General features: G+C 36.3%; 12 protein-coding genes across 14 annotated transcripts; 8 read left to right on the top strand and 4 right to left on the bottom strand.

The window, feature by feature from the left end:
* Positions 1-8,735: 8,735 nt before the first annotated feature.
* Positions 8,736-12,878, top strand: LOC126704212 (uncharacterized). Its single transcript, XM_050403232.1, has one exon. The coding sequence runs from the start codon at positions 8,736-8,738 to the stop codon at positions 12,876-12,878; it is 4,143 nt and encodes a 1,380-aa protein (XP_050259189.1).
* A 1,549-nt stretch (positions 12,879-14,427) lies between these two features.
* LOC126701816 (cyanidin 3-O-galactoside 2''-O-xylosyltransferase FGGT1-like) lies at positions 14,428-17,098 on the bottom strand. Its single transcript, XM_050400195.1, has 2 exons — positions 16,880-17,098; positions 14,428-16,056 (listed from the first exon to the last, which is right to left on the bottom strand). Exon 2 carries the CDS (start codon positions 16,049-16,051, stop codon positions 14,678-14,680), a length of 1,374 nt encoding a protein of 457 aa, XP_050256152.1. The 5' UTR covers positions 16,052-16,056; positions 16,880-17,098; the 3' UTR covers positions 14,428-14,677.
* Positions 17,099-25,834: 8,736 nt separating this feature from the next.
* On the bottom strand, positions 25,835-28,974 carry LOC126701817 (cyanidin 3-O-galactoside 2''-O-xylosyltransferase FGGT1-like). Of its 3 annotated transcripts, XM_050400197.1 has the most exons (4): positions 28,783-28,951; positions 28,473-28,697; positions 27,832-27,897; positions 25,835-27,567 (listed from the first exon to the last, which is right to left on the bottom strand). In XM_050400197.1, the coding sequence occupies exon 4, from the start codon at positions 27,560-27,562 to the stop codon at positions 26,189-26,191; it is 1,374 nt and encodes a 457-aa protein (XP_050256154.1). In that variant the 5' UTR covers positions 27,563-27,567; positions 27,832-27,897; positions 28,473-28,697; positions 28,783-28,951; the 3' UTR covers positions 25,835-26,188. The 3 variants fall into 3 exon arrangements, with proteins under 3 accessions (XP_050256154.1, XP_050256155.1, XP_050256153.1); XM_050400198.1 differs by lacking the exon at positions 27,832-27,897 and having other exon boundaries at positions 25,838-27,567; positions 28,813-28,974; XM_050400196.1 differs by lacking the exon at positions 27,832-27,897 and having other exon boundaries at positions 25,838-27,567; positions 28,783-28,950.
* Positions 28,975-32,580: 3,606 nt separating this feature from the next.
* On the top strand, positions 32,581-39,349 carry LOC126702440 (polynucleotide 5'-hydroxyl-kinase NOL9). Its single transcript, XM_050401142.1, has 9 exons — positions 32,581-32,885; positions 34,179-34,276; positions 34,416-34,449; positions 35,530-35,699; positions 35,880-36,060; positions 36,536-36,716; positions 36,986-37,085; positions 37,991-38,118; positions 38,921-39,349. The coding sequence occupies exons 1-9, from the start codon at positions 32,698-32,700 to the stop codon at positions 38,972-38,974; spliced, it is 1,134 nt and encodes a 377-aa protein (XP_050257099.1). The 5' UTR covers positions 32,581-32,697; the 3' UTR covers positions 38,975-39,349.
* A 1,247-nt stretch (positions 39,350-40,596) lies between these two features.
* LOC126702439 (probable myosin-binding protein 5) lies at positions 40,597-46,406 on the top strand. The gene is made up of 4 exons (XM_050401141.1): positions 40,597-41,888; positions 42,290-43,198; positions 43,372-43,603; positions 45,957-46,406. The coding sequence occupies exons 1-3, from the start codon at positions 41,144-41,146 to the stop codon at positions 43,578-43,580; spliced, it is 1,863 nt and encodes a 620-aa protein (XP_050257098.1). The 5' UTR covers positions 40,597-41,143; the 3' UTR covers positions 43,581-43,603; positions 45,957-46,406.
* A 504-nt stretch (positions 46,407-46,910) lies between these two features.
* Positions 46,911-55,664, bottom strand: LOC126704211 (uncharacterized). Its single transcript, XM_050403231.1, has 2 exons — positions 54,387-55,664; positions 46,911-48,294 (listed from the first exon to the last, which is right to left on the bottom strand). Exons 1-2 carry the CDS (start codon positions 55,503-55,505, stop codon positions 47,122-47,124), a joined length of 2,292 nt encoding a protein of 763 aa, XP_050259188.1. The 5' UTR covers positions 55,506-55,664; the 3' UTR covers positions 46,911-47,121.
* Positions 55,665-59,213: 3,549 nt separating this feature from the next.
* Positions 59,214-63,860, bottom strand: LOC126702143 (serine/threonine-protein phosphatase PP2A-2 catalytic subunit-like). Its single transcript, XM_050400796.1, has 6 exons — positions 63,425-63,860; positions 61,453-61,567; positions 60,678-60,786; positions 60,492-60,569; positions 59,746-59,937; positions 59,214-59,661 (listed from the first exon to the last, which is right to left on the bottom strand). Exons 1-6 carry the CDS (start codon positions 63,678-63,680, stop codon positions 59,488-59,490), a joined length of 924 nt encoding a protein of 307 aa, XP_050256753.1. The 5' UTR covers positions 63,681-63,860; the 3' UTR covers positions 59,214-59,487.
* Positions 63,861-73,942: 10,082 nt separating this feature from the next.
* On the top strand, positions 73,943-77,909 carry LOC126702669 (5-formyltetrahydrofolate cyclo-ligase, mitochondrial-like). Its single transcript, XM_050401479.1, has 8 exons — positions 73,943-74,251; positions 74,389-74,529; positions 75,471-75,635; positions 76,179-76,220; positions 76,329-76,374; positions 77,178-77,248; positions 77,347-77,473; positions 77,549-77,909. Exons 1-8 carry the CDS (start codon positions 73,972-73,974, stop codon positions 77,559-77,561), a joined length of 885 nt encoding a protein of 294 aa, XP_050257436.1. The 5' UTR covers positions 73,943-73,971; the 3' UTR covers positions 77,562-77,909.
* Positions 77,910-82,634: 4,725 nt separating this feature from the next.
* LOC126701871 (germin-like protein subfamily T member 2) lies at positions 82,635-83,509 on the top strand. Its single transcript, XM_050400295.1, has one exon. It carries the CDS (start codon positions 82,701-82,703, stop codon positions 83,367-83,369), a length of 669 nt encoding a protein of 222 aa, XP_050256252.1. The 5' UTR covers positions 82,635-82,700; the 3' UTR covers positions 83,370-83,509.
* Positions 83,510-97,678: 14,169 nt separating this feature from the next.
* Positions 97,679-117,857, top strand: LOC126701869 (germin-like protein subfamily T member 2). Its single transcript, XM_050400293.1, has 2 exons — positions 97,679-98,617; positions 117,719-117,857. The coding sequence occupies exon 1, from the start codon at positions 97,763-97,765 to the stop codon at positions 98,519-98,521; it is 759 nt and encodes a 252-aa protein (XP_050256250.1). The 5' UTR covers positions 97,679-97,762; the 3' UTR covers positions 98,522-98,617; positions 117,719-117,857.
* On the top strand, positions 116,870-134,022 carry LOC126701868 (germin-like protein subfamily T member 2). The gene is made up of 2 exons (XM_050400292.1): positions 116,870-117,642; positions 133,812-134,022. Exon 1 carries the CDS (start codon positions 116,954-116,956, stop codon positions 117,620-117,622), a length of 669 nt encoding a protein of 222 aa, XP_050256249.1. The 5' UTR covers positions 116,870-116,953; the 3' UTR covers positions 117,623-117,642; positions 133,812-134,022.
* On the top strand, positions 133,036-134,022 carry LOC126701870 (germin-like protein subfamily T member 2). Its single transcript, XM_050400294.1, has one exon. The coding sequence runs from the start codon at positions 133,123-133,125 to the stop codon at positions 133,789-133,791; it is 669 nt and encodes a 222-aa protein (XP_050256251.1). The 5' UTR covers positions 133,036-133,122; the 3' UTR covers positions 133,792-134,022.
* Positions 134,023-141,616: the final 7,594 nt, after the last annotated feature.

The raw sequence follows: 141,616 nt of genomic DNA, 5'->3' as shown, positions 1-141,616 counted from the left end.
CTTTCTCTAAATATACACCTGCCGCAAAGCAGAGGCGCTGATGGAGGAAAACCCTTCTTCTGCCATACCAAAGTGCTGGCATGAACAGAGCCTGCTTCGGATTTTGGCTAAAAGAGGGAGAGACGCCATTCTCCCTCGGTGGAGATGGAATACTCTCCTGAACTTATGCTTCCTGTGCCCATACCTTACTGTTATAAGCCTCATGAAGACACGGCGCTTCTGCGGCGGAGACACTTCTTTCTTCCCAACCCTCACTTTCAACATGTTATGCCAAGAAGGGAGAACTCCGGATATGGAAGCTGTGATGTGGGAGAAAATCTGAAGGATTTGTGCGTATATAAAGCAACTTTCTCTGCTTCCCATTTATTGGAAAAGACAAGGTGATGGCAGTCAACTCATGTGGCGTCCCGAGAAACGCTATAGACAAAACAGTCTTGGCTCAACTTCCAACATCAACTGCAACCACAAGATTAAAGAACCTCGTAAAGGCGCACTTCGGTCATCGTGACATCAAAGGGTACCACGTGGCCAGAAGTTGAAGAAATATCTCTTAATTCATGGGCTAGGTGGATTCGTGGCCCCGGGGCCGCTTTGTTTAAGGGCCCAGGTACTTTGGCCGACGCCGAGCAGCGGCCATGGCCGAGGACAATCACTGTTGGGCACCTCGGGAAATGCTCAAAGATAGGGGAAACCAAGTACTAGTGCAGACATTAGTCTTGGACAGAACCTAAGGCTTGCATGGTCCCCGGACTCAAGCTAAAAGGGAAAACCACGTACTAATGCAAACATTGGTCTCGGACAGAACCTAAGGCTTGCATGGTCCTCGGACTCAAGCTAAAAGGGAAAACCACGTACTAATGCAAACATTGGTCTCGGACAGAACCTAAGGCTTGCATGGTCCTCGGACTCAAACTAAAAGGAAAAATCAAGTTCATAGGATAAAACGCATAAGTCCTGGACAGAACCCAGGTTTTGCAAAGTCCTCGGACTCAGGTTGCTTGGGAAATCAACTGCCCAAATGAAGAAACTCCTCGGCTTAAATACTGGAAAATGTTAAGGCTCGCGTGTCATGGAGATGGCAGAACAACCTAATGATCGTCAACCTAAAGAGGCCATTCATCCGGTGGGTAACACGTTCTCGGATAGCTACTTCTTACATCTAATCAGAGCATTTAATACCCATCACGGCTAATTTTAAGATAAGTCTCATTCCACACTGGACGGATTGCTACGTTGAATAATAATTTTGTTAAAGTCATCGTGGCATCTTTTTATCAACGATTACTTTGGCCTTATTTATTATTAATTGAAATGCTATACTATTATGCCGAGCAGCGCATTCACATTTGTTAAAGTATATAAACAAGACATACGAAATAGAATAACAATCACTTTTATTAATATGAAAAATTGTTACAACATACAAGGAAGGGCTTAAACAAGCCTATACAAAAAAAATAAACTGCTAAAACAGTAACAACAACCGTAACATAAATAAGTAAACCACCAAGTGTCTTCTGAATTCGCCTTCAAAGTCTCTCTGAAATCTCTGCCTCAGTACTGCTCATATCAGGAGAAGAACCTTATACAAAAATAATGAAGGACAAGGAAGAAGAATTGGAACACATGGAAGCACTTCAGCAAGCTCTTGTTGCTGAAAAAAGCAAGGGAAAAAGAAGATGGAGGACATGAGCGGGAAGGAGGAGAAGAAGAGGGAAGCAATGAAAAGAAAGTAAAAGGAGCAAAAGAGGGAGAATGGGAGCCATATTAGGTATGCTCATGAGAGAGCGGATGGAGATGACAAGGGAGGTTTTCGACTCAGTCACACCAAAAATGGGGTATGACGAGTCCCTGCTTCGGATTTTGGCTAAAAGAATGGGGAGACAAACCTTGAGTCTCCACCACCCTTGCCCCAACCGAGCCATCTCAAGTTTCGTTAAGGTATGGTGTTTCTGGGAAAGGAGGGATTCATTCATGGTTGATCACTATGGGGGACGTGTTATCGAATGAGGAATAACCAGAGGGAAGAGGTGGATTCTGAGAAAAGTCTAAGGGATTCGCATATGAGAGAATCACCTTCTTGTCTTCTCTCTTTATACAGGGGAAAAAGACGAGGGTACGTGACACGCTCCGATCCTCTAAGAAATCTGCTAGTAAATGCAAAACCGTTTCGTTTCTCCAAGCTATCCGTAACCGCTAGAGTTAAGAGGCCTCGTAAAAGGAAGACATTAAAAGCGCACTACGGCTAACCAAACGGAATAAACGCATCACGCGTAAGTCAAGGGAAATATCTCGTAGACCGGCGCATTCCTTGGGGAGGTGAAAAGTCGCCGACGTTGATCAAGGGCCGAACTTAATGAGCCGCAATAAAGTCTCGGTATTATCAAAACCCACCTTTCCAACCGAGGAGTTGGATAGCAGGGTTTTGAGGGGCTATTGTGGGGCCCGACAACAGATGGGCCAGATCCACCTATTCACAGGAATACTTAAGGCCCAGGCCGAAGAGGATAGTAGTCCCAGCCCAATAAACACAAAGCACCAATGGGCCATAGAAACCGCCGAGGAAGGTACAGCCCTCGGCTAGCCCAGAGCTACACTAAGGAAAGGGGTAAAAGCGGCATAGGGATAATCTTGTAAGAAATATAAAATATCTAGGACAGGCTGCCCAAACTACCTGCCCTAGACGGAGCTTTGCCTCTCACAGAGTCGTGTCTCTTTAGCCTACTCAACCACTCCCAACAACTCAGGTCTTAAACTGATGGGACAAGTGTCAGGCTAGGAAAGTTCGACCCTACACGTGGACGAAGGAAATTGAATGCATGCTAATATAAAAGGAAAATTTGCAACCTAAAGAGGGGGATCCTCCCGGAAAGAAAAGGACCAAAAAGGGGTGAACACCTCTAGATCATGCATGAACAACTTAACAAAACCACAGCCGAGTAAACATGACTTAGCCTTTCGATCCCACTCTCTACAAATGATATTGTACGGGTCCATTTACGTGCGAACCCAACCCTACTGTGGTCCAACGCAAATCGTGTCCTTACAGAGCTTATAAACCCTAGCCAAACAGACACTTTGTGTTTACAACGTGTCATTGGACACTTTTTAAAATTTGTAACATTTTAATTAGAATCATAAAATAAATCCATTTTAAATGGATGTGATTAGTGGCAAAGTTAAGATTTGACTTGACGGGAGGCAAAATTTATATTTGACATATGCACATTTACGCATATGTTTGCAAACATGCATATTCGTATAGTATTTGAGGTCATTTTGAAAAATAACAATTAATTCAGATAAATGCTAACTGGTACTCGATTGCCCAAAAAAAAAAAAAAAAAAAAATTCACATTAAAATAACGTATTCATTATATTATATTTATCTGTGAGGGGTTTCTGCACATGATAATCTTTTTTCAAAGTCATAATTCTACTTACAAATGAAAATTAAGGTTTTTAAATGTTAGATAGATATCACGTACAACTTACATAAATTTCTATTCTTTTAGCAAAGTTATATTGTAGATCTGTTTATTTTAGCTTAATTATCATGCCATCTTATTTTTATCTTTAACTATTGTATACTCTAGTTTTTAAAAATCTCATTCTTTTTCTATATATATACCCTTGTGCAATTACATAATTAAATTTTTTTTTTTTAAACAAAGTATATCAAGGAAAATATTCTCTTCCAAAAAGTAAAGTGAAAAACCCACCTTATAATTATATGAGGAGGGTTTTGGTTTTCGCTTAAAACCCACCCAATATATTGACCATTTATTCATATTTATCTGGCAACGTAATTAGTAATTTAGTATACGTAGTAGTAATTAGAAAATATGATATTTATCCAAGCCTCTTCCATGGTCAAAGGTATAAAAAAGATACTCACTCATCTTAAGGAATCACGCAATGGACTAAAAGCTTGAGAAGGTAGTTCTTCTAAATCTCGTTGTACCTAAAATCATATACAAAGCGCACAAAAACTCAAATAAAGCCAACATCACATGCTAATTAAACAAGGTTTTCATAGTTTAGCATTTCACGTATCTATAACATCAAATTTTAGGATTATAATAAAATGATTAAATTCATAATTTTCTAACAACTTAATCTTTTAAGACTATTGATAATTTGGCATTAGAAAATATTCACGAGTGTTTAAGTTTAGGTAAGGGAGTCTAGCCGTCTAGTACTTCCACATGTGAGACGGTGAGGGAATGTTAACATCATAATTATATGAGTAAACAATTCACTATTTATTAACTTGTCCAAAAAAAAAAAAATCACTATTTTCTTATTTCTTTAAGCTTTTAAGACAATCAAGAAATATTCAATTGTGTGTATATTTTGCTATTAAACGTAGGGTCTAGGGGTATTTATGAACCACATAAAAATCCAGTTCAAAGAAGGAAATCAGGGATGGAGCCAGAACTTAGAGTTGGGGGGCGGCTTTGTTGCTAGTTGTGTATAGTGACTTCGGCTTCTGTCTCTGCTCCTACTTAGTTGCTGGTTGTTTAAAGGGTCAAATTGTTTGTTTTGGGTAAAATTAGTTGACTAGGCTTAATTTTGTTTAGTTTTACTATTGATAATTTTGTTGTTGGACTAATTTTTTTTTGGCTTGTCTATTTTATTTTAGATTTGGTCTTTGAAATGAGGAAAATGCTAGAGTTACAAACTTTTTTTCAAATTGTAGATGTGATGAGTGATTATTGGTAAGTAAAAAATAATGTAAGTGGTAGGCCTAAACGCAGACCAATAAGAATTTGCTATCTTAACAGTTTGTAAAAATATTGTAAAAAAAATTGTGACTATAACAATACTCTCAAAAGAATCAACGATATTATTAAGAAGTCAAAAGTGTAATTTTATAAAACAAAATTGCTAAAATTGGTACCCACATATATAAGAATATATATCTTTTTTAAATTTGGGGGGAGCCATTGCCCCCAAGTCAAACCATGGCTCCGTTCATGAGGAAAATCATCTTATAGATAGAATAGATTAGTTATAACTTTAGTGGAGAGCTTAATTTGATAAAATTATTTAAACATAACCATTTAATCAATAATAAATTTTAAAATGAATAAATTTTAGCTACAAAATTGGTTGTAACTTTAGGCTACAATCTTATTCAATATCTTTTTATTGAAGATGAATTTTGATAAATCTACCATTGGATTATATCTTCTTTTTATATCCTCTATGATTGCAAAATTTCTAGAAAATTAAAGATCAATAACTATATCATTAATAAGTTGTTTAAATTGCAAGTTTTTGTAGCTTAAAATTATGCATAAAATATAAACTTATATATAATATGGTAAATAATATCTGATTAACACAAAATTTGACATGTGTATTAAGAGCGTAAAAAACATGCAATTCAATGATTAGATTTTTAAAATATATAATAATGTTTATTTTCAAAATATAGTAAATAATATCTAATTTTGTAGCTAAACTTTGTCAAAAAAAAAAAAAAAAAAAACCAAACGGGTAGTTCAACTTTTTTTTTTTAAGAGAGTTTCAACCTATGGCGTATGCTCCTGATAATAGCTCTTTATCATTAGATCAAGACACCAATTGATTTTTTATGTAAGCGAGAATTGAACCCAAAATTTCTTATTCAACAAAAATTTTACCAGTTAAATTAACTGGAACCCACTATAGTTTAACTTGTTTGGACAATGTCTAGAGACGCACTTAATGCTTGAGAGAAATCAAGCCACAATAAATGGTCTTGTGATGATTCCTGCGAACATGGTGCCCGTGTCACTTGTGTGGCTACTGTAATGCCCTTCTTTTTTTTCTTTTTTTTTGACTGACTGTAATGCCCTTTTTCCTTGCATAGTCTTTCATTCAACCATGTTTATATACCAACCACTTCCCAAAAGAGCTACTCAAGTTATAATTGGAGTTCCTCATAATTGTTTATATAACCCAATTTGCCCAATATTTGATGTGAGACTCAAGACATGCATATAGAACACCTAGTTATACAATCCAATCCAATTCAATCCACACAATTTTGACCATAACATGAAATTTCTTGTACCAGTTCTCAAATTGGTATAAGTAAACCTTAGTTTTTGCACCAGCTTAATTAATGCATTCTCACAGATTTCTAGCTAGGCGCAAAATGCATTTTGGAGAAACTTTAGGTGCTTGTATGACCCTTTAATGTTTTTGGTTTGATGGAAAATGTTTTTCAACCATAAAAAAAATATTTTCAGGTGTTTAGTTGCATTTCGAAAAATACTATATAAAATTGGCGGTGACGGAGACCGAAAACTATCGACAATGGCAACTAGAGATCGGGGACATTAGTGGTGGGGGGGGGGGGGGGATGGTTGAGGTGGAAAATGATTTACGGAATACAAAAGTGTAAACAAATTTCTACCATAAGTTCCATTATTTTATAGTCAACCAAAAATTGATTTCCAGTTTAATTACCAACATTTTCAGTCGCCCCAAACACCCACAAATGCTAAAAGTATTTTCCAAAAATTACGTCAAACCAAACACATCCTACAATGCATTTTGCGGATCTCACATTCTAGAGCATAAATAAGTCCAAAGTATAAAAAAGCCGACTGAGTGAGACATGGAGCCTGAGTTTCAGCAAGCTAACCAACGTTCTAGTGAGGAAGATGCAGAGCTTGAGAAGAGTGTAAGGAAAGACAAAGAGAAAGTTGTAGAGCCAAATCGGTCTCAGGTCAGTTACAAAGATAGGCTGGTGGGAGACATTCCTGGTGCCTATGCACAAGCATTTTGCTTTGACAAAGAGGAAGAGGCTGGGGATGAGGCGGATTCAGACACTGAACTGGATGAACTAGTGGAAGGTATGGTGGATGTGAAACTTACTAAAGAAACTAAGGCCAGGATTAGAGCTCCTTGGAATAAGGCATTGATAGTGAAAGTGTATGGAAAAACTGTGGGATATAGTTACCTCACTTTCAAAATCAATACCTTATGGAAGCCTGTTGCACAGATGGTTTGTGTTGATCTTGGAAAGGATTTTTTTCTGATCAAGTTTAGTGAAAAGTCTGACTATGACAAGGTGCTTCAAGGTGGCCCCTGGTTTGTTGGGGAGCACTTTCTAGCAATTAAGCCATGGGAACCTTATTTCAAAGCTTCTGAAGCTTCCTTCTCTTCAGTGGCTGTTTGGATTAGATTTCCTGAGCTCCCTATTGAGTTTTATGACCCCTTGGTGCTTAGAGAGATTGGCTCAGCCATTGGACCGGTCTTGCGGATTGACTCCTACACTGCGTCGGGTTCAAGAGCAAGTTTTGCTCGTCTGTGTGTCCAAATTGACTTGTCCAAGCCTTTAGTTAATTTGGTCAGAATGGGAAGGCTAAGGCAAAAGGTGATGTATGAGGGTATATCTGCTCTGTGTTTTTGTTGTGGGAGGCTTGGGCACAAGCAAGAATGCTGTGGATATCGTGTAAGACCAATGGAGAGGAATAGGGAGGAAGGTCCTTCAGAGAAGCAGCAAGTGCAGCAAAATGAAGGTTCTTCAGAAAAGCAACAAGTGCAGCAAAAGGAACGTGATGGTCATTCGGAACCAAGTATCCAATCTGTATCCAATTTTGGGGATTGGATGATAGTTACTAGAAGGAAGAATTCAGTTAGAATGGGACGAAATCGTGGGGCCAAGTCACCTCACCAGCAAAATAGTGCTGCTCCCAAGGAAAGTAAGGGCAAGGAGGTAAATTCAAGCCCTATGCCAACTCCCAATACTGAAGTGACTTTTCAATTTCAGTCTGGCCACGTGAAGAGAGCCGTTGGTGCGTCTGAGAGCTCTGAGGCAGCGCTCACATCACGCAAGACTGGCGAGATTCACACGCAAGCTGTGCAGGGAGATTGCCATTTTGGTAATCAGATGGCTTTTCAAAAGCCTTTCACTCATGACCTGGGTAACCCTTCTTCCCAAGCAACTAATCTCAGAAGTAAGAAAGCCAAACTCTCTAAAGCAAACCGTGAGAAGAAGAGTCCAAACTCCAGTAGCGCCAAAACCTTGAAGAGAGCCAACCCCGAACCGGATTCGTGCATTAAACCTCCTGCTCTCACTTCCGAACCGTGTAGCCATGGATTTTCCTTTCCCAACCCTCCTATCTCTTCCCACGGTGGGGTGGGCAATCTGGTACAGGAGCAAGTTAATAGCCATTCCAGAGGAGCTGATCGCTCAAATCCGTGCAGCCCCAACGGAATCATTGGGTCAGTTCGAAGAGGAGCTAGCGATAGCCTGGAAGCACATCTTCCCAATCACTCCGAGCAGCGTCAGAACAGGGAGTCTTCCCCTGGATCATCCTGCTTGGGACAGAACCCCAAATCAATGGTGGAAGTTCATAACCGACACGCCGTTGATCTCAGAAAGGGAAGTGCAGGAGTTGAACATGCTCAGGCGGCCATTAGTAGTGCCACACTTGGACGAATCGGGATGGCTTGTCCAAGAGAGGAAGGCGATAGATTTCAGGGGATCGGTATCAACGCATCTGGGGAATATGCCTACGATGAAGTTGTTCCAGATTCTCAACCCGGTCAAGACTTGCGATCTTCTGGTTTGTTGCAAAGAAGAGATTCAGGGGATATTGAACTATCTGGTGGTATGGAAGCCGGATTGGGCAGCGTCCAAGGATCTTCTAAGGAGTCTGGGATGGAGCATGATTGCATCAGCAATGATGGGGACTAATTCTATGGAAGTGCCGAATATCAAGAGTTCCAAAATGAATATTCTTTTGTGGAATTGTAGGGGTGCCCTGAATGGGGACTTCACGAGAAGGGTTTTTGAAATGGCAGTCAATCACTTTCCGGCCATTATGATTATCACTGAAACAAGAGTGGGTGGTGATAGAGCTACCAAGATTATTGAGGGTCTCCCTTTCGATGGATTCTTTGTCACTGATACCATTGGATATGCGGGAGGACTTTGGCTGCTCTGGAAGAAAGAGGAGGTGGAGGTGTTTGTCCTGGCTGCCACAGAACAAGAGATACATGCTACTATTAAGGTATGCAATTCTGAATTTTCTTGGCTTATTTCTGCTGTTTATGCGAGTCCCCGCCTTGCTGAAAGAAAAATTTTATGGGCTAATTTATCCCAAGTTGCTCTATTACATAATCTTCCATGGTTGCTTCTTGGTGATTTTAATGAAATTCTGTGTGGGAATGATAAACTGGGGGGTAGGCAAATCAATCTTAATAGAGCATTAGAATTTAAATCCTGTCTGGATGATTGTAACTTCCTGGACCTTGGTTTTTCTGGACCAAAATACACCTGGTCTAATTGTCGGCAAATTTCGGATCTTATTTTAGAACGCATTGATAGATGCTTTGCGAATCCTGCTTGGAGAATTCTGTATCCCGAAGCTACGGTGACCCATTTGCCCAGGGTTTTTTCCGATCACTGCCCTGTTCTTCTTGAGTTATCTAGGCCTCCTCCTATGGCTACTGATAAACCTTTTAGGTTTCATACCATGTGGATGCACCATCCTGATTTTCCTAATGTGGTTAGGAATACTTGGGAGCCTGGGCTTGACCTCCATTCAGCTATTAAAAGCTTTGTGGTTAATGCCAAGCAGTGGAATAGATTGGTTTTTGGGAATATTTTTGCCCGGAAGAAAAGGGTTTTAGCCAGGATAAATGGGGTCCAAAAAGCCCTTTCCAATGGCCCTAGTCATTTCCTGATTCAACTAGAAAAAAGTCTCATCGATGATTATAAATCAATAATGCAACAAGAGGAAGAATTCTGGGCCTTAAAATCTCGTCTTAATTGGGCTGCGTATGGTGATTCCAACACCTCATTTTTTCATGTTTCCACACTGGTCAGGAGGCATAGGAACAAGATTAGAATGTTAAAAAATTCTGTTGGGGATTGGATTACTGATGAAGAAGAAGTTAAAGAATACATTCTTTCGGGTTTTAAGGAGATTTTCTGTACGGAGTTTCTTTTCTCTTCCGCTGATCCAGTGGCCCTATTTTCTAGTTGCAGCTTTCTATCCGAGGATGAGAGATCCATACTGGCCGGCCCTGTTTTGGAGGATGAGATTAGACATGGCCTTTGGGCTTTAAAACCTTTTAAGGCTCCTGGACCTGACGGACTTCATGCAGGGTTTTTCCAATATTTTTGGAATGACGTTAAAAACTCTGTATGTTTAGAAGTTTCTAACATTTTTGAGTCTAGGGTGATGCCTGATTTTCTTAATGAAACCTTGATCTCACTCATACCTAAGTGCACCAGCCCGGAAAGTCTGGGTAATTTTAGACCGATTAGTCTATGCAACACCATCTATAAGGTGGTTACAAAAATCATTGTTGGCCGCATTAGACCCTTTTTGGATAAACTTATTTCACCAAATCAGACTGCCTTTGTTCCGGGGAGAAGGGGGTTGGACAATGTTGTTGTTGCACAAGAGCTTATTCACTCCTTAGATAAAAAGAAGGGTAGAGTGGGCTTCATGGCCATTAAAGTGGATCTTGTGAAGGCTTATGACCGTCTTGAGTGGTCATTCATCCGTAAAGTCCTCCAAGCTTTTTGTTTTCCTCATGAGTTGATTAAGTTGATTATGAGTTGTGTGTCAACCACGACCATTTCTATTCTCATTAATGGAGGAAAATCTAGCACCTTCAAGCCCACTAGAGGGATTCGTCAAGGCGATCCCCTCTCTCCATGCCTTTTCATCCTTTGCATGGAGTATCTTGGATATCTCATCAATGAAAGTTGTAGGTTGGAAAATTGGACACCATTGAAAGCCTCTAGGCATAATGTGGGTGTTTCACACCTTTTCTTTGCCGATGACCTTATGCTTTTTGCCAAAGCGGATAAGGAAGGTGCTGAATCCATTAAGAAGGTACTGAATACCTTTTGCAAGGAATCCGGGCAGCTGGTTAGTGCTGATAAGTCCCGCATTTATTTCTCGCCCAATGTCTCCCCAAACATTAGAGAGGATATCTGTGATATTCTTGATATTGCTGAAACTACAAATATTGGAAAATACTTAGGCTTTCCCCTAAACCACAAAGGTGCAGCCCGGAATAGATACAATTTTGTTGTGGAAAGGGTTATCTCTAAGCTTTCCGGGTGGAAAACTAAATTCCTATCTTTCGCTGGTAGAACGGTTCTTGTCAAATCTGTCATGGCTGCTATCCCTAATTATGTAATGCAGGGGGCTGCTTTGCCGAGTCATATTTGTGAAAAACTTGATAAAGTCAACAGAGACTTCTTGTGGGGTTCTTCTGCAGAGAAGAGAAGGCTCCACCTGGTTGGCTGGAGCAAAATAATTAGGCCCAAGGAGGAAGGGGGGCTCGGCATCCAGGCAGCAAGGGCTAAAAACATTGCCTTACTTGCTAAGCTCAATTGGAGACTCTATTACGACCAAGATGCCTTGTGGGCAAAAGTCTTATTGAACAAATATTGCTCCCAGCAGCGTCAGGTTTCTTTGAATCCGGAGAAGCTGCCTTGCTCTTCTAATTGGGCTGCAATTAAAATGGGGTTTCCTATATTTAAACAAGGTATTTGTTGGAATGTGGGGAACAAGTCGAAACTAAGTTTTTGGGACAGTAACTGGGTGAAGGGTAACACTATGAGAAATTTAATTGAGGGGCCTCTTTCCCAACATGAGGAGTCATTTACTATTTCGGATATTCATCTTAATGGGCAGTGGAACCTTGGGAAAACTTCTTTTGTTTTTCCTAAGGTGGTAATTGATAAAATTCAAGCCATTCCTATTCAATCTTTCGGTGAAAGGGAGGATACTTTAATGTGGAAATTTTCAGCGGATGGTGAATTCAGTATGGACTCTGCCTACCGGTTAGCTTCTGCTGATCATCCAAATCCTCTTCCTTTTTCTGGCGGCTGGGTTTGGGGTGTGGATACTCTGCCTAAAATTAGGCACTTTCTGTGGCTGTGCAACCATGCTAGCTTACCCACTAGGCAGGTGATTAAACACAGGGGTGTTGACTGCTCTGTTTTCTGCCCCTTATGTAATGTGCAAGAGGAGTCGATATTACATGTACTCAGAGATTGCACTTTTGCTAGGAAATTTTGGCTTTCCATTGGGGTGCCTCAGGTGTTTACTGATTTCCTTACTGTTGATTTGCTGAGTTGGCTTAGATTGAACTGCTTGTGCAGCAAAAACATCCAAGCTAAAGGCCTTCCCTGGTGTTTCATTTTTCCTTTTGCTGTCTGGTGGCTATGGAAACATAGAAATAGAGCTGTTTTTAATAACTGTCCAGCCAATCCAAAGCTGTATTTGTCTTGTATCCAAGCTGTGACAGAATATTTCTACTGTGTTAGCAAATCCCAAAAGTCCAAACACTATACTGCTGTTCAGGTGCGTTGGCTCAGTCCACCGATTGGCTGGTTTAAGCTGAATTCGGATGGTGCTGCACTTGGAAATCCGGGCAAGGCTGGTGGGGGAGGTCTAATACGTGATTATCAAGGGAATTGGGTTAAAGGGTACATGAGGCAGATCGGTTTTGCTTCCAGTATTGTTGCTGAATTCTGGGCGCTGAAGGATGGGCTGCTACTTGCTTCCCAACTTGGCATCTCTAAGCTTTTTGTGGAGTTGGATGCTCAAATTGTGGTTAACTTGCTTCTTTCTTCCAAAACTTGCAATAACTCCTTCTCTTCGCTGCTTAATGATTGCAGATTCCTCCTTCGCCAGTTCCAGCAAGTGAGGGTCAACCATGTCTTTCGGGAAGCGAATAGATGTGCGGACTTGCTTGCTAAAGGTGGCTGCAACCTTGATGGGAATTTTGTTGTTTTGGACATTCCTAATTCGGAAGATCTTTGTAATATTTTAAATTCTGATGCTCTTGGAATGTACTCCTTAAGGCTTGTAGCCAACACTTCGCCTTTTATGGCTAGTTAATGCAATATTCCCCATTAACCAAAAAAAAAAAAAAAAAAAAAAGTCCAAAGTAAGGTAAAAATGTGATTTTTTGTTCTAATTAGAACCCACCACCCTTTTCTCCCTATTTTTCTTTCTCTTTTAGTTCTGCGACTTTATCCTCTCAACCCAAAATCATAACAGCAACAAAATTCCAAAATCACAACAACAACAAACAGTAACAAAAATCTCAACAACCAAAAGAAATCCCAAAGTCATAAGAAAGAAAAAAAAACCCCAAAGTCATAAGAAATGATTGTTGGTTCAAGTATATAGATTTGAAAGCCAGTTAACATTTGTTGAAACATGATCCACCTTATGAACATTGAAGGCGCATTTTCTCATGTTACTATCTCAATCACGTATTTTATATATCATTTCTTTGATTTTGTTTTACAAAATACAGCAACTCCAAGTAGGAACAAAGCTAGGAATTGGAATTAGGTAGGTGGCTTTACTGTTGATTGTGTACGGTGACTAGCATCTTACTATGCTATTTAGTCACTGAGGGTTTTTATTTTTATTTTTTTTAAGTGTATTTGATGGGTATTGCTGGGCAATGACAAAATTATTTTGTTTAAATTTTTTTAAAGGGCCGGATTGTTTGTTTGTTTTTAGTGAAATTGGTTGATTGGGCTTTATTTATTTTTTCTATTGGTAATTTTTGTTGCTGGGCTAATTTTTTGGGGTTGTTTATTTAGTTTTAGATTTTAGATCTATATATTTTTTATGGCCATTAAAATGAGGAAAACATTAGAGTTACAAACATTTTTATAAATTATTGATGTGGTTAGTGACTATTTTTATGTAAAAAAGTTATGTAAGTGATGGACTTAAATGCAAACCAATAAGAGTTTGCTACCTCAAAAGTTTGTAAAAATATTTTAGAAAAGTTTGTAGCTATAGCTTTACTCTTAAAAGAATTAATGATATTGTTAAGAGGTAAAATGTAATTTTATAGAACAAAATTACTAAAATTAATACCTATATATAGTATTTAATAATAATTTTAGTCCACCACTTAAAAGAATTAATGCTATTGATAAGGGGGACTAAGTGTAATTTTATAGAACAAAATTACTAAAATTAATACCTAATATATAATAATAATTTATAATAAAAAAAAAATTTGGGTTGGGGGGGGGGGGAGGGGGGAGAGGATTGCCCGCTATTTTCCAAGGCAGGCTCCAAGTGCATATTTTGCAAATTCATTGCCTTTGTCAATTGCTTTCCAAAGTAGATCTTCACTTTTCTTTTTTCTTTCATCTTGTAACCCCCGCCCGGGGGGGTGTTTCGGTGGTGGTGTGAATATTGTTTTATAGATCATCTTGTAATGAAAAGGATTTCAATCTTGTAAATGAAATGCCATGATGTAAAATATATTGAAAACTTTGAAATTTGACCTTTCTTTGTAAGAAGATTCTCATGTAGATGTTATCTCATTCTTGTGAACTTAAAAGGTGCATAAAATGCAAAGAACATTTCCATATGGAACATAATCTATAGATTTAATTATTATCTAAATTGTACAAATCAAAATCAATCCTTCAAAGATAATCATTATTAAAAGCTTTAATACAATATATTTCATCTTTACCTTCCCATCTTCATCACTCAAAATAAAAATCATGCATTCATGCCTAACATATATGCTTCTTTAAACCAAACTAAATAACTTCAATCAAGACCATTAGTTAGCAAATATTGGTGTGATTCATGAGAACAGTAGTCATGATGAAAATATATATATAGCTAACTTCCAAAACATGATCATCATAAAATCATTTGAGCAGAGAGTGCAGCTGTTGAACAAAGTTATCAATGTAGGAGTTTTCAAGCCCTTTGCTGGATAAGAACTCTCTCCATTTAGCATGGTTGGCTCTCACCTCGTTCCCCACTTCACTATCATAATCCATTACAGCCTTCACTGCATTGCATACACCTTCACTAGTAAACAGCCCATCTTCCTCACCTTTCTCAACTTCAACTCCCACTTTTAGATCTCCACCCATCAGCCTTGCATTGATAATTTGATCCCCAATGTGTGGTACCAGCACCAATTGGCACTCAGTCACCATGGCCTCAGATAAAGAACCAGACCCACAATGTGTCACAAAGCACCCCACAGAAGGATGCCTCAGTATCAACTGCTGCTGAACCCAATCCCCATGAACAACCCCTCTTCCTTTTACCCTCTCTTCAAACCCTTCTGGAAATGCAGATTCAATTGTTTTGGCCTCCATTGGTGGTTTTAGTGCAGCCAAAAAAGGCAAGCCTGTTAGCTCAAAACCCAAAACCAGTTCTTGAAACTGATCTTTCTTTAAAATGCATTCACTTCCAAATGCACAGAATATCACAGTTTTGGCCTTGAAGCTATCCAACCACTTTGCCCATTTCTCTTCTAATGCTGTTGTTGGTGGCTTAGGCACCACTGGCCCTGCAAGAATAACAGGTTTTTTGAATTGTTTTTCAACATAGTCACAGTAAGGCCCTTCCATCTCCATGCAAGTTTTGAAACTAATCGCATCAGAATCATTGAAAGAGATCAGTTGGCGTTCCAGGAATGATATGTCTTGGCCATTTTGTTTCACCCCTGCAAAGGTTAGATGTCGAGCTTCAAATGGGCGTAACTTGATCGATGAAGGTGGGAAACTTGGGGGAGGTTCCATATAATCAGCTGCTGTTAATGGTTTTTCATCGAGTTTTCTTTCAGGGCTTATCAAAAACCCTACAGATGCCGGGCTAATGCTGCAATATTGTACCGACTTAATGCCTAGCCGACATGCCAACGCGGGTAACCAGTGAGCAAAATCATAGAACACAAAATGGGGTTTGAGGTTACAAAGCGAAGCTTCAATGGAGGGTGCAGTAAGGTCTATTGCATTCCAGAGGAGAAACTGCAATGGGAAAGGAACATCTGCTGTTGTTTCAGCACCAGGTTGGAGTCCATCAACATGTGGAACAATTATTGGGATGAAAGAAATGAGGTCTTTGTGAAGATTGAGAGGCTCTAGCTTAGCTTGAGGTTTTTTTGGCAAGAAGAAAGAGATTCTGTGGCCTCTCTCAGCAAGTTTGTTGGAGATGTGAAGGAATGAGGTTAAATGGCCCATGGCAAACCATGGGTACATGACTATGTGAAAGGTTTTGTCACTCATATTTGCTGCAAAACAAAAATACACTTCTATCACTTGATTTCTTTATTAAAAAATGCGGCATCCAGATAACAATTGAACCGTTTTTTAAAGTGGTATGATTACCAAAAAGATACTTTTAGCATGGGGGACCAATAAGAAGGAATAAAAGTCATGTTATCTCATTAGTGTTCTAATCTAAGAGTCTTCACAGTGTCATGTTATTTAAAATTTTAAATATATAATGTTGCTAGATGCATATTTATATTTGTAATATTTAATCTAAATCAAGAAATGAATCAATTTTAAATGAAGATGATCCTTACACCATATGTTCTACCAACTACCATATAACATGTGTGAATTTTTTTTTTTCTATTTTCAATTTTGGTAATTACTTTATAAAGGGAAAAAAAGAATTCATAAGTTGTGATTAGTAATCCATAAAGTATCAAATTAGGACTGGATTTTTATTCAATAAAGAGTAATATATCCTGTTTTTTAGGCTATCATTGCTAGAAACATAAAATTCCAGCATATGTTTCTCCTGCATATATACGGCTTGATGAGCAGAAAAGCCACAAAACAAGAAATTAACTACATAAAAAAAAAAATTCTAATTAGAGTAAAAAACATGTAATAGCATCCAATGCAAATGAATTATGGAACTAGCACACAGGAACCAATAAAGAACTGTACAACCTGAACTTTGAAAGGGCCTTGAATATCATTAACAAGAAGGAGGTAGTTCTAGTAGAAAAACAGGAAGCTTTATAGAGAGAGAGAGAAGAGAGAGAGATGAATAAAAAGTTTACTACTAGAAATAAATCAAGTCCAAAGCATTTTTCATACCAAATAACTAGCGATTTCAGCATATATAGTGTAGAAGAATGAGCTTCAAGTTTCCATTGATTTCGAGAATATTTGCTTGGAAGAATTCATATTTGATATACTGTCATCATAGATTGAAAACCTTTTATGTTCAGTTAACAACTGAACTGATGTGCATAGCCACAGATGAAGAGGGAGATCCCTTATATGACCTGTGATTTTGCAATGTAAAATCAGAGTCTTCTGGAAATTTGAAAACAAGTACTTTGTGGTTGTTGGGTGCAAGCACCGTGTGGGTCCAGCCCACTTGCTTGCCACTCTTGTCAAGGCTCATTTATGAGCTTGTCTTTTCAACCTCACAAAGTCAATTTTTTGGTTGAATGCAAAGCTGAGCATGATGGAAAGGTATGACTTTTCTTAGGCTGCGTTTGAATCGACTTCAAAGTGATTTCGGAAATGATTTTCTGGAAAATAGGTGTGTTTGGTCGGTCTGGAAAATTCTATTTTCCGGAAATTGAAATCCGTTGACCGAAAAAAAAGGCCTTTGACCACGGAAATCAATTACCACTTCTATTTTCACTTCAAAGGATTTCCAGAAAGAGAGAGAGAGAGAGAGAGAGAGCGCGCGCGCGCGAGAGGAGAAGACCAGTCCGAGCTCCAGTCCGCGCGCGCGAGAGGATAAGACCAGTCCGACGACGGCGATCGACGCTTCGCGAGATCGCGATCTCGCGAAGCGTCGATTGCAATCTCGCCTTCGTGAGATCGCGTCGGATCGAGATCGCGATCGACGGCGCGATCTTGTGAAGCGTCGATCGCGATCTCACGAACGCGAGATCGCGCCGTCGCGAGATCGCGACGTTGATCGCGATCTCGCCTTCACGAGATCGCGATCGTGTTTGCTGGATTTGTGTTTTTTGGGTTGTGGCTTCTGTCTGGATTTGTGTTTTCCTTTCTTCTTTTCCAAACACTAGAAAATATTTTCCGGAAAATTTTTTGAAATGCAACCAAACACACAGAAATATTTTCCTTTTCCAGAAATTAGCATTTCCGGAAAATATGTATTTTCCGGAAAACGTTTTACGGCAACCAAACACAGCCTTAATGAAAAGTGATGCAAAGCTGAGCAGGACACGCTGAAGCAAGAAAAAGAAAAGAAACAAGCAAAGGCCATTCGGCCTTGAGCAAAGAGCTGAATTAGAGGGCCATATTCGGCCATTTGTGGTGAGTTTCAGAGTGAGCAAGAAACACAAAAGGAGAGACACAGTGAGAGTGTGAAAGAGTGAAACATTTTTCTTTTCTCAAGTTATACATAAGGAAGATAAATTGATGGAGTTCTCGTGGAGTATTTGATTACTATATCTATGGAGAGTTGGAGTATTCATAGGAAGATTTTGTTACTGGTTTTGTGGTAATATTGTATTTACTCCCTAAGATTATATCCAATTTATTGTAGACTCAAGTTTAGTATAAACTTGATAGTTGTAATCTTTATTTTATAGTGGATTTTTTCGGAACTGCCTTGTGGTTTTTCTCTCTATACCGAAGGATTTTTCACGTAAGATTTGGTGTTCTTATGTGGTTGTGTTTATGTGGTGCTTGTTGGAATTTTTTTGTTTCCATAATATTGCTATTGCTTGGTAGTTATATATTTTAATTCATACATAGACATAGAGGGGATTGGGAGTTTTCCCCAACAAGTGGTATTAGAGCTTTTGGTTGCTTAGGTTTGACTCTCTTGTGTTGGATTAAATGGAGAATATGACTATGAATACTATGGTTAAACTCTCGGCATCAAGTTATTCGATTTGGAGGTCGATGATGGAGGATGTCCTTTATTGCAAGGATTTACATGACCCTATTGAGGGTGATAGTGTCAAGCCTAGTGATATGTCAGATAGAGATTGAGAGAAATTAAATAGAAAAAACTATCGGGTGTATTAGACAATGCATCGATGTTAGTGTTTTTCACCATGTGTCTTAGGAAAAAAATGTAGAGGCTCTTTGGGAAAAATTAAGGAGTCTTTATGAAAGAAAGACAGCTCAAAATAAAGCTTTTATTGCTAGAAAGCTTGTGAATTTGAAGCTTAAAGAAGGTAAGTCCATTGCCGAGCACCTTAGGGTCCGTTTGGATACAGCTGAAAACTAAAAGCTGAAAACTGAAACTGAAAAATGAAAAATACTGTAGCAAAATAATTTTTAAATGTGTGAATAGTATCGTGGGACCCATTTTTAATGAAAAAGTTGCTGAAAAGTGAAATTTGTGGGTCCGTGAATAGTACACGATGTGCTGTGATTGGCTGAAACAAATTGGAAAAGTCAAAATTTGCGGTTACTGTTCGTTGAACAGTACATGAACAGTAACCGTAGCACTCAAAAAGCTCAAAAAGGCATGAAAAAAAAAGGGAAAACTCAGACGCTGAGACGCAAACGCCCTATCCAAACGCCCTCTTAGTGAGTTTCAAGACTTGGTTAATCAAATGGTTACAATAAAGCTAGTAATAGATGATGAGTTGCAAGTTTTATTACTTTTGAGTTTCTTACCTGATAGTTGGAAGACTTTGGTAGTGTCATTTAGTAATTCTACTTTGAATGGTGTGTTACAATTTGTCATGGTTAAAGATAGTTTGCTAAATGAAGAAACTAGAAGAAAGGATATGGGTAAGGATATTGCACATGCTCTTGTCACAGAGAACAGGGGGAGAAGTAAGAGTAGAAGTTCTAAAGGGCGAGGTAAATCCAGAAGTCGATTAGAGTCAAAAGGAAAATTCAAGTGTTTTTACTGTGATAAAGAAGGTCACATAAAAAGAAATTGCAAGGCTTGGAAGAACAAACAGAATGAGGATAAAAATAAGAAAAAGGCGGATGATGAGAACACTGTTGCTGTTAGTGTTGGAAGATGAGGTCCTAACCATATGACAAGAGCATTAGTGTTTGCTAGAGGGAAAATTTGTTGTACACTTTACAAGACACAAGTAAAGTTGTGCAAGAATGTTGTTAGTGCAGCTTAGGAGGATTCTTCGCCTAACTTGTGGCATAGGCGGTTGGCTCACATGAGTGAAAAAGGGTTGCAGATTTTGGCAAAGAAGTCTCTCATTCCCTTTGCCAAAAGTATGTCACTAAATCCTTGTGACTTTTGTTTATTTGGTAAACAACATAGAGTTTCATTTAATATACCCTCTACTAGAAAACCCAATGTATTAGATCTTATTTATTCTGATGTATGTGGTCCCATTGATGTTGAGACTTTAGGTGGCAATAAATATTTTGTTACATTTATTGATGATGCTTCACGAAAGGTGTGGGTTTATGTTTTGAAAACTAAAGACCAAATTTTTTAGCACTTCAAGAAATTTCATACCATGGTGGAAAGAGAGAAAGTGAAGCCTTTGAAGTATCTCCATAGTGATAATGGAGGTGAATACACATCTAATGAATTCAAGAGTTATTGCTTCGAGAAAGGCATTAGACATGAGAAGATAGTTCTTAGTACCTCACAACAAAATGGTATGGCAGAAAGGATGAACTGCATTATTATTAAGAAGATTAGATGTATGTTGAGAATGGCTAATCTTCCTAAGTCATTCTGGGGTGAAGCTGTTGTGACTGCATGCTACCTAATTAATAGATCTCCATCAGTTCCTTTGGGTTTTGATATTCCAGAAAGAGTATGGACATGAAAAGATGTTTATTACTCTCACTTGAAGGAATTTGGGTGCAAAGCATTTGTACATGTGCCTAAGGAACAAAGATCAAAACTTGATAGCAAATCCACTTCTTGTATATTTGTTAGATATGGAGATGCAGAATTTGGCTACAAGCTATGGGATCCAAAAGAAAAGAAGATGATTAAAAGTCGAGATGTAGTTTTTCATGAGAATGAAAACTTGGCAGACTTTGAGAAAATTGAAAAGCCTAAAGCTACAGTTGGAGGTGTTCCTGATCTTACACCTACTTCCCTCCTCAAATAATGTCACAAATAGGGAAGAGGTACAAGATGAGAATTATGGTGATGAACCAACTGAATTTGATGCTGATGAGCCAGCAGGTGTTGATGGTGATGATGTGACAAATACAAATAGTGTTGAGCAGGGGGAGTAGCCTCCTCCACTAGAGATAGTAGAACCTCAGGTGAGAAGGTCTACTAGAGAGCATCGTCCATCTACTAGATACCCCACTTTTGAGTATACTATGATTACTGAAGAGAGAGAGCCAGAAAGTTTTCAGGAAGTACAGTCACATAAGGATAAGCAAAGTTGGTTGAAGGCTATGCATGAAGAGATGAATTCTTTGAATAAGAATAAGACTTATGACTTGGTGGAACTTCCTAAAGGCAAGAAGGTACTGAGAAACAAATGGGTGTTCAAGCTAAAGAAATATGATGACAAGTTAGTGAAGTATAAAGCTTGATTGGTGGTTAAGGGTTTCGGTTAGAAACAAGGGATTGACTATAATGAGATATTCTCTCCAGTAGTCAAGATGAGTTCCATTCGGGTAGTTTTGGGATTAGTAGCTAGCTTGGATCTTGAGCTTGAGCAACTTGATGTGAAGACTGCTTTTCTTCATGGTGATTTGAAAGAAGAAATCTACATGGATCAACCAGAGGGATTCAAAGTGAATAGGAAAGAACACATGGTTTGCAAGTTAAAGAAGAGTTTATATGGTTTGAAGCAAGCTCTAAGACAGTGGTACAAGAATTTTGACTCATTCATGGTGGGTCACGGGTACACAAGGACAAATGCAGATCATTGTGTGTATGTTAGAAAATTTCCTAATGGTAAATTTGTTATTCTTCTGCTATATGTAGATGATATGTTGATAGTAAGACAAGATGCAGGTGTGATTGGAAATTTAAAGGACTTGTTCAAGTCATTTGATATAAAAGACTTGGGTCCTACAAGGCAAATTTTGGGTATGCAAATTCTTCGTGACAGGAAAGCTAAGAAGCTATGGTTAACACAAGAGAAGTATATTAAGCGAGTTCTTGAAAGGTTCAATATGAAGCATGCCAAGCCAGTTAGTACGCCTCTTGGTGCTCATTTCAAGCTAAGAAAGAAATCTTGTTCTTCATCCAAGAAAGAGAAAAAAGACATAGTATCAACTATTTATTCCTCAACAGTTGGGAGTTTGATGTATGCTATGGTTTACACACAACTAGATATTGCTCATGCAGTTGGTGTTGTCAGCAAGTTCATGGTTAATCCTGGTAAAGATCACTAGGAAGCAATGAAGTGGATTTTCAGGTACTTGAGAGGTAGCTCTAAATTGTGCTTGACTTTTGGTGATTTAAACCAATTTTAGAGGGTTATGTAGATGCAAATTGGACAGGTGACCTTGATGGTAGGAAATCTACATTGGGGTATTTATTTACTTTTGCAGGGGGAGCTGTATCATGGCAGTCAAGATTGCAGAAGTGTGCTGCCTTATCTACAACTGAAACCGAGTATATTGCAGCTAATGAAGCAGGTAAAGAGATGCTTTGGTTGAAATGGTTTTTCCAAGAATTGGGTTTGAAGCAAGATGGGTATGTAGTTAATTGTGATAGTCAGAGTGCTATAGACTTGAGCAAGAATTCTATGTACCATTCACGCTCGAAGCACATTGAAGTGAGATACAAGTGATTGAGACTAGTTGTTGAACAACAGTCATTTGAATTACAGAAGATTCACACAGATGAAAATCCAGCTGAAATGTTAATTAAGGTTGTGTCTAGAGAGAAGCTAAAGCTTTGTGTCGGGTTAGCTGGCGTGAATTCTAACTGAAGTGTTGGGTTGAAGATCTCCTCTATAGTGGGCTGGAGGGGGAGATTGTTGGGTGCAAGCACCATGTGGGTCCAACCCACTTGCTTGCCACTCTTGTTAAAGCTCATTTATGAGCTTGTCTTCTCAAGCTCCACAAAGTCAATTTTTTGGTTTAATGCAAAGCCGAGCATGCATGGGAAGGTCTGACTTCTCTTAATGAGAAGTGATGCAAAGCTGAGCAGGCGTGTCTAACACGCTGAAGGAAGAAAAAGAAAAGAAACAAGCAAGCAGAGAGCTGAAAGAGAGAGCCATATTCGGCTATTTGTGGTGAGTTCCAAAGTGAGCAAGAAACACAAAAGGAGAGAGTTTAACCATTTGAGGTGCAGTCCGTGTGAAGAGATAGAGAGAAACACAGTGAGAGTGTGAGAGAGTGAAAAAGAAAAAGGAGACATTTTTCTTTGCTCAAGTTACACACAAGGAAGATAAATTGGTGGAGTTCTAATGGAGCTTTTGATTGCTACAACCATGGAGAGTTGGAGTATTCATAGGAAGATTTTGCTATTGACTTTGTGGTGAGATTGTATTTAATCCTTGAGATTTATTTGTTGTATATCCAATTTATTGTGAACTTAAGTTTAGCATAAACTTGATAGTTGTAATCTTTATTTCATAGTGGATTTTTTCGGAGCTGCCTCGTGGTTTTTCCCTCTACACCGGAGGGTTTTCCACGTAAGATTTGGTGTTCTTGTGTGGTTGTGTTTATGTGGTGTTTGTTGGAATTTTTTTGTTTCCATAATATTGCTATTCCTTGGTAGTTATATATATTTTAATTCACACATAGACATAGAGGGGATTGGGATTTTCCCCCAACAGTAGGTAAGTCTTGCAACACGTTATTTAGTGTAAAATGTATTAATTAATTTGAATTCACCCATTCTAAGTACTGACTTAAATTTTCATATAAAAAATTAGTCCATGGCCATGGGGTCACGGCAATGACAGTATGTATCTAAAAGATACCAATAAGTGCATTATTAGAGCAGTTACATTTAGCAGTAGCGCAGGCTCTCCCCACATACACCATGACTTGTTTCAAATTGCCTATTTCACTTTGTAATGAGATCGAAGGCTTGATCTGCAAGTTCTTTTGGGAACAACGTGGGGAAAATCGCAAAATTCATTGGATGAAGTGGCTAGATTTGTGCAAGCCAAAAACTCAAGGAGGCTTAAGGTTTAAAGATCTCTCCCTTGTAGCAACAATAAATATTATACTTAAGATTTTAGATATTGTGAGTTTGAGATCTATATATATTTTTAATAAATTTGGATTTAGAATAGGTACTCTTAACCTAAACATGTCTTTTCCTTCCATGTAAGTGCACAAAAATGGACTGAAATGGACCAAAATGGACCAAAGAGGTCCGAATGGACCGAAGTGGCCACAAATGGAATGAAGTGGACTGAATGGACAGAATAGGACCCTATGGGAACAAGGTGGACCAAATAGGACTGGCATGGACCGAATAAGAACGAATGGACATATTAGGACTAAAGTGGACATAATGGACCAAATAGGAACAAATAAGACCGAATAGGACCATAGTAGATCAAATAGGACCAACGTCGACTAAATAGGACCGAAGCATACAAAATTGACTGAATAGGACTAATGTGGACCGAACAGAACCAAAGTGGACAAAATGGACAGAATAGGACTAAAGTGGTTAGAATAGGACCAATGTGGACCTAATGAACCCAATAAGACCAAATAGAACCAAAGTGGACAAATTATATTAAAAAAAAAAAACCAAAGTGGAGTGAAGAGGTCAGAATGGACCGAAGTAGAAAGAATAGAACTTTTAAATATGTATCATTTTTATTGCATTTTTAGGGCTCATGTTTCTGATTTACGATATCTAATTTTTTTTAACTCAAAACTAAAGAGTTTAACCCAAATATAATAAAATTTCATATTTTTCAACCCAAAAATTAAGGAAAAAAATGAATTTTTGAGCTAAACTTGAAAAGTCAATCTACAAAAAGAATCAATTTAAGACCCAATTAGCCCAAAATGGAGGGGAGGGGACTGAAATTGATTGAGTGGACCAAACTAGACCGAAGTGGACTAAAGTAGACGTAATTGGACCGAAGTAGACCTAATTACACCCAATAGAAATTGTTTTATTTTTAAGGAGAAAAAAATTATAAATTATAGGATAAATTGCAAATTACACCCCTAAAGTTTGGGAGTGATTGGATTTTACACCTTGAAGTTTAAGAATTTGGATTTTACCCCCTGAGATTTGGTTATGTTTGGATTTTACTCCCTAAATTTTAGGAGTGTTTGGATTTTTCAGATTTGGAGATGTAAAATCCAAACATCCTAAACTTTAGGAGGTAAAATCTAAAATTTGAAATTTCAGGGTATAAAATTTAATCACCCCAAAACTTTAGAAGTGTAATTTGTGATTTACCCTAAATTATATTACAATTACAAAATAATTATTAATTTTCACGCAGCGCATGGGTTTATGACTAGTTCTTAAGTAGAGAACATTTCTGTCTTTCTACTTCGTAAAAAATGCTGAATATATCACAAATATAAATTATCAACACGCATGATTTTAATATATACCTCAGGCAAAACTGTAAGTAGCTCCAAGAATCCTGGTATGTATTCTGGATGAGATTTCATCTCATCTTTAAACCAATTCACAATACCACTTGCAAGCCAATTAAGCATAATAATATCCTCTTGGCTTTATAATATCACAAGATTTCTATCACTTGCTTGTTTCATAAAAATATGCAGTACCCAGATAATGATTAACGATTTTTTAAAGTGGTATGGGAACCCAAAAAGTTATTTTTGATGCAAGAGATCAATTATCTGATTCTTAGGCTACCACTACTAAAAACATAAAATTCCAGTATAGGTTTCTCAGACATGTAAATGGACTCAATTTGCCTCAAATTACCACATTCTAAAAAAATTAATGAACAAGAAGGAATGGCCCAATTCAAGTGCTTGGTTAGACACAAATTGTATTCCGCTGTAAGCACATAACTTATGTTACGATCCAAGTGTCTCACATGTCTTAAGTGCATGCTTAACCATGTGTATATAAGTTCTTATACACCCTCCCTTTGCAAGCTATTTTTCAAGCGTAAGTTCCTATCCATGAGTTTGGATCAACCTACAAAAAAATATTATTAAGAACTGCAATACTCACAAAGAGCTCTCAACTTTCAGCACAAACATAAATCCAACCTGCTAGTCGAAACCCTTTGTTCATGCTGTTGTAAGATGTTTTTGAAATTAATCCTTCAAAGATAACCATTATTGGAAGTCCCAATACAATATATTTAATCTTTACCTTCACACCCTCATCACTCAAATTCAAAATTATGCATTCATGCCTTACATGTTTGTTTAAACCAAACTAAATGAGTTTTAACAAGACGACTTAGCAAATATTGGCTTAAGAACAGTCATGATGAAATATCCGGGCTTCTTATATATATATATATATATATATATATGTATATATATATATATATAGCTAACTTCCAAAATATAAATACCATGAAATCATTTGAGCAGAGTGTACAGCTTTTGAACAAAGTTATCAATGTAGGAGTTTTCAAGCCCTTTGCTGGACAAGAACTCTCTCCATTTAGCATGGTTAGCTCTCACCTCTTTCCCCACTTCACTGTCATCATCCATTACAGCTTTCACTGCCTTGCACACACCTTCCCTAGTAAATAGCCCATCTTCCTCACCTTTCTCAACTTCAACTCCCACTTTTAGATCTCCACCCATCAGCCTTGCATTGATAATTTGATCCCCAGCGTGCGGTAACAGCACCAATTGGCACTCAGTCACCAGTGCCTCTGATAAAGAACCAGATCCACAATGTGTCACAAAGCAACCTACAGAAGGATGGCTCAGTATCAACTGCTGCTGAACCCAATCCCCATGAACAACCCCTCTTCCTTTTACTCTCTTTACAAACCCTTCTGGCAATGCAGATTCAATTACTTCAGCCTCAATTGGTGGTTTTAGTGCAGCCAAAAAAGGCAAGCCTGTTAGCTCAAAACCCAAAATCAGTTCTTGAAACTGATCTTTCTTTAAAATGCATTCACTTCCAAATGCACAGAATATCACAGTTCTGGCCTTGAAGCTATCCAACCACTTTGTCCATTTCTCCTCTAATTCTATAGTTGGTGGCTTAGGCACTACTGGCCCTGTAAGAATAACGGGTTTTTTAAATTGTTCTTCAACATAGTCACAGTAAGGCCCTTCCATCTCCATGCAAGCTCTGAAACTAATCGCATCAGAATTGTTGAAAGACATAATTTGGCGTTCTGTGAATGATATGTCTGAGCCAAATTGCTTCACTGCTGAAAATGATAGGTGCCGAGTTTCAAATGGAAGTAACTTGATCGATGAAGGTGGGAAACATGGTGGAGGTTCCTTATAATCAGCTGCTGTTAATGATTTTTCATTGAGTTTTCTTTCTGGGCTTAGCAAAAACCCTATAGACGCCGGGCTAATGCTGCAATAATGTATCGACTTAATGCCTAGCCGGTGTGCCAATGCTGGTAGCCAGTGAGTGAAATCATAGAATACAAAATGGGGTTTGAGTTCACAAAGAGAAGCTTCAATGGAGGGTGCTGTAAGGTCCATAGCAGTCATTAGGAGAGAAAGCAAAGGGAAAGGAACATCTGCGGTTGTTTCAGCACCAGGAGGGAGGCCATCTACATGTGGAACAATGATTGGGATGAAAGAAATGAGGTCTTTGTGAAGATTAAAAGACTCTAGCTTAGCTTGAGTTTTGTTTGGCAAGAAGAAAGAGATTCTGTGGCCTCTCTCTGCAAGTTTGTTGGACATGTGGAGGAACGAGGTTAGATGGCCCATGGCAAACCATGGGTACATAACTATGTGAAAGGTTTTGTCACTCATAATTGCTGCAAAACAAAAATACACATCAGCTGGTTAACTAGATTTCAATCATATTATGGTTAAGTGATTAAATTTACAGTTTCTTATCAGTTTTGAAAATGCTACTTGTAGATAACAATTGTTTCCCACATGCTACCACTACTAAAAACATAAAACCTCAGTATATGTTTCTCCCGCATGTAAATGACCTAGTTACTACAAGCTCAAATTAATGAACAAAGACTGATCCAAAGTGCTTGAATCTAGAAAAAAAGATTAAGATTTCTTACCGCCTGAGAACAATAGATTAAGGATTCTAGAATGCTAGTGGCATCAAGAAGGAAATTATCAGCAACCTAAATAGGAAAACAAAATGTTAATTTATTTAAAACAGAACAGTATGACACATATGGTTTGATGAGCAGAAAAGACAACAGAAGATAAGAAAATAACTACAGAAAAAATTCTGATTAGAGTGGACTACAGAACAAATTATAATTAGAGTGGAAAAACATGAATAGCAAACGATAAAAATAAACCATCACACAACACCAATAAAAAACTGCATAACCTAAACTTTGATTACTACAAGTTATTGAAATAGAGGGAAACCAATAGTTTTTGAAAGTTTTTTTTTTTTGGGGGGGGTGGGGTTTGAAATTATGAGTTTACATTGAACTATCAATATAAGATAGTTATTGTAGAAAACAGGAAGCTTGCTAGAGAGAGAGATAAAAAGTTGACTGCTAGAAATAAATCAAGTCCAAAGCATTTTTCATACTAAATAACGATTTCAGCATAGTATGATGGATTGAATAGAAGAATGAGTTTCAACTTTTAATTGACTTGGAGAATATTGTGCTTGGAAAAAATCATAATCTATATGCTGCATGCATAGCCACAAATAAAGAGGGTGATCTCGTATATGTACCTGTGGTTTAATTTTGCAATTTTAAACCACAAAGTCTTCTGGAAAACTTGAAAACATGAAATAGCTGGAAGTTTTGGTAAGTCCAGCAGTCAATTTGTTGGTGCCAAATGCATTAATTTGGGTTCACCGATTCTAGTAGGTTCCTCCTAAAATTTGGCTTGATGGAACTGATTTTCAGTTTTCATATTAAGGAGGAGCCCATAGGTTCCCTGGCAGTGAGTATATCTGAAAGAGACCAACATTGCATTAGTAATATCAATATGACTATTTTGGGACAACAAAAAATGGCTGTTCTGTATGCAGTTTTCACCTGTGATCATAATGAATAAGGGAGACGCACCTAGATGCACGATAATCACAAGCCGTATCAACTGCTTCGTATACACAACACAAGGGAAGAGTAGAAAATTTATTGCATGTAGTTGGAAACTTCAAAAGGGGACAGATTCATTTCCCTTATCTCCAAATTTATTTCTTATTTTTTTAAAAATATTTTTTTCTCCATGACAACACAAGAAATGATCTTTTGATGACCCTATTTTTACGGCTGTGGTGGTTGTCAAACTATCACTTGAGTGCCTATTGAGTGCACTCACCACCTTTTATCCATTATTCACAATCAGCCACGTAGGGTTATGGCAAAAGTCATGGCACAAGAATTGTGTCCACAAATTTTCTCAATATGGTCCTCTACCTCCAAATACTCTTCTTCAATCTTCAGTCTCCAATGAAGCTTTAGTGTAATATATCAAATATGGTGTAAATTTACTTGTTTATTTTGAAAGAATTTATAAAAATATATGGATTGTTTGGATTTTGTCTCATTTATGATATTTGTAAGGACCTCAACCCACCAAGAACAATGGATGATGGCCCAACATACCCAAAACAATATATTTGTAAGAGAATGGGTTAATTCAGGGTACAGTCTTATAAAAAGAGTAGATCATAGTTGACTGGATTCAAGACAGTAAGACAAATTAATGAAAATAGAGCTCCTCGGTCAAGTCCGAGGATGAGATGTTCTTATATTAAATCAAGCTTATTCCCATACAATGTGTTCTTCTTTTTTTCTTCCTTCACAGATTACATGACCATTTTTTATGGGGCCTTTCCCTTATATGGTCCTTCCATCCTTCATCCCAACCTTCCACTTGTTGACCTTATAGATGATCTCTTGGATGCTTGTCCCATCTAAAGCCTCCTGAAAGTTTTATGAATAGCTGTAAACTGAGATATTACTGTTTAGGTGTCATTTCCTCATAAATGTGGCCAGTTGGTTAAGTACAAAGTATTTAATGTAGTGGTAGTAGCTTTCTTCCCAGATATTTCTTCCTTTGTTGTTGGCTACCTTCCTTGAAACCTATTCTCAAAAGACTGATTACCTTTTGTACAGCATTCCCGAGGTGGCTGGGTTCCAACCTTCCATAAGCTTTCTCGAGGAAGCTCAACTCCTCGAGAACTTACCACCAGTTCGTTATTATCTTTCCTTGTCCTCAATTCGTTGATCCCAAAACTTAATAAACCTTGAGACCATCCTCAAGTTTCTATGTGTTATTGGGCACGGCCCACGGCCCAACTCAGTTACTCGCCCTATTTATCCTCACAATATTTATTAAGCTTATTTTTTTACCCTCAAATAAAATTGAGAGTCAAAACCCATAGCTTGATTGTTAGGAGTTCCACTTAATGTGCAATTGAGAGAGAGATTAAAAAAGAGGCTAGGCTAAAAAGGCACATGTCCAAATAGGATATGTAGTGCAAGTTGACAAGTTCTATAATTTTTTTTTTTTTTTTGGTTGATAAATTTGATAATTACAATGGGCAGGAGATATTTGAATCATGTATGTCTCCATTAGAAACGTCAAAATATGAAATATGTGCTACAAGGCTCTTGACATATAGAGCTAATAATTTATTTATTTTCCCTTTATCTACATTTTAAATTTACATAACATTTTCATTCACATAAAAATGTTATCCCATTATATCCAAATTGTGCTCTCTAATAAGGCGTCAAATGGGTGGGTATAACAAGTCATCTTCAATCAATTTCCATTTTGTAGGTTTTGAAATGTTACGTTAAAAAAATTTTAAAATAACAATAGCAACCAAGTCTAAGATTTAAACATTTTTGGTAAGTTATGGATTTTTGACAGATTAGCCTGAGTTAGCTAAGACTTTGATATTATTGTTGTTCAATTTATCTTATTTCCATGTCTACAATGAGTAATATTATTTTATTGAACATCTTTATTTTTAGTTCAAACTTGGTTTTGCCATTTGCATTGGGAAATTTCAATGCTATTCTATTTTACCATTCTAAAACACCACTTTATCAATATACCATACCATTTTACAATTCCTCCACATCCCAAAACTCTATTTTTATTAAAATATTATTTTTTAACCCATTTTTTATTATTTCTTCCCCATCGTTCAGCTCATTTTCCTGGGCTTTTCAACAGCCATTTTTGTTCCTCTCTCCCAGCACCGGTTCAACACACAACACACACCCATTATACAACGATCAACATATCCAAACCCATCACCACACCCACACACACACAAACACAAACATCAAACCAGCAACAAAGCCACACACAAACAGAACCCAGCAACAAAGCCACGCACAAACACAACCCAGCAACAAAGCCAAGCCACACACACAAACACAAACCCATTCAAAAACCGGACCACCGATCAAAAACCCAGGCCAGGCCACCGATCCACGCCGCCGATCAACCAATCCACACCGCCGATTTGAAACCCAGGCCACCGATCAAAAACCGGAGCAAACCCATTCAAAAAAATCATCACCGGAGCAAACCCATTGAAACCCATTCAAATAAAATCATTACCGGAGCAAACCCATTCAAACCTATTCAAAAAAACATCATCACCGGAGCCATCGGAGCAAACCCATCCAATAAAATCATCACCGAAGCCATCGGAGCAAATCCATTCAAAAAAATGAGAGAGATGAGAGAGCAGAGACGAGAGACAAGATGGAGAGCAGAGATGAGAGAGCAAACCCATTCAAAAAACATCATCACCGGAGCCACCGGAGCAAATCCATTAAAAAAAAAAACATCACTGGAGCCATCGGACCAAATCCATTCAAAAAAATGAGAGAGATGAGAGAGCTGAAACGAGAGAGAAGACGAAGAGCAGAGACGAGAGAGAGAGAAGGGCACAGACAAAATGAGAGAGATGAGAGACAGAGGAAAGAGAGTAGAGATAAAATATTGTTTTTTTTTTATACAATACCGCTACAGTGCAATTCTATCTTTAGAATTGCACTGTAGCAAGTATTGCAAAAATTTTACAATACTTGCCTTTGCCATTTCCTGATGTAGATGATTTTAAGGTTACAAATGCTAAATTTCCCTTAGATATAGCATTAGCATTTTCCAATGCTAATGCTAAGGTTTTAAGAAATTTGATACTAGTATTCGAATATGTAATGAGATGAGACTTCATAAACATTAAATATTCGTTTTCTATTTTTTTTTTTTTTTGTTAGTGATGATATTAATATTTTTTATAAATATAATAGAATTTAAACCTATAGAGTTTGCTCCAAAATGATTAATTTAACCATTAAATTAAAGATCCTAAGAGCCAATAGCTCAACTGGTTCTTTTTGGCATTTTCAATAAAGACGTTAAGGTCAATAAAAGATTGGAGATTAATCTTCGCTTAAACTAAAAACTAATTAGTATTTTAATTTAATGATAACGAATATAATTATTAAAAGCGAACATCATAAGTCGAAACTTTACAAAGACATTAAGGTTCAAATCCAATTATGGAATTATTAGAACGAAGAAAAAAAAACATTAGGTTAAGACATCTATGAGTTTCATTTTGATATTGTTTAGATTCAATTTCAAACAATTTATATAACTATATAAAACTTTTATTTATTTATTTTTTTTAAGAATCATAATAAAACTTTAAAAACTGAACTAAAAGCAATCAATCTCCAATTGATTGTTTCTCAAAAAAATAAATTCTCCAATTGATTTGTTCACATACTCAACGTGCCCCTCTTCACTCATTCACGCATGTTCCACCACCATAAAAACAACAGCAACAACAATTCACACATATTATATTGTCGCCAAGCTTATAGAAACAAAAACAAACAAAAAAAAAAAACAGAAACAGAAAGAGAACACAGTGAAAGAGTTTGAACTTTGAACTTTTGAAGTTGAAGTTGATGGCTTCGCTTATAGAACCCGAAACCCCATCAGAGAACATCTACATACCAGAGGAATGGTCCGATGCCGCAGACTCCATTGCTTACGATTCTATCACTTCGCCGCCTCCCATTGCTCTTGTCTGCGGCGCCAAAAACTCTGGCAAAACCACCTTCTCTCGCTACCTCCTCAACATCCTTCTCCAAAGGTCCATTCTCATTCTCTCTCTCTCTCTTAATATATATATATATATATATATATATAACTATCTTTGAATTTGTATGGATACTATGTTAGTGAACCTTTAAGTATGTATTTGCTACTAAAATTTGTTTCTTTTTGCCTTTTTCTTTCATGGGTATGCTCTCAATTTCACAACTTTTATGCCTGGTAATATTTGTATGACTATTTAAGTGTGTATTTGCTAGTGAAAATTGTTTCTTTTTTCCCTTTTCTTTCATTGGTATGCTTTGAATTTCACAACTTTTATGCCTGGGAATATTTGTATGTCTATTTAGCATGTATTTGCTAGTGAAAATTGTTTATTTTTTTCTTTTTCTTTAATGGGTGTGCTTTCAATTTCACAACTTTTATGCCTGGGAATATTTGTATGTCTATTTAGTATGTACTTGTTAGTGAAAATTTGTTTCTTTGTTTCCTTTTTCTTTCATGGGTATGCTTTCAATTTCACAACTTTTATGCCTGGGAATATTTGTATGTCATCAATGAAAAGCTGCACTGAAATTTTACTATTCTTATTTAATATGTTTTTGTTAATTTCTTACCCCCAAAAAGGGTTTTTGTCAATTAGATTTAATATCTGGTAGAAACAGTTACCTTGATCTTCATTTGTTATTTTATTATATTGGATTTGTATGTGATATTGTGAAAAGCCATCCATGTACTACATGATAAGTCTGATGTTTCATTGTTGCATTGCTTTATTGAATTCAGTGATTTTTTTTATTGCAAGATTTCCTCGCATATATTTGACTATGAGTGATGTCGCGGTATTAAATTTTTTCTACATAAGCATTACAGACTAAAGTGTCAACTTCTAAACACAAAATAAAAAGGTAATTAAGAAATTTATTTATTTTGTTAATGTGGCACCAATCACATTCATTGTTATGTCATGTTGTAAGCTGTTTGTAGTAAAATTGGTAGTACCTTTAATATTTTCCATTTGATTATATTGTTTTAATTCGGAATATGATCCTCATTAGTAGACCTGTGTGGATAAATTGAAGATGTATCGTCTACATAGCCTGTGTTGAAATTTGAAATATATCCCAGTTGTTATTTCTCCCAGTTGAAGTACCGAACCAGGTTTATAATCTTTGATATTGATGTTTTGTTTTCCTTTTTCATTTGTTTGTGAAGGGATGAGGGTTTGGGAAATAGTTTTGTGAGCTTCATGCTGCCTTTCTTTGACTGATATTTTCATTTTCTTACTTTTAGTTTTTACCACCTAAAATATTCAATTTACGTCTGTTTATAGGTATAAGAAAGTAGCTTATTTGGATACAGATGTTGGTCAACCTGAGTTTACACCTCCTGGTTTTCTATCCCTCACAATAGTTGACCAATTAACTCCAGGTAAATATTTATGGTTATAAGTTAGTTAACAATCTTGTCAATTCATTGTGTTACTATAATTTCACTGGAGTATTATTGTTTGTTCTTTGTAATTTTTATAATTATTTATCCAGATTTCTCTTTTGTTTCATTGAATTAGATTTGACAATCCCATGTCTGAAGACTCCAGAGAGGTATGAACTGTTGAACCTTGTCCTCCTCATTATTAACCTCATTCTTAAATATTAAAAACTGGCACTGTTGCTAGTGGATCAATTATGTAACCATGTGTTATGGTATAGAGTTGAAAATCTGCAATGAATAGGAGTTATTGGGCTAAATGATACTGACTGGAAAGTATTGTCTTTAATGAGAAGTAGGTTAAACGGTTGCTTGTTGTCTAGTTTCTGAAGGGCATTGTAATGATGGCTTTTTCATGGTCCTGTCAATAGGCCTTTCTGGCCATAACCCTTGATTAATCCATTGCCATTGTTATGATAACATTCACATAAGTTATAACATTATACCTGTTATATGCATTGTAATTACTTTTTTTTCTTATAAAAATATTTTTCTTTGTAACTTATCAATATATATATATATATCTTTTTTTTCTCTTTGCTATTGATATAATATGTGAAAGCCAGCTGAGTGATGAACCATGACAAAAGTGTGATAATGTGAAGATTGATATGGTTTATCCCTGATTCCCTGATTTGGTAAATGCTGTATGAGGGAATTTTGAGGATCAAGTGTTTCAAAGTGGGCACTATAAGCTTCTTATAAAAAAAAAAAAGAAAAAAAAAAGAAGAAGAAGAAAAGTGGGCACTATAAGCTTAGAGTTTGGTTTTGGTAAATAACTTTAATTGCAGGGGAATTGGAAACTCTAAATGGAGGTTCCTAATATTATGGAGAAGTGTATAAATTGTTGTTTGGATTCCCACAATCAGTACAAAGTTTGAAACTTTTTTGGTCTGTAGAATTTAAGATGGGATTTTGCTACTTTATGAATGTAGATCAAACATTACTTGTGACCTATTACATGAGCACCGTTTGTTAGATGCGAGCTCATACAGTTTTTTTTTTTCTTCCCAAAATGTAATTAGTCTCCAAGGGTTTACTATCACATGCTATCGATTAACTGTTCAACTATTTCTCTCTTCCGCCCCTCTCTTTCAATTCCGCCTTATGTTGCAAGTAGGCATTTCCATGTATATGCTAGATTCCATTGAAGAAAATACATGTGTTGACGTACTATTTTCATTTCCTCTCAGATGCTTCTTCTTCGGTGATGTGTCTTCAAAAAGGGATCCAACAGTGTATTTGAATGCTATATTTTCCCTATGTGATTACTATCAAACGGAGTATTGCTTGTCGAACAAGAGTAAAAACCCTACTAAGACTGAATTGCCTCTTGTCATAAATACTCCTGGCTGGGTGAAAGGTAGCCTTATTTAAATGGTTAATTGCCTCTCTTTTTTTCTTCTGATTTGCAATGTGATAAAATTTTCTCCAAATTCCAATATTGTATTACTTCTTTACTGGGTACCGATGTATTTACATGAATATTATTTGATTTGTTTCTGTAACAACACCATTTTCTCCAAATTTGCTCATGTGACAGGTGTTGGTTATGACATATTGGTGGATATGTTGAAATACATTGCTCCCACCCATGTAGTTAAAATAAACATATCCGCTGAGAGTAAGAATCTACCAGCTGGGGCATTCTGGTTAGATGAGGATAAGGAGATGGTTAATCTAATTGAGATCAATTCAGCTCGTCAGGATTCTTACAATAGATCGTAAGTTCTTAGCTGTCTCCTGGTTTATTACATTGTGAATGCAATTTATTTTCTACATAGTTGTAAATCTTGATTCCTTTGCGTTATCAAATATATATCACTTTGTCTTATGTTGGTTTTCATTCTTCATACATGAGGATCATTGAAATTATGATCTTGTTCTTCTCTTCTGGAGTCTTTCAATGTAACCTATCCATAATAGAAAAGTGTGTTCTACTGATCACATTAGTTTGTTCTTTTACTTTTCTCTTTTTTGTAATCTTTGCTTTGCTTTGTGCCTTTTTTGCATAATGAAGCTTTTTGAATATACATCTTTCTTACTTATCCAAAAAAAAAAAAAACCTAAAAGTAATTGCGGTAGGATACTATACAATCTGTTGCCTTGATGAGTGGCATATTTATTGCTACAAGACATGGATTTTTGTTAGAGTTGTGGCTTTTCTTCTTTACATTTTATCTTCACTTTGTTTTCCAGGGTGCTTGTGCAAAAGGATGCACGTTCTTTGCGGGAATTTCGTATAATGGCATATTTCAGGCAGTGCTTTCCTAGTAACCTGAATATTACCACAATCAAAGAACTTGCGCATGCATTAGCTTCGCACCCTGCTTATGAAGTTCCAGTATCAAGCGTCAAGATCAGGCATCTTCATTGTGAGGTCAGTTCAAGATGTTGATTGAATTGCTGCAGCGTTGTTTTTAAAATTTATTTTTCAGTGCATACCACTTTTATTGTAATATTTCCTTCCTATTCAGTGTAGCCTTGGATATATTAAGGCAGAATTCAGAGAAAAATAGATCATGTCATTAGAATTTGGTAAAATATTGCTATTAACTTTTTTTTTTTTGATCCATGTCACAGGAATGTATACATTTATTTGTTAAATTGTTTCAAGTTCTTTAAAATGTTTCAATTTTTTAATGCTAGGTCCCAAGTTCCGAGGTATTCTACAGTTTGAATGCAACTCTCGTTGGCTTGGCAGTTAGCTCTGAAGGCTCTGAAAATTTACCTTTGAGTGTTGGCCTTGGTGGGTCACTTTTACTTTATTGTGTCACCTTGCTAAATCGATCATTATTTACTTTCTCTCAGCTGCATAGCTCTGGCCAGTATTTGTAATCAGTCATGATTTTTTCCATTGTAATGCTAGTTTGTTTGGGGAGATGGAGGGTAAAGTTTTATAACATAAAATAAGCTAGAATCATTTTTCGTAATAGATGGCTGCAGATTTGTGGTCAAGTTGTAGTACTAAAGTATATTCTATAAATTGTTTCTTGTCTGATGATTGCATGTTCTTATTATAAATTAATTACATAAAATCATAAGAGATATTTCTAATTTCCACTTACAAAAATGTTAATGGAAATTTTAATGTTTTAGCATACTAGATGGTGTATTTACTATCCTAGCATGCCAAAAGCTCCTCCTATGAGATTACTTCTCTCTCTCAATTTCATATATGATATTGCAAATGCTATACCTACCCCTCTTTGGAAGATAAATTCAAGGAGATTTTTATCCTTCATGGTCATCATCTTATTGTTCTTGGTTGCATATCATCTAACAATAACACTTTTTTAGAACTATATCCAATCATCAATTTCCTGCAAAGCATTCCATGCCTTTTCATCCTTAGAGTCACATTGGAAATATTAATTGCAATATAAACGATATTCTGATTGAAAAAGGTTTTTACTTGTGAGCTTTAACAAGTTTTGAGGGAGTGATAAATGTTTCATTGCTTTCAAAAGATGGCAATGTTTCAGTATTTATTTAAGATAGCAGTTTGTACTTCCAATTTTTTTTCCTCTTGGAATTGTTTCCATGAACCATTTTATATCCATTATCATATTATGTTTCCATTTCCATATTCATTGTAATCCTTAAATTTGATGACTCTGACAATCCCACGAACTTAATTCCATTTTGTACCAGGGATAGTGAGAGGCATTGACACTTTTAAAGGTTTGCTATATGTAATCACACCTGTCCCTCAGAGCACTCTGGAAAAAGTCGATCTCTTTCTGCAGGGATTTATCCAAATTCCTACTGGCTTATTGCAGGTAACATACCACCCTCCTCTGTCATATCTTGTCCTGGAAAAGAAAACATGTTTTTTCTGCTAATCATTTACGTGCTCAACTTTCTGTACCATATCCTGCTTGATTTCTGTCTGCATGCATTTTTTGGGTAATTTTTAATTTTCTTTTGCATTTTTCCTGCTGCAAAGTGGTCTTTTAGGATCAAAAGATGCTTGTTCATTTTTAAGTGTACTAGTTACCCTAATATGCTTGTTGCATGTGTTGATGAATCTGTTGCTGGGATGTTATGAGGTATGCATATGAGGATGAGTAGTTTAGGACAGACTGCCACATGCTGGTTACTGCACGGGAAATTCATTGGGGCAAAAATGAAAAGGGAGGTGTATTTTGCTGAATTTCTCAGCATCATTGCTAAAGGAAATGTGGGTGCATAGGATGTTTGTATGCAAGCTCAACTTGATAAAGCTTTAAATCTCAACTATTCAATTGTATACATGATCCCTTTTGCCATATCATTTGTCAAATCATAAGCTATCTGACCTTTCTTATTGCAATAGTCTGCGCTCTGTTCTTTAAAACCATAACACAGAACGTGCCTTACTATTCTCTAAACCATAAATGGGCCATCTGTGCCTCAATTAGCTCATAAGCATTACATGATATAGGAATGACCAACTTGCTGTGCTTACTACCTTATTCATTCACATTTTATTTAAAAGCATTCAAGGACTCCTTTTACTCATTTTATTCTTGTCATGACAATTAGATCCTTAAATTTTGATTACTGCTGTAGTTCTTATTTGAACAATTGACTTCTTTTCAGGTCCAGGGATGCGTTTCGCCTTACATGTCTGCAAATGTTTTCTCTACAAGCTAGGTCTTATTCTACTGATGATATCCAAGTATATTCTTTTCGGATTTCCTTTGTGGTTATCTTCTTTTAGGATCTCCTTTACAGTTATTCAGCTAAGTTATGTCCCAACCACGCAAGAGATGGGTTGCATAGTGGCTGCAGAAGCCAGTCTTAAATTATTTTAATAGACATCAAAGACTCTGTTACTCTCTTGTTTGATTAAAATTTTGATCTTAAGTATTATTTTAATCTCTTATATGTAATGGTCATTAAATTTATTTATCAGAATTACTTTGGCTCAAAAAATACTCCTACACTTGTTTGACGCTCGATGAGCTTTAGCCATTGCTAGCCTTGCTATCTTTTATTAATTACAAGATTATCTTTAATTGTTAGGAATACCTGTATTCACCGGTGTTTCTGTATCCCATTATTAATTTTAGCCGATATGATTTGTGAAAGCTGTGTTTTAAATTTCTAACTTTCATGTGATGAGTAGAATGTATGAATCATGTAAGAATAGTTCAGTCTTTTGGCTGGATGATTTGCCAAAAAAAAAAATTAGCTGTCAAGAAACCAGAAATGAGAGTGACTGTTATGTATAGGTTGCCCTTCCATGGTTTTTTAAACCAGGTTTCAGTGGTGTGGATGCTGAACTGGCTAGTTAACTACTCGTCTGTTATTTGTTCGGTTGAGCTACTTAATAAGCCTCATGGGCGTTATCTCTCTCTCTTGGGAGGGTTGTTCTGGACTCTGGATGTAAGGCAAATTAAATTAAAATTGTGAATTGATTGTGATGGAGACTGTGGAGTCAAGTTTGGACCAGAAGAAGATTTCTTGCATTTTACTTCTTGGAGTTAGGCAGTTGACATGGTGGAGCAATGTTAAGATTGGAAGCTAAGCTGGGAATAGAAAAGTCTAGTGAACAACTCTGTTTCTGTCAGTAAAGGTTTTAAAATTCCATTTGTATCAGAATCATGCCCTTGGGATAAAAGTTGTCAGTATAGTCTTAAGGTATACTTAACAAAAGTCACCTTTATAATATTTAATAGAGAAAAGTTTATGAATGTAAAAAATATTTTTAGAAACTTCTTTTTTTATGGGAAAAGAAAAAAATAATTGTTATTTTTTTTACTGCTTTTTATATTTTCAATGAAAGTGATGTTAAAATTTTCCTAAAATGTTTTATTAACAATGGTTCTAAAGTAATGAATTTCTGCCTAACGTTATCAACACTTTATTTAATATACTTATCTCCTCTTTGAGAAATGAGAAGTTTGTCTCTGCTCCTTTTAGTTAAAATATAATGTCAATTATCTCTAGAGCATACTTACCATCATTTATGCTTCTCTTCTTCCTCTTTGTTTGTTTTTTTTTTTTTTTTTTTTAAGTTATGAGACTCCATGCAAGGACTTGGCGTACAGTCTATTACAGTCCTGGACTTTTAATTTCTAATAAAAATTTTATATAAAAAGATAATTATACCTAAAAATAACTCAGGTCAAAGATATCAATTGGTTTTTACTTTTTAGTATAGGTAGGATTTAATATAAATCAGATAAAAAGATAATTGTACCTAAAAATAACTCAGGTCAAAATATCAAATTAGTTTTTGATTTAGATAAGATTTTTTGATGACAAGAAAATTTATTAGTTGAGATATAACTAAAACACATAAGCTTGTCAACTTATGGAAACACATTAATCTATATAACTCTCACATCTAACCCACCTTTCCCACCAAATATCTACTGGCCCCAGATTCAAGTGCCAGATATGTGGGCAACGGGACATGCAAAAAGTTTCCATGAAATAATGTGGATTGACTGTTATTTGGTTGGTTGGAAAGTGCATGATAGACCGTTATTTCAGCTACATGATCTGCCTAACAACCTTGATAACTTTGTCTATTTATAGACCAATGAAATGCACCACCCAAATTTAGAAATCTTTGCTTTGAAACATCAAAATCTCCTTCCTCAGACATAAAATCTCACAAACAAAAAAGGTCATGATCTCGGTTCGGTTCATCCCTCCAAGGTCATGATCTTTCATCTCACCAACCTGTAGGCACTTGATTTCATTTCATTTTAGACCCATTTCAATTTCAACAATATAGATTAAAAAAGAAAGAAAGAAAGAAAAGATAAACATTATTGTCAGTATAATTTCATTTCTGTGTGTTTGGATCCAATGGCGAAGCGGTCATTTACACGTTTTGTCGAACAAGAGCTGGGAAAATTCCCACACTTCGTGGTCTGTGCTGTGCTCGAATGGGTGTTAATAGTTCTGCTATTCATTTATGGATTTCTTGTATTTGTTGCAAATGAATTCGCCAAGCACTTTGAATTGCCAATGCCTTGCTTGCTTTGCACGAGAATCGATCATCTGCTTGTGAATAGAAAACCTGATTCATACTACAACGATTCAATATGTGAAGGTCACAAGAAGGAGCTTTCATATTTGGCATATTGCCACGACCACAACAGACTGTCTGATATAAGAAAGATGTGTGAAGGGTGCCTTTTTTCATTTGCAACTGGGCAGCAATCTGATCGCGATACGTATAAGTCTCTAGTTGGGATTTTGCATAAGGATCTTGAGGGCTTTGTTGAGGATATTAACCCAATTCATCTCAATTTGCCTGCAGTAAAGGAGGATGATACTTTGGAGGTTGAGAAGAATAGCATTAATCGTTGCTCTTGTTGTGGTGAGCCATTGAAGGAGAAATCATCGTATTCAAAAGGAAAAGGTGCTGGTGCATATTCACAAGCTCCTGCTCCTTCACCTCGAGCATCGTTTGTGACATTGAGAAATGAGGAATCTCGCAATTTGGATTTGCCTCACATCCGATACAAAGAACTCAAATTTATGTCTGGCAATGACTCAGCTTCGGAGGATGAGGATGGCCTTAGTGCAACTAATTCTGATATTCTATGTGAGTTTGGATCTAAATGTTTGTTATTTTTCTTAATGAACTCATAAACTGATTTCTAAAAACAGAACTCTTCATGCTTTGGAGTAATTTTTAGTCTGCGAGAAATTTTAGGTAATTAGATATAACCCAGAACAATATGCCAGTTATAGTTCAATCATTTAGGAATTGTTTACTGATATTGTAATTATTCTCAGTTGCTTTTGATTTGCTTTGGCTCGATTATACTCCTTTTTTCTTTACTGTCTGCAATGCTTCTTGCATTGCTTGAAAGTCTTGTATCTCTAGTCTGTCATCTGTACTTTCTTGCTTTGCCTTTGAAGTTTTCATTATTTTCCCCCTAAAATAAAAAATCCAAAATTTTTTTGTATCCATCTCATTGATTTAGTGTCTGGATTTTGTAGTTCCAGTTAGGGAAGATGTCAAAGCTGCTACGGTGCCATTATTGACAGAAACTGTGGATTTGAATGATGATGCCTCAAAGACTCCTAACTTTGATAGAGGGAACAAGTTTTTTGGGATCTCGCTAACAGATTCACCTATTAATAGTCCTAGGTGGGCTCCTAAGATTACAAGGAAATCGTCACTTTCAAAATTAGCATTTGCTTCGGAGTCTGTTGAGGGGAAACTGCCAAATGAAGCTGAAAGTGATTCCATTTTGCATTATTTGACGAAACAGGTTCACTTGGATCGCAAATCACTGGTGGCTTTGTACATGGAACTGGATGAAGAAAGAAATGCTTCAGCTGTTGCAGCTAACAATGCAATGGCCATGATTACCCGGTTACAAGCAGAAAAGGCAGCTGTTCAGATGGAAGCCTTGCAGTATCAGAGAATGATGGAGGAGCAGGCAGAGTATGAAGAAGAAGCCCTAGGATTAACAAATGAGTTGCTTACCAAGAGAGAGGAAGAGATCAGGATTTTAGAGGCCGAACTTGAGGCATATAGACAAAAATATGGATGTTTAAGTGAAGATGATTTCAGGCGAAGTGAAATTGAGGCTGCTGAGGATTACCGAGAGGATACATCTTACTCACCTGATGGTGCAAAATCTGAAAGTGACAGCTTTAATGTTGGTGTCAATGAAGGGGATATTAATGGAGAAAATAGGCACAATAATTATCTAGCCTTGTCAACTCAGGAGGCAAATGGAGGGGGTACCCTAAATGCAGTATTGAAAGATTTTAAAGCGGAGAGAACCAATTCTCTGGGACGGTTAAAAAAACCAGACAGGATAAAGCACTTGTCATCAGAAAGAATTCATTTGTCACAGTCTGGCAGTGATGGAATTGAGCATACAAATGATAAGACAGGTAACATACAGAAAAATCGATATACATACAATATGAGCATGTTATAAGCGTATTGATGATTGGATAGGTAGCATTCAAAAATCCATATACATGCAACAAGGGTATGTCTGTAATAATATTTTGCATTTACAATTTCACCATCAGATGATCAGTTAGTCTTTCTGATTTTGCAGGAAAGCAAAGGAAATCTACCCTAACAAGAGAATTATCTCTTCTTAGTAACAGGGTGAAGGCCCTTAAAGCGGATGGTGGATTCATAGAGAATGCTGCTCAGAAACTTGGAAAAGAGAGTGAAGGAACAAAACTTTTGACAGAGATTTATCAAAATCTGCGGAAGCTTCGTCAGATTGTGATAATGCCCCCTGAGGAGAATGATGCATGATTGTCATCGTAATCTTTTTTATGGTAAATGCAATTTAATCCTAATTAATTGTGCTTAGTTGACATGATATGTGTGATGGGTCAAGATTCTATAGCTATCCTACTAAGAAGTAAAACAAAATAATGAATGCAGATAGGATGGCCAGTCTCTTTATTCAGAGTTGATTAATAGGACTAATAGTAGGGTTTGGGAATCGAAAATCGATCCTAACATTTTTTAAACTTGTGTAGTTTTGCTAATGGCTAAAAAGTAGTAGGAAGCCTGGTGCTGGCCCCTATTACTACTACCGATTGTACATGTAGTTTTGCTAATGGCTAAAAAGTATTTTTCTTTTTCCTCATATTTATGCGACAAATCTGAATCAATTTGGGTATTTATTGAAGGCCTTGTTTCCATTACATGTGAATACAATATATATTTCTCATTACTAGGTGAGCATATTGAACTAGCCAACTCTGTCATCATGGATGGTTAGAAGCACTTGTCAGTGTAAAGTATTGTTTGAAGTACATCAAATTATTGACTACACAACTGTATCCACAATAATTTGATTAGTTGATTGGCCTCCTCCTGATACCATCCAATACACAGTCGCCATAACACAATGGACATGTCACCATGTTAAAAAGTGCCCGCCACATTGCATGGTGGTGAATATGGCTTCAAGGTACTGAGTGGTACCTGGAGAAATCCAGATCCTAGGATGAATTTCTTTTATAACAGAGATTGGAAATTTTTTTAGCCTTTTAGGTTCGTGTCAGTCCTCACAAGATTGAATTACTGAAGGTTGAAGATATTTGGTTAAACTTTTCAGTGGCTCCATGGTCATAGAAGTTCTTTCCTGAGCATGAGTTTATGGTGTTAACCAAGGCATAACATGGGATTTGCAGAAACGAAATCCCCTTCTACCATATGAAGCACTACAATTATCTCTAATTTTCATGCATCGTCTAATATCTGAAGATTAACAGAGTAAAGCTTGTGTCAGCTATGTAGTTAATCAGCCATAAACGTCAAAAGTTGTACAGAAGGATACTAACCTCACAAAATGATGATACAAGAAAGTACTTACTAACCATACCAAATGCATGTATTACTAAGATTCAGGATATGGCTCCTTGTAGTTTCACCCGCGATGGTGTGTATGCTCTCAAAAATGTGTTTGCACTTTCCCCATACATACTGAACTAGCAGTTCTTAAACCAGATTAGTCAATTTATAAATTTTTAAAAGATTGTCTTTTTGGTTGCAGTTTCCTTTTTTCTTAGGATGTATATACTTTCCTTGCATGCTGGAAAGGTATTTTTATTTTAGCTTTGAGGCCTCAAGAAGCTCTTGGTCTTGCTACTTTATTCTCTTGGGGTAAGTAGTGCTTTCAAAAAAGATAAATGGAATCGTACATAAACGGATTTTCTGTCAGAATTCATGGGCTTGAAGTCTCAGTTAAATTGATTAGTACAGATCCTCGATGTTAAGCTGTAACTTGCTGAAGAACCATAAATACTTGATTGCATTATATCATTTAATCTGTGCCACGCTTCTTACTACTAAAACAGCCAATAATATTTGTCACTTTTATTGCATCATCTGGAATTTCATCAGTAGTTTGATGTTGTGTTATTGCGTTGTCTTTGGCATTTAACTCTGGGATGAAACAACACAAAATTTACTTAACAAAATAGGAACACCACTCAATTATTTAAATCATACTGCAGTCTTCTCTATTCAGTTGTGGCTATTGGTTCATGTCCTCAGCAAATCTTTATCTGAGAACTGCTTCAGTTTGGCCTGATCTTAAGAAAAGGGAGATCAGGCTTTGGAAGTTTAAATTGAAGTGATTTTAGTATGTATCTATTTAAATATCCATCTATATACCTATTTAAGCACAAATAATTCCTTTCTGTCATTCTTAGCGCTTCAATCTATTCTATTGCATTTGTAAGAACGTCTTAAACAGAGCAAAGAGTATCACATTTCTATAATCTTTCAAAAAATTTGAAAAAAAATTAAGGTGGTATTTAAGCACTTAAGAAACTAAACAATTTAAAAGTGAAGAGAAGACAGATTAAATGAAAAAAAATCAGTAATCAGCATAAGTGTTGATACAATTTAAACAGCATCATTCCATGAAACCTGAAAGTATCTCATGCAATTTGGTAATTCCAAGTGTGCCTCTTATTTTCATTTAGGTGCTGCAATCCAGGTAATGAAATTAAATAGAATAGTATTAATTCTGATTAAATGTTACAAGTTCTAGTTTGTTTGCTGTTTTGGTTTTATGTAATGCCTGTTTTGGTTACCATTATATTGTCCAGTTTTACTTTATTAAGGGGAAATAAGAAAGGAAGAAATTTTTTTTGACTAAATGTTGTGCAGGTGAAAGCATTGACATTGCACTGTCATTGGTGTCACCAGCAATTTTTCACCTGAATGCAATCTACAGCTTTGATCTAGTGGGAATCAACTTGATTGGGTTGGCAGAAAATGGTTGCCGTGCTTTAAGGTTATATATCATGCACCACCTGGAAATCAAATGATGAAACTATAATCAGCTGTAAATTATGTTGACTAATCCAATTAGGAGAGACAAAGATCTTCATAGCTGATGAGTGAATCCCAAAATGATGAGAGCTTGAGCGCTTTCTGAACCTACATAAAATTTGAATCGCTCAAATTATAATTGTTTCTTCCATCAGAGTTGTTGCTTCATGTAAGGATCCAAATCTTTTGGTTTAGGGTAAATGTTTTCATTAGGAACGGGACTAATGCTTAATGTTATCTTGCAACATCGTTATGGACTATTAATGCTTTTGAACATTTTGCTCATCGATGGTGCATGTACATCCATAATTTTTGCAAAAATATAGGAGGTTAGAACCAGCCCTAGAAGACGCTTGATAAATGAAATGAAGCCATACATGATTTTCAGTCTGTAAGAGGGATTATCCCTTACTAACGAAGGAGTATGTCTGGCTTCATTTCTGGTGTATCACTATCAAGCCTCTTCAATAGCTGCTCTTCTTCTCTGCTTGTTCCCTTTTGCCTTGTTTTGCCGCTTATTATCTCTGGTTTGAACATTTTTTAAAACGATTATATATTGGTAAATTTCACTAAATCCTTCTATTTTTTTGCTCTTTTTGTAAGCCATTTTTAACATCTGGGAATATATGGTCTTGCTTTTTCTTGTGATAGATCATTTATCATTATTGTTTACATTTCCAAACCAAGACTATCAAATAGCAGCTTGGGTTATAAATCAACTCGAACTTATGAAACTTTCATACATGTTTTGAACTTCTAATTACAATTATAAACTGCAAATTAGAGCAGGGGCATGTTAGATTGGCTACAAAGGGAAAAAGTGTCCTCACAATGGGACACACTTCATAAATGTTTCCTTGCAAATTTGTCAATCTTGTACTTGGAAAGAATGTTATTTCAAAGAAAAAATGTTCATTAACTTAAAATGAATAAAGGACACATTTCATGCATTTTAATTCAACGGGAAAAATAGCAGAAAAATAGCTTCTAAGAATACATATCACAAGAATGCCTCATGAACTGCGAAATTATCATCTGGTTCCCTTCGACATGAATGATATGAAGCTTCTATCCAACCTGGATTAACCAAGAACTTCTTTTTCTGCTCTGCCCACTTAGTCTCCTTTGTTTCCATGTCCACTATCACCATATGTGTTACTGCTGTACCAAGTTCCAAGCTGCACATTGCTCCTAACTCCTTTGCCATAATCCAGAAAGGCACTTCCTCCGGTGGATTCCCCATAAACCAACTTGTGCTGAAAAATAAAACACACCCAGCTAGCACCTTAAGTCGAATCATTTTAAGTATTAACCTCGCATCTCCATGAGCAAGATTAACTTCAAGCTCTGGATGAAAAAACTGTCTGTGAACTCTTTGAAGACCTTCAAGAATTCTGGCGAGCATCCCATTAGTCTCACTTTCATCAATCTTCCTCTCTGCAAAAGACTTATAGTTGTCATCCTTTTCACTCTTTGAAGAGAAGTACCGATATGCATGAATGTTTATCAGATTTTCTTGATGCTTTGGCCACATGTCTCTGTTGTCATCAACTATAAGAACCATATTTTCATGCCCCATCACCTCATCAAGGCTCTTTTTCTCACAACCAGGTCTTTCATCATCCCTCGTGATTATCCTAGAAGCAAAGTAATCCCCATCTGGGTCTAGCAAACGAGCAACCCTCAGGGCATAGATTCGGTTTGCTTTAGTGTAAATGTACATCTCAAACATGTCATTAGCCGCTTTCAGAAACTGCTTAACAAAGGGTCTCAGTTTCACCAACAGTGGGAACTTTTTGTCTTCGTACGCAAAGAGTGTACCTTTGCCACCACCTTGTTCAACAACTTCAGCCTCCTCAAGCAAATATTTCTCTTCCGAACTTAACTTTTCAATTGCTGTTGACTCCATCAATGTGAGGTCCAAATCAAGAACCAGAATAGGCTTTTTATTACGAAGCAAATGATGGGTTTTCCAGTCACGTTCCAATTTGATAACATCGTTACGATATTCATTAAGTTTGCGTCTTTTGATGTTTTGTTGGTGTGAATCAGAATCAGAATCAGTTCCCAAGTGTTCGCGGACAAGACCGTTTTCGGGCTTAGAAGGTACACGTAGACGTAGTCGAAGCTTCATCCTTAGTTTGCTCTTACACTCAGAGAGATCGATGCTCGGCTAGCAAGTCAAGAATGGGGTTGTTGAAGTGAGAGAGAGAGAGAGAGAGAGAGAGAGAGAGAGAGAGAGAGAGATTTTGAAAGGAAACTAGGAAAAAGTAAAGAGTGGGAAAAGTGTCATGGATTCTTGAGAGCCAAGCTTATCAAAGCAAAGCAACGGGTATTATATATATTGAAATTTTTTTTTTAAGTCGGTGTGGCGTTCAATTACCGAGTCCTAGTAGTAATAGGACTTGTATTGCCACTATCATATTATGCAAATCTAAGAATACAAACACAGGAGAGTTAAATAAATACATGGTAAGTTATAATTTGAGAGACATAAAAAATTATGCTTTTGTGTGAGTAAGTGTATGTATGTATATATATATATATATATATATATATAGAGAGAGAGAGAGAGAGAGAGAGAGAGAGAGAGAGAGAGAGAGAGAGAGAGAGAGAGAGAGAGAGAGAGAGAGAGAGAGAGACTTTTTTTCTCAATCAATTCCACAACTTTGGTTATTGTTTTGAGTTGAGGTGCCACAAATTCATAGTATTTAGGATAATTTTGATCTTGCCTCTTAAATATTTTTAAAATTAAATACATACCCCTAATATTACATGTCACTTGGATTTAAGTCATTTTGTCAATTGGAAAGTTAAAATTTTGTTAGGTAAAAAGTTTGATGCTTTTTCCATTCATCAAAGAATTGATACTGAACTTAATATCATAAATTTACAAATTTCTTATTCCTTTATAAATAAATAAATAAAAATCCTCAATTGGTCTCCAAATTCAAATTATATCATAAGAAAAACTAAAATTGTGTATTCACTAAAAAATTAAAATACTAAAATTAGCTAAGGAGGGAAAAAAGAACATAAATAAAGATAATACCACAAATCATTGAATTAAATAATAAAAATAAAAATATTACATTTTATCATATATATTTTTAATAAATTTGAATTTAAAATAGGTACTCTTATCCCAAACCCTTTTTTTTTTTTCTCTCATTCTTAAGTAAGTGCATTGAAATAGATTAAAGTGAACTGAATAGATTAAAATGGACTATAGACCAAATGGACCAAAGTGGATTGACTTACACCAAAATGAAACGAATAGACCAAATTAGTTTGAAATGGACCCAAGTGGATCAAATCATAGGCCACATCACTTTTTTTTTTAATTTTTTTATTGATCTGTTCCTCTAATTTTTTTTATTTTATATATTAATTAATTGACTTTATACATTCATCTTGGACGGTTTTTTTTCCTAATGATATTGTGAGGCCCAATAATTTATGGGCCAGGCCCACTTACTCATGGGGAGTCCGAAGGCCCAAGCCAAAGAAGACTATGGCCCAAGCTCAATAATATAAAGCACAAAATGGCCCGGAGATGCAGCCGAGGACAGTACAGTCCTCGGCTGACCCAAAGTTCCACCGAGAAGAGGGGCAAAAACGGTATAGGAACAAACCTGGAAGAGAATCTAAAATATCTAGGAAAGGCTGCCCTTACTACCCTTCCCATACAATACTCTGCACCTAACAGAGCCGTATTCTTCGGCTTTATCAACCACCCCCAACGACTTTGGGTTTGGACTGACGGGATAAGTATCAGTCTTGGAAAGGTCGACCCTACACGTGGACGAAGGAAAGCGAACGCAGGCTAGTATAAAAGAAAAAGTAAGTAATCTAGAAAGGGGGCTGGGAAAAATGGCCAAAAGTGAGGGTCTCCCAACCCACCTCCAGGAGAAAGACTCCAGGGGTGAAAACACCTTAAACATGTATGAACACCACAAAAAAACCCACCGCCGGGTAACCAAGGCTTAGCCTTTCAAACCCACTCTCTACAAATGATATTGTCTGGGCCTTTTTACGTGCGAACCCAACACTGTTGTGGTTCGTTGCAAATCGTGTCCTTACAATTGGCGCCGTCTGTGGGAAGGCTTGTGTGTTGGCATAGGCAGTGGGTCGAGAGAGTCCCTTTGCCATTTCTAACTGTTGATTATAGGGTTCTTGTGTAAAGTTCCACTAGGGGCTATGGTTCTTGGCTAGGGGCTACGCTTGCTAGCGTTGATCACTTAGATGGCTTTAGGGGCTTGGCCGAGGATCTAATTCCCTTAAAGCCAAGCTCCCATGCCGAAAACTAGGTTTTGGACAGAACCAAGGCATTGCGAGGTCCTCAGACTCAAGCCTATGGGGAAACCAACTACTTGGACGACTAAACTAGGTTTTGGACAGAACTAAGACATTGCGAGGTCCTCGGACTCAAGCCTATGGGGAAACCAACTACTTGGATGACAAAATTGGGTTTTGGACAGAACCAAGGCATTGCGAGGTCCTCGGACTCAAGCCTATGGGGAAACCAACTACTTGGATGACAAAACTGGGTTTTGGACAGAACCAAGGCATTGCATGGTCCTCGGACTCAAGCCTACGAGGAAACCAACTACTTGGATGGGGAAAGTTCTCGGCTCAAATACTGAAAAAGGTTAAGGCCCATAAGAGTGTTAGGAAGATGGCGAAACGCCCCACTATTCAGTAGCCTAAGGGGGCTGTTCATTTTGCAGGTGATATGTCTTCGGATGGTTACTTCCTACACCGCATTGAGCACCCAATTCTCATCTCGGCTAGTTTTGGGTTAAGTATCGTTCTTCGCAGGTCGGCATTGTTGTGCCAAACAATTCTATTAAGGTTATGTGGACATCTTTTTCTTAGCAAGTATTGTTGCCCTAGTTGTCATTGATTCAAATGCTATATTATTGTGCCGAACAGCACTTGCAAATTCGTAAAAACGCCCTTCTCTTTGATAAGGGGTTAAGGACCCAAGTATTGTACTCTAAGGTCGGCGGTATTGTACCCGGCCGATTCGGTAAGCTCATCATAATGTCCTTTCTTTTCCAGCCTAAAGGGAGTTTCAGCCCTAAGTATCATTTTGTTCGATTCAATATTATTGAGCAGGACTATTTTTATAAACACAGGGCAAGATCTTTTTATTAACCGGAACTTCGGTCCTAGACGTCGGTCACAGTTTAAAAACAAAAAGAATTTACAAGATTGTATGTCTATGCATTGCGTTATCATTTCGGAAACATAGAGATAGAGCATGCGAAGTAAAATGATAACAATTTTTATTAATATAAAGATGTATTACAACGTACAAAGAGGGGCTTAAACAAGCCTATACAAAAGGTGAACTGCCGAAACAGTAAAAAAAAAAAAAAAACATTAGCAATACAGATAAGTAAACGGTCAGGTGTCTTTTAAACTCGTCTCCGAAGTCCCTCCAAACTCTGCCTCAGTATCGCCCATATTGAGAGAAGGACCTTCTTTAGAAAAAGATGGAGGAGATGAATGAGGAAGATGGAGGAGATGAATGAAAAGAAGGAGGAGAAGAAGAGGGAAGAGATGAAAAGAAAGAAAAATGAGCAAAAGAGGGAGAAGGAAAAGCACCAGGATGGATCTGGTGGTGGAAAGAAGAAGAAAGAGAGGCAAAGGGAGGCACCAGTGAACGAAGAGAGAAAGAAGCAGGGGCACTTAGTCCCTGCCCCAGTCCTGACTTCTAACACACTGGTGCCATGTTAGATATGCTCATGAGAGAGCGGGTGGTGCTGATAATGGGTGTCCTTGACTCAGTCACGCCGAAAGTGAGACGTGACGAGTCCCTGCTTCGGATTTTGGCTGAAAGGAAGGTGAGACAAATCTTGAGTCTCCACTATCCTTGCCCTGACCGAGTCATTTCGAGCTTTATTAGAACATGGTGTTTTTGGGAGGGGAATGGCTTCTTCATTGCTTATTACTATGGTGAACGTATTACAGGTTAAGGTATAACCAGAGGGTAAAAGTAAACTCTGGGAGGAATCTAAGGGATTCAGGTATGAGAGAAACAACTCTTGTCTTTTCTCTTTATATGAGGGACGAAGAGGAGGGTACTTAATGTGTTCAGATCTCCAAGGAAATCTGCAAACAAGAATATGCCCGTTCCGCTCCCCCACACCATTAGTAACCATTAAATCTGAGAGGTCTCGTGAAGGGAAACTATTAAAGACACGCTTTGGATAACCAAACGGCATGAGCGTATCGTGAATAAATTAAGAGGAACATCTCGTAGACCGATACATCTCCTGGGCAGGTGGAGAATTGCCAACGTCAGTGAAAGGCTGAATTAAATGAGCCATAATAAAGGCTCGGTATTACCAAAACCCCCCTCTCCAACCAAGAGGTCGGACAGCAGGGTTTTGAGGGGCTGTTGTGAGGTCCAATAATTTATGGGCCGGGCCCACTTACTCATGGGGAGTCCGAAGGCCCAAGCCAAAGAAGACTATGGCCCAAACTCAATAATATAAAGCACAAAATGGCCCGGAGATGCAGCCGAGGACAGTACAGTCCTCGGCTGACCCAAAGTTCCATCGAGAAGAAGGGCGAAAACGGTATAGGAACAAACCTGGAAGAGAATCTAAAATATCTAGGAAAGGCTGCCCTTACTAGCCTTCCCATACAATACTCTGCACCTAACAGAGCCGTATTCTTCGGCTTTATCAACCACCCCCAACGACTTTGGGTTTGGACTGACGGGACAAGTATCAGTCTTGGAAAGGTCGACCCTACACGTGGACGAAGGAAAGCGAACGCAGTCTAGTATAAAAGAAAAAGTAAGTAATCTGGAAAGGGGGCTGGGAAAAATGGCCAAAAGTGAGGGCCTCCCAACCCACCTCCAGGAGAAAGACTCTAGGGGTGAAAACACCTTAAACATGTATGAACACCACAAAAAAACCCACCGCCGGGTAACCAAAGTCTAGCCTTTCAAACCCACTCTCTACAAATGATATTGTCTGGGCCTTTTTACGTGCGAACCCAACACTGTTGTGGTTCGTTGCAAATCGTGTCCTTACAGATATCTTAGATGATTTTTACTTTACATGTACTTTGCCTTTAATAATTCATCTACTTTAATTTAGAAACACTTTTCTATTTCTTCATTACTCTTAATTCAATTCATTGCTTTTAATATATTTTTTTTAATATTATTAAAAATTAAAGGAACAAATTAGAGGTTGATGCAGAGTGATTTTAGTTGAATTTAGCCAAACTTTTGTTGAAATGACGTCCATTGCCTCTGAACTCGTGTCTATGTGAGTTGAGTTACTAATGCAATGTATTCATAAAATTTAAAGCATTTTGATCTAAAAATAAATAAAAATAAAAAGAAAAATTCTAAAGCATTTTGTGGATGACTACTTGGAAAATTAAATCTTTTGGTTTATAATGGATAGGTGTTCTTTAAGGAATTGTAAATAATGCTTAATTTTATCTTGCAACATCATTGCGGAGGAAAGAACCAGCTCTAGAAGAGGCTTGACAATTGAAATGAAGCAATGCATGATCTTCAGTCTGTAAGAGGATTATCCCTTACAAACAAAGGAATATGTTTGGCTTCATCTCTGGTGTATCCCTCTATCAAGCCTCTTCAACAGCTATTCCTCTCCTCTACTTTGTTCCCTTCTGCTTTGTTTTGGCGCTTATTAGCCTTTGGTTAGAACATAATTTAAAATAATTACGTAAATTTCACTAAATCCTTTTCTCATTTTTGCTATTTCTGTTAGCCAGTTTTAACCTTCGGCTGCTTCTTTTTTTTCTTTTTCTTTTTTTTTGTGGGGGGGGGGGGGGGGGGGGGGGGAGGAGATAGACCATTATAGTTTTTGACATTTACTGAACCAAGACCATTATAATTTATATATCAACTAGAATTTATGAAATTTTATTCATTTTAAATTCTTATTTACAAATTTAAATTGCAAAATTAGAGAACGTGTGCAATATTGCAAAATTAGAGCAGTCTTGGTGATAAAGCATGGAATGTTAAGATTGGCTAGAAAGAGGAAAATTGTCCTCTCAATGGGACATACTTTCATACATGTTTCCTTTCAAATCTGTCAATTATTTACATAGCAAGAATGTCATATCACAGACAAAAAACAATGGTCCCTAAAATTAATGAATGTATTTTAATTCAAAATTAAGGAACAAAAACATAGTTTTTATATTAACAAAAAATAGCAACAACTAGAATAAGTCTTTAAAGAATTCAAATCAGAATGCATCAACTGGGAAATTGCCTTCTGGTTCCCTTTGAAATGAATGATAAGCTGCTCGTATCCAAGTTGGGTGAACCAAGAACTTCTTTTTCTGCTCTGCCCACTGAGCCTCCTCTGTTTCAATGTCCACTGTCACTACATGTGTCACTGCTGGACCGAGTTCCACAGTGCACATTGCTCCTAACTCCTCTGCCATGCCCCAGATATGTGATTCCTCCGGTGGCCCCGAAATCAATTCACCGAAAAATAAAACACACCCACCTAGCACCTTAAGTCGAATCAGTTTGAGTGCTAACCTTGCATCTCTATGAGCAAGATCAACTTCAAGCTTTGGATGAAAAAACAGTTCGTGAATTCTTTGAAGAACATCAAGAATTCTCGCAAGCGGCCCATTAGTCTCACTTTCATCAATCTTCTTCTCTGCCAGAGACTTATATCTGTCATCCCTTGCTCTCCAATAACTTGAAGCAAAATACTCATATTTCTGAATGTTTATCAAATTTGCTTGATGCTTAGGCCACATGTTTCTGTTATCATCAACTATGAGAACCACATTTTCGTGCCCCAACACCTCATCAAGGCACTTTTTATCACAACCAGGCCTTTCATCCCTTGTGATTATTCTAGAAAGAAAGTAATCCCCATCTGGGTCTAGCAAATGAGCAACCTTCAAGGCATAGACTCGGCAAGCCCGAGTGTATATGTACATCTCAAACATGTTATTAGCCACTTTCAGAAACTCCCTAACAAAGGGTCTCAGTTTCACCAACAATAGGGGTTCCACTTCAAACTTAAAGAGACTACCTTTGCCACCAGATCTTGATGTGCAATCTTGACCAAGCAAATAATTCTCTTCGGAAGTTAACTTTTTGATTGCTCTCGCCTCGAGTAAAGTCTGGTCCAAATCTAGAACAAGAATAAGCTTTTTCTTACGCAACAAATCATTGGTTTTCCAGTCACGCAACAGAGCAACTTGATCAACAACATCATCATCATCCAAGAACGGTTGCTCTATGTGATTGGGATGCCCAAGTTTACATCTTTTGAAGTTTTCACCACAGAATGTGGCACTGAGACACGAGACAAGACCCTCATCGGCCTTAGAAGATGAACGTAGTCGACGCTTCATCCTTAATTGCTCAGAGTGTGAGAGACAGAGAGATCAATACTGGGGTTGCAAATCAAGAACTGGGTTCTTTTTGAAGAGAACGTTGTTTGTTTAGGAGGAAAGTTTTGGCTTTTTTCTTTAAACCAAGAGTTGGGGTTTCAGAGGAATTCTTGAAGAAGATTAATGGGTTTGATTTGAGATTTAGAGGATAAAAAGTTGGCGGAGAGCAAATATAGTAAGGAAATTCAAAGTACTCCGAATGAAAAGTGGATTCTTGCGAGCCAAGCAAGCTGATCAAAAACCAAACGGCTTGACGGCTTGCGCAATCAATATATGACATGTGGAATATCAAATAAATTTTACCCTGTCGCCGACTTTGCCCAATTTGTGGCAAATAAAAAGTTAAAAAAAAAAAACCAGATTAGCAATGAATTACTTGAGTTTCTTGAGGGGAAAAAAAAAGTTTTAGGAAAATGAATGACATATTAAGAGCTTAGATATATTAATTAAGTCTCTTGTTAGTTGTTATCAAATAAAAATGTGATTCAAATTCTACCCACATAAAATAAAATAAACTAACTAATAAATAAACTACACACTCAGTTAAGGCAGGCTAGATTCAATTCAAAACCTAAGACCACATATTTGAGTGAGATTTTATATATTATATTTTAAATATCAATTAAATAATATTATTTAATTATTAATTAAAATTTTGTATTGAGGTATTGCTAAAAACATTTTTTTTTTCAATTAATAATAGTTAATTCGCTTAATATTTTTGTGACATAATCGATTTTAAGTAATATTTTGTCAATTTTAATATTGAAAAACTTATTTCTTCAAAAATATTGTAACTGCATGTTTTTGAAAAAAGAAAATATTATCTTGCACTTGTTTACATCAACTATTTTATATCAATATCTATAATTGATACAAAATATTCATATTTAAAAAATGACTACATTTTAAAACATGAAAGTGGATATAAAAAACACACTATAAGAATACCATTGCCTTAGAATTTATGTACTTCTATTGTAGGGGTGCTAGGAGACAGTTGATGATGTCAAGGAAAGTAGAAAAAGAAAGACAAAGATCATCATAGCTAGTAAGTGAATCCCAAAATGTGGAGAATTAGAGCACTTTGCGAACCCTCAATCAGATTTTAGTAGTTCAAATAATAACTGTTTGTACCATAAGACTTAGGGCTTCATGTAAGGATCCAAATCTTTTGTTTTATAATGGATAAGTTTTTTGACTTTTTAGTGAGAAAGAAGACTAATGCTTAGGCTCGTTTGTTTGGGGCAATTTTAGGATATTTGACTAAAGGAGAAAATGTGAAGAAAAATTGTTGGTGCTAGGTATTTTCGGGCCACCAAACTACAATCTCCAAAAATTATGATCATGACTTTCTTCATGAAGAAAATTGAAAGAGAAAAGGGGGGTAAATGGTTGGGGTGTTTTGGATGAAAATGTCCCCTTGTACAAGGTTCTTTTTTTTTTTTTTTTTTTTTTTTTAATAAAGTTCCCAATTCATACATAATTTTTTAATAAAAATATAATTTTTATTCTCTTTTTTATCTAATAGTTGCATGAAAATAAATTTATACAAACTATATTTACCATTCTCTAATTTTTCTTCTCAATTAAATAAAAAAGTTATCCATCCCTCCACAGTTCCACCCCCAAACAAATACCATGAGGGAAAACTAAAATCTTTTCTATCCCACTTTTCCATTCTCTCCCTATTTTCTATCTTCCCACTTTTCCACCCTCAATCAAACAAAGCCTTAATGTTATCTTGCAACATCATCATGGACTATTAAGGCTTGTGTAATTTTGCTCATCGATAGTGCATTTTCTATCCATTATGCTTGGCAAAGTATAGGAGGAAAGAAACAACTCTAGGGCTTGATAAAAATGAAGCCATACATGATCTTCAATCTGCAAGAGGGATTATCCCTTACCAACAGAGGATTATGTTTGCCTTCACCTCTAATGTATCACTATTAATAAGGGTGTATACAGTTCGGTGCAGTCGATTTTGGAGAGGATTTTTTGCACCACACCTATAAGGTGTGGACCGCACTTCACTTTTGAAAGGTAAAAACCAGTCTACACAAGGTGCAGTTAAATCTGAGCGGCTCGATGTTGTTTGTTTGGTTACATAGTGGTAGAGCCACGGTGGGGAACAGAGATGAGAAGGAGACTGACTGTCTTAGGTATTAGGAATTTCGTGAGAGCTTGAGAGGAAAGTCTTTCTTTGTGAGAGAGTGAGACTGAGAATCAGAGATAAATATTGGGAGTGAAAGTGAGGGCTTGTGTTCTTAAATAATGGAAGGTTAGGTGGGAGCCTAAGATTGAGAATTTGAGAGGGAAAAACTACTATTTGTTCGGAGGGATTAGGGTATGGAAAAAAAATTATGTGGCTGAGTGCAAAAGAGAAGAGAAAAATGGTTGGTGGGAGCCTAAAAATCTGAGATTGAGAGGGAAAAACTACTAACTGTTCGACGGGATTAGGGTTTGGAAGAAATATTATGTGGCTAAGAGAAAGAAGAGAAAAATGGTTAGATGAGAGCCTGAAATTCTGAGATTGAGAGGGAAACACTAATGTTTGTTTGGCGAGATTAGAGTTTGGAAGAAAAAGAAGGTGGTTGATGACTGATGAGTGACTGAGTTCTGAGTCTGAGAAGTGAGAGCAGAAGTCTAAAGAGGAGAAATGAGAGTAGCTGAGTAGGAGACAACTCAAGAGAAAAGACGTGTGTGGCTGAGATTAAAAAAAAAAAAAAAAAAATACCTTGCACAGTGACAGCAGTGACTCCATCAGTGACAATATGGCATTGTTTTTTTTTTTTTTTTTTTTTTTTTTTTCAAAAAAAACGCAAGTGGCAAGACAGTGACTAACCCCCATACGGCGTTTTTTTTTTTTTTTTTTCAAAAAATGCAAGTGGCAAGATACTATAGTTATAGACAAGACCACTCAATGATGAGACTATTCCTCCTGACACATTTTTTGACTGAGAAAGGTAGCCTCACACACGTTAACTTCTTTTTTAATTCAATATATATATATATATATATATTTTTTTTTTTTTTGTTGTTGTTGTTGATAAGAACGTTAGGCCTGTTCTTAGAACGTTATGATATTTATATACATATATATAAAATATGCTCGAGTCAGTTCAGTCTTCATCAGTGTGCACATCTCAGCGCCGATGGCCGCACCAATCCGACGTCAATATTGAAGATCTACCGCCGACCACCGTGTTGAAAACCTTCGGCGGAGCCCTAAGCAGGGCAGAGCGGGTGGGGTGGTGCGGTCAAATCGGTTCTATTGGTGCTAGTATATCCATGAACAGGCCTAACTATCAAGCCTCTTTGGCCCTTCAACAGCTACTCCTCTCTTCAACTTGTTCCCCCTGTGCCTTGTTTTGGCGCTTATTAGTCTCTGATTTGAACATGTTTTAAAACAATTATGTAAATTTCACTAAATCCTAGTCTCCATTTTGCTATTTCCGTTAGCCAGTTTTCAACTGTTGGAAATATATTGTTTTGCTTTTCTTGTGATACCATTATTGTTTACGAAATTTGCCGAACCACCAAACGTACCTTACTAGCCTTCATGGCGATGGCTCTCTCTTCTCATGTCAGTTGAAAATCTTAAGGAGCATTTGGAAGGAGCAAACCACTTCCCACGTATTTCAACTTTGAACCATAAATGCACAATTTATGAAGCCAAAGAATACCTTGTTATTTGCTATTTCCTTCATCTTTTAAATACAAGACAGAACAGGAAGGCCCCTAAAACCTTATACCAGATAATCCTATTTAACAAGAACAAGAGTACAAAGAAATAATGATTACAAAAATGATTTCTTTAATCTCTCCCTCACCTAAACACCAACACACCTCATGTAAGACACATTCTACCAAACACACACACACACAAGAGGAAACAAGAAGAATTGCCAGTGGATGGTACGTTATGAACTTATGATGATTATAAAAAGTAGTCTGGAGTACGGCGTGTGCTGTCAGGTTCAACCTGACGAGGTGCCGGGTCAAATTGAAGGAAATTTTGATCCATATTCTCTCCAATTTCGAGAATTGCAGCCATATTTCCACACCGATAGCAGTAGTTTGGAGCACTAAACACTGTAACCACATTCTTCTCCTAAAAAGGAAACAAAGAAAATACATAATGATTAACCTCCAGAAAAACCAATTTCAAATATGATTCTGCTTTCCTTTCACAAACCTGGCACCAATTATATCCTTCCATAACAAGCTGGTGAGCTCGGGAAATAAGAGTGAGCCCATTATTGTGGTTAAACTGTGCAGCGATATCTTGTCCAAATGTGTACCCTGCACCCCGAGGAGATATTCCCCACCCACATCGGTCATCTGGGTCAGACCACAAGAGATCGCACATTGGACCCTCATGCGGAACCTACTCCCAAACAAACATTAAAAATATATTATATTATATTATATATACAATTGAGAATATTAGATAAACAAGGGAGTAGGAATACTAAATTTTTTGTTTAATGGAAGGCTCACAGTGACCCAGAGGAAAGTGATGTATCATTGGAATCTGTTCAACTAAACTTTTTTTTTTTTTAAATATTTGTTCAAGTCAACTTTTGCCTGTGGCAACCCTCCAAGTTGATATACTTAATCTTCTTATAATGTAAAAAGGAGGAATTTTAAGTATCAAAATATCTTTAAAACTATTTTATTTCTAATAGAGGTAAGAGGCTACAATGCAAATTAGATTACAAATTGCATGTAAATTACAGTTGAGGCTGTTGTGAATACATCAAGCCATTGTACACTTATGCTCTTCTACAGATAATTTGTGGTAACAACTGGTAACAACAATGTGATAAGACATTCACTTGTAGTCAGAATCCAAAACAGAGTCATGAGGAATAAAAATCAACATTTAATATTATGTTGTGGTAACACTTTGAACTATGAGATGGAAAACTGTAATTGTACCTCTTGTATCCGGTCCAGAGCACGGATGTTATCTAATGTATCTAATGAGGGGGACAGGCCACCATGCAAGCAGAAGATCTGCAAACACAAAAACAAATAAAAATGAATAAAATTAGGATAAAGCAAGCTTGTTAAATGAGATCATCTGAGGAAAATCAGGATAAGATTGCATTATAAAGTTCAAACCTGACTTTCAATTAAGGCTGTGAGTGGCAGATAATCAAAAAGGTCAGTGAAATATTTCCAGACATTAGCATTTCCATATTTTCTCAAGCACTCATCATAAAAACCATACCTGGGAAAAAGAAACCACCAAGTTATTGATGTAAAAACAGAATATGGCATTATGAAATTATTAACCAAGAGTCCTGAACACCTGTATGCTTCAATTTCATATTAAATTAGCAATTTAAACAACTTTGACTTGCACTCTGATCTCTTTGTTTCTCTTCTCCATTTTTTTGGTGTTTTTTTTTTTTTTTTTTTTTTTTTTTTTGAAAAAATAAATGGCTTACATTTTGTTAAAAAACCAAGTTGAAAAAAACAATCTACCACATGTATAATAGCTCTCTATGGGATGTAATTAATTCTTTATTTATGCTTTAGGGTTAAAATTTTGGAAGTAGCTCTGTAAGCCAAATATGTAAATATTTAAAATGATCTTAAAAGTTTACTTACTGCGTCACTAATTCCCTAAAATAAATTATCAAATATGAGTTGGATTACTATTGCTTAATCTGAGTACATCTTGGGTGCAGATTATGCAGTTGTATGAAAAAGATTGCCTACAGTGACAAAACTTAAACATAGTAGGTCACAGTTCCTGAAACATAAACGAGGAAACTTTTGGGTTGTACATGGCTGCATGTTGGCATTCACAAGCATGCAGATACAATGTTTTTACAGACAATTTCTATGCACTTTTTTAGAGTGAGAAAACTTGAAAAGAATAAGTTCTCACACTTGAGTTATTTGTCGACTCTCATGATTTCCTCTAAGAATAGTAATTCTATCCCTATAACGTACTTTCAGAGCCACTAGAAGCGAGACAGTCTCCACTGAGTAGTATCCTCGATCTGCAAACATTGAAGAAAATTGTAAAATACTAACAATATTTTTTTGATCAGTAAAAACATGAAGTAAATAAAATTCTAACAATATTGTATATCTAAATTTCAAAAAGAGATGCATAAACATAAATGGTCAACTAAAGTACATTTAGACAGTCAACTTGGCCTTTTCAGAGTGCAAAATGTCTTGTTCTAGTTGCAACCAAATAGTCAAATAGAAATTTTGCAGCTGCAAGTAACCTAAGGCTTCGACAGTGGCATGTTGAGTCAGGCTTATTTTAATAAACTGGCCTTGGGTTGGAAAAAAAAAAAAAAAAAACACAAACACACAATTTCTATCAGGGTTATATGTTGGTATGAGGCCCAGATGCAAGTCTACTGTCCTCAAAAAACTTTTCTAATCTCTCCAATGACAGATCTATCTTGCTCTAATTCTATCACTCTTGTTCCTCCTTTTTTTTAATGGCATGTAACCTCACCAAGGCAGGGTCCTTTGGACTTATCTTTTTCCTCCTGAATTCATCAAACAGGTCAAATTCAACAACATACACAAAATAACTTCATCTTTGAGATTTTTCCTCCCCAGTTTTGTTGGCACTGTGCATTCTTCAATATGGTAAGTGCTACTACTAAGATGTCCGTAGTCTGTATATAGCAAAACCTAAATACTCATATATAGTCATTCATTGCCAACTATGTATGAAAGTCTACAAATGAAATGCCTTCTCTCCATTATCAACTAACTTTCATATACTGACATTCTAGCTAGAAACTCTCATTCCCCCAAAAGTAAACAGCATTAAATCCCAAATAATCAAATCTTGTTTTACCCTAAACTCACTCCAGTCCACATCACTCCAACATAAACATCAAAAACACATTCTTATCCCTTGCACATCCCCCCACCAATGACCAATCGTTTCACCCAAACACAATCTCCACCTATTAGCAACCTAAGAACCACAAACACTCCAAAATCCTGACATACCTGACAGACACTCCTGCATGCATGGCCTCAATGCGTTGGGAGGTAAAAAAAAAGTGAAATTTTTATTCAAAAATTCCTAGAAATAAACATAAAATATACCCTAAGAAGAAGGGGAGTTTGATATTCACTCTTTCTATAATGCTTTGTGGGGGCCTAACGCTGCAACTTTCCCTTGGAAAAGTATTTGGGGTGTGAAGGCAGCATGGGGGAAGATACTCACTTGTGACAATCTTAGGGAGTGATATTATACTATAGTGTTTGATGCTACACGTGTCGATGTAGTGGGAAGGCGATGAATCACCTTTTGCTTCATTGCAAGGAGGCTTATCAGTTGTGAAGCTTTGTTATTCAATCTTTTGGGATCTGCAGGATCTTATCAGAGAGGGTGATTGATCCTATACTTGGTTGGAGGAACCGGATGAATAAACATTCATCAAATATTTGGAATCGGGTTCCTTTAAGTTTGATGTGGATCGTATGGCGAGAACGAAACAGGTGTACATTTGAGGAATTGGGTTCTTAGGCGTTTTGTTTGATAGATTCTATTCCATTGCTTCTATAGAGTCTCTATCTTCCTTTAATAAAATTATTCTTACTTATACAAAAAGTCACATTAACTGTCCTATCACCACCATTTCGCGTCCTAATTTTTCAAGAATTGACGTGTCCCAGCATCAATGCCTATGCTTTCTTAACCACAATGTCACAAAACACCGCCATAAATTCAAATCCTATCATTCGCAACACATTTCTTCACATCAAATTGCCACATTCTTGTTTCAAAGCTTTATTCTACACACCCCCACACGCTCTATATATATATGTATATAACTAAGCTAATCCAAAAACGAAATGGCAAAACAGTAAATACAGACCTACATAGTCGCCCATGAATAGATAATTGGTATCAGGAGCATTGCCGCCGATCCGAAAGAGCTCGAGGAGGTCGTAGAACTGGCCGTGGATATCGCCGCACACGGTGACGGGACACTTCACCGGCTGTACGTTCCATTCCTCCATTAAAATCGACCTCGCTTGCTCGCACAGTGCTTTCACCTCTGCTTCTGGCAGAGGCTTGCACTCCATTAACTGCTCGATCTGTCGCTCCAGATCGGACTGCGACGCTGCCATGGTTTTCGCTGAGCGGGTTTCGTGTTTCTGATGATTTCGATTGTGTGGTGAACGAGTTCAGCTCAGCTCAGGTCATGGTCGCCGAGTTAGGGTTTGATTGGGCAATGAGGAGAGAGAAAAAGAGAGAGAGAGAGAAATGTGAACACTGTTTTTCAGAATTGGGGATTTTTTGGAGGGGTCCCTGGTTTTATGTGTATTTATGTTATTGGTACCAACGATTCAACTATCAATATTTGGAGAGGTTTTTTTAATACAAATATGCCCTTGCCAAATTGCGAAGGAAACACCTTGTTTTTTATTGGATAGTGGGGACTGTCAGAGAAGGATAAGGGAGATACAGAATTTGGAAATATCAAAATGCAAACCGGGCATTCACGTCGATCCGTTTAAATTTTGTGTCTATTTTATATGAAAAAATTAACTTTTTTTATTTTATACATTCACTTTTACAACTTATATCAGTTTATTTATTCTATACATTTATTCAATAAAATATTCATTCTTTTACTATTTTTTATTATTTTCTTCACATTCCTCTCACTCACTGCCTATCTCTCTCTCACAGACCAACCGCCATCACCAAGCAACCAACCTCCACCATCATCAACTCATCCAGCCAAACATCATCAACTCACTCGGCCATATCGACCCACATACTCGAAACTCCATTCAACCCAAAAGAAAGCCAAATCAACCAAAATACTGGAAATCCCATTCAACCCAAACGAAAGCCAAATCAACCCCATTCAACCCGAAACCCACTGATCAAACAACTAGAAATAAAGGAAAGCAATCAAATCTGTGGAGAGATCAGTGATCGGTGGTAGTGGCGGCGAGAGATTGGTTCGTTGTTCTAATCTGATGGAGAAAACGAAAGAGGGTGAAAGACAATTAGATCGAAGTTGGTCAGCTTGATTGGAGGGTATGATGAAGCATCTTCGCTCATGGCGGCAAGTGTGATGGACTTGACCAACGGCAGTGGAGGGTTTGATGATCGGTGGCAGTGGAAGCATGGTTTGACCGGCGGTAGTGGTGAAAGTGAGAGCAAATGAGGAAAAGGGGGAGTGAGGTGAGGTGAGAGCAAAGACAAGGAGAGAGTCAAGTGAGAGTGAGAGCAGAGACAAGAGAGAGAAAAAACTATTAAAAAATTAAATACACATGTTACAGTGCTCGTGTAAATTTACACAGGTACTGTAGCTCGTTGAAAAATTTAAAAGACTTTACACGTTTTTAAATGGACTGATGTGGGTGTTTTTTGGTTCAAAATGTGTAAAAGTTATACTTTTTTCTATTTTTGAAGACTATAAACGGATTGATGTGGATGCTCAATGTTTTTAGTCTTAGTATTAGAAACATAGTTATTAAACTGGATTGACCCGATTGGTCAGACCAGAAACTCGGTGACTCCGCATCTAGATTAATTTGGGTATTTAAATGGATTGCTGCATACGACCCAGTCAAACTCGGTGAGTTTGTGGTGACCCAAATGGGTTTATATAACTTGGTTGGGTTTGTAAAATTACATTTATAAATTCACTTTATTTGGAAAAACACTTGATTTATATTCATTGCAAATGAGTTGAACTCGAGTTAAGTTTAAGCTTGAAAAGTCGAACTCTCATGTAATATTATACTTGTAAATTAACATGTGAGTATAAGTTTAGATTAAAGTATTATAATATTTTATGCACACAAAAGGAATTTTTTTTAAAAAAAAAAAAAAAATAACAAAGTGGTCTCTATATACAATGGTGGAGGCAAGAAAATTTTGTTTGGGGATTAAGTTAATCTTATTTTATAAGTTTTTGTGTGTCTTACACTAGTTATTAACCTCATATTGAATTCATTATTTAGTAAATCCACTATTAAATTATTGTGTCCTTATACATTACAAATATGAAAGATTATTAAATAATAATCCTCTCATCTATATAATATTTAAAATTCAAGCTTCTTTAAAGGATAGACAAAACATGAATTTATGACCTAGATAATAAATAATATATTATTGAAAATTTGATGTGAAATTTAAACATGCTTATTAAAAACAAGTAAGATGTATATTCCAATAGTAAGATTTCCAAATTTTTAATCTAATAAAAATTATTAAATGATGTAACATTAATCAAGTGTAATTGTTCAAAAAAAAAAAATCAAGTGTAATTTAATCCTAATCATGTGTGTTTGTTCACACACGTGTAGAATGATTCTTTTGATTCAGAAGCAAGATGGTTCCTACAGGCAGGCATCTCTAAATGCAAGCTGCATGCTTTGCCATTACTCGAGAAGCAAAATATTTAGAGAGTCCAAGCTAGTTATATATATATATATATATATATATATATAAAGAATCAATATCAAGATGCACACTGTGGGGGGTAAAAGACTAATAGGCCCATTTCAATATTTATACTGGGCCAGGGGCCTAGACCATGGAAAAACCCCTCCTCGGCCATAGGGAAATCCTCATCAGATGCATATAGCCGAGGGTAAAAGAGGTAACAGATCACCGGTAGCGAGACTACGGATCGTTTCATAGGGTAGGGAAAGCACTAAAGTAGAGAGAGATAATAGAGAGAACGGAAGCGTCTAAGGGAAGGCTGCCTTTATTGCATTCAGTGCCCTGCGCCTGACACAGCCATACTTCTCTATCCTTACAACCACTCCCAATAACTGAAGGTAGGGGCTGATGGGACAAATACCTACCCTAGGGACCCCTGTCAGGAGGAGGAAAACAACTATAAAAATGGGAGTAAAGAGAAACGAGGAGAGGACCCCCAACACACGAGAGGCACCAGAAAAAGCTTCTCGGATCTTGCCGAGGACCAAATTTTCTCTGTTAAACTCGGCCCATGAGGAATACCTTGATGGTCGTCATTCACACACCTAAGCCCAGCTCTTTGGCCCACTCTCTACAAATTCATTATATTGGGCTCACTGGTCTAAGGTTCCGAGCATCTTGGACCTGGTTTGAGAAAACGTGTCCCTATAATTGGCGCCATCTGTGGGAAGAGCTTGGGCGTTAGCAAGTGCAACGACCAATTACGGTGGGGTCAAGCTCCTGCCACCAGGAGTCCGTCACACCAGGAGTCCATCACGAAGACCATTATGGCAGTGATACCAGCTGCACGAAAGCCTTCCTCTTATTTCCTAAAACATGTCGTTGTTGTCGTCACTCAGTCCCCACTCAGGCCCATACTTCAAAGCGTTGATAGCGTGGGAAGGGTTATTAAGTGAAACATAACCCTAGGGGCTTCTGACGTCAGATATTTACTCAAGACACTTGATAAGGGGCTAACTCTCGTGGGCCTAGTAGTCCAGTCCGTTGGATCCCCCACGGAGAGAGAAGCTGAAACAAAGCCTAGAGGCTAGACAGACCTTGCATGGACCTCGGACTCAAGCCTACGAGGAAACTAGACACTCTGAAACAAAGCCTAGAGGCTAGACAGAACCAAGACCTTGCATGGTCCTCGGACTCAAGCTTATAGGGAAACTAGACACTCTGAAACAAAGCCTAAAGGCTAGACAGAACCAAGACCTTGCATGGTTCTCAGACTCAAACCTATGGGGAAACTAGACACTCTGAAAACAAAGGCTAGAAACAAAGGCTAAGTGCTAGACAGAACCAAGGCCTTGCATGGTCCTCGGACTCAAGCCTACGAGGAAACTAGACACTCTGAAACAAAGCCTAAAGGCTAGACAGAACCAAGGCCTTGCATGGTCCTCGGACTCAAGCCTATGGGGAAACTAGACACTCTGAAACAAAGCCTAGAGGCTAGACAAAACCAAGGCCTTGCATGGTCCTCGGACTTAAGCCTCTGGGGAAACTAGACACTCTGAAAACAAAGACTAAGTGTTAGACAGAACCAAGACCTTGCATGGTCCTCGGACTCAAGCCTATGAAGAAACTAGACACTCTGAAACAAAGCCTAGAGGCTAGACAAAACCAAGGCCTTGCATGGTCCTCGGACTCAAGTCTATGGGGAAACTAAACACTCTGAAAACAAAGGCTAAGTGCTAGACAGAACCAAGGCCTTGCATGGTCCTCGGACTCAAGCCTATGGGGAAACTAGACACTCTGAAATAAAGCCTAGAGGCTAGATAGAACTAAGGCCTTGCATGATCCTCGGACTCAAGCCTATGGGGAAACTAGATACTCTGAAAACAAAGGCTAAATGCTAGACAGAACCAAGGCCTTGCATGGTCCTCGGACTCAAGCCTATGAGGAAACTAGACACTCTGAAAACAAAGGCTAAGTGCTAGACAGAACCAATGTCTTGCATGGTCCTCGGACTCAAGCCTATGAGGAAACTAGACACTCTGAAACAAAGCCTAGAGGCTAGACAGAACCAAGGCCTTGCATAGTCCTTGGACTCAAGCCTACGGGGAAACTAGACACTCTGAAACAAAGCCTAGAGGCTAGACAGAACCAAGGCCAGATAGAACCAAGGCCTTGCATGGTTCTCGGACTCAAGCCTATGGGGAAACTAGACACTCTGAAAATGAAACCTAGAGGCTAGACAGAACCAAGACCTTGCATGGTCCTCGGACTCAAGCCTATGGGGAAACTAGACACTTTGAAAACAAAGACTAAGTGCTAGACAGAACTAAGGCCTTGCATGGTCCTTGGACTCAAGCCTATGGGGAAACTAGACACTCTGAAACAAAGCCTAGAGGCTAGACAGAACCAAGGCCTTGCATGGTCCTCGAACTCAAGCCTATGGGGAAACTAGACACTCTGAAAACAAAGGCTAAGTGTTAGACAGAACCAAGGCCTTGCATGGTCCTCGAACTCAAGCCTTTGGGGAAACTAAACACTCTTAAACAAAGCCTAGAGGCTAGACAGAACCAAGGCCTTGCATGGTTCTCGGACTCAAGTCTATGGGGAAAGTAGACACTCTGAAAACAAAGGCTAAGTGCTAGACAGAACCAAGGACTTGCATGGTCCTTGGACTCAAGCCTATGAGGAAACTACACTCTGAAAACAAAGCCTAGGTGCTAGACAGAACCAAGGCACGGTCCTCGGACCATATACAACAAGTTAAAGCTACGAATATCATCGGAAACTAGAGAAAGAACCCTAATGCCGGGCGACCCTCTCGGATAGTTTATTTCAGATTACACATCCCTAGGCGGTTGCTCTGTTTGCAATACGAAACGTGCGGCTGTTATCTCGGTTAGTCCTGTATGGTTAACTTATTTAAAATCAGTACTGTTGTGCTCATCAATTTTGGTTAATAACTATATCATTGAAGTCATCGATTCTAAATACGATTCAAGAGAAAAACACCAGTGCATCCGTTCACACGATAATTATTGCAAAAAAGAAAGGATACGTAAAATGCGATAAGATCATCTTTTATTAGATAAAGAGATGGTACAATATACATAAAGGAGCTTAGCCAACCTTGAAATCATAAGCTAACTGAAAATAAAAAAAAATTATAACATAAAAATACACGGGGATGATAGACCCTTCAATTCTGCTTTAACAATGACTAGGCAAGTCTGGGCAGCACTAGTGATGGAAGAGAAGAAGAAACAGAGGCACCCGGGTGGCGCCAATGATGGAAGAGAGGAAGAAGCGGGGATGCTAAATCCTCGTACTAGCTTTGACGGCAGTCAAGCAAGTATCATATTAGCTACAATTGCGTGAGAGCGGATGATATCGGCGATGGAAAACCTCAGTGTTGTCGCACCAAAAATCTGATGCAACATCCACCTGTTTCGGATTTTGGTTGAAGGAAGAAGAGGCTCCTCCCTTGCATTGTCTAGGAGAAGGAGGGCCTTGAGCCTTTGTCTCCCTTGTCTTGACCGGGCCATTCTGAACCTCGAAGGTACCCAAGGCTTCTGAAGAGGGAGTTGTTCCTTCATCCTCATCCTAACCATGATCATTTCACTCCCAAGATCTTAGTCACTCTCATCGTAGGGACTTTGGGAACGTTTGAGGAGTTAGAAATCTAGAAACTCAGGGCTCTGCAAACAAAGATGGATTATCTCCCACCGCGCGTCTTATATAGGGGACGAATCTGGAAGCAATCAATTCGCTCTGAAACCCCAGGAAGGAATTACAAACGAGATTAATCTTGCTCGAATTCCAAAGTAATCTTCAGCCATTGAATTTATGTCACCTCGTGAAAGAGCCCTAATTAAAAGCGCGCCTCGTGTATCGAAATAACAAGAATGTGGCTGGGATATATTAAAAGAATGTTTCATAGTCAAGAACGCGCCTCGAGCAAACGAAGAGATTCTGACATTAAGGGAAGGCAAGACTTTGGAAACTGCGACAGAGGCCCATTGTCATCAAAACCCTCTGTCCGTCCGAGGAGCTAAACAATAGGATTTTGAGGGGCTATTGTTAGAGGTAAAAGACTAATAGGCCCATTTCAATATTTATACTGGGCCAGGGGCCCAGACCATGGAAAAACCCCTCCTCGGCCATAGGGAAATCCTCCTCGGATGGATATAGCCGAGAATAAAAGAGGTAACAGATCACCGGTAGCGAGACTACGGATCGTTCCATAAGGCAGGGAAAGCACTAAAGTAGAGAGAGATAACAGAGAGAACGGAAGCGTCTAAGGGAAGGCTGCCTTTATTGCATTCAGTGCCCTGCGCCTGATACAACCATACTTCTCTGTCCTTACAACCACTCCTAACAATTGAAGGTAGGGGCTGATGGGACAAGTACCTACCTTAGGGACCCCTGTCAGGAAGAGGAAAACGACTATAAAAAGGGGAGTAAAGAGAAACGAGGAGAGGACCCCTAACACACGAGAGGCACCAGAAAAAGCTCCTCGGATCTTGCCGAGGACCAAATTTTCTTTGTTAAACTCGGCCAATGAGGAATACCTTGATGGTCGTCATTCACACACCTAAGCCCAGCTCTTTGGCCCACTCTCTACAAATTCTTTGTATTGGACTCACTAGTCTAAGGTTCCGAGCATCTTGGACCTGGCCTGAGAAAACGTGTCCCTACACACACAACTATAAGATAATCGTTGTTTTTCTCAAAAAAGAAAAAAGAAGAAGAAGAAGAAGATAATCATTGTTATAATAAAATTTATTTTAAATTTACTCATATTAATCATATCTATACGATATATTTACCTAACTAACTTTTTATTCTTACATTAAAACCTTTTTATTAATATTTAAATTATTATGATAATAAATTTTATAAAGATAAACTATTTGTATATCCCTTGTACTAGAACTTTTTTTCTTTCTAATCAGACCTTAACCCTATAACATTTTATTATTGTTTTTCTCATTTTCTAGTATTTGGGCATTCGTTACCATTTTTTTGTTCCTTTGTTTGTTTCGCTGGAAAACATTGTGTAAAGATAGTTTTCCATATTTTCTAGTGTAAAGTTGTAATTTACAAATATGTATTCTGTTGGCTTTTATTCCGTGTCAAATCTGATTGTAATTTTATTCAATCTTTTGTACCCTGTATTTATTGTAAGATTTGTTTGTAAGGGTTGTGTGATAGAGAGAGAGTGTGTGTGAATACTCAAGCAATTAAAGCCAGAAGATTTCTCGCGGGTAGCTCGCGACTAAGCATCCCGCGAAGTGAAGCATGTGCCTTGCACATGACTAGAATGCGAAGAGTCAGTACAGATGGAGACAGCTATGTTTCGCAAGTATCTCATGGGTAAGGCCTTCCCGCGAGACACCCACGAAACATTCTGTTCTGCTAAACTGTACTATCTGATACACATTTTTTGTACCCACACTATATATATCCACATTACCCACAAATGTTGAAGAGTGATTCTAAGAGAAAACCCTAGCCAAACACCTTGAGAGTTAGAGATTACCATACCCATATATCTCTACACATAAGCTTGCGGATTTCCTCAACTCTTATCTCTCCATTTCCATACCATTGAGAGGTTGATAGTCCAAACACTTACCACACCCTTTTTGAGTGTCAAGTGAGGTTTTGGTACTATTAGGAAGTATTGGAAGAAGCCAAGAATGGCAGATGCAATATGGAGCTTGTTGCGGGATTCGGAGAACTAGACAAGATACAGTTCCGAGAAGTCTTGTTGGAGTAAGAGCTTGAAGGGCTTAGGTATAGTAGGTAGATTAGGCTTGGAAGGTCTCTTGCTAACCCATGTATCCCAACTGATTTTCTAGTGGATCGATTACTGCTTGGAGGGTGGCGGAGAGATTTTTCGCCGAGTTTTTCGGTTTCCTCTTCGATAATACATCGGCATGTTATCTGTGTTTGCTTTCTTCTTCCCTACTCTTTTGCATTTCATTTTATTGCTGTGATTATATGAATATGTGTTAGAGTAGCTTGTTTGTTTATCCATTCGCATTTACAATATTCCACACTTAGAATTAAGTAAGTTTAAAATCTATCGAGCTGTAACTTTTATTTAGGGGTTTAAACAGCTCTTGTGTTTTTGACACATTTTCAAGCTTTCATCTAGTATTTGGTAACATCAGAGAAAATGAGTCAAAAAAAAAAAAAACCATGTTTAGTGAACATGAAAAGTATGACTTATTATTGGAGATTATTTTCTACTAATATTTTTTGAAAAACTTTATTTTACAGCAAGTTAAATAAGGGAAGTTTGGAAATTATTTTTCAACTCATTTAAATTTGTTATCAAATATAGGAAAATGAGATAATTTTATAGTAAATATTTTTTGAAAAATGACTTTTATTTTTATTTTTATTTTTTTCTAAAAAACATCATTGCTAAAACAAACAAAACATTACTATGTTTAACTAACAAACAAACATTTGGGCTTTGTTTTCAGTTTATTATGTGTAACTAAGAATTTTATAACTTAACTATCATTTCTTATCTATATATATATATATATAAAACCGAAGCCTTTGCTGGCATCACAATTTTCCACGTCAGCACAATATTTAAAAAACAATTTTTCATGTCAGCACAATATTTAAAAAAACACAATATTTAAAAAATAAAAAATAAATAAAAATTATAACTCCTCAAAACTCTAGCAACCTTACCCCTCTCTCAAGTTAAGAAATATAAAGCCACGGTTTCTGCAAACTCTCTCTTTCTCCAGACGTAGGAAGCCCTAAAGCATTCAAGATCTACAAAACCCTAGCAACCTTACCCCTCTCTCAAGTTAAGAAATATAAAGCCACGGTTTCTGCAAACTCTCTCTCTCCAGACGTAGGAAGCCCTAAAGCATTCAAGATCTACAACGCACGGTATAGATTTTAGCTTATAAAATTCAGCTTTTGTAAGGTTAGTTTTGTTTATATATTAATTAATACATAGTACTTTGTTCACCATTGAATACTCATATAATCAATTTCCAATTCAGTGTTCAAGAATTAAACCAAAATTCTAACTGCGCTATCATAAAATATTATTATTAGTATGAATTTTATGGAGTTGCGGTGTTCAAGAATTAAACCAAAATTCTTTTAAATTATCTATAATATTTTGTCCTCTGAAAATTTTATCTCTTTGATTTTAGTATATTGTGTTTCTTAAGTTATAGAGAGATTTTCTTTGGGTTTCTGCAAACTCTCTCTCTCTCTGCAGATGTAGGAAGCCCTAAACGCACGGTATAGCATTCAAGATCTACAACTCACGGTATAGATTTTAGCTTATAAAGTTCACCTTTTGTAAGGTTAGTTTGTTTATATATTTAGTCCTTACGTTTAGGTTTAGGTTTTAAGAGATTTATATATTACTACTATGTGGTTGAATTTCCCGTGACATCAGTTTTATATTTTTAACCAAATACATCAAGAAAGCAAGAGAATGCGCATAAATATTTAGTCCTTACGTTTAGGTTTAGGTTTAGGTTTTAAGAGATTTATATATTACTATTATGTGGCTGAATTTCCCGTGACATCAGTTTTATGTTTTTTTTTTTTTTTTTTTTTTAAATTTGTTTTATGTAAGGTTAGTTTGTTTATATCAGTTCTTTATCTCAAAGATAAGGCTTTTATTTCTACCGCAAGAACTATTTAGGTATGTATCCCTTACAAGTACACATGAACTTAAATTGTCTTTTAATATATGCATTCTTTATTATTTTCTAATAGTTTTCCCGTGTATCGCACGGGTTAGCGACTAGTGTTTTTTAAGAAGATAGATTTCAAATTCATTGCTTTTCAATAAAAAGGATTTCAAATTCATTGTTTTTCCATTGTAATAATCAAATTAATATTAAAAAAAAAGAAAAAAGAAAAAAAGTTCGCACTGTAATTTTTAAGAACAAAATTGTCAAATTGCAAAATAAAATAGAATTAAAAAGGCACGACAGCAGAGAGAGAAGGAGCCTCATGAGGCCAACTGGGCTGAGTCGAAAACTGAAACAACTTGTAGTATCGATGACCCAACCGTGCAATTTTGTCACAACAACAACAAACCCACTCTTACTCTCTCGCCCAACCTCGCACGCACCACGCTACAGTCACAGTTTGAGCTTCACGACAATGATGACCAACAACAACAATGAAGAACAAGATCATCTAAACGCTTTGTTCAAGCAAAAACAGCTTCTCCGATCAAGGGTCCGCAAGGACCTCAAGAACATGGACCCAACTCTCAGATCCCAAGAAGGTAACTTTTAACTCGTACTAATACGCCAAATCATTTTGCATTAATTTTTTTACTACTGGGTCTATCTAGAATTATCAGATTGATGCATCTTTGTTATTGAAAAATTTTCACTTGGTGTTGTTGATTTTTGTTTTCAGACAATGCAATCCAGAGCATTGTTTTGGAATCTCCTTGGTTTAAATCTAGTCAGAGATTGTGTGCCTATATAAGTTGCTCTTCTTTACGAGAAGTTGACACATCAAAATTGTTATCAGAAATCCTGCAAAACCCAGCTCAAGGTTTGTGTTTGCTTGCTGTCTCGTACGTTTTAGTTTTGCCATCTGACATTCAAATTCTATGTGAATGTGATTGTAAAATGGAATCTGTAGAAAAATATTACTCCTAAAACTTGTTTGTAGGATTGATCTTGAGCTTGATTTGGACTTGTGCTTGGCTTGATGGCTTGACTAATGAAGCTAGCTGAGGCAAGTCAAGTTCAAGCTACTTGTAACAAGCCCAAAATCAAACATTATAAGTGAGCTCAAGACGAGCTTGAATGCCTTGTTAGTCTTGCCAAGACATGTTCAATCATTCAATACTTGGCTTGATCACAACCCTATCTCAATTGAGAGAGTTTATGAGCAGGGGGATCATACTGGGAATGAATGATTCTCATACAAATCTATGCAAAAGGATTAAAGTATATTTTTATTTTCTTTACTGGAATATTACACATGCATCCAATTGGTCTTGAATTAACTACCCCACCTCCACCTTGGTCTTAGAAGGGAAGGAAGTGCCCCCCAGTGGGTTACTTTAAATTGTTTGTAAACTGAAAAATGTAGCAGGAATGACTGCTAGGTTCTTCCTCACAAGAGATTCTTTAGAGAGATAATCATTGGAAAGAATGCTCCTAGTTTTTTTATATGAACATGTTGTAATTGTTTGAGAAAAACATATACATATGATTGTCGAGCAGATAGTTCCTAAGATGGTCTTATTTAACTATTTCATGTAATAACTAATAACCATCTCTTCCTCTGTGCTGTAGAGCAAAAGTTTATGACACTTTTTTTTTTTTTGTGTGTGTGTGTTTGGATGAGCTTATTTTTATCAACTTATTTTGTTTATTTAGTGGTTGTATGATACATGCATTTTCATTGAATTTATCTCTTTAATAAAAGCTATCTTGACTTCTTGTCACACTTTCTGAAGGTATTGACATTTTATTTTGACTCAGATGATAATACAAAGATGGGAAAAACGCTTTATGTTCCACGTGTGGAGGACAAGAATAGTCACATGCGCATGCTGAACATCTCAAGTATTGATGATCTTATTGCAAATTCAATGAACATTTTAGAACCAGCTTCAGTGGATGGTGATGGAAATGAACGTAAAAATGGTAATTAAAAAATTGTACTAGTTATATGTTGTGACGATTCTCTCTATCTCCAATGACCAGCAGGCTGCTCACACTATGAATAATTTATAAGTTGTAGTCATTTTCTGCTTATTTAATTACAAATTTCACATGATGAGGAGTGAGAATTAAGTTTAGGCATCAGAATGATGACATAAGTTGTCATCTTGTAACTTATCAGTGCCCAAGATAAACTAGCAGGTGAAGAAGAAATGTGATTAGCCTTTGAAAAATGATATGGTTGAACTTGTCTATGTTGTGCTTCAAGATATGCTCAGATACAAAAACATTTGTTTTTTTATGTTGGGGAGGACCAGGGTGCTACTTAGGAGCTTCTGCTTTTCTGGAACTCATGACACAACTCCCATGCTCCTTTCACTTTGTGCACTTTAACCTTCTTGCAAGTGAATGTCTCCATTTATTTTCTTCTGGTTCATATTTTCTCATAGGCTTGACTTTATATTTCATAATTGCATGGTTTGCACATAAATTAACACTTATGATAAAGGATCACTTTTGATGCAGTTATGCAGGCAAATGAGCCAGTTGATTTGTTTCTCTTACCTGGTAAAACTTTATCCCAATTTTCTCAATTACCTGCAGAATGCTCTAAAGTTGCAGTCTTGCGGAAACCAAAATTTAAGCAATAGTAGTTAGCAATTTTTCTGCCTGCAGGACTAGCATTTGACAGATCTGGAAGGCGCCTGGGTCGTGGTGGAGGGTATGGCTACGAATCTTGGCCTATATAGAATTTCATTTAGCCTCTCATGTTGTGGGAGCTAAGTTGGTTAAAGATATCATTTACTCATTTTGATATAAAGCCTTTTTTTTAAGCTCCTAGAGTATAACTGCTAGTATAACTATTGATTTGTGAATATTATTGTAGCTCCCTAGTAATTGGTGATGATTGTATGGAAAATCCAACCCAACCCCCTAGTAGAAAAGAGAGGGGGGGGGGGGGGGGCTTTGTTGGGCTATGTGGAGCTTAGTTTGTGTTTGATCCAGATTATAACCCGAAACTATATTAAAGTGTTATGGTTTTTAATGGGAGATTTTCTAAGGCTTAGTTCATGCAGCGAAGGCTTGGGTTGATAGGCCCAAGCTGGAGTGCTTATGAAAGTTTTTGGCCCGTGTTTAGCCTATTGAGGATCCTTTGTGTGGGATATTAATACCATTGTTTTAGATTAGGGTTGGTCGTGTTGTTGAGAGAGAGAAACACTGTAATGTTGCGTCTTGTATTTTTTCCATGAAATAGTAAATCATTGTAACTTTGTAGATGTAGGCAAATTGCCGAATTATGTAAATATTGTCTTGTGTGATTGTTTTTTCTTTGGCGCATATTTTCTCTATTTTTTTTGCATCTCACAGATTTAGGAATTGGGTTATATTCCTAACAGGCTCATGTTCATCTCTAAAAATCTCAATCACTTCAACTCAAAAATGAAATTTGACCATTTATCCATATTCACTGATAATTCTTAAAGTTGTACATAGCTCATGTTGGTGTTTGATGAAAATCAATAGTTATTATGATACCTTCTTGAAGAACTACCAAGAGCTTGTGAAGGCAAGGGATTGGAAGCAACCCCTCCTTGGTATGCATGACTTCTAATAATTAATAATTGCTTATGGTCTTATAGTCAGCTTACATGTTTTTGTTAGTCTTTTGAAATGATTGGCTCTGGTTCTGCAGTTGCCCTATCCTATTCTCTGCAGATATTGGATGATGGAGTTATACCAGTCACTGCAAATGATGTTCCCGTTGATGCTCTTGTGTCCCCAGCTGGTGTGATTCCCATCAGCCCGGATGCTTTAGACAGGTATAACTACGTAAATTCCTCTTTTATTTAGATGAGTTTGGTTTTCATATCATCCAACTAGTTAAATATTTACAGGATGAAGCTTTAACATTTGACTTGGAAACCAAACCTGGTCACTTTCTTCAAATGATAGATCCTCATCCCTGCCTTTGAGTTTGGTTGTCTCATAAGCTGTCAAATGCTGTCTTGATTGCTTGAAATGCAGCGATTGTGCTATCAAAGGAATGAGGTAAAGTTATGATGTTTTTATAGTTAAGAAGCCATGTTTGATTGTCCACAACGTTTGCCCATTGAAATAGATCTCAAAAATGGTATTGGTTTTATATGACTTGTATCTTACTGATTGGGACCAGCACACTTTGAGAGATTGGAAATACTACTCAAGATTTATCATTTAAGGAAATGGTTTTATTCAATGCAATAAATATTTGTATTATGTGAAGATGTTTTTATTTCTTTTCTTTTTTAAGATAAAGTTGCATCTATATAATATATAGAAGCAGAAGTTGAGAACAAGTATGTATAGCCCTAGTACTCCTACAATTGTTCCATGGATGTGCTAACTATGCAAAATTGTGCCACTTTATAGTACTGTTAAGTTAAATAATAGATAACATCAAACCCAAAAAAAAAAAAAAAAAAAAAAAAAAAATCAGTTTATTATATGTAGGAATTGTTTTTTCTTTTTTTTCCTCTTCTCTCTCTCTCTCTCTCTCTCTCTCTATATATATATATATATATGAGAAAAGAAGAGAGTACAGCAACCCTCAACAAGTCCAAAACACCACACAACAGCAAACAAGAAAATAGGGAAAACCTAAAACACATCCCAGTCGCAAAATAACTACAACTCCTCCTACTTGGTCACAAGCTCTGGCAGGCACCCCCAAGCAGTTCACCTTCAAACAAAGATTTAGCAGTCCATTTAGCTGCTAACTCAAGTGCATCTTTGTTTCTTCCTCTTTTTGCCAACTTGAAGGACAATTGAAAATGGTTTGCCATCTTTACTTGATCCCATGTCTTCTACAACTTGAGCTATTTCCTAACATGTGCTTTTCTTTGGATGATTCACAACTTGAAACACAGTTAGAGCATCACCTTCAACAATAACATTGTAGAACCTGGTGGCAATGGCTCACTCCATAGTCCACTTAATTCCCTGAGCTTTAGCCGCTAGAGAAGAGACAAATGAGATTCTTTTTACTCAATTCAAGAATTCACCTGCATAATTCATCGCTACTATTGCAACATGTACTTTATTATCTAACAGGAAGCATCAACATTTGCTTTCCAACAAGAGTAAGGTGGCCTTTCCCACTAGACTTGTCTAGAAATTTGCTTGCAAAGTTGAGTTTAGGGGTCTTGGCTTCAAATCTCTGACAGTCCAAATGAATTTATTGAATCAAATCATCAAGATTGAGAGGCTCACTTGTTATCATCACTTTATTTCTTAATATTCATATAGTGTTTATGGTCACAGCTACAACAAGAAGATTTTGATCTTTGGAAAGCCCTCCTTCCAAACTCACCATCTGGGATACAAAATCCTTAATCAAACCAGGACTTGAGTCTACACTAACCTTGTTTATCTTTGGCCCAAAACTGATCTAAGCCACATTAATCTTACCACATCACTTTTTCCTCTTTTTGGAGAAAACAAGTGAACCTCAATTCTGTCTTTCTACCACATAGATACCATGTGCTGATGTGTCTTCTTCCTTCCCAATCTTTTCACTAATCCTGCTTTTAGGGGTAACCAGAAGCATCAACATTTTTAACCATTCATGGAATATGCTTTGCCATAAAGATTTCCAAAAGGAGGTATGAGAATTATTGAATCTGTGCCGTTTATCAGCCCAATATTATGTGGACTTGACAAAAAGGAGTCGAGATCTCTCTCTGACCAAATCATGTTGTCTTGTGTAAGGGAAGTAGGAGGAGGATTCTTGTACTCTCTAAAAAAAAAGGAGTCTCTAGCAGCCTTTAAAATTCTAGTATGAGGTAGCTCCTTTTAAATTTTTTATTTTATCGGAGGAAATAATTCCTTTTTCTTTTTCTAATGGGAAAATGAGATGAATTGGGGTCATAAAGTTGTGATAAAATTTATATACAAATATTCTACTCTTCTATTAATAATAGACTAATAGTATTATTAGAAAATTTAGCATCATTGTTTTATGGTGGGGGGAACTAAAGAGTGAAGGGGGAAGTCAATAGTAGTTAGTAGAAGCTTGAAACTTCATCTAAATGATATCATAATAGTCCTTCCTTTGCTGAGAATCTATTGCTTGAAAAATCAAAGAGGTGATTGGTAGACAATCACATCCTCAATTTTAGTGAAATTGATTCTCATGCACGAACCCATGACATATCAATTGGGCAAATAGTACTTGTCATTGCAGCAAACTCTGGCCAATTTTATTACTAATTCAGAGGGAAACAATAAATTCTATTTAGAGAGTAAAATATCAAATGAACGAGCAAAATATATTTTGATAATGATTTTACTTTATAGTGTGATGGAAAATGTATTGCGTACATTGTAGAGATTATTTTTAACAAAATATTGTTTTCATCGTTAAAATTGACATGAAGTTCAAATTGATGGGTGTTTGGTTTGAGCATCACTCATAACCCAGTTTCCATAACTCAATTGTCATAACTCGTATCTCTAACTTTACTTTTTCACTCACTCCAAAAAAATTTGTTTGGTTTCATATCTTGGATGCATATCTCATGTCTAAAACTCAAATAATGCATAAAGTGGTGGGGTCCGGTTAAAGAAGAGAATTTGCTTGAAAACAAAAAAAATAAAAAGCAAAGAGCTAGCTCCTAACAGTCACATGTTGGTTTGATTTGACAATACACAGATGTGGGCCCTACTATGAAGGAGTTATTTATAATAGTGCCATTGAAACACTTAACTCAAAATTTGAAAACATCCAAATTTTGTTTTTAGTTTCCGTAACTCAATCGGGGTCCTAATGATTGGGAGGCAAATGTGGTGGATGATTTCTTTCGATTCTTGGCATCCAATTTACCTTCAAGGATTGATGGTGATCGTTTGAAATGGAAGTTGACAAAAAACGGGGATTTTACTATCCGTTCATATCATCATAAGTTACATGGCTTTTCTTTTGTTGTTTTTTCATGGAAAGGTATTTGGAAGGTTAAGGCACTCCGACGTGTCTCTTTCTTTGTTTGGATAGCCGCATGGGATAGGATCCTCATGGGAGATAACTTATGGCTTAAGGGCTTCGACTTCGTTGACTGGTGCATTATGTGTCGTTGCTGTGGTGAGATAGTGGATCATTTGTTGTTACATTGTGGAAAGGCTTATCAGCTGTAGTGCTTTGTCTTTAGGATTTTTGGGATTTCATGGGTTCCCTCATGTATGGTGTCAGATTTTCTATTTAGTTGGTGGAATTGGTTGGGGAAGCATTCATATCTTACATTTGGAACATAGTTCCGTTGTGTTTGATGTGGTGTATTTGGAGGGAACGCAATCGGCGGACGTTTGAGAATTTGGATAGATCTGAGGACCAAATGCTTGCTCTCTTTTCTGGTTTCCTTTTTGATTGGGCTAGGGCTTGGGGACTCACATCTAGTGACGCTCTTCCTTTATTCCTTAGCTCTCTTTCTTTGAAATTAGTGTCCTTTTATGTTTTTTGCTTTTCCATCTTTTTTGTACGTTTGATATGCTGGTGCTAATTTGCATCTAGCAGTTTTTTTGAATTAACTTTTTCTTACCTATCAAATTAAAAAAAAAAAAAAAAAAAAAAACTCAAAACTCAAAATTTTGAGTTTTGAGTTATGAAAACTCAACTCCAAAATCAATCCAAATAACTTGATTTTCGGTGGAGCTCATGTTTTTTGAGTTTTGGGTGATGAAAACTGAGTTATATAACTCAGTTTTCATCAATCCAAATACCCATAACTATCAAAAGTTTTTTTTTTCCCTCAAACTATTGAAAACATTATGCTTTATGTCATTCAGTACACCCCGTTAACTTTTTATCCCATGCATCTAACAAAATGTTATCCCATGTATCTAACAAAATGCCTAGGTGGAAGTAGTACTAATAAATAAAGAGTTATTCTAAGATCATAGTTTTTATGTTATACTTTTTCTGTCACAATTCTGATGACATAACCTGTGAGTCTATGAGAGTTATGACCAATGTTGTGGCACAAATGTTGTGTTCATAGATTTCTAATAAAGAAACAAATAAAACATAACTCAATGCAATCCATAGTCTGAAAGTAAATATGGCATGTGAAGAAATTGGATTACACATGATTTGAAGAAGCAAGCAACTGCCTTCTTGGAAGTCACGACTCAGTATTGTTGATTTTTCTGGCTTGAATTCTGATGCAATGGATGCTGCTACCAAACCTTGAAATTTGGACCTTTGCGAGTCAAAATAAACAATGGATAATTGCATTGATTTGTTCAAGTGAGCTATGCAGCTCCATGCGGTATGGATTATAAGACTAATAAATGGAAAACCATAGTTGTACAGGGAAAGCTGGAAACTTTCAAAGATGACAGACCATGATGTATCTGCATGTATCAGCATAGAATTTCTTAGGAAACACACAATCGTGTAGTTTCTGCTCATTTAAAAGAGGCTCCCAGGACCATCTGGAAATTTTGTTGATATTGAATATTATAGCAACGACTAAAGTTCTCCATAAAGAGCCAAAATTTCCAAGTTTGAAGGAGTCAATGAATTGAAACTGCAAAAGTACCGGGGTCCCATTCACATCATGTTATAATAAAACCTTTTCCATTAAGTCATTGAATTATTCATTTACAGCCATCTACTCCAAGATTAGTTAAAAAGAATCTCTTTTAAATTATTTTCTTATTCATCTGACACTTGTCAAAAAAAGACAAATGTTCTAAACCATGAAAAAGCTTTAGAAAATAACTAAGATTTTCCATTTTGCTATCTCTATCAAAGCTAATTGATCCTTAACAGTTTCCAAGAAGGACACGATTTGCTAATACAAAATTTAAAAGATATTTTGACAAACATCCCGCCATCTCCAGTGGACTTTGTTGCTGCTTGTGCCACTTCCTATGTCTCTGCATCAGCAAAACTAAGAAGACTATTGGGGTTTTCACATAGAAAGAGAGTTATAAATAGAACCGTGATCTTCATTCTTCAACCAACCAAAAACTTATCTTGTACTCTCTAAAAAACAGGAGTCTCTAGCAGCCATGATGAAATCATCAAACTCACCCCTCTACCTGCTACCTTGCCTTCTAATGTTACTGCTTCTCCCGGTGCCTTCCCTATCGGCTGACCCCGATGCGTTACAGGACTTTTGTGTTGCAGATTTGAATGCATCCATATCAATCAATGGATTTCCTTGCATACCTGCCTCAAAAGTTAGTGCAAGTGATTTTTTCTTTGATCTGAGCAAAGAGGGTATCACTAACACATCAAACTTAAACTTCAACGTCACTCCTGCAAATGTCCTTTCATTTCCTGCCGTTAACACTCTTGGGATTTCCATGAACCGTGTAGACTATGGCCCTGGAGGACTTAATCCACCACACTCTCACCCTCGTGCAACTGAGATGGGTTTGGTCGTTAAAGGGAGGATACTTGTGGGGTTTGTGACAACTTCCAATGTCTATTACTCTAAGGTTTTGACTCGTGGAGAGATCTTTGTCATTCCTAGTGGACTTGTACATTTCCAAAAGAATGTTGGAAAAGGGAAAGGTATTGTCTTCACTTCTTTCAATAGTCACATGCCAGGGGTTGTGATTCTCTCAACAACTCTCTTTGGTTCACAACCCCCAATGCCTAATGAAGTATTAACTCAGGCGTTCCAAGTAGACGATGCTGTTGTCAATAGCATAAAATCTAAATTTGGTTCTTAAGCCATGGCCTTCCTGATAAGGTCCCTTTGATTTGAAGATTGTGTAATAATACTTTTGAGATTACCTGCCTCCCTTTGTTGGGCTGTGTTATTCAGGTTATCCGTGTATGTTGTTTTGATTATTGATTTATTCTTTTAAAATTTGTTTTGATTATGCCTATGTTGTTACGGTTTATTGATGAAACATTCAGATTACATTTATAATGTCATCATTGCAGCATATAAAAGACAACAAAATTCTCATCTTGATTATTAAATTTACTACTTTTAAGTAAGTTTCAAAGAATGAACTTTGCCAACAGACACACGGACAAAAATCATCTTTCACCATCATCATCCAAAAAATCTCTACTTGAAGCTAAAATTCATGAACCCAGCAACACAGAGATCAAATTTACTACTTTTAAGTAAGTTTCAAAGAATGAACTTTGCCAACAAACACACTGACAAAAATCATCTTTCACCATCACCATCCAAAAATCTCTACTTGAAGCTAAAATTCATGAACCTAGCAATACAGAGATCAAATTTACTACTTTTAAGTAAGTTTCAAAGAATGAACTTTGCCAACAGACACATGGACAAAAATCATCTTTCACCATCACCATCCAAAAATCTCTACTTGAAGCTAAAATTCATGAACCCAGAAACACAGAGATCATAGGAAATTGTAAATGAGCACGACCCATATAAACAGGAAATTGTAAATGAATTAGGAAGTAGGTAGACATTGATTGGAGTTAGAGTTGTTTTCTCTCTACATGTGCACACGCACACAAGATTGAAAGCCCAAAATACCCACATACACAGAAAAAATTGCTTCGTATATGTGAAAAAGAGATTTCTAGTAGACTTTTTTCTAAACTAAGATGTATGCAAGGCTAATCTAGATCAGTAGTGATACACAAAACAAGAGACAGAGAAGAGCAATGTACCTGTAATCAATGGTGGCGATGAGGGTTTGACGGAAGCACCAGGGAGAGTGTAGAGGGAGAGTGATGGCCGAGCAAGACTGACAGAGAGTGAGACTGATGGTAGAGTACAGGAGAGTATACAGGAGAGAGTGATGGCTGAGCAAGGGAGAGTATACAGGAGAGAGTGAACAGGTTGTGAGACGTTGGGGATTCAAATGGTTAAGGAAAACTCGATTTACAGGTTATCGGGTTATGGATGTATACACGACCATTTTTTAATTGGAAAAAAGCCACGTCTGCTTTGCCAGCGTGGTACAAACCTCATACAAAACTCGACTATATGAGCATCGAGTTTTTCAATAAATCTCGACTTCCGTATTATCGAGTTACAAAAGAGGGGCATTTTTCTAATTAGTTTGAGAAAGAGGGCAAAAGGCTAGATTTTTTGCATGAAAAGGGCATTTGCTCATTTTGTGCCGAATTTTATGGTAAATTTTTTCACCCGTGAGTTGAAGTATTGAGTTCTAAATAACACAATCGAATCTCCCTCACTGTAAAAAAAATAATACCTTGAAGAATATACCTCTGAATTCAGATACAATAATCTAAAAGTGTTCTGTATCAAACCCCGCATACATAGGTTCCAATTAGCTCAACTGGTAAACTCTTTGATAGTTGTATAAGAGATATGAGTTTTAATCCCTGCCTACATAAAAAACTGATTGATGTCTTGGTCTTATGGTTGTAATGATTCAAATTGGCTTTAATGGCTTCTCTCAAAAAAATAAGAAATAAATCATTTTATGGCATTTGTCAATTGCTCATTCTGTAACATATAACATTAGTTCGATTTTAATGACTCCAAAATTTTTCATTATTTGAATTTATTTCATTACCATTATTGAAACATGAATTTGTACCAATTAGTAACATACTCAACAATGAAAGAGAAACTTTGGAAAGCAAAATTCTCTCATTACACAGTTTGGCATGAAATTGTATGAATTAGTAACATACTATAACAATGAATAAGAATTTGTAACTAAGTTCCAGAAAGTAGAGTCTTTTGCTTACACAGCTTAAGAACTAGATCAACCTAGGACTAGGAGATTCTTTCTGTGTACTAATACAATTAACTAAAGTGTATCTAGTAAGATGATAAATAAAAATATTATGCATTTTCTACATATGATTTCATATTACAATTTTAGGACATTAAAAGAGACAAGGAAACACACTTCAGCATCAGACATGGAGAAACCTATGGCACAGTTGCCCTTTGATTATAAATGATTAAGTACTAATTCTTCTCTAATCTTCTTACACACTCAAGATTATGTTGCTCTTTCAAAACTACCACCAACCTGCATATGCAGCCATTCAGGTTGTGAGCTTTGAGCATATTCCCTCATTGCTTGTGATCCAAATATCATTCCAGAAGCATCAAATGGCTGTGCACGAATCTGAAAGACCAAATCAATTCGTTACAAAAGTCATACAGCATATAATTCTAAAAGTCTTCTTTTTGGATCTTTGATACAATTAAAAAAAAAAAGATATTCTCTTCACAAGAGGATAACATAATATTCAAAGCAAATTCTTAAGAGCCTATCCACCAAAAAACTAATAAGTAAGAAAAAACTGACAAGTATGATTTGGTCCTTCGGAATAAAATACAAGCCAACATTACAAATTGAAAGGAATAAATGAATTTGGGGGGGAAGAGTGCACCCATGTCGAAGGGTGGCACCAAATGGTGAGAGGAGTTGGCATAATCATGCATAACAAAAGCTAATGGTTGCACACAGAAGCTCACATACATGTTGGAAGCTCTTGAAAGAACAAGTAAAGCAGAAAAAGAAGAATAAAGTGAAGGGGAAAAATTGAAAATAGGCCAAACAAACTATATTGGTCCTGATTGTGTCAATTTAGTTGCTAAAGTTCTAACGAAGTTCAAAGTTACCTTGTTCCCACTTCTTGTTAACATTAACTACAGGAAGTTGTTCTAATTTCCCCCCTTCAACTCTTTATTCTTTGTAGGCGAAAAACACATTTTGGTCCCTACATTTTGACCCGATTCCCGTTTTAGTCCCTAAGTTTTTTTTTACCGCTTTTAGTCCCTCTCCAGAAAAACGGTTCCATTTTGGTCCCTACCGTTACTTCATAAACGGATATTGCTGATGTGGCAAACGGCATTGGTAGTCAATAATAAAATAATGTCTACAGTGCCACTGTTAGTTACTCCCGCCCTTACTAGTCACTTGACACTCACATGACGGTCCCTAACCAAACAAAACCCCAAATCAGTCAGATGAGATCTAACGGCGAACTTGCTGAAAATCCCTAATCTCTTACCTTACCTTACCCGTTGCTCATCACAAGACCGATCAAAGAACCCACAAATCGGCAAGCACAAAAATCCCACAAATCGGCAAGCTTCAGTGTGTTTGTGCTGAGCAGATTGCGAAGGTTGTATTTCTCTCCAACTCTCTCTCTCTTTAGTTATGTTATGAATGCCATTTTAAGTGCTGGGTAATCGTCCTGGGTTTGAATCTCAGTTGTTGGGTTTTGAGAATTTGGGAATTTTGAGATGTTGTGTTTTGTTATTGCTCTGAAATTTCAATCTATCTCTGTTTCTCTCTCGTTGTGTCTCACTTTCACTCTCTCTCTTCCTCTCTCCCTTTATAGCTTTTGTAGTGGACATAATACTGACCGTGATAGTGGAATATTGTTTGGCTGTTGTGTGTTGCTTTTGTTATTTGCGTCTCCCTTCATAGCTTTTGTTTTACTTTTGTTTGTCAGCGACCACATTATTAGGGACCACATTACTGACTATATTTTTGTTGGCAATTGCATTGTTTGTCTGTATTATGTGTCACTATTGTTTATCAGGGACCACTATATTGACCTTTGATAAACCATGGAATTTTTGTGTTGGTATTTGCACTGATTGTCTGTATTGTGTCTTGCTTTTCAAGAAGTGGCTGGGTCCATGTGATCCCTTTGTCGGTATTATATGCTTTTTTATTTGTTTATTAGCCTAACAAAGTATTATTAATATCTGTTTTCATTTTCATTCTGTTTTCTTCCCGTGACTTGCATGCAGGATGAATGAGCTTTTTACTCTGCATGTCCACCATGGTGGGCATTTCATGTGGAACCCTCAAGCGTATGTGGGAGGGATAGTTGATATAGTGGATAACTGTGACCCAGATAGGTGGTCAAAAGTAGAGATTGAGAGTATATGTAGGGATTTTGGCTACTCTGAAGTAGATAAGCTATGGTATAAAATGCCTGGTGTGGACCCAGAGCGGTCAAATTTCCATCAGGTGGTTGATGATGATCCTGCTATGTTCATGACTGACTTGGTGAAGGAATATGGGGAGATTCATGTCTTTGTGGAGCATCCAGTGCATGAACCAGTTGAGTTACCAATGGAGGATTTTGATCCCTTAGCTGCTGGAGTACCTGGTAGTGAAGTAGAAGGTGTAGGTGTAGAGGTTTTTGCTAGTGACAGAGTGCTTCAAAATGATAATGAAGAGTATAGACCTGATTTTTCACAATTTGGAGGCCATGATGATGCTGAATTTGTTAATGTTGACCATGGTGAGCCACATGAGGTAGATGATGAGGAAGTTTGTGCTAGGAGGGCAGGCAAAGCACCAGTTGTTGATGACCAAGTTGAGGAGAGTAGTGAGGGCAGTGAGGGTAGTGAGGATGAGAGGAGTGACTTAGAAGAAGAGCCAGAGCCAGAACCAAAAGTGCAACCAATGAATATTGGTGAAGATAGTCCTGATAGTTGGGACAATCAAGCTGAAAATGCTGAGGTTGAAGCAGGACAAATGGGTGGTGGTGTCATGAATTCTGACTATGAGAGTGAGGAGTTGCTTAGCCTTGATGAATCATCATCAAGCAGTGAGGGTGGTGATGATTTAAGTGATGATGACATCCCTGTTGCTGAGGTTGACAATTCTATTAGGAGCAGCAAATATCCAATCTTTAGGCCAGTAGCCAAAGCTGAGAACCTTAGGTTTGAAAAGGATATGTTGTTCATCTTAGCTAAACAATTTAAAGATGCTATAACTGATTATGCAGTCCATGGTGGGTGGGGTATAAAATTTGTGAAAAATGACTTGGTGAAAGTGAGAGCCCGATGCCAGCCATGGTGCAATTTTGTTGCCTACCTTGCAAAGGTGCCAAGGGAGAAGAGTTTTAGATTGAAAACACTGAACATGGAACACACATGCAGCAGAAGCTATAGAAATTCAAGGTGCACAGCATCATACATTGGGAAGAAGTTAGTGAAGAGGGTTAGGAGACAACCTGGTATAAAGCTTAAGGATATTCAGGAGGCTGTGCATGAGAAGTATGTGGTTGACATAAGTGCAGGCAAGGCAAGTAGGGCTAGAGAGAGAGCTTAAGATGCTGTTGATGGGACCCACACTGCACAGTTCAACCAACTATGGGAGTACTGTGATGAGTTGAGAAGGTGCAGTCCTGGGAGCATAATATTGATGAAGGTGCATACTTATGAGGATGGTGATTTGGCAGCTGAGCATGGATTGGCAACCGGGCTGCCATATTTTGAAAGAATCTACATCTGCCTTGAAGGTTGCAAGAAGGGTTTCTTGGCAGGGTGCAGGCCAATCATTGGTCTAGATGCATGCCATCTGAAGACCAAGACAGGTGGTCAGCTGATGTGTGCTGTTGGCAGAGATCTCAATGATGAATACTTCCCATTCGCATATGCAGTAGTAGCGGCTGAAACAAAGGACAGTTGGACCTGGTTTTTTAATTTATTGCTTGTTGACATAGGAGATGACAAGCAATGGGTGTTCATATCTGACCAGCAGAAGGTATGATGGTAGCTTTATTGCTTGTTGAATTATTTGTAGTTAATGGTAGCTTCATTGCTTGCTGAATTAAATGATTGTGCTTTGCAGGGGTTGGTGAACACCTTTGTTGACAATTGGCCACAGTACGAGCACAGGATTTGCTGCAGACATTTATACCAAAATTTGAGGAAAAATCATCCTGGTGTCATTATTAGAGACCTTTTTTAGAAAGCAACCAAGGCTACCTATCGGCAAGCATTTGAGAGGGCAATGAATGAGCTAAAGGAGGTGGATGAAGATGCATTCAAATGGCTGCAATCTCAGTCAACAACTATCTGGGCTAGGCACATGTTCAAAAGTGATGGGCAGAGTGACACGGTCTTGAACAACATGTGTGAAAGCTTCAACAGTACGATAGTTAAGTTCAGGAGCAAACCTATAATTACCATGGTATGCATAATTCTCCCTTTCATGTGCATTATGATCCATAGACCTATGTAATTCATGAATGATTAATTCTCCCTTTCTCTCTATGTGCTTGCAGCTTGAGTGTATTATGCTATATCTGATGACTAGATTTCAAGCAAACAGAGAAATGATTACGAAGGTGGAATCTGAGTTGTGTCCTAAGATAAGGAAGAGGCTGTACAAGGAGAAGTTGCCATGCAGCAAGTGGATAGCATGTTGGGCTGGTTGTATGAAGTTTGAAGTGAAAAATGGGCTTGAGAGTTTCATTGTGGACTTGGAAGAAAAGAAATGCAGCTGTAGGAAGTGGGACATAGTTGGCATACCATGTTGCCATGCCATTTCTTGCATATTTTTCAACAGAAAAGATGCTGAAAAGTATGTCAATGCTTACTACAAAAGGACTACCTACATTGATTGCTATGAACCCATTATAGAGCCCATCAATGGCCAGAATATGTGGGGTCCTAGTGGACTGCCACCTGTGCAACCCCCTATCAAGAGGAGACCTCTTGGCAGGCCTAAGAAGAAGAGGGCACTGGAACATGATGAACCTAGAAGTCACAGAAAAAAAAGAGGCCTAGGCATCTCAAAACAATGCAAGTTATGTGGGAAATTAGGACACAACAAGAGGAGCTGCAAGGGAGAAGTAGGAGGGAACTCCTCCTTGCCTGGGAGTGCATCCCAAGCCAGTAGGACTACTAGAAGGGTAAGTATACACTTTGACTTAGATATCCTCATTGTTTTGTTTTTCAGTTGGCAAACTATTAATTGTTATTGTGCTTATGCTTGCAGGCAGCCAAGGATGCTCAGCCAACAGTACACAGGGCACAACCAAGCTCTAATGATGATGTGACTACAAGTGCACCTCCACCCCCCACTGATAACCAGTCCAATCGAAGACCAAAAAAACAGAGAAAGAAAAGTGCAGCCACTACTGAAACCTTGAATGCAACTGGGAATGCAGCAAGATATATGGCAGCAATGAGATCTGCTAAAAGATAGCAAACTAAAGCAGGACCTTTTTTTTTTGTTGTGCTATGTGTTGAAGTACTTTTCATATATTTATGTAACTGCTAGAACAATTGGCATATGTTTATGGGCTGACCAAACACTCTTCATATACTTATGTAACTGTTAGAACAATTGGCATATGTTTATGGGCTGACCAAATCCTTTTTTGTATGAATGTGCTTTGTCCCATATTTTGTAATTATTGTGGTACACCAAAAACTACCATTGGTGTTAAATATTTTGTAATTATTCTCCCATTGTTATGATGATTCAGCTTCCATTATTCAGATTTGTTTTGCTGGTTTTTAGCTTTGGTTTTTAAAATGCTTAAACTCAAATTTGTTGGTTTTTAGCTTTGCTGGACAGTTTGGTGATTATGCAGATTTGGTGAGCATTGGAGTTTAATGTGCTGGGAGTAGCCACTTTAATGTGTAATGATGTATGATGTATGAATAAATGTGTAATGATGTATGAATAAAGAGCTGCTGGTTTGGTAAGTTATGCAGAAACTATGCAGGTTTGGTAAATTATGCAGGCTGCTGGTGATGCATGCAGGTTTGGTAAATTTTGCAGCCAGCTCCTTTAATACATAAAGAGCTGCCTCTTTTATTTTGCAACCAGTTGCTCTCTAAATTGCAGTATCAATTTGCAGTATCAAATTGCTTTGTCAAATTGCTGTTTCCATTCAAAATTGCAGTGTCAAATTGTTGTGTCAAATTGCTGTTTCCATTCAAAATTGCAGTGTCAAATTGACAGTTGATGCACAGTTAATATCACAAACTGCTTTGGCACAAACACTTAACAATAATGTAATAAATTGGTACACAAATCATAGATTAATTAAAAAGACCATATTCCATTGCTAGAGTCTTGGATTGCAAAGAGAATTACACCAAAAAATCAGGCCTTTTCCCACTACTACAAACAAACACATTCCAATACAAATTATGGCCTTTTTCCACTAATACATACACCAAAATTCAGGCCTTTTGCCACTAATACATACAACAAAATTCAGGCCTTTTTCCACTAACACCTACCCACCTAATGACCCATTCCCCCCCACCTATTTAGCCAACCAGAAGAAGCATCAAACAAAGTAGCATCCCACTTATCACCAGAGACAGCCCCAGGCAAATGAGCAGCCTCTTCTCTCTCTTCCTGTAGCCTACAAAGGCAGTTTCAAGGGTCAAAATCTGTTGCCTCTGCTCCGGAATCAGCACCTTCCCACGCTCGCAGATTTCATCATCAAGCCACTGAAAAAATTTACACTTGCGTCCAACCTGACACCCAAGGACCAGATAAATGATGTTAAATGAACAACCAAAATCATGAAAAACAGTAACAAATAGTATTAGCAAATACTACCTTACCAGAAACTAAAATAGTATTAGCACAATATTCTTGTATTAGCACAATGTTCTTGTATTAGCACAATTTATATTGTCAGCAACAAGCTGAGTTTTTTTTTTTTTTTTTTTCCTTAAATTTTTTTAAAATTTTTATTTATTTAAGAAAAGAAATTCTGGGTTAGACTTAGACTAAAGGGGATTGCAAGATTGAAGCAAGATTGAAACGAAAATGAACCTGAAGTGCTTCCAAAGTTAAAAACCCAGAAATTTAAAAACATTACAAAGAGAGATACTACCTTACCCAGTAATTTGGACAACCGTAGAACCTTCTTCCAGGGTTGTCAGATGTCCACGAAACGACCATAACGGGTCTCTTCGAGCAGAAGCATCGGGCTGGGCCCCTTTTCCTCAAGCTTCCACTCGATGACATCGAGCTTGAATCCATGGAAAGCAGTTGATTTGAAGATGGTTTTCGGCTGTGTGGTGAGCGAGGAGCAATTGATTTGAAGGTGTTTTTGAGTTCGTGACTGGTGAGGGACTTCAATCCGTGTGGTGACTAATGAGCGAGGAGCTGAGGAAATTTGGGGGTTAGGGATTTCTATTTGGGTGATTTGGGGTTTTGCTTGGTTAGGGACCGTCACGTGAGTGGCAAGTGACTAGTAAGGGCGGGAGTAACTAACGGTGGTACTGTAAACATTATTTTATTATTGACTACCAATGCCGTTTGCCACATTAGCAATATCCGTTTATGAAGTAATGGTAGGGACCAAAATGGAACCGTTTTTCTGGAGAGGGACTAAAAGCGGTAAAAAAAAAAACTTAGGGACTAAAACGGGAATCGGGTCAAAATGTAAGGACCAAAATGTGTTTTTCGCCTTCTTTGTATTAAGAAGGATCAAATTAAATTCACTCAATTTGAAAAGAATTTCACAGAAATCAATCAATTTCTCTTAGGGAAGTGGGAGCGAGTGTAACATGCAACCAATTTCAAAGTGTTGGAACTAAATTGGAACATATAAAAGTTGATGGACGAAATTGAACTCTTAAAATATCTAGGGATAAAAATGGTAGCTTGCAAAGAAAGGGGGGGGGGGGGTGGTAAATCAGAGGATGGCTTTGTTGTAGATGTGAACGAATATGTGCGTGTGGTTCTTGTAGTTAACCCAATTATTTAGAAATAGACACACTTGAGATCCATATCAACATATCAGAAATATTCACATATTCATTTTTTTCTGTGTCAAAGCTTGAAGCAGTTAAGGTGTTTTCTTCCAATGGTCCATGAATTCATTGCTGAACACAACAGTTTCCATTGCCACTATATGTCATTCAGAGAGCCCAACTAAGGCCATGACTTACAAGGAAAAAAAAAAAAAAAATTCTGAACAGACCAAATGGAATATATAAGGAAATAGGATACGGGAGTGGTGGCATAAATCTAAAAAATTAACACAGTGAAGGGCAGCTTCAAGCTGCGCCATACAAAACTTTGGTTTAGAAAGTCAATTTATCACTTTTTATAAAAATTTTATGAATTTATTAGAAACACACATCTATTGAGGTTGCAAAGAAACAATGACTGGCATAAGAAAGTAAAACAGACATAAGTCTATTTAGCTGGTAGATTAAGGTGCGAGTGTAAATTATGATTCAACAAAATTAATAGGTTACTATAGCTTCTCTCACTTTTAAAATCACTTCTTCAACTTTTGGCAGACAAATAACTTTATCTTAGAATTATGGAAGCATTACAAGAGATTTTCTCTTATTGAGTTGAATATTGACTAGAGCAAATACAAATGAGATTCTTTTCACCTAATGCTTTCAAGAATTCAGCTGCATAATTCTATTCACCATTATCACAACATGCACTTTACCATCTGTTAAATATTAGCAACGCGATGTGTTATATCATATTGTGTATGCTAGAGTGGATGCGGAAGAGGAAGCATAGAAGAGGAACACTGAGAACACGAGGGTTACGTGGTTCAGCCTTACGGCCTACATCCACGGAGGAATCCCTTAAGGGCTACATCTTTATTGTATGAGAGTGTAGTACAATAACTTCCTGTGTTACAATGAACCCTAACATGAGTATATATAGGCGACTAAACCCTAGACTACTAGTACAAGCAGGAATGGGCTTGGGCCTATTATATTGGGCTAATATGTCTAATATATATCTCTAACACCCTCCCTCAAACTCAAGGCGGAAGCTTGATGAAGACTTGAGGTTGGATAAGCATGAGAAGATCACTTGAAGATGCCTTGTAGAATGCCTTTGAAGAAACCACAATGAAGAATGTGCCAATTGTCCAATTTCGAAGCTTCAAATGAAGAAACGGAGGCCAAAATCGGAATCTACGCGAAAAACTGAGCAAGATAGACCCTTTTGGAAATTTTGACTTTTAGTCAAAAATCAACGCAAAAAGTCAAAGTCAACTGGTCCAGAGTCAAAGTCAACAGTCAAAGTTCTCACGGGTCAGATCCGGGTGGTCCGGGTCGGGTCGGTCCGGTCAACGGTCAGCTAGGTGACGTGGTGCTGACGAGACAACACTGCTGACGTGGCTGATGACGTGTCGCTGACGTGGACTAGGGCTGACGTGGACGTGCTTGCGTGGTTGCTGACGTGGAGTGATGACGTCTTCCGATGACGTCAGATGACATCAGCAATAGTTTTCCGGCGCGTGGAATGCACGTGATAGCGTTACCGGCGCGTGGAGGAGAAGCCAGAAACCCAGGTGGCGCGTGGAGGCGCGTGCAGCGGCCGTTGAAGACGATATTTCTTCCGTAGGTAGATCGGTGGTCGACATTGCCGATTGGACGGCGCGTGTGGCCAATAAGACGATCTGAAGTAATGAATCTGAGACGGCGCGTGGGAATTTTTCGGAGGCTTCTGCGGCGCGTGGAGGCGCGTGGCAAGGATTTGGGTGACCGGATTTCTGGGTTTTGGTCACGAGAGATCTTGGAACAAGTCTGTGGTGTTGGTTTCGTCAGGCGAGGCTTGGATTTGCGCAGATCTGAGATTGATGTCACGGGTTTGCTTGAGTTTGTGGATCTTGGACACAGCACTGCGCCACGGTGGCTGCGAGATGCCGTGGAGTCTAGATCTAGCAGACAAGCATGTGTGACTTCTGTTGGCGATGTGCACATGAGAATCTTCTTTGTTTGCTAGAGATATTTGTTTGATGCCAAGAACGAAGTTTGGCTCTGATACCATGTTAAATATTAGCAACGCGATGTGTTATATCATATTGTGTATGCTAGAGTGGATGCGGAAGAGGAAGCATAGAAGAGGAACACTGAGAACACGAGGGTTACGTGGTTCAGCCTTACGGCCTACATCCACGGAGGAATCCCTTAAGGGCTACATCTTTATTGTATGAGAGTGTAGTACAATAACTTCCTGTGTTACAATGAACCCTAACATGAGTATATATAGGCGACTAAACCCTAGACTACTAGTACAAGCAGGAATGGGCTTGGGCCTATTATATTGGGCTAATATGTCTAATATATATCTCTAACACCATCTAACAAGAAGCATCAACATTTGCTTTCCAACAAGAGTAAGGTGCTCTTTCCCACTAGACTAGTTTAGAAATTTGCATGCAAAGTTGGGGTTTAGGGGTCTTGGCTTCGAATCTCTGATAGTCCAAATGAATTTATTGAATCAAACCATCAAGATTGAGAGGCTCACTTGTTAGCATCAAATTTATTTCTGAATTTCCAAATCGTGTTCATGGTCACAGACTCACAGCCACAATAAGAAGAGTTTGATCTTTGGAAAGCCCTCCTTGTAATAAAACACTATCTGGGATACAGAAGCCTTAATCAGACCAAGACTTGAGTCTACACTAACATTGTTTATCTTTGGCCCAATACTGATTTAAACCACACTAATCTTACCAAATCACTTTGTCATTTTTTTTTGGAGAATAACATCACAACTTAAAAACAAATGAACCTCAATTCTGCCTTTCTACCACATGAATACCATGTGCTGATGTGTCTTCTTCCCTCCCGATCTTTTCACTAATCCTGCTTTTAGGGGTAACAAGAAGCATCAACATTTTTAACCTTTCATGGAATATGCTTTGCCATAAGGATTTCCAAACGATGGTATGAGAATTATTGAATCTGTGCTGTGTTTGTCAGCCCAATATATGGACACGAAAAAAAAGAGTGGAGATCTCTCTCCGACCAAATCACATTTTCTTGTGTAAGGGAAGTTGGAAGAGGATTCTTGTAGGCACAGGATCCAAGGATCATTCCAAACGTTTATACTATGGCCTTGCCCTACAAGAAAACATCTATGCCTAATAGAATTTCTTGTAGTAACTGACATCAGGAAAATGACATATTCAATGCTTGAGGTTCTCACTTCTCTGAGGCCTAAGAGAGGTGATTGGTAGATAGCTACATCCTCAATTTTAGAGAAACTGATTCTCATGCTCAAACCAACAACATATTAGTTGGGCAAATAGCACTTGCCATTGCACCAAAATCTAGCCCCTTTTATTACTAATTCACAGGGAAACAAGAAATTCTTTTTAGAGAGTAAAAACAAAAATGAATGAGCAAAGTATATTATGATAATAATTTTACTTTATAGTGTGATGGGAAAATGTATTGCATACATTGTAGAGATTCTTTTTAACAAAATATTGTTTTCAATCTAAAAATTGACATGAAGTTCAATTTTCATCCTTAAACTATCCAAAAAATTTTCCCCCTAAACAATTGAAAACATTATATTTTATGTCATTAGTACATTCCATTAATTTTTTATCCTATGTATCTAACAAAATGCTTGGGTGAAATTACTTAATATGACGTGCAGCACTAATAAATAAATAGTTATTTCTCATAAATAAATAAAGAGTTATTCTAGGATCACAACTTTTGTTTCATAACTTTTTGACATAGTTTTGATGTTATCTACTATAAATGATTGTTTATCACTTTCACACAAATGCCCCACCTTTTATCTATCAGTCAACCACATTTGTGGCACAAACATTGTCCACAAATTTTCTCATAAATAAATAAATAAAACATTACTCAATGTGATCCATAGTCTGAAAGTAAATATGGCATGTGTTGAAATTGGATTACACATGATTTGAAGAAGCAACTGCCTTCTGGCATGAATTCTGATGCAATGGACGCTGCTACCAAACCTTGAATCATTTGGACCTTCGCAAATCAAAATAAACAACGGATAATTGCATTGATTTGTTCAACTGAGCTACGCAGCTCCAAGGGGTATGGATTAAGCCTAATAAATGGAAAACAGTAGTTGTTCATGGAAAGCTGGAAACTTTCACAGATGACAAACCATGATTTATCTGCCTGTATCAGCATGGAACTTCTTAGGTAACACACAATCATGTAGTTACTGCTCATTGAAAAGAGGCTCAAGGTTGAAGGAGTCAATGAATTGAAACTGCAAAAGAACCAGGGCCCCATTCACATTAAGTTATTGAATTGTTCCTTTACAGCCATCTACTTCAAGATTAGTTGAGAATACTCTATTTTAAATTATTGTTTTATTCATCTGACACTGTCAAAAATAGACAAATGTTCTAGACCATGAAAAAGCTTTAGAAAATAACTAAGATTTTCCATTTTGATCCTTAACAGTTTCCAAGAGGGACACGATTTGCAAATAAATTTAAAAGATATTTTGACGACAGCCCGCCATCTTCAGTGGACTTTGTTGCTGCTTGTGTCACTTCCTATGTCTCTGCATCAGCAAAACTAAGAAGACTATTGAGGTTTTCACATAGAAAGAGAGTTATATATAGAACCATGATCTTCATTCTTCAACCACAAAACCAACCAAAAACTTATCTTTTACAATCTTGTACTCTCAAAAAAAAACAGGAGTTTCTAGCAGCCATGATGAAATCATCAAACTCACCCCTCTACCTGCTATCTTGCCTTCTAATGTTACTGCTTCTCCCGGTGCCTTCCCTATCAGCTGACCCTGATTCGTTACAGGACTTTTGTGTTGCAGATTTGAATGCATCCATATCAATCAATGGATTTCCTTGCATACCTGCCTCAAAAGTTAATGCAAGTGATTTTTTCTTTGATCTGAGCAAAGAGGGTGTCACTAACACATCAAACTTAAACTCCAGTGTCACTCCTGCAAACGTCCTTGCATTTCCTGCTGTTAACACTCTTGGGATTTCAATGAACCGTGTAGACTTTGGCCCTGGAGGACTCAATCCACCACACTCTCACCCTCGTGCAACTGAGATGGGTTTGGTTGTTGAAGGGAGCATACTTGTGGGGTTTGTGACAACTTCCAATGTGTATTACTCTAAGGTTTTGACCGCTGGAGAGGTCTTTGTCATTCCTACGGGACTTGTACACTTCCAAAAGAATGTTGGAAACGGGAAAGGTATTGTCTTCACTTCTTTCAATAGTCAAATGCCAGGGGTTGTGATTTCCTCAACAACTCTCTTTGGTTCACAACCCCCAATGCCTAATGAAGTGTTAACTCAGGCGTTCCAAGTAGACGATGCTGTTGTCAATAGCATAAAATCTAAATTTGGTTCTTAAGCCATGGCCTTCCTGATAAGGTCCCTTTGATTTGAAGATTGTGTAACAATACTTTTTGAGATTGCCTGCCTCCCTTTGTTGGGCTGTGTTATTCAGGTTATGTGTGTATGTTGTTTTGATTATTGATTGATTCTATAAAATTAGTTGTTTTAATTATGCCTATGTTGTTATGTTTATTGACGAATTTTATGATAAATTTTTTCACCTGTGAGTTGAAGTATTGACTTCTAAATAACTCCATCGAATCTACTTTACTGTAAAAAAAAATACCTTGAAGAATATACCTTTGCTCTGAATTCGGATACAATAATCTAAAAGTGTCCTGTATCAAACCCCGCATACTGACAGCAAATTGTCATGGATTATTTATAACTCAAATTAATTTCCATTTGGTTTCATTTTAAGTGGAGAGTAATGATTCAAATTGGCTTTAATGGCTTCTCTCGAAAAAATAAGAAATAAATCATCTCCTATGGCATTTGTCAATTGCTCATTCTGTAACATATAATATTAGTTTGATTTTAATGACTCCAAAATTTTTCATTATTTGAATTTATTTCATTACCATTATTGAAACACGAATTTGTACCAATTAGTAACATACTTAACAACGAAAGAGAAACTTTGGAAAGCAAAATTCTCTCATTACACAGTTTGGCATGAAATTGTATCAATTAGTAACATACTGTAACAATGAATAAGAATTTGCAACTAAGTCCCTGAAAGCAGAGTCTTTTGCTTACACAGCTTAAGAATTAAATCAACCTAGGACTAGGAGATTCTTTCTGCCTACTAATAATATTAACTAAAGCGTATCCAGTAAGATGATAAATAAAAATATAAATGCATTTTCTACATATGATTTCATATTACAATTTTAGGACATTAGAAGAGACCAGGAAACACACTTCAGCATCAGACATGGAGAAACCTACAGCACAGTTGCCCTTTGATTATAAATGATTAAGTACTAATTCTTCTCTAATCTTCTAATGCACTCAAGATTATGTTGCTCTTTCAAAACTACCACCAACATGCATATGCAGCCATTCAGGTTGTGAGATTTGAGCATATTCCCTCATTGCTTGTGATCCAAATATCATTCCAGAAGCATCAAATGATTGTGCACGAATCTGAAAGACCAAATCAATTCGTTACAAAAGTCATACAGCATATAATTCCAAAAGTCTTCTTTTTGGATCTTTGATACGATAATAAAAAAAAGATATTCTCTTCACAAGAGGATAACATAATATTCAAAGCAAATTCTTAAGAGCCTATCCACCAAAAGACTAATGAGTAAGAAAAAACTGACAAGTATGATTTGGTCCTAGGGAATAAAATACAAGCCAACATTACAAATTGAAAGGGATAAATGAATTTTGGGTGGTAGAGTGCACCCATGTCGAAGGGTGGCACCAAATGGTGAGAGGAGTTGGCATAATCATGCATAACAAAAGCCAATGGTTGCACACAGAAGCTCACATACATGTTGGAAGCTCTTGAAAGAACTAGTAAAGCAGAAAAAGTAGAATAAAGTGAAGGGGAAAAAATTGAAAATAGGCCAAACAAACTATATTGGTTCTGAACCATGTGAGAACGTTCAATTTCATCGTTAAACTACTGATTGTGTCAATTTAGTTGCTAAAGTTCTAACGAAGTTCAAAGTTACCTTGTTCCCCACTGCTTGTCAACATTAACTGCAGGAAGTTGTACTAATTTTCCCCCTTCAAACTCTTTATTCTTTGTATTAATAAGGATCAAAGTACATTCACTCAATTTGAAAAGAATTTCACAGAAATCAATCAATTCTCTGAGGGAAGTGGGAGCAAGTAACATGCAACCATTTTCAAAATGTTGGAATGAAATTGGTACAATTAAAAGTTGATGGACGAAATTGAACTCTTAATATATCTAGGGATAAATGTAACAACCCCACCCTACCTGTGTCGATTTTGTCCGCTTTGGGGTCTCATACCCCTCACGGTTTTGTTCTCCCCCAAAGTATACAACAGTGGGGGAAAAACCCTTTACATATTGAAGGGAGGTCATTCTTTATAAATACATTCTCATGTGCTTCCCTAGGCGATGTGAGATTCCATGGAATGTAAGACCCCCTTTTTGGGTCACTACAATCCACCCCCCCTTACGGGCACACGCGTCCTCACATGTGGGGCCCACACTTCCAGCTAGGGCATGACTCTGATACCATCTGTAACGACCACATCCCACCTGTGTAGATATTGTCCGCTTCGGGGTCCATAACCCTTGTGGTTTTGTTCTCCTCCAAAGCACACAGCAGTGGGGGAAAAGGCCTTTACACATTAAAGGGTGGTTATTCCTTATAAACACATTCCCATATGCTTTCCTAGGTGATGTGGAATTTCATGGAATGCAAGACCCCCTTTTTTGGGTCACTACAATCCACCCTCTTTACAGGCACACGCGTCCTTGCGTGTAGGGCCCACACTTCCGGTTAGGGCATGGCTCTGATACCATTTGTAACGACCCCACCCCGCCTGTGTAGATATTGTTCTCTTTGGGGCCTCATACCCCTCACGGTTTTGTTCTCCCCCAAAGTACACAATAGTGGAGGAAAAGACCTCTACACATTGAATGGAAGTCATTCCTTATAAACACATTCTCATATGCTTCTTTAGTCGATGTGGGATTCCATGGAATGCAAGACCCCCTTTTTGGGTTACTACAATAAAAATGGTAGCTTGCCAAAAAAAAAGGGGGGGGGGTAAATCATAGGATGGCTTTATTGTAGATGTGAACAAATACTTGTGTGTATGTAACACCCCATAATTTTGATACCAATTTAATTATTATACGTAAATTATAAAGGAGGCCTACAATTAAATGGATTAAATTGATTTGGGTCTAAGATATTAAAAATAATATAAATACTATGGGATATGAAGCCTAAGTGAGGTGGTATAAGTAAATATATGGGCCTTGAAAACCCTAGCCTTCTTCCTCTTTAGTTACACGTGTATTTTACTGATGGAGGCTTCCTTTTTGCTTCAGCTGACTACTGAACTTTGCCTTCTGTCACTGTGGCTGTGAGAAGAGACTACATGTATGGTTTCTATGACTAAATTAATGGAAATAGGACTCCTATGATTGTTATCATACTTAGACTAGGCAAGTACATATAGGCATGTGTCATGGAAAGGAACTAAGAGACGTTGGTCTCATAAATCTCCACCTATCCCTACATTAAGGGAAAAGATGTCCTATATTGTTATTATATTAGATTGGGAATGATGTAAATAGCTATATGTCAGGAAGGGTACTTTGTAGCTTTTAATTTAGATGGATAAAATATAGTACCTATAGAAATATGGTTACTCTGCCAACGAAAAGATATAGTGACAAGCTTGTAATTCTAGTTCAGGATATGGCCATGCTGGTTTTGTCTCTTTCGGATTGGCTGACCATGCTCAAGCCAATTCCATCTCATGTATTGTCGTGGGCCTGCCAATGTTCAAAACTTGTCCAGCTCTATCAATAAGTTTGGCGGTATTAAAGGAATAATGGGCTGGCCATGGGATTAATATATTAAGAATAATATTGGCTTTAACTATATATATATATATATTAGATTAATCAAATATCTATCATTCAGTCATGCTGAAGTTTCATGAATACCTATGATTACGTTAATGGAAAAAGTTGATTAGGCAGCAATATTTTTAAGTCCAAAAATCTGATCAAAGTTGAAAGTGAATTGGATAGTTAAGTGAATAAATGGAGAATTTTGGATATATTAGTATTGTTTAGGATGAAATCGTTTAAGTGTGAAAATAGATTTTCAAGTGGGAAATTGTGTATTGATGAACCTATTTTTGGTGTTGCTAGGTTCTAATTCTACTGAATTGTTGTGATTCAAGAGAGGTTGATTTCCTTTACTTTTGCAGCTAAGAGGTAAGTGGTGTTTATTAATTTTGGGGGTTTTCCCAAAACAATGTTGATTATTAAACTATTTTATATCAAAAAAATATGTTGATATTCTATATATAAGTTGATATTTTATAAATGTTTGATGTGCATATTGACTATTAGTTTTATGAAAAACTTGTGGGACAACCTAAATTTATTTAAACTTATATGTGTGAATATATCCTTATATTTTTTAGAATTATGAATGGATTATTTTTGTGAGCATCTTGAATATGTTTTGAAAACCTATGGCAAGTCGTGATTAAAAGCTAAGTATTGTATTTAGTCCTTAGCAAGGGACAATCATACTGCAGTTAGTTCTTAGCAAGGGACGACCCCAGAAAAGGGGACAGTGCACCTTTGATAGCTCCTTAGTAAGGGAGTATACCGTTGAGGATCCAAAAAGGAAGCTCCTTAGCAAGGGAGTGCACCTTTAGGTTCCAAAGGAGCCATTCTTAAGAAAAGGGAAGAAAATGAGGTTCCAGTCCCAAAAAGGGGATAGCACAACCCTGTCAACGGGGCGTAAACGTTGACCACGAGAAAAGTCTAGGTAATTGTTTATATGATGGTATTGATATATATATTATGATGGCTCACAATATAAAGATTTTTTTTTTTTTAATTTTTAATGTGAAATACTGATGAGTTACAAGTTATGAAATTGTTGTAAGTATTATTTATTTGAAAGGCTTGTTCCCACACCCCAATGTTAGTGAATTCCACTTATTGAGTTATCTCACCCCCTCTTTATTTCACATTACAGATACATTAGAGGGATTATTGGAGCAGAGATTCTTGGGAGACAGCAGTTACGAACTATTTTGTGGAACTGAGGATTTTATTAATATTTTTATGGCATTAAACATTGTATTGGAGAATTATTTTGAGGACGTTTTGTATTTGGTAAATTAGAGCTCTGACATTTGTGATGAGATATAAGGTTGCTGGTTTCTTTTATTTAATATTTTTACGGATTATTCAGATTAAATAGACTTTTATTGCTTATGATTTAGGGGCGTTACAATTGTGGTATCAGAGCTTAGGTTATGATTCTGTAGACACTTGAAAAGTAGGTTATGATTTTGTAGATACTTGAAACTAGGTTATGATTTTGTAGACACTTGAAAACTAGGTTATGATCTTGATTTTTTGTCAGAGCATTTGGTATTTGGGTTATGTTTGATGAGACATTTTAAATAATCTTAGCAATGTTACTTCTTATGTTTAGTAATAATAATTGTTGCATCGTCTATATTTCTTGATTTCCTTGTTAACTAGGTATCATGCCACCCAAAAAGAAGAGAGTAGCTAATTCCAATAGCGAGGAACCTATTGTTAATTTGCGAAGGCCAACCAAAGCAAGGGTTGATACTGAGGCTAAAGTCACTCAAGACGTGAGAAATAATGAACGTCTTAGGGTGACACGCACTGATCCTTTGGATGAAGTTGCTGCCCAACTGTTGGACAGGTTGGCCCATGTTGCTAGTAGAGGCGCAGGTAGAGTAAAGGCAAGGGCTGGTTGCTCTTTTGAGACTTTTATGAAGCAAAATCCCCCTTCCTTTGATAGGAAGCCAGATCCTACAGAAGCTGAGAACTGGTTCTTGCAAATGGAGAAATTGTTAGAAGCTTTAGATTGCATTGACTCTCAGAAGGTGCGGTTTGCAACTTTCAAGTCGATTGGAGAAGCTGAGCGTTGGTGGAGATCCATTAAAGCCATTTTGGAGGGAATGGTCACTGAGAGAAATCCCATCACTTGGGAGAAATTTAAAGGGATTTTCTGTGATAACTACTTCCTTGAGGTGGTTCGGGAATGAAAAGAGAGGAAATTTGCTAATTTGGTGCAAGAAAGTATGACTGTTGAGCAGTATACAGCTAAATTCATCGAGTTATCTCGCTTTGGACCCCACTTAATCCTTACTAAGGTGAAGAAAGCAAGCAGATTTCAAAAGGGGTTGAATGAGAGACTTCGACACCATCTGATTGCATCAGGGGTTGATAATTATGCAGAGTCAGTTAAGAGAGCTATGAGACTGGAGGAAGATTTCAAGAACAATGTTAGGAAGGAGAACCCACCTAGAAACACTGGACAGACAGGCTTTCGACAAGGCAATGCTCAAGGTCATTGGAACAAGAAAGGATCTTTTGGGAGGTCTGGGAGTAATTCATCATCAAATAAGCTAGAAAATAAGAATCCACCCTAGAATGCTCAAGGTAGAAATTCAAATGCTTGACCTACATGTGGAAGGTTTCATGGAGATAAGCCGTGTTTCTTTAAAGGAAAGGCTTGTTATAATTGTGGGAAGACAAGACACTTAGCTAGAAGCTGTACATCTCCTCAACAAAACTCAATGGCACAACCTGGAAAGAATGATCAGAGGAGGAAAGCACAAGGGAGAGTGTTTGCACTCACACCACAAGACGTTCAAGCTTCAGATACTGTGGTTACAGGTATCCTCCCATTATTCTCAAACTTTGCTAAAACTCTATTTGATTCTGGATCTACACATTCTTTCATCTCCTCTCGATATGCTAAGTTATGTGATAGGAAACTTGGACTTATGGATTATGACTTGTTTGTGGCTACACTTATGGGTGATTCTTTGATGTGTAATTCTATGCTTAAGTCTTGTGTCATCCAAATTGAGCATAAGGAAATGTTAGCAGACTTGATTTTGATGGACATGTATGACTATGTTGTAATTTTGGGGATGGATTTGTTTGATTGATATTATTCATTTTTTAGGCGGTCCATTTTTGATAAATTATGTTATTGTGCGTTATAATTTCCTAATTTGTTTTTCCTGTACAACTAAACTGTTTGAGTTTCAAATATATTATTCAAAATTGTTAAGGATATGTTTATGTAATTGGCTACTCTTTTGACAAAACGCATTTTACTTGTAATTGAGTAGATCTAGGATGAGTTTAGTACATCAAGAAGCAAGTGTTCAAGTTTAGTATTGAAGCCATGTAAATCTGACCAAGAAACATGTGAAGGAAGTGTTGTTCATTAAAACTCGACAGAAGTCTTGACGGAATCCTTTCTATCCAGAATTACGAAATCAGGTTTTCTAGATCTGATTACATGCATATCCTTGAGTATTTGTGTAGGGTTTCTTTTCTCACAACCCTAGACATATATAAAGAGCCAAAGAATAATCCATACATATTGTGACCGGAGACAGAATTTGCTCTAGTTCATCATATTCTCTGTAGAAGCTACTACAGCTTTACGCGAAGAGTTTTGTGACCAAGGAGCTTCCTGTTCTTCATTGTTGATGAACTAAAGAACTTTTCAGCCAACATCTTCCTTAAGTTGGTGTGTTAGTCACGTACTGGGATCTGTGCATCATTGGTTAGTCACATATTGGGATTCGTGCATTGAACGGGGAGATTGCCACTACAATACAAGTCCAATTGGGAATTAGGGTAAGGGTTCAACTATAGGTTGGTATTGGGTATTTGGATTCCTTTTATTTGTAATCACTTGCGATTGATAATAGTGGATTCTTAGGAATGGTGATCTAAAATTCACCCGGTGGGGGTTTGCCTTTATGGTTTTCTCTATTCGTAAACAAATCACCTGTGTTATATTTAATTTCTGTTGCATTTAGTTATTTGGTGATTTGTTTATACTGCCATGCTATTGCATGTAATTTGACTAATTAATAAACTTGGGTAATTAATTAATTTGCCAAAGGGGTCAATTCATTTTAACCCAACAAGTGGTATTAGAGCGGGTACACTTTGATTAGGTTTAATCTTTGCTATGTGATCCATTGACCTATGTTTGTCATGGATTGAGGACAATCTTGCAGTCTTTAGATGAGAAGGTGTGGCAAGATGTGGAGACTGGCTGGACTATGCCAAAGGAAGTATCGGCTGATTGGGATGAGGCCAAGATCAAAGTGGCAAACTTCAACAGCAGAGCATTGAATGCCTTATTCAGTGCGGTGACCAATGAGGAGTTCAAGAAAATATCCTCAACTAAAATTGCTAAAGAAGCGTGGACCATTCTTCAGACTACCTATGAAGGAACTAAAGCTATCAAGGATTCTAAACTCCAAAGGCTTACTACAAGCTTTGAGGAGATTAAGATGGAGGATGATGAGTCATTTGATGAGTTCTATGCCAAGCTGAAGGACATAGTTAACTCAACATTTAATCTTGGAGAATAGATTCCTAAACCCAAGATTGTGAGAAAGGTGCTCAGATTTCTTCCTGAGAGATTCCATGCCAAGATCACTGCTATTAAAGAATCAAAGGACATTGACAAAATTCCTTTGACGGAGTTGGTTGGCAACTTGCAAACTTATGAATTGGGTTTGACTAGAATTAGGAAAGGAAACAAAAGTAAGAGCATGGCACTGAAGGCCAAAAGTAATGAGACTGATGAGTCTTCAGATGATGAAGATTCCATGATGAAGTTCTACGTTACTAAGCAATTCAAGAAGTTCATGAAGAATTCCAATGCGAAAGGATTTGATAAGGACTGCAAGCAATCCAGTTCTTCTCAATTCAAAAGCCAAGACAGAGGAAAGAAGGATGCTAAGGATGGTGGTCAATACACTATTCCCTCTGAACCAAAGTGCTTCGGATGTCAAGGTTTTGGACACATGAAATAAGAATGTCCAACATATCTCAAGTCAATTGGGAAAAGCAAGGCTCTTGCTGCTACCTTCAGTGACACCGAGCCTAAGATTGAGTAAGATGACAGTTATGACAAGGGAATCTTAAATGCCTTCACTACCACAGTGGATCCTATTGAGGGGATCGTAGAAGCAGTAGATGAAGAATAGGACTTGGTGGAATCAAAATTTGAGAAAATAGATGATCAAGATGACATCCATACAACCTATACTAAGTTGTACAAGGTTTCCGAGAAGCATGAGAAATTGTATAGGCTGGCTACCAAGAAGTTGAGTGATGTGGAGCTAAATTAAAAGGAGATCTCTACAAAGGTTGATGAAGCAAATCAAACAATTGGAGCTTTGTGGTTTGAGAATAACTTCCTTGCTGAAATGACAAAGAAGCTTGAAGCGGAACTGTTTCAGGTTAGAGCTCAATTGGAGAGGACTTCTAGTGCAAAGCTCGATGAGATGCTAAGCTTTCAAGAAGCTGCTTATGATAAAACCGGTTTGGGGTATGATTTCTCTTCTCCTAATATTGCCTCATCTAGCACAACTGTGTTTGTCTCACCTGCTAATAATGTTAATTCTAAGTATGATGAAGCTAAAACTGAAATAGCTAGTGAGAACTTAGATAAAGACAAATCTGTTTTAGGAGCACCCTTTAAGGTTGAAAAGAAAGAGGCTAAAAACCTAAGGACAAAAAGGGAAAACAGTAAAAAGTCTCAACAAAAGAAGTCGTATTTCTGTCATCACTGTGGAGCTTTAGGGCATACTCGTCCAAATTGCTACAAGTGGTTAGCAACTCAAAAAGCAATATTATGCTCTCGTCCAGAAACCAGAATCAGTTTCCATCATCTTTTACTCCTCTTGGAGATCTTCTTAAGGCCCTCATGTTCCTTTCGAACTTGAACGATTTCAATTCTTCCCCCTTACATCCGAATCATACGTTCACGCAAAGGAAATGTTCTTCCAAGGCATGGAAAGAAAAAGGCTCAAAGTGATTCAGTCACTTTTTCTCTCTCCCCTTATGGTTATGCATTACTTGTGTGATTTGCTTTCTTGTCTTGAGTCAGTCTAGTTTTATGCTTTGTGTGTTTTTTCCTTCTTGTTTTGTTTTGGTTGTTTTCAGCTTTTTCTTTATTTTTTTTTCATAAAAAAATTGAAAAAAAAAAAAAAAAAATACAAAAACAGTGTGTGTATGTGTATATTGGTACTTGTGTACTTTGAATGGCCATTGAAACAAAGTTTTCTAAACTTTGAATCTTTTGTAGCTTAGATGAGCATCTCAATGCGCAATTAAGCAAGTGAGCTTTGTGGCTCATGTTTGTAATGAGTATGATTAAGTAATCTTCTATATTTAACACTCATATCACTCTTTTTTGACGGGAAGGACTAGAAAATCCTAAGAGAAAAGCGTAAATAACCATCTCACCATTGTGATGTTTTGGCTTACATAATTGGGTATTTCTTTTCTCTCTTATATGCCCATACATGATTTGTTCAAAAAGAAAATATGCAAAGAAAAATAAAAACAAAAAGAATCAAAATGCTTTTAAATATGGTTGCAAGCGCGTTTCTAGGAGATGTGGGAGTTATATGATGTATCTCGAAGGTGATAGTTCCCATCAAGCAGTTATGATTGTGTATGAGTGTATTTGATTCTCTCTAGTCTCAAATCTTCATAAAATGAGACACTTATGCAGTCTTGCTATGTTTTCACGCATAACACGCAAACTCTTTACTACTTTTGATACATGTGCAGGTACAATGTGATTTGACCATCACAAGGAATACAGATGTTAATATATGCTCACTAAACTGTCTTAACTTGTTTTTGAAATATAAAATTGGTTAGACTTGTTTAGTGCGTGTGTGTGTTTTGGATCTATGAATGCTTTGCATATATGTTGAGAGATGTTTTGAGAGCTTATTATATTGATTGGATCTTTGGTTGAGTTGCTTGGTTGTTGCTTTGATCTTTATGCATTTTTCCCTTCTTTGAAAAACCTTTTTTCTTCAAGCTTGATAGCTTCTCGACAGATCCTCAATAGATTCACCTCTATCGAGCCCTTCTTTCTCCTTTTCTCGATGGATCTTGACAGAATCTCGATCCATCGAGACTTTTGGGTTTCTCCTCGATAGATTCTCGACAGCTTCTTCGATCCATCAAGCCAATTTTCTGAGCTCTTTGCCTGGCTGATAGCTTCTCGACAGATTCTCAATCCATCGAGGTGATTTTGCCGTTGACAGATTCTTGTCAGCACCTTGACAGATTCATTTCTGTTGAGATTTATTGCTCGACAAATCTCGATAGATACCTCGATCCATCGAGCTATGTTTTATATTTAAAGTAGAGGTACGTATCAAATCTCATTTTTTCACTTCTCTCTCGATAGAATCTTTTCTCTCTCGCCCAAAACACTCTTTTCTCACTAAAATCTCTCTACCCATGTGATTTTCGGCCTTGTTCAAGCCTTAATAACTTGGTAAGTGTTCTTAAACACTCATTTTTCATGCATTCATGCATTTTAGACCTAGGTTTTGGGTTTTTGACAAATTTTTAGGGTTTTTGAGATTTTTGTGAAATTTTTAGGTTGGGTTGTGTTGTTTTAATGTTATATGTTCATGCATTGCATTCTAGTTGCATTATAACAATGTTTCATTCATTTTAGATGTGTGTTTGATTATTGTTGATTGTGTGCTGGTAGGTTTGGATTGGGTTCTGCCCATGATGCTTTAAATTTTGCACGTCACATGTTCATGCATATTTCATGCATACGTATCTTTTCTTTCCTTTCTTAGTTTCTGGTTGTGATTGTGCTATGGTCTTTTTCTTTTTTCTCTCTCTCTTGCAGATAGACCGTGTCATAGCACCCAAAGCGCATAAATCCACTCCGCCTTAGAATCCTTTTGGTTTCGGGTCTTCTTCTTCTGATCCTATCCCTCCTCTCCATGTTCGGTTCTGTGATGAGAAGGCCTGAAAGGACTTCTTGGATAACTTTCAGAAACGTGGCGTTCATCCGGAGTGCCATGTTATTTTGTCAGAATTTTCTGACACTCTTCTCCCTTTTGTCATTCGGATTCAGGGCTAGGAATCTCTACTTGAGAGACCCATGAGGTGTCCCATCGTGTTTATACAGAAATTTTACTCCAATATACACGGTATCAATACCTCTGTACCTCGTTTTGCCACGACATTCCGATGTACACGTATCGTCGTCACTCCAGATCTTATATTCGAGGTACTACATGTTCTGCAAGTAGCGCATCTTGACTACCCCGGTTGTGAGCGTCTTTGGATTGTGTCCAGAGATGAGCTTCTATCTCACTTTTGTGAGACACCTTTCATATGGGGTGGTAAACAAAACACCCTATGCTTGGGTTTTGCCAAAGGCCCGAGGTTCCTTAACTTGGTGATGACATTTACTTTTACTCCTTTGTCTCACTATAATTCTATCACTGAGCCTTGTGCTCGCTTTCTTTTGTCTCTTCTTAAGGACCTCTCTATTGCATTCTCTTCTCATTTCATCACATCTATCCTTGATGTGTATCAGGATACGGCTACACGTGATAAACTCATCTTTCCTTTGGCTATCACGCATATCCTTTGACACTTCTCCATTCCTATTCTTGATTCTCCTTACTTCACCACCATGGGTGTTATCAGCGCTGGTTATGTTCAATAAAGCGAGGCCCAGCTTCGACCGAAGCAGCCACGATTGGAAACGATCGATCCTATAGCTTTTGCTATTCCTCACTCTTCTTCAACTCCGTCCACCTCTGTTCCTTCTTCTTCGGTAGCTGGTGTGACCTTAGAAGCCATCATGGCACAGCTTTAGTGGATGGAGGTTGACTTTGGTAGACATCTTGACTATCTCACAGATGAGATGTGTCAGATTAACACCCAAGGCAGTCGCATTGCCTGTCGACACGCTTACCTTGGTGGTTTCGCTGCTTCTCCAACTCCTTCTCCAAAGGCTTCGGCTGATGAGGATGACGATGTTGGTGATGATGTGGATGAGGATGCTAGCTTTTCCCGTGATGACTAGATGACGACCTCTCAGTGACTTACCCTTTGTCACTCGTGACAAAAAGGGGGAGTAGCTTTGGGTTTGAGAGTAGTCTTGTACTAAGGGGTAGAGTTAGTATAGGACTGTTTTTTGTTAGGGGGAGTGTGTATATCTTTTGAGGGATGTAGTGAGATTTACATGTATTTTTTCTTTTCTTTCTTTACATTAGCCTCTTGTATATTGGTCTTGTGACCATTTATTTATGACATACATTGTACTTCTCTTTTCATATATATGATGATGTACTTTTTTCTTCACCTATCTCTACATGTGTTGTTTCTTTTTTCTCTTTATACACATGTTTCTTTACGTATGCAATTTGTATTTCTGTTTCACACATGATGCCTTGATGAGTTTTGTTTAGCGTTTCAGAAAGACAGATTGTGAAAGTCTACCATGCCATGAACTCTCTTCTTGCAAAGTTTTTCAAGTGTTTATGTTAGGGTTAGATTTATTTTGTATTTCAACAAGTGATTATGAGTTTAGTGATTTAAGACTCCTCTCATGATTTATTTGTTTGTTGTGGTTTTGTTACGGATTGCCAAATGGGGAGATTGTTAGGGACATATTTATGTAATTGGCTAATCCTTTGACAAAATGCACTTTACTTATAATTGGGTAGATCTAGGATGAGTTTAGTACTTTAAGAAACAAGTGTTCAAGTTTTGTATTGAAGCCATGCAAATCTGACCAAGAAACAAGTAAAGGAAGTGCTATTCATTAATGCTCGACAGAATCCTTTCTATCGAGAATTATTGCTGAAGCTCGACAGAAGCTTGACACAAGCTGTATCTATCGAGAATTACAAAATTAGGATTTCCAAATCTAATTACACACATATCCTTGAGTATTTGTGTAGGGTTTCTTTTCTCATAACCCTAGACATATATAAATATTATTTTAAGAGTCGTCACAAAGTGATACAAGATGTTGCAAAAGAATAATCCATGCATATTTTGACCGGAGACAGAATTTGCTTTAGTTCATCATATTCTCTGTAGAAGCTACTATGTCTTTACGCCAAGGGTTTTGTGGCCTAAGCGTTTCCTAATCTTCATTGTTGATGAGCTGAAGAACTTTGCAGGCAACATCTTCCTCAAGTTGGTGTGTCAGTCATGTACTAGGATCCGTGCATCATTGGTTAGTCACGTACTGTGATTCGTGCATTGAACGGAGAGATTGCTGCAACAATACAAATCCAATTGGGTATCGGGGTAAGGGTTCAACTGTAGATTGGTATTGGGTACTGGGATTCCTTTTACTTGTAATCACTTGTGATTGATAATAGTGGATTCTTGAGAGTGGTGACCTTAAATTCACCTGGTGGGGTTTTGTCACGGTGGTTTTCTCCATTTGTAAACAAATATCCTGTGTCAAATTTAATTTTCGCTGCATTTAGTTATTTGGTAATTTGTTTGTGCTACCATACTATTGCATGTAATTTGACTAATTAATTAACTTGGGTAATTAATTAATTTTCCAAAGGGGTCAATTCATTTTAATTCAACAAAAATTTTCATTCTCTTGAAAATAGATTATTATATTTATAGTTTCTCTTATCGTAGAAGTAGCTTCGAACTATTGATTGAATTTTGTTTACTAATATAGATACATGAGATTGAAATTACATATTTTTTAGACATTCCTAGGAGACTATATCATATTATAAATTTAATATTTAAAATAATATGTAGGAAAAATGTAGAATTTATGTCTAAAATTGAACACTTCACCTATTGAATGAAAGAAAATAATTTGTTTAACAACATAAAGAGAACGTGATCAAACAATTTTTTTTTTTTTTTTTACTATAGACCCTTTCATTTATTAAGATTTAATTGTCTTTAACTGGATCTTCATATCGCATTTTTGGTTCTACACTCTTGTTGAGCCTTCTCATTCGCCACATCATTATTCTTTTTATTACTTATTTTTTACTTTTAATTTTTTGATAATACTAAATATATAAATATATTAGCTTTACAAATTCATCTCAAGCAGTTTTAACTTTACATATTCATCTACTTTAGTTTTAAAGTTATAACTAAATAATAAATTAATGAAAAATTGAAACAAAAATATTGTCTAAACATATTCATCTAGGGCGGTTTTAATAGTTGATATACACATTCAAATACATAGCCATGGTTTTATTTTGATATAAAACCAAAATCTCACTTCCAAAATAACTAAGTATTATATTAAAATAAAAAATCATAATGATCATATGTTTGTAATGCATTGTATATCCCATTATAGGTCTCATTCTTCTACCTTTTCCTAAGAGTTGATAACTATTCATAACTATTACCTTGACACCAAAGAAGTGTTCGACCCAATACTTTATTTCTCTCCTAGTTAATCTCGCTTTGACATTAGAAGTATATTGATTTTTACCCAATAATCGAATATTTTTGTTTTTAAATATTGCATATTTGATTCCATTCATAAATCTATTTTCTTCTCTATGAGAATTAGTCTCAATAAGAATGCTAGTTCTTTATATATGTATGTATATATATATATATAGAGAGAGAGAGAGAGAGAGAGAGAGAGAGAGAGAGAGAGAGAGAGAGAGAGAGAGAGAGAGAGAGAGAGAGAGAGAGAATAATCACCATTTTCGGGAGACAAATAGAAAATAAAATGAGAAGAAGAAGCGTCAAAATAAAAAAATATAGTCATAAGTCAAACACCAAATTATCCAAGCCATGCTATACAATAGAATAACATTATATTCTTGTAAACTATCTTTATATGTAATACAATAACATTTAACAATCACAAAAAAGAGAGAAGATAATAACTTAAAAACACAAAAACCAAATTGCATCAACCCAAAGTAAAATTCTAAAGAACACATAAATACTTCAATTGAAAGTAGAGATATAAAAAAAATTCACACAAAAATAAAACATGAGAGAGAGAGAGAGAGAGAGAGAGAGAGTATTAACCTTTTTCGTGTGGGAAAATATGTATAGAAATGGAGAGAGAATGACATACTTATAGTAATAGAATGGGGATAAGAAGAACCAAAACTTATAGTAATAGAATGGGGATAAGAAGAACCAAAATAAAAGGAAGAGGAATGGATAGATGAAGAGTGACATTAAGGTTGAGAGTAGTGGAGAGATGAAAAGGTAAAAGAGAAATAATTGTTGGAAGTAGTGGAAAGAAATGAGAAATAAGTAGATGATGTGGCCACTGATGTAGTTCAACAGGAACGTAGTAATAATAAACGCGACGCTTTAGCTTTTGGGTATATATAGATTACAAGAGATTTTCTCTTATTGAGTTGAATGTTGACTAAAGCAAAGACAAATGAGATTCTTTTCACCTAATGCTTTCAAGAATTCACCTGCATAATTCATCACCATTATCGCAACATGCACTTTACCATCTAACAAGAAGCATCAACATTTGCTTTCCAACAAGAGTAAGGAGCTCTTTCCCACTAGACTTGTCTAGAAATTTGCATGCAAAGTTGGGGTTTAGGGGTCTTGGCTTCGAATCTCTGATAGTCCAAATGAATTTATTGAATAAAACCATCAAGATTGAGAGGCTCACTTGTTAGCATCAATTTATTTCTGAATTTCCAAATCGTGTTCATGGTCACAGACTCACAGCCACTATAAGAAGAGTTTGATCTTTGGAAAGTCCTCCTTGTAATAACACACTATCTGGGATACAGAAGCCTTAATCAGACCAAGACTTGAGTCTACACCAACCTTGTTTATCTTTGGCCCAAAACTGATCTAAACCACACTAATCTTACCACATCACTTTTTCATTTTTTTTTTTTGGAGAATAACATCACAACTTAAAAACAAATGAACCTCAATTCTGCCTTTCTACCACATGAATACCATGTGCTGATGTGTCTTCTTCCCTCCCGATCTTTTCACTAATCCTGCTTTTAGGGGTAACAAGAAGCATCAACATTTTTAACCTTTCATGGAATATGCTTTGCCATAAGGATTTCCAAACGATGGTATGACAATTATTGAATCTGTGCTGTTTATCAGCCCAATATATGGGCTTGACAAAAAAGAGTGGAGATCTCTCTCCGACCAAATCACATTTTCTTGTGTAAGGGAAGTTGGGAGAGGATTCTTGTAGGCACAGGATCCAAGGATCATTCCAAACGTTTATACTATGGCGTTGCCTTACAAGAAAACATCTACGCCTAATAGAATTTCTTGTAGTAACCGACATCAGAATAATGACATATTCAATGCTTGAGGTTCTCACTTTTCTGAAGCCTAAGAGAGGTGATTGGTAGAGAGCTGCATCCTCAATTTTAGAGAAACTGATTCTCATGCTCGAACCGACAACATATAAGTTGGGCAAATAGCACTTGCCATTGCACCAAAATCTAGCCCCTTTTATTACTAATTCACAGGGAAACAAGAAATTCTTTTTAGAGAGTAAAAACAAAAATGAATGAGCAAAGTATATTATGATAATAATTTTACTTTATAGTGTGACGGGAAAATGTATTGCATACATTGTAGAGATTCTTTTTAACAAAATATTGTTTTCAGTCTAAAAATTGACATGAAGTTCAATTTTCATCCTTAAACTATCCAAAAAAAATTTCCCCCTAAACTATTGAAAACATTATACTTTTTGTCATTAGTACATTCCGTTAATTTTTTATCCTATATATCTAACAAAATGCTTGGGTGAAATTACTTAATATGACGTGCAGCACTAATAAATAAATAGTTATTTCTCAAAAATAAATAAATAAATAAATAAATAAAGAGTTATTCTAGGATCATAACTTTTGCTTTATAACTTTTCGACATAGCTTTGATGTTATCTACTGTAAATGATTGTCTATCACTTTCACACAAATGCCCCACTTTTTATCTATCAGTCAACCACATCTGTGACACAAACATTGTCCACAAATTTTCTCATAGATAAATAAATTAAACATTACTCAATGTGATCCATAGTCTGAAAGTAAATATGGCATGTGTTGAAATTGGATTACACATGATTTGAAGAAGCAAGTGCCTTCTGGCATGAATTCTGATGCAATGGACGCTGCTACATAACCTTGAATCATTTGGACCTTCGCAAGTCAAAATAAACAACGGATAATTGCATTGATTTGTTCAACTGAGCTACGCAGCTCCAAGGGGTATGGATTAAACCTAATAAATGGAAAACCGTAGTTGTTCATGGAAAGTGGAAACTTTCACAGATGACAAACCATGATGTATCTGCCTGTATCAGCATGGAACTTCTTAGGAAACACACAATCATGTAGTTACTGCTCATTGAAAAGAGGCTCAAGGTTGAAGGAGTCAATGAATTGAAACTGCAAAAGAACCAGGGCCCCATTCACATTAAGTTATTGAATTGTTCCCTTACAGCCATCTACTTCAAGATTAGTTGAGAATACTCTATTTTAAATTTTTTTTTATTCATCTGACACTGTCAAAAATAGACAAATGTTCTAGACCATGAAAAAGCTTTAGAAAATAACTAAGATTTTCCATTTTGATCCTTAACAGTTTCCAAGAGGGACACGATTTGCAAATAAATTTAAAAGATATTTTGACGACAGCCCGCCATCTTCAGTGGACTTTGTTGCTGCTTGTGTCACTTCCTATGTCTCTGCATCAGCAAAACTAAGAAGACTAATGAGGTTTTCACATAGAAAGAGAGTTATATATAGAACCATGATCTTCATTCTTCAACCACAAAACCAACCAAAAACTTATCTTTTACAATCTTGTACTCTCAAAAAAAAACAGGAGTTTCTAGCAGCCATGATGAAATCATCAAACTCACCCCTCCACCTGCTATCTTGCCTTCTAATGTTACTGCTTCTCCCGGTGCCTTCCCTATCAGCTGACCCTGATTCGTTACAGGACTTTTGTGTTGCAGATTTGAATGCATCCATATCAATCAACGGATTTCCTTGCATACCTGCCTCAAAAGTTAATGCAAGTGATTTTTTCTTTGATCTGAGCAAAGAGGGTGTCACTAACACATCAAACTTAAACTCCAGTGTCACTCCTGCAAACGTCCTTGCATTTCCTGCTGTTAACACCCTTGGGATTTCAATGAACCGTGTAGACTTTGGCCCTGGAGGACTCAATCCACCACACTCTCACCCTCGTGCAACTGAGATGGGTTTGGTTGTTGAAGGGAGCATACTTGTGGGGTTTGTGACAACTTCCAATGTGTATTACTCTAAGGTTTTGACTGCGGGAGAGGTCTTTGTCATTCCTAGGGGACTTGTACACTTCCAAAGGAATGTTGGAAACGGGAAAGGTATTGTCTTCACTTCTTTCAATAGTCAAATGCCAGGGGTTGTGATTTCCTCAACAACTCTCTTTGGTTCACAACCCCCAATGCCTAATGAAGTGTTAACTCAGGCGTTCCAAGTAGACGATGCTGTTGTCAATAGCATAAAATCTAAATTTGGTTCTTAAGCCATGGCCTTCCTGATAAGGTCCCTTTGATTTGAAGATTGTGTAACAATACTCTTTGAGATTGCCTGCCTCCCTTTGTTGGGCTGTGTTATTCAGGTTATTTGTGTATGTTGTTTTGATTATTGATTGATTCTTTAAAATTAGTTGTTTTGATTATGCCTATGTTGTTATGTTTATTGGCGAATTTTATGATAAAAATTTTCACCTGTGAGTTGAAGTATTGACTTCTAAATAACACAATCGAATCTCCCTTACTGTAAAAAAATACCTTGAAGAATATACCTCTGCTCTGAATTCGGATACTATAATCTAAAAGTGTCCTGTATCAAGCCCTGCATACTGACAGCAAATTGTCATGGATTATTTATAACTCAAATTAATTTCCATTTGGTTTCATTTTAAGTGGAGAGTAATGATTCAAATTGGCTTTAATGGCTTCTCTCGAAAAAATAAGAAATAAATCATCTCCTATGGCATTTGTCAATTGCTCATTTTGTAACATATAACATTAGTTCCATTTTAATGACTCCAAAATTTTTCATTATTTGAATTTATTTCATTACCATTATTGAAACACGAATTTGTACTAATTAGTAACATACTTAACAACGAAAGAGAAACTTTGGAAAGCAAAATTCTCTCATTACACAGTTTGGCATGAAATTGTATCAATTAGTAACACATTGTAACAATGAATAAGAATTTGCAACTAAGTCCCTGAAAGCAGAGTCCTTTGCTTACACAGCTTAAGAATTAAATCAACCTAGGACTAGGGAGAATCTTTCTGCCTACTAATACAATTAACTAAAGCGTATCCAGTAAGATGATAAATAAAAATATTAATGCATTTTCTACATATGATTTCATATTACAATTTTAGGACATTAGAAGAGACTAGGAAACACACTTCAGCATCAGACATGGAGAAACCTACAGCACAGTTGCCCTTTGATTATAAATGATTAAGTACTAATTCTTCTCTAATCTTCTAACGCACTCAAGATTATGTTGCTCTTTCAAAACTACCACCAACATGCATATGCAGCCATTCAGGTTGTGAGCTTTGAGCATATTCCCTCATTGCTTGTGATCCAAATATCATTCCAGAAGCATCAAATGACTGTGCACGAATCTGAAACACCAAATCAATTCGTTACAAAAGTCATACAGCATATAATTCCAAAAGTCTTCTTTTTGGATCTTTGATACAATAATAAAAAAAAGATATTCTCTTCACAAGAGGATAACATAATATTCAAAGCAAATTCTTAAGAGCCTATCCACCAAATGACTAATGTGTAAGAAAAAACTGACATGGATGATTTGGTCCTAGGGAATAAAATACAAGCCAACATTACAAATTGAAAGGGATAAATGAATTTTGGGTGGTAGAGTGCACCCATGTCGAAGGGTGGCACCAAATGGTGAGAGGAGTTGGTATAATCATGCATAACAAAAGCCAATGGTTGCACACAGAAGCTCACATACATGTTGGAAGCTCTTGAAAGAACTAGTAAAGCAGAAAAAGAAGAATAAAGTGAAGGGGGAAAAATTGAAAATAGGCCAAACAACCTATATTGGTCCTGAACTATGTGAGAACGTTCAATTTCATCGTTAAACTACTGATTGTGTCAATTTAGTTGCTAAAGTTCTAACGAAATTCAAAGTTACCTTGTTCCCCACTGCTTGTCAACATTAACTGCAGAAAGTTGTACTAATTCCACACCCCCCCCCCCCCTCCCCCCCTTTCGAACTCTTTATTCCTTGTATTAATAAGGATCAAAGTAAATTCACTCAATTTGAAAAGAATTTCACAGAAATCAATCAATTTCTCTGAGGGAAGTGGGAGCAAGTGTAACATGCAACCATTTTCAAAATGTTGGAACGAAATTGAACTCTTAATATATCTAGGGATAAAAACGGTAGCTTGCCAAAAAAAAAAAGGGGGGTTAATCATAGGATGGCTTTATTGTAGATGTGAACGAATACGTGTGTGTAGAGTTCTTGTAGTCAAGCCAATTATTTAGAAATAGCCACACTTGAGATCCATATCAACATATCAGAAATATTCACATATGGCATTAACAGACCAAATGGAATATATAAGGAAATAGGATATGGGAGTGGTGGCATAAATCTAAAAAATTAATAACACAGTGAAGGGCAGCTTCAAGCTGCGCCATACAAAACTTTGGTCTAGAAAGTCAATTTATCACTTTTTATAAAACTTCTATGAATTTATTAGAAACACACACCTATTGAGGTTGCAAAGAAACGATGACTGCCATAAGAAAGTAAAACAGATTAAGGTGTGAGTGTAAATTATGATTCAACAAAATTAATAGGTTACTATTGCTTCTCTCATTCTTAAAATCATTTCTTCAACTTTTGGCAGACCAATAACTTTATCTTAGAATTATAGAAGCACAACTCGTAGACCTATATGATGCGCGAGAATAGATAATTATATTTTAGTTATGGTATAATATATATTTTGTTCTCTAAATTTTGTGGAAAATGATTTGTTCTCTCAAAAAATTAAACAATTTCTAAAATTATTTTTCATTTATCTATATCAAAAAATATATCATCATTTTATTATTCGGATTTGTCTGATTGATATTATTCATTTTTTAGGCGGTCAATTTTTGATAAATTATGTTATTGTGCGTTATAGTTTCCTAATTTGTTTTTCCTGTACAACTAAACTGTTTGAGTTTCAAATATATTACTCAAAATTGTTAGGGATATATTTATGTAATTGGCTAATCCTTTGACAAAACGTATTTTACTTGTAATTGGGTAGATCTAGGATGAGTTTAGTACTTCAAGAAACAAGTGTTCAAGTTTAGTATTGTCCAATTGGGTATTGGGGTAAGGGTTCAACTATAGGTTGGTATTGGGTATTGGGATTCCTTTTACTTGTAACTATTTGTGATTGATAATAGTGGATTCTTAGGAGTGATGATCTAAAATTCACCCGATGGGGTTTTGCCTTTGTGGTTTTCTCCATTTGTAAACAAATCACCTGTGTCAAATTTAATTTCCGCTACATTTAGTTATTTGGTGATTTGTTTGTGCTACAACGCTATTGCATGTAATTTGACTAATTAATTAACTTGGGTAATTAATTAATTTGCCAAAGGGGTCAATTCATTTTAACCCAACAAGTGGTACATGTACACTCTGATTAGGTTTAATCTTTGCTGTGTGATTCATTGACCCCTATTTGTCATGAATAGAGGACAATCTCTTATTATATCTCATTTATTTGATGGCACTAACTATGCATACTAGAAAGTACGCATGAGAGTTTTCTTGCAGTCTTTAGATGAGAAGGTGTGGCAAGCTGTGGAGATTGGCTGGACTAAGCCAAAGGAAGTACTGGCTGATTGGGATGAGGCCAAGATCAAAGCGGCAAACTTCAACAGCAGAGCATTGAATGCCCTATTCAATGCAGTGACCAATGAGGAGTTCAAGAAAATATCCTTAACTGAAACTGCTAAAGAAGCGTGGACCATTCTTTAGACTACCTATGAAGGAACTAAAGTCGTCAAGGATTCTAAGCTCCAAAGGCTTACTACAAGCTTTGAGGAGATTAAGATGGAGGAGGATGAGTCATTCGATAAGTTCTATGCCAAACTGAAGGACATAGTCAACTCAACATTTAATCTTGGAGAATAGATTCCTGAACCCAAGATTATGAGAAAGGTGCTCAGATCTCTGCCTAAGAGATTCTATGCCAAGATCACTGCCATTGAAGAATCAAAGGACATTGACAAAATTCCTTTGACAGAGTTGGTTGGCAACTTGCAAACTTATGAATTGAGTTTGACTAGAATTGGGAAAGGAAACAAAAGTAAGAGCATGGCACTGAAGGCCAAAAGTAACGAGACTGATGAGTCTTCAGATGATGAAGATTCCAAGATGAAGTTCTACATTACTAGGCAGTTCAAGAAGTTCATGAAGAATTCCAATGCGAAAGGATTTGATAAGGACTGCAAGCAATCCAGTTCTTCTCAATTCAAAAGCCAAGACAGAGGAAAGAAGGATGTTAAGGATGTTGGTCAGTACACTATTCCCTCTGAACCAAAATGCTTCGGATGTCAAGGTTTTGGACACATGAAACAAGAATGTCTAACATATCTCAAGTCAATTGGGAAAAGCAAGGCTCTTGCTGCTACCTTGAGTGACACTGAGCCTGAGATTGAGTCAGATGACAGTGATGACAGGGGAATCTTAAGTGCCTTCACTACCACAGTGGATCCTACTGAGGTGATCGTAGAAGCAGTAGATGAAAAAAGGACTTGGTGGAATCGAAATTTGAGAAAATGGACAATCAAGATGACATCCATACCGCCTATGCTAAGTTGTACAAGGTTTCCGAGAAGCATGAGAAATTGTATAGGCTGGCTACCAAGAAGTTGAGTGATATGGAGCTAGATCAAAAGGAGCTCTCTACAAAGGTTGATGAAGCAAATCAAACCATTGGAGTTTTGTGGTTCGAGAACAACTTCCTTTCTGAAAGAACAAAGAAGCTTGAAGCGGAACTATTTCAGGTTAGAACTCAATTGGAGAGGACTTCCAATGCAAAGCTCAATGAGATGCTAGGCTTTTAGAAAGCTGACTCTGATAAAACCAATTTGGGGTATGATTTCTCTTCTCCTAATATTGCCTCATCTAGTACAATTGTGTTTGCCTCACCTGCTAATAATGTTAATTCTAAGAATGATGAAGCTAAAACTGAAATAGCTAGTGAGAACTTAGATAAAGGCAAATCTATTTTAGGAGCACCCCTTAAGGTTGAAAAGAAAGAGGCTAGAAACCCTAGGACAAAAAGGGAAAACAATAAAAAGTCTCAACAAAAGAAGCCGTATTTCTGTCATCACTGTAGAGCTTTAGGGCATACTCGTCCAAATTGCTACAAGTGGTTAGTCACTCAAAAAGCAATATTATGCTCACGTCTAGAAACCAGAATCAGTTTCCATAATTTTTTGCTCCTCTTGGAGATCTTCTTAAGGCCCTCATGTTCCTTTCGAACTTGAACGATTTCAATTCTTCTCCCTTACCTCCGGATCATAGGTTCACGCAAAGGAAATGTTCTTCCAAGGTGTGGAAAGAAAAAGGCTCAAAGTGATTCAGTCACTTTTTCTCTCTCCCCTTATGGTTATGCATTACTTGTGTGTTTTGCTTTCTTGTCTTGAGTTAGTCTAGTTTTATGCTTTGTGTGTTTTTTCCTTCTTGTTTTGTTTTGGTTGTTTTTAGTTTTTGCTTTATTTGTTTTTCATAAAAAAAAAATTTGAAAAATTGAAAAAAAAATACAAAAACAGTGTGTGTATGTGTATATTGCTACTTGTGTACCTTGAATGCTCATTGAAACAAAGTTTTCTAAACTTTGTATCTTTGGTAGCCTAGATGAGCATCTCAATGCACAACTAAGCAAGTGAGCTTTATGGCTCGTTTTATGATGAGTATGATTAAGTAATCTTCTATATTTAACACTTATATCACTCTTTTTGACGGGAAGCACTAGAAAATCCTAAGAGAAAGGCATAAATAACCATCTCACCACTAAAGCCCGCCAATCATGTATAACATTTGTGTGCTTCAGTATAGCAAAATTGTGATGTTTTGGCTTACATAATTGGGTATTTCTTTTCTCTCTTATATGCCCATGCATGATTTGTTCAAAAAGAAAATATGCAAAGAAAAATAAAAGCAAAAAGAATCAAAATGCTTTTAAAAATGGTTGCAAGCATGTTTCTAGGAGATGTGGGAGTTATAGGATGTATCTCGAAGGTGATAGTCCCCATCAAACAGTTATGATTGTGTGTGAGTGTATTTGATTCTCTCTAGTCTCAAATCTTCATAATATGAGACACTTATGCAGTCTTACTATGTTTTCATACATAACACACAAACTCTTTGCTACTTTTGATACATGTACAGGTACAATGTGATTTGGCCATCATAAGGAATACAGGTGTTAATATATGCTCACTAAACTGTCTTAACTTGTTTTTGAAATATAAAATTGGATAGACTGGTTTAGTGCGTGTGTGTGTTTTGGATCTATGAATGCTTTGCATATATGTTGAGAGATGTTTTGAGAGCTTATTATATTGATTGGATCTTTGGTTGAGTTGCTTGCTTGTTGCTTTCATCTATATGCATTTTTCCCTTCTTTGAAAAACCTTCTTTCTTCAAGCTCAACAATTTCTCGATAGATCCTTGACAGATTCACTTCTATCGAGCCCTTCTTTCTCCTTTTCTCAATGGATCTTGACGGAATCTCGATCCATCGAGACTTTTGGGTTTCTCCTCGATAGATTCTTGACAGCTTCTTCGATCCATCGAGCCAATTTTTTGAGCTCTTTGTCTGGCCGATAGCTTCTCGACAGATTCTTAATCCATCGAGGTGATTTTACCGTCGACAGATTCTTAACAGCACCTCGATAGATTCATTTCTGTCAAGATTTAATGCTCAACAAATCTCGATAGATACCTCGATCCATTGAGCTGTGTTTTATATTTAAAGCAGAGGTGAATATCAAATCTCATTTTTTCACTTCTCTCTCGACATAATCTTTTCTCTCTAGCCCAAAACACTCTTTTCTCACAAAAATCTCTCTACCCATGTGATTTTTGGCCTTGTTCAAGCCTTAATCACTTGGTTAGTGTTCTTAAACACTCATTTTACATGCATTCATACATTTTAGACCTAGGTTTTGGGTTTTTGACAAATTTTTAGGGTTTTTGAGATTTTTGTGAATTTTTAGGTTGGGTTGTGTTGTTTTAATGTTATATGTTCATCCATTGCATTCTCGTTGCATTATAACAATGTTTCATGCATTTTAGATGTGTGTTTGATTATTGTTGATTGTGTACTGGTAGGTTTGGATTGGGTTCTACCCATGATGCTTTAAATTTTGCACGTCACATGTTCATGCATATTTCATGCATACGTATCTTTTCTTTCCTTTCTTAGTTTCTGGTTGTGATTGTGCTCTGGTATTTTCCTTCTCTCTCTCTCTCTCTTGCAGATAGACCGCGTCATGGCACCCAAAGCGCATAAATCCACTCCGCCTCAGAATCCTCTTGGTTTCGGGTCTTCTTCTTTTGATCCTATCCCTCCTTTCCATGTTCGGTTCCATGATGAGAAGGCCTGAAAGGACTTCTTGAAGAACTTTCAGAAACGTGGCGTTCATTTGGAGCGCCGTGTTATTTTGTCAGAATTTTCCGACACTCTTCTCCCCTCTGTCATTCGGATTCGAGGTTAGGAATCTCTACTTAAGAGACCCATGAGGTGTCCCATCATGTTTATACAGAAATTTTACTCCAATATGCACAGTATCAATACCTTTGTACCTCGTTTTGCCACGGCATTCCGATGTACACGTATCGTCGTCACTCCGGATCTTATATTCGAGGTACTACATGTTCCGCAAGTAGCACATCTTGACTACCCCGATTGTGAGCATCTTTGGATTGTGTCAAGAGATGAGCTTCTATCTCACTTTTGTGAGACACCTTTCATATGGGGTGGTAAACAAAACACCCTATGCTTGGGTTTTGCCAAAGGCCCGAGGTTCCTTAACTTGGTGATGACATTTACTCTTACTCCTTTGTCTCACTATAACTCTATCATTGAGCCTTGTGCTTGCTTTCTTTTGTCTCTTCTTGAGGACCTCTCTATTGACTTCCCTTCTCATTTCATCACATCTATCCTCGATGTGTATCAGGATACAGCTACAGTGATAAGCTCATCTTTCCTTTGGCTATCACACGTATCCTTCGACACTTCTCCATTCCTATTCCAGATTCTCCTTACTTCACCACCATGGGTGCCATCAGCGCTGGTTATGTTCGGTGGAGCGAGGCCCAACTTTGACCGAAGCGGCCACGAATGGAAACGACCGATCCTGCAGCTTTTGTTGTTCCTCACTCTTCTTCGACTCCTTCCACCTCTGCTCCTTCTTCGACAGCTAGTGTGACCCTAGAAGCCATCATGGCATAGCTTCAGTGGATGGAGGCTAACTTTGGTGGACATCTTGACTATCTCACAGATGAGATGTGTCAGATTAACACCCGAGTCAGTCGCATTGCCCGTTGACACGCTCGCCTTGGTGGTTTTGCTGCTTCTCCATCTCTTTCTCCAGAGGCTTTGGCTGATGAGGATGACAATGTTGGTGATGATGTGGATAAGGATGCTAGCTTTTCCGGTGATGACTAGATGACGACATCTCAGTGACTTACCCTTTATCACTCGTGACAAAAAGGGGGAGTAGTTTTGGGTTTGAGAGTAGTCTTGTACTTCGGGGTAGAGTTAGTATAGGACCTTTTTTGTTAGGAGGAGTGTGTATATCTTTTGAGGGATGTAGTAAGGTTTATATGTATTTTTTCTTTTCTTTCTTTACATTAACCTCTTGTATATTGGTCTTGTGACCATTTATTTATGACATACATTGTACTTCTCTTTTCATATATATGATGATGTATGTTTTTCTTCACCTATCTCTATATGTGTTGTTTTTTTTCTCTCTTTATACACATGTTTCTTTATTTATGCAATCTGTATTTCTGTTTCACACATGATGCCTTGATGAGTTTTGTTTAAGCGTTTCAAAAGACAGATTGTGAAAGTCTACCATGCCATGAACTCTCTTCTTGCAAAGTTTTTCAAGAGTTTATGTTAGGGTTAGATTTATTTTGTTTTTCAACAAGTGATTATGAGTTTAGTGATTTAAGACTCCTCTCATGGTTCATTTGTTTGTTATGGTTTTGTTACGGATTGCCAAAGGGGGAGATTGTTAGGGACATATTTATGTAATGGGCTAATCCTTTGACAAAACGCACTTTACTTGTAATTGGATAGATCTAGGATGGATTTAGTACTTCAAGAAACAAGTGTTCAAGTTTAGTATTGAAATTATGCAAATCTGACCAAGAAACAAGTAAAGGAAGTGATGTGCATTAAAGCTCGACAGAAGTCTCAACAGAATCCTTTCTATCGAGAATTACTGCTGAAACTCGACAGAAGCTTGACACAAGCTATATCTGTTGATAATTACGAAATTAGGATTTCTAGATCTGATTACACACATATCCTTGAGTATTTGTGTAGGGTTTCTTTTCTCATAACCCTAGACATATATAAAGATTATTTTAAGAGCCGTTACAAAGTGATGCAAGATGTTGCAAAAGAATAATCCATGCATATTGTGACCAGAGACAGAATTTGCTTTAGTTCATCATATTCTCTGCTACTGCGTCTTTATGCCAAGGGTTTTGTGGCCTAAGAACTTCCTGATCTTCATTGTTGACGAGCTGAAGAACTTTGCAGTCAACATCTTCCTCAAGTTGGTGTGTTAGTCACGTACTGGGATTCGTGCATTGAACAGAGAGATTGCTGCAACAATACAAGTTCAATTGGGTATTAGGGTAAGGGTTCAACTGTAGGTTGGTATTGGGTACTGGGATTCCTTTTACTTATAATTTCTTGTGATTGGTAATAGTGGATTTTCGGGAGTAGTGACCTTAAATTCACCCGGTGGGGTTTTGTCTTAGTGGTTTTCTCCATTCGCAAACAAATCACCTGTATCAAATTTAATTTTCGCTGCATTTAGTTATTTGGTAATTTGTTTGTGCTACCACGCTATTGCATGTAATTTGACTAATTAATTAACTTGGGTAATTAATTAATTTGCTAGAGGGGTCAATTCATTTTAATTCAACAAAAATTTTCATTCTCTTGAAATGAGATTATTATATTTATAATTTCTCTTATCGTAGAAGTAGTTTTGAACTATTGATTGAATTTTGTTTACTAATATAGATACATGAGATTGAAATTACATATTTTTAGACATTCCTAGGAGACTATATCATATTATAAATTTAATATTAAAATAGTATGTATGAAAAAAGTAGAATTTATGTCTAAAATTGAACACTTCACCTATTGAATGAAAGAAAATAATTTGTCTAACAACATAAAGAGAACGTGATCAAACAAATTTTTTTTGTTTTTGTTTTTTATTTTTACTATAGACCCTTTCATTTATTAAGATTTAATTGTCTTTAACTGGATCTTTATATCGCATTTTTGGTTCTACACTCTTGTTGAGCCTTCTCATTCGCCACATCATTATTCTTTTTATTATTTATTTTTTACTTTTAATTTTTTGATAATACTAAATATATAAATATATTAGCTTTACAAATTCATCTCAGCCAATTTTAACTTTACATATTCATCTACTTTAGTTTTAATGTTATAACTAAATAATAAATTAATGAAAAATTAAAACAAAAATATTGTCTAAACATATTCATCTAGGGCAGTTTTAATAGTTGATAGACACATTCAAATACATGGCCATGATTTTATTTTGATATAAAATCAAAATCTCACTTCCAAAATAACTAAGTATTATGTTAAAATAAAAAATCATAATGATCATATGTCTGTAATGCATTGTATACCCCATAATAGGTCTCATTCTTCTACCCTTTCCCAAGAGTTGATGACTATTCATAACTATTACCTTGACACCAAAGAAGCATTCGACCCAATACTTAATTTCTACCTTGATTTTTACCCAATAATCGAATATTTTTTGTTTTTAAATACTGCATATTTGATTTCATTCATAAATCTATTTTCTTCTCTATGCGAATTAGTCTCAATAAGAATGCTAGTTCTTTATATATGTATATATATATATATATAGAGAGAGAGAGAGAGAGAGAGAGAGAGAGAGAGAGAGAGAGAGAGAGAGAGAGAGAGAGAGAGAGAGAGAATAATCACCATTTTCGGGAGATAAATCTATATATTACTAAAAGCTGAAGCGTAATGTTTAATGCTGCTGCTCTCATGTTGCGTCACATCAACTGCCACATCATTCTTTTTTTTCTTTTCTTTTTTAAAATATAATTTGTCCTACAATTTTAAAATGGTTTTTATAATTTTCAGCCCTATAAATGCAGCCCACTACTTATTTATTTACTTCCACTATCACCCTATAATAAATCTGTATAATTAATTTAGCCCACCTCTTATTTATTTAGTTTCATTATCAAGCTCAACCCAAAACCTTTTCAGTTCAAATTTAGGGTTTTGTGTAAGCCTTTTTTGTTTTTTTGTGTGAGCCTTTTCAATTTCAAGCCCAACCCTATCTTTTTTGTTTTTTGTTTGTTGTTTTTTTTTTCTTCCAATTTTCTTATAATTGTTTTTTAACATTTTTTTCTTAATATTTACACTTCTCCAACCTCTCTCTCTCCCTTACCATTTCATCTCCCCACTACTTCTTCAATCTTTCTCCCTCCCTTACCTTTTCATCTCCCCACTACCCTCTACATTAATATTGTTCTTTCTCTTTTCTTTCATCTTCCTCTATTTTTGTCTCTTCTTATTCACATCCTCTTACTATAAATTTGTCACTGTCTCTTCTATTCTATGCATAGTTTTCCCTCATAAAAAAAAGGTTCCCTCTCTCTCTCCCTCTCTCTCTCTCTAAATTTTTTGGTGGATTTTTTTTTTATTTTTCTTGCATCTCTACTTTAGGTTGATAATTTTTTATATTCTTTAAAACTCTATTTTGGGTTAAATACTATTTAGTTTTGCTTTTTAAATTGTGGTTGTTTTTATTTATTTATTTTTTATTCTCTTTGATTGTTAAATGTTATCCTATTGCGTTCTAAAGAATTAAATATAGCATATAAAAATATAATATTATTCTATAACATAGCATGATTTGGATAATTTGATATTTATTCTGTTATATAGCTTGATTTTTTATAGTGCTCAATTTAGATGTTAAACTATGAGACTTTACTAATTTTTGTTTATTTTCTAATCCTTTGTGGTGGACAAAGTACTCTTAATAGTTGTATTAGAAGTACTCTATAATGCCATTTATTTAAAGAAAAGCAAAGGTTAGCCAAACGAAAAATAATCGGATAGGTGACAAATTTTAACTTTTGCAATTTTATTTTTATTATTATTATTTTATAATAGTGCATGTATAGCAATTTAATTCTTAGATTTTGCTAATAATTGTTTATTTGATAATATGTTTTGAGCGGCTGAAATTATAATTTCTACAAAGAAAATAACCTTAATAGATTATCAAAAACAAAAGTTTATCCTAATATTGGTTCAATTAATCATTGTTAAGTTTTTTTTTTTTTTTAATTTACGTTTTTTTGGTGCTTTGGATTGTTCCTATATTACATTTATGATTGTTCTTATAATAAATAAAAATATAATTACGAAATACATTACTCATTATCAGATAAGTTTAAATTGTAAAAATAAATTTAACAAAACCACCATAAAAATAATTATCATGCGCAACACGTGAGTTCGTGGCTAGTAGAAAATAAAATGAGAAGAGGAAGTATCTAAATAAAAAAATATAGTCATAAGTCAACCACCAAATTATCCAAGCCATGCTATATAATAGAATAACATTATATTCTTGTAAACTATCTTGATATGTAATACAATAACATTTAACAATCACAAAAAAGAGAGAAGATGATAACTTAAAAACACAAAAACCAAATTGCATCAACCCAAAGTAAAATTCTAAAGAACACATAAATTCTTCAATCGAAAGTAGAGATATAAAAAAAAATTTACACAAAAATAAAACATGAGAGAGAGAGAGAGTATTAACCTTTTCGTGTGGGAAAATATGTATAGAAATGGAGAGAGAATGACATACTTATAGTAATAGAATGGGAATAAGAAGAGCCAAAATAAAAGGAAGAGGAATAGATAGATGAAAAGTGACATTAAGGTTGAGAGTAGTGGAGAGATGAAAAGGTAAAAGAGAAATAATTGTTGGAAGTAGTGGAGAGAAATGAGAAATAGGTAGATGATCTGACCACTGATGTGGTTCAACAGGAGCGTAGCAACAATAAATACTACATTTTAGCTGTTGGATATATATAGATTACAAGAGATTTTCTCTTATTGAGTTGAATATTGACTAGAGCAAAGACAAATGAGATTCTTTTCACCTTATGCTTTCAAGAATTCACCTGCATAATTCATCACCATTATCGCAACATGCACTTCACCATCTAACAAGAAGCATCAACATTTGCTTTCCAACAAGAGTAAGGTGCTCTTTCCCACTAGACTTGTCTAGAAATTTGCATGCAAAGTTGGGGTTTAGGGGCCTTGGCTTCGAATCTCTGATAGTCCAAATGAATTTATTGAATCAAACCATCAAGATTGAGAGGCTCACTTGTTAGCATCAATTTATTTCTGAATTTTCAAATCGTGTTCATGGTCACAGACTCATAGCCACTATAAGAAGAGTTTGATCTTTGGAAAGCCCTCCTTGTAATAACACACTATCTGGGATACAGAAGCCTTAATCAGACCAAGACTTGAGTCTACACCAACCTTGTTTATCTTTGGCCCAAAACTGATCTAAACCACACTAATCTTACCACATCACTTTTTCATTTTTTTGTTTTTGTTTTGGAGAATAACATCACAACTTAAAAACCTCAATTCTGCCATTATACCACATGAATACCATGTGCTGATGTGTCTTCTTCCCTCCCGATCTTTTCACTAATCCTGCTTTTAGGGGTAACAAGAAGCATCAACATTTTTAACCTTTCATGGAATATGCTTTGCCATAAGTATTTCCAAACGATGGTATGACAATTATTGAATCTGTGCTGTTTATCAGCCCAATATATGGACTTGGCAAAAAAGAGTGGAGATCTCTCTCCGACCAAATCACATTTTCTTGTGTTAGGGAAGTTGGAAGAGGATTCTTGTAGGCACAGGATCCAAGGATCATTCCAAACGTTTATACTATGGCCTTGCACTAGAAGAAAACATCTACGCCTAATAGAATTTCTTGTAGTAACCGACATCAGGAAAATGAAATATTCAATGCTTGAGGTTCTCACTTTTCTGAGGCCTAAGAGAGGTGATTGGTAGAGAGCCGCATCCTCAATTTCAGAGAAACTGATTCTCATGCTCGAACCGACAACATATTAGTTAGGCAAATAGCACTTGCCATTGCACCAAAATCTAGCCCCTTTTATTACTAATTCACAGGGAAACAATAAATTCTTTTTAGAGAGTAAAAACTAAAATGAATGAGCAAAGTATATTTTGATAATAATTTACTTTATAGTGTGATGGGAAAATGTATTGCATACATCGTAGAGGTTCTTTTTAACAAAATATTGTTTTCAATCTAAAAATTGACATGAAGTTCAGTTTTCATCCTTAAACTATCCAAAGTTGTTTCCCCCTAAACTATATTGATGACATTATACTTTATGTCATTAGTACATTCCGTTAATTTTTTTATCCTATGTATCTAACTAAATGCTTGGGTGAAATTACTTAATTTGACATGTAGCACTAATAAATAATAGTTATTTCTCAAAAATAAATAAATAAAGAGTTATTCTAGAATCACAACTTTTGTTTCATAGCTTTTTGTTATAGCTCTGATGTTATCAACTGTAAATGATTGTCTATCACTTTCACATAAACACCCTGTTTCTTATCTATCACTCACAATCAACCACATTTGTGGCACAAACATTGTCCACAAATTTTCTCATAAATAAAACATTATTCAATGTGATCCATAGTCTGAAAGTAAATATGGCATGTGTTGAAATTGGATTACACATATGATTTGAAGAATCAACTGCCTTCTGGTATGAATTCTGACGCAATGGACGCTGCTACCAAACCTTGAAATATTTGGACCTTCGCAAGTCAAAAATAAACAACGGATAATCGCATTGATTTGTTCAACTGAGCTACGCAGCTCCAAGGGGTATGGATTAAGCCTAATAAATGAAAAACCGTAGTTGTTCAGGGAAAGCTGGTAACTTTCACAGATGACAAACCATGATGTATCTGCATAGAACTTCTTAGGAAACACACAATCGTGTAGTTACTGCTCATTGAAAAGAGGCTCAAGGTTGAACGAGTCAATGAAATGAGACTGCAAAAGAACTAGGGCCCATTCACATTCATGTCATAATAAAACCCTTTTCATTAAGTTATTGAATTGTTCCTTTACTGCCATCTACTTTAAGATTAGTTAAAAAGACTATTTTAAATTATTGTGATATTCATCTGACACTGTCAAAAATAGAGAAATGTTCTAGACCATGAAAAAGATTTAGAAAATAACAAAGATTTTCCATTTTGCTATCTCTATCAAAGCTAATTGGTCCTTGACAGTTTCCAAGAGGGACACGATTTGCTAATAAATTTAAAAGATATTTTGACGACAGCCCGCCATCTTCAGTGGACTTTGTTGCTGCTTGTGTCACTTCCTATGTCTCTGCATCAGCAAAACTAAGAAGGCTATTGAGGTTTTCACATAGAAAGAGAGCTATATATAGAACCGTGATCTTCATTCTTCAACCACAAAACCAACCAAAAACTTATCTTTTGCAATCTTGTACTCTCTAAAAAACAGGCGTTTCTAGCAGCCATGATGAAATCATCAAACTCACCCCTCTACCTGCTATCTTGCCTTCTAATGTTACTGCTTCTCCCGGTGCCTTCCCTATCAGCTGACCCTGATTCGTTACAGGACTTTTGTGTTGCAGATTTGAATGCATCCATATCAATCAACGGATTTCCTTGCATACCTGCCTCAAAAGTTAATGCAAGTGATTTTTTCTTTGATCTGAGCAAAGAGGGTGTCACTAACACATCAAACTTAAACTCCAGTGTCACTCCTGCAAACGTCCTTGCATTTCCTGCTGTTAACACTCTTGGGATTTCAATGAACCGTGTAGACTTTGGCCCTGGAGGACTTAATCCACCACACACTCACCCTCGTGCAACTGAGATGGGTTTGGTTGTTGAAGGGAGCATACTTGTGGGGTTTGTGACAACTTCCAATGTGTATTACTCTAAGGTTTTGACTGCCGGAGAGGTCTTTGTCATTCCTAGGGGACTTGTACACTTCCAAAAGAATGTTGGAAACGGGAAAGGTATTGTCTTCACTTCTTTCAATAGTCAAATGCCAGGGGTTGTGATTTCCTCAACAACTCTCTTTGGTTCACAACCCCCAATGCCTAATGAAGTGTTAACTCAGGCGTTCCAAGTAGACGATGCTGTTGTCAATAGCATTAAATCCAAATTTGGTTCTTAAGCCATGGCCTTCCTGATAAGGTCCCTTTGATTTGAAGATTGTGTAATAATACTTTTGAGATTACCTGCCTCCCTTTGTTGGGCTGTGTTATTCAGGTTATCAGTGTATGTTGTTTTGATTATTGATTGATTTTATAAAAAATTGTATTGTTATTGATTGATTTTATGATACCTATGTTGTAATGTTTATTGATGAATTTTATCATAAATGTTTCACCTGTGAGTTGAAGTACTGAGGTCTAAATAACACAATCGAATCTCCCTTATTGTAAAAAAAATACCTTGAAGAATATACCTCTAAATTCGGATACAATAATCGAAAAGTGTCCTGTATCAAACCCCACAAACAATGACAGCAAATTGTCACGGAATATTTGTAGCTCAAGTTAATTTCCATTTAGTTTCATTTTAAGTGGAGAGTAATGATTCAAATTGGCTTTAATGGCTTCTCTCAAAAAAATAAAAATAAAAATAAATTGTCTCCTAAGGCATTTGTTAATTGCTCATTCAGTACTTCAACATTAGTTCTATTTTAACCAGTATGTAATTAGTAGCGGTGCTAATGATGTTAGTTTGAGTTATTATATATAAAATATAGTTCGACTAGGACATTTGGAGATACTAAAATAGTTTTTCTTTACAATTTTCATGATATTGGTTATGCCAAATTTCTCATCATATTGCTATAACGTATATAATTTTGAAAATCACTATTGGATACTATATAGATAATATCAATTCACAATTATTGTTTGTGAACTTCTACTAAATATAACACAAAATAAAATAATACATTGGTCAAATAGAATCTCCTAAATTGAATGGGGATAGGTGCACGGGATCGTTCGGCTTAATTACAGTTTGTTACGTTCAATATTTTCGCATAGAAAATATCTGAATAGAAACAATATAAAAAATATGCTCATTAGTTCAGAGAAAAAATAACAATAAAAATCTAAACAATTTAATTTGTATGGAAAGCTAACAAAAGAAAAATCTAATTTTGATTCTAATTGAATTTTCTCTAAACTTTGGTTTAAAAAAGCAATATATATATATATATATATATTACCTAATTAATAATGGACCGTACATAGTCATGGTATATTATATAAATGACTTATAAATTTGAATTGTTTTTAGTTATACAAAAAAAAAAAAAAAAAAAAAGGCTCATAAATATAAAATCATTCAAAATCTCTCTTCCTCTAATTTTATATATAGAGTTTGATATATGAATATGTTTTTTATGATTTATTTATATTGGACTCCTCATTTTCTATACTAAATTAACTTATTTGACACACAACTTAAAAAAACTTAGATAAGAAGGGAAATGTGGTGCAAAATTAAACTCTAATTGAAATCCAATGTTTACACTAAATTAACTCACTTAGCATAATAATTTAAAAACTTAAATTAGATGGGACACATGGCACAAAATTAGATTATAATTGAATTCTAATTTGAAATCTAATTGAATTTTCTATTAGCTTTGCCTATATATATATATATATATATCAATAGCTAAAACTTAGAGAAAATAAAATTAGATTTTAATTGGATTCTCAATTTCACTTCACGTGTCCCGTTTAATTTTTAATTTTATGCCAAGTGAATTATTGAGTGTAAAAATCGAAGACTCTAAATCCAATTAGATTCTAAATTGGATTCCAATTAGAGTCCAATTTTTCGGCATGTGTCCATCTAAGTTTTTAATTTTTATGGCAAGTGAATTAAAAAAAAAAATGTAAGTTAATATCATGTATAATTTGAACCTTATGAATGTAAATATTTTTAATTGTTTCCGTGCATATGCACGGGACTACACACTAGTTAATATATATATATATATATATATATATAACTCCAAAATTACCGCATAGCCTTGGTGCAATGGTCACTCCACAAGTATAAGTATTTGTAGGGTGTAGTTCATCAGATTGTACTTTTTTTTTTTTTTTTTTAACATTTACACTTTCTCCAACCTTTCTCCTTCTCTTTACCTTTTCATCTTCCAAAACATTCTACCTTGATATCACTCTTCCTCTTTCCTTTTATCTTCCTTTATTTTGTTTCTTTTTATTATTATTCTCTTAGTACAAATTTGTTATTCACTCTTCCATTCTTTACATAATTTTCTCTCACAAAAAAGTGGTTATTTCCCACTCTTTCTCCCTTAATTTTTTGGTGGATTTTTATTTTTATTTTTTTCTTGCATCTCTATTTTAGCTTGATAAAATTTTGTATTCTTTAGAACTCTATTTTGGTTGATGGGATTTAGTTTTGTGTTTTTAAGTTTTTATTTATTTATTTTTATGACTTTGATTGTTAAATATTATCATATTGCATTATAAATAATTAAAAATAGTATATAAGAATGTACTATTATTATATTACATAGAATTATTTGGATAAGTTTGTATTTATTGTTATGTATTTTATTTTTATTTTTTTTCTCATATCATTTTATTTAACATTTAAATTCAGCCACATCCCCATATATATCATTAAATTATTTATATTTCCACTCCTTTTTTATTTTAAAATTTTTTTATATATAATATTTTGTCTAAATTAAATAAATAAAATTGTCCACATTAAGTGGAGTAATGCTAGGGAAACACTCAAATTAAAAAAAAAAAAAAAAAAAAAAAAAACTAATAATGCATATTTTATGTGCTAGAATCATCATCAAATTTTGGAAAATGATAGGTTGCCAATGGAGAGAGAGAGAGAGAGAGAGAGAGAGAGAGAGAGAGAGAGAGAGAGAGAGAGAGAGAGAGAGAGAGAGAGAGAGAGAGAGAGAGAGATGGTATAAAAAAAAAACCAATACAAAGTAATAAAGAGTAGGTAAAGAAAAAAAAAAAAAAAAACCAAATGTCAATTAGTAATCATTGATTGGAAAACAAAGAGATTGTAAGGAGAAGTAAAAAATAAAATAGAGATTACCGTGTGGAGAATATTAAAAACTTTACAGTGTAGTAACATAATTCATTAAATTCACTTAAAAAATTAAATCAACAATTAAATACAATCATAGTACTAAATTTAAATTTAAAACTAATCAAACTCTAACTATGGAAACCATATTAATCATAACTAAAAAAGAGATGTTCTCTGATAGTAGTAGAAATTATATAAGAAATAAAGTTTTAAAAATCCATTTTTTGACATTTCATTTAAGCTTATTTATAATATATATATATATAAAATTTTCATACACGATTACTTTCAAAAATCTTATGAACAATGCTATCTCTCATTTATTATCTTTGTTATGCAAATCATCTGTTAGTAAATATATGATAATGGTAAGAAGCGTTACAAATGAGATCACTAAAAAAATATATAAAATTAATTAGCCACTATCATTATGGAGTAGTGGTTTATAATTTTACGCATCCAAAAAAGTGGAATATATAGAGTTTTTTTAAAGGTATGTGTAAAGATTCACTCTGTGTGTGTGTGAATAAAGGTAAAAAAATGTATATTTAAGGTTTTTATTAACTTGAAAACTAATGAAAAACCAATGGTTAATAAATAAAATTATAGTATTAATAAAATATTTAATGAGAACATCCTAAAAAAATTATCACGCACAACGTGCGGGTATGCGACTAGTATATCTAAAAGCTGAAGCATAACATTTATTGTTACTACGCTATTGTTGAGACATATCAGTAGTCACATCATCCACCAATTTCTAACATTCTCTCTTATTTTTAACCATTTTTATATATTAATTTTTGAACTTATTGTTTTAGTTTCTCCAACTTTTTCCTTCTCTTTTACTTTTTCATCTCATTACTACTATCTACCTTAATATCATTTTTCTTCTATCCCTTTTTCTTTCTTTATTTTTGGCTTTTTTTAATCCCCTTCTCTCACTATAAATTTACAATTCTCTCTCTCTTTCTATACATACTTTTCCCACACACAAAAGATTATTTCTCTTTCTTAAAATTTTGTTTTTCAGTTTTTGGTGGATTTTTATTTTTATTTTCTTGCATTTTTACTTTAGGTTGATGAATTTTTGAATAATTTGGAACTCTACTTTAAAATTAACAAGATTAAGTTGTGTTTTTAAGTTGTTATTTTTTTTTGTTTTTTGGTTTATTTCATAGATGTTATCCTATTGCATTATAAAGATAATGTATGAGAATATAATGTTATTTTATTACATAACATAACATAACATGACTTGGATAATTTGGTGTTTATTACTTTTTTTTCTTCTCAAATTATTTTCTATAAATTTCTTATTATTCTCTCTCACATTCTCTCTTGAAAAAGTGGTTAATTTCTCTCTCTTAATTTTTTATTCTTTCTTGCAACTCTACTTTATATTGATGAATTATTGTGATTTTTAAAACTCTATTTTGGGTTCATATGTTTTGGTGTTGTATTTTTTAGTTTACCATTACAAGTACTTACTCTCTCTCTCTCTCTCTCTCTCTCTCTCTCTCTCTCTCTCTCTCTCTCTCTCTCTCTCTCTCTCTCTCTCTCTCTCTCTCTCTCTCTCTCTCTCTCTCTCTCTCTCTCTCTCTCTCTCTCTCTCTCTCTCTCTCTCAGTTTTGGTTTGATTTTTGTTTGAGTTAATACTTCATTATTTTGGGAGTACAAATTTGAGTTTATATCAAAATAAAATTTTGGCTACATTAATTACAGATCGATATTCAGTCATTTCAGTTTATTTTGATCCACTTTATTTATTTGGTCTGGTTCAGTCTACTTTAGTTCATTTTAGTCTCATTTGGTCTACTTCAATTTAATTAGGTCCATTCAGTCTACTTCGGTCAATTCAATCCTATTCGGTCTAGTTTAGTCCATTTGGTTCACTTTGGTCTAATTTGGTCCACTCGGTCCAATCAATCCACTTCGTCTATTTGGTCCAATTTGGCCAATTCGGTCCGCTACGGTCTATTTAGTCCATTTGGTCAATTTCATATCACTTTGGTCCAATTCGGTGTACCTACTTAAGAATGGGAAAATAAAATTTTGGATTGAGGGTACTATCAATTATTTGAGTAATATTAATTGTAATTATATGATGAATTTTGGTTATCATAATAATCTCCTTAAGAGAATAAGAATTTGAATATAACTTTGAAACTTAAAAATTTTAATTCTACACAAGAAACTAGGAAAATATAATGCATAATAACAATAGTTAGAAAAATATGGACCATTTCAAAAAAATAATAATATCAATAAAAAATGATAAAATTATATATCTGTAAAAATAGAATGATGGAAATTACTTTTTGAAATTGTTTAATTTTTAGGGAGAACAAATTGTGTACAATAAAATTTTGAAAATAAATTATACATATTCATTATAAGTTTTTTATGAATTTTTATTATCATAATAATCTCTTTTAAAAGAATGAAGAATTTGAATAATTTATTTAAATAAAAAATATATTTTATTTATTTATTTTGCTTTAAAGTATAATTAACCTTGTGGTTGCACGATCTTCCTGGCCCAACTTCTGTTGATCAGGCCTCGGCCCAAAGCACAACCCACAATAAATACTTGTAGAGAATGGGTTAAAGAGCTTGGCCTCAGTGAAACTAGCAAATCTGATGCATGTAGTGTACTGTTTGCAAAGAGAAATAAGAACGTAAAGTAGGATTCTTCAAGTCTGATTTTATTTCTTTTGTTTCTCTTCTCATTCTGCCGTCCCTTCTTTGAGGGACTTCATTACATTATATATTTCTCTCCTTTTCATCCCAGCCTTACACCTGTTAGTCATCCAAGCATCCACTCGAGCACCTGTCCCATCAGACGCCCTCATCAGACCCTTTGTGAGTTGCAGAGGCCAAGGCGGTACTGTTCAGGGGTCTTTTCCTCATTAATGCGGCCAAGAGGGTGGTTGGGGCGCAATTAATGTGGTGGTAGCCTTCCGTGAGATATTTTGAATTTAATTCGTTTTTTATGTTGGGGAAGGTGAGCTGAAATGGCTGAGCAGAGTTTCTCGTCTGGGCTTCGTGATGTCCGAGGAGGAGTTACTCCTCGGACAGGTTTCCTTGACGCTATTGGGGTTGAATAGCGCTTCATATGAGGCTTTTCGTTGGACAGGACGCTCCTCGGACGGGCCTGAGCTTGGAATAGCCCATCATTTTTGGGCCGGGCCCCACAAACCTCATGCAATTCATTTAAAAGTAATGACTTTAAAACAAATGAGTAATTGTTCTAAAGATTAGATTTGTATATTCATAGCCTTCATGTTTAGAAAAACTTTCACTTAAAATTAGACAGATCGAAGTGGATTGAAATACTACATTAATGTGGCTCAACAAAAGTGTAGTAATAATAAATGTTATGCTTAAAATTTTAGATATTACGAGTTTGAGATCTATATTTTTTCAATAAATTTAGATTTAGAATAGATGCTCTCAACCCAAACATGTCTTTTCCCTATATGTAAATGCACAAAAATGGACCGAATGGGAACAAGGTGGACTGAATTGGACCTAAGTGGACCAAATAAGAACGAATGAACAGATGTAATGGACTGAATAGGAACAAATAGGACCAAATAGGACTTCAGTGGACTGAATCGAACCAATGTTGACTGAATAGGACCAAATGGATTGAATAGAACCAATGTGGACTGAATAGAACCAGAATGGACAGAAAAGGACCATAGTGGACCGAATGGCCCAAATAGGACTAAAGTGGAAAAAATGGACTAAATAGGATTGAAGTGGACAGAATAGGACCAATGTGGACCTAATGGACCAAATATGACCAAAGTGGACCGAATATAATCAAAGTAGACGGAAGAGGACAAAATGGACTGAATAGGACTTAAGAATATTTATCATTTTTATTGCATTTTTAAGGGTCATATTTCTAATTTCTAATGTCTATTTTTTTTAATATTTTAAAACTCAAAACTAAAGAGTTTAGCTCAAATATAATAAAATTTCAAACTTTTCATCCCAAAAATTAAGAAAAAAAATGAATTATTGAGCTAAACTTGAAAATGCAACCTACAAAAAGAATCAATCCCAATTAGTCTAAAATGGACCAAAGGGGACCGAATTAAATGAGTCCGAAGTAGACCTAATTGGATTAAATAGAAATTGTTTAATTTTTAGAAAGAACAAATTATCTTCAACAAATTTTAGAAAAAAAATTATACATTGTATTACAATTACAAAATAATTATTTATTTCTACGCATTGCGTGGGTCTTGACTAGTATATTATAAAAGTCATTGGATCTCATAGCTAGTGGATGCACAAAGTGATGACACCTATTCCTTTGCCAATACATATATCAATGACAAGTATAATCTTTAAGAGTGATACAAACATTCAATGCCATATGGCAAATAATGATTTTTACACATCATAAATATTTAACACCTTATAATGAGTCTCATTTACTATATGGCATTTGAAAGGTTTATTGCTTAAACATTCACCTTCCCCAACCTTTGACCTTTCTAATTCCCTCTTTATTAGTGAGTATGTTTCTTTTTCTTCTTCCCCTCCATATTTTTAGATGTAAATATGTTATTTCTTTGAACCTCTTATTTATTTATATAAAAAAAATAAAATAAAAACGCTTAGGAAATTCGATAAGAAATTTTTTTCACCATTGCATTTTTTTTTTTTTTTTTTGGTTCTCCACTATTAGAGGTACCTCTCTCTCTCTCTCTCTCTCTCACACACACACACAAACATATTTTTCTATTAATTCCTAACTTTTTTTTAATTTGTTTTAATACTTTTTTTTTAGATTGCTTTTTGTGTATGGAATTCAAGATTGAATGATACTTGAAGAGAAGTATTGATTTACATATTTTTAT

Source organism: Quercus robur, chromosome 10, assembly GCF_932294415.1.
Source record: "Quercus robur chromosome 10, dhQueRobu3.1, whole genome shotgun sequence".
NCBI lineage: Eukaryota > Viridiplantae > Streptophyta > Magnoliopsida > Fagales > Fagaceae > Quercus > Quercus robur.
Note: the sequence above shows the minus strand (reverse complement) of the source record. Positions and strands in the feature narration are given on the sequence as shown.

Excerpts from the sequence above, each read along its gene's own strand:
- LOC126704212 (XM_050403232.1), top strand. The coding sequence starts at position 8,736 with ATGAATATTCTTTTGTGGAATTGTAGGGGTGCCCTGAATGGGGACTTC.
- LOC126701816 (XM_050400195.1), bottom strand. The coding sequence starts at position 16,051 with ATGAGTGACAAAACCTTTCACATAGTCATGTACCCATGGTTTGCCATG.
- LOC126701817 (XM_050400198.1), bottom strand. The coding sequence starts at position 27,562 with ATGAGTGACAAAACCTTTCACATAGTTATGTACCCATGGTTTGCCATG.
- LOC126702440 (XM_050401142.1), top strand. The coding sequence starts at position 32,698 with ATGGCTTCGCTTATAGAACCCGAAACCCCATCAGAGAACATCTACATA. Across the intron at positions 32,886-34,178 it reads CTCAACATCCTTCTCCAAAG|GTATAAGAAAGTAGCTTATT; the intron begins GTCCATTCTCAT and ends GTCTGTTTATAG. Across the intron at positions 37,086-37,990 it reads ACCTTTGAGTGTTGGCCTTG|GGATAGTGAGAGGCATTGAC; the intron begins GTGGGTCACTTT and ends ATTTTGTACCAG.
- LOC126702439 (XM_050401141.1), top strand. The coding sequence starts at position 41,144 with ATGGCGAAGCGGTCATTTACACGTTTTGTCGAACAAGAGCTGGGAAAA. Across the intron at positions 41,889-42,289 it reads AACTAATTCTGATATTCTAT|TTCCAGTTAGGGAAGATGTC; the intron begins GTGAGTTTGGAT and ends TGGATTTTGTAG. Across the intron at positions 43,199-43,371 it reads GCATACAAATGATAAGACAG|GAAAGCAAAGGAAATCTACC; the intron begins GTAACATACAGA and ends CTGATTTTGCAG.
- LOC126704211 (XM_050403231.1), bottom strand. The coding sequence starts at position 55,505 with ATGAAGCGTCGACTACGTTCATCTTCTAAGGCCGATGAGGGTCTTGTC. Across the intron at positions 48,295-54,386 it reads AACCAGAAGGCAATTTCCCA|CCGAGCATCGATCTCTCTGA; the intron begins GTTGATGCATTC and ends TTGACTTGCTAG.
- LOC126702143 (XM_050400796.1), bottom strand. The coding sequence starts at position 63,680 with ATGGCAGCGTCGCAGTCCGATCTGGAGCGACAGATCGAGCAGTTAATG. Across the intron at positions 60,787-61,452 it reads AGTCGACAAATAACTCAAGT|GTATGGTTTTTATGATGAGT; the intron begins GTGAGAACTTAT and ends TCTTTTTCCCAG. Across the intron at positions 59,662-59,745 it reads AAGGATATAATTGGTGCCAG|GAGAAGAATGTGGTTACAGT; the intron begins GTTTGTGAAAGG and ends TTTCCTTTTTAG.
- LOC126702669 (XM_050401479.1), top strand. The coding sequence starts at position 73,972 with ATGAGGCCAACTGGGCTGAGTCGAAAACTGAAACAACTTGTAGTATCG. Across the intron at positions 74,530-75,470 it reads CCTGCAAAACCCAGCTCAAG|ATGATAATACAAAGATGGGA; the intron begins GTTTGTGTTTGC and ends ATTTTGACTCAG. Across the intron at positions 76,221-76,328 it reads TGATTTGTTTCTCTTACCTG|GACTAGCATTTGACAGATCT; the intron begins GTAAAACTTTAT and ends TTCTGCCTGCAG.
- LOC126701871 (XM_050400295.1), top strand. The coding sequence starts at position 82,701 with ATGATGAAATCATCAAACTCACCCCTCTACCTGCTACCTTGCCTTCTA.
- LOC126701869 (XM_050400293.1), top strand. The coding sequence starts at position 97,763 with ATGATCTTCATTCTTCAACCACAAAACCAACCAAAAACTTATCTTTTA.
- LOC126701868 (XM_050400292.1), top strand. The coding sequence starts at position 116,954 with ATGATGAAATCATCAAACTCACCCCTCCACCTGCTATCTTGCCTTCTA.
- LOC126701870 (XM_050400294.1), top strand. The coding sequence starts at position 133,123 with ATGATGAAATCATCAAACTCACCCCTCTACCTGCTATCTTGCCTTCTA.